Source organism: Silene latifolia, chromosome Y (genome assembly GCF_048544455.1).
Source record: "Silene latifolia isolate original U9 population chromosome Y, ASM4854445v1, whole genome shotgun sequence".
NCBI classification, from domain to species: Eukaryota; Viridiplantae; Streptophyta; class Magnoliopsida; order Caryophyllales; family Caryophyllaceae; genus Silene; species Silene latifolia.
In genome coordinates, this window is record NC_133538.1 from 377,225,015 (window position 1) to 377,369,193 (window position 144,179).

The following is a 144,179-nucleotide window of genomic DNA, read 5'->3' on the forward strand; positions in this document are numbered from 1 at the left end:
ATTTCCTTAATAAGGAGATTTCTTATGTATTTGGAAATTGTATTTATTTGTAATAGTTTGTTATGTGCTTAATGAAATTATTACCTTTCACCAAAAAAAAAAAAAAAAAGAGGGTGATTGAAGAGGTGGCGACTGAGCCCCCTTACACTTCACAGAGCTTTTACCCGTACCAGTACCCATCCTATCCTACGGTTTATGACCCTAGGATGCAGGTTGGCGAGCTCAGGGAGAGGATCCACCACTTTGGTGCTGAGGAACATGCACGAGATGGCACACCTCCAGAATATGGGGACTGACCTTTCTCAGCCAGTGTGGTGGAGGGGACTGAGAGATGATAGCGGGGTGTTTCAAAGATATGGGGTTGACCCAAATACATGGAGGCACCTGACTACCTACGAGTATGGTTGCCTTGCAGGGCCGTTGGGAGCCAACTATGGTTGCCTGCTGTATGAGGAGGGGAGATGGTTTGGTGGTGACGCCACTACTAGGGCATATCAGGGAGCGGGGACATCGAGCACGGGTAGTGGAGATGATATGGATGATGATGTGGGCATGAACCCTTGAGCCTTGTTTTCATTTGGTTTGTTTAGTTTTGGATACTTGTTATAGAGTTGGTCTTACCTTGTGACATTTGGATTTATTTTGTGTGTGTGATATGGCCATAAGGCTAAGACTAATCTTTTTCATACATTATGCTGTGTTTCGAACTTGATTTTCGATGTTATTGGATGGTTAAACTTTATGCTGCAGGTGAATGCTGAGTTCTATAGGTGATTATCGGTAGAAATGACGTCTGCCTTTGGAGTACTCGACCGAGTACCGGGTACTTGGTCGAGTTCCCTCAGTAGTCGACCGACTTCTCTTGGTTGGTATCTGTGGCTTGTATTCATGTTCCATTATTTAGGTATATAATTTTCGTTGAACTTTGTGTTTGTGTTCGTAGTGTGCATTATGTGGGCCCAAGGCATAGGTGATCTGGTATATCGTCACGATATTGTGATGACTCAACGCCGTGGTTGAAATTTGAGGCGGATGTGGAATGGGAGTTATGATGGATACAACCATGGTAGCAGTATGATAATATTTTGCGTGATCAATTGTTATACGTCATTACATGCATTTGTGATTCGAAGTTATGTTAATCCCACTTAATCCCTAAGCATAGTTACATTGGATTAATTCCGTGCATGGTTATAGTTGATAAGAAGATGTGATGATTGCTTTAGTTATTTGTTGTATTCAAACGTTATAGTGTGCTTGTTACAATTGGGAGTGAACTTCGGGGACGAGGCTCCTTTTTAAGAGGGGTAGATAATACCGCGGCGAAAACTCCACAAGCTTCTCTAAAGTGTTTCTATTTAATCTTTTTAATCTTACCAATTTTGCTTTCAAATCGGTTTAATTATAGTATGGTGGTAATGGACAAATGCTAATTTTAAATTGGGCAAACATTAGTTTTATGGTTGTTATGATAATGTCATGGTAACTCTAGGGTAGTATACATGTTGTAGTGACTAGTTGCTTTTGTGACGGTGTAATAACTTTGTGGTATACATGTTGGCATTATTTGGCGATTTGATAATTACTACGTGACCTTTCGTGTTGCCTTGTTGAGTTACGGTTGTCGTATGGGATGAACTTCGGGGACGAAATGCCTTTTAAGGGGGGAAGACTGTAATACCCGCCTAGTTAGGGACCTGTTGTCTGACTCATTGACCATGAGAGACCCTTAGTAGAGATGGAAGAGGGAGTTAGATCACATTCTTTATCGAATGCTGGACCAAGTAAGGGTCACTCGGCCAAGTAACGTTGTTACTCGACCGTTTGCTGGGTACTCGGCCGAGTACGTTCCCTACTCGACGGAGTACGTTCCATACTCGACCGAGTACGCGTTCTAACGGCGTGTTAATATAAAACACGGAGGCTACGACACAATTCATTTCCTTGATACATTTTTATCATTTCTAAACCTAATTTCCTCTCTTCTAATTCTCTCATCTCTAACCACTAAATCATCAGTTAACCTTAGACAATAATCCGGGAAGGGAGATAGCTTATGCATGGAGTCATCGAGTCGGGTTGTCACCACCGTCGGCATCAATTGTTCTTCAAGGTGATTTTGTGGATATTGGTTTGTTGTTTTGTTTATCTTAATGGTTTAATAATAGGACATAATCACGGTTGAAGGGTAGGATGCGGTTTCGTGCTTGGCGTGGTAAATGATTGATGCATTTCTATTGAGTAGCAAAAAGGTAGGGTTTCCCTACTCAGTACAGTTTATGATTGTTTGCTTTATGGTGATTATTGTCAATGTGATTGTCTTATTGTGAGTACCTTGATGAGTTAATCATATTACAGTACGAAGATTGGTGTTCGTGTTGTTATTGTTGTTTTTGATATTGGTTGTGAAGCCATTGTCGGGAGATGGTATTCACCCTCATGTTCACCCCTTGTGGCTCCTGTCACAAGGGGGATGTGCACATTGATGATATGGGTTCACTCGTTGCGATGAGCGTGGCTTAGGTCGGCAAGGCTGCAGTCTCCTACTGGCAATGTTGGTTACCTATTGCGATGAGAACCATTGGATACTATGTAATTGGAGTTGTGGAGTTTGGCAATCGTTGGTTGAGTTATATTGTACCTTGAGTTACTCTGTTCTACTGTCCTTATCCTGTTACTGACTTGTGTGGTGTTATTGTGAGTTCTTTTCTTTGTCTGTGTCTGTGGTGATCTATTTGATATTGCCGGTAAATGGTGAGCAGTGAGACTTTTCAGGTTGCTTAGGTTGTTGTCTCGTTGTAGCTGATGGGTTGGAGAGGTTGCACGACTTAATATTGGCTTAGTCGTTAGTAGTGTCATCAGTTGTAGTTCTTATAGTGTCATAGTTAGTTCTTTATCTTGTGTTTCCGCGGTAATTTTGTAAAGAGATACTTACCTCGGGCAACCGAAATGGTAACGTCCTTACTTATTGGGGAACGTCTTATAAGGCTCCTTGTTAAGTGGGGGTGTTACACGTATGACCACGACTAGGTGTGTGTCGGTAAGTGCCTTGAGGGCGTTGGAAATAGAGGAGGAGGTGCATGATATCTTTGACATACTTGGGTTTGAGGGACTATACAACTTAGATGAGATTAGCTACCGAAACCTTACCCAAGAATTCTTTAGCTCTTTTAGTTACAACAAGGGGGACCATTTAGCGAGGTTTAAACTTAAGAACACTACCTTCAACTTGTCTAGCGACACCTTTGCGGATGGTTTGGGAGTAGGTAGGATGGGCGGTATTTGTCATGACAAGGTAACAAAGGATACGAAAGCCACTAGGTATTTTGACTTGTACACAGGCAACAATAACACCGTGGTGAGTGCTATGAAGAGTAGTGAGGTTGAACACCCGGTTTTGAAGATCTTCTTGTCAAAATTCTGGCTAGGATCGAAAGAAAGCTGACTCATGACCAATCTACTTTACGTGAGGAAGGATGTAAGCAATACAAGTGTTCCTCTTGATAGGGGTTCTAGTACGAGTTCAAAATCAATACCTATCAAGAGGAACACTAGTACTTTAGTGCCATATTCATGGTGTCCCTAGCCTTTGAGAGAATGGCCATGTCCGAAAAGTGCTCGTTTGATTGTGATGCTTTAGTGACTCGTTTGGCTAAGAGGTTATAGCAATATGAACCCGGAGAGATGGATAGGCCGTTGTCTAAGGAATTACCATACTTTGACATTGATTACATGAAGAGTATCCTTTGGCTTGAGGATGTGGGTGGAGAGGGATATGCGTGGAAGGTGGACGAGGCTTGGTACCTGAGGCTTTCGGCGGGAGACAACTTACCGGAAGTTGAGCATATAGGAGAGGCAGACCTGCCTCCTTTTTCGCCGCTACGCTACACCATTACTTACAACCTCACCTACTCACTTGAGGACTTGAAAGACCAACAAGCTCCTACATCGTCACCACCCCGTGTCCCCTCCATGGAACCACCCTACTCTTCGATGTTCATGCCACCACCACCCTACACCTGTGGATATGCCCAACCCCCGCCTTTCTATGACCATAATTACTACATGGCAGAGCTTACCCAATGTATGGACACCAATTTGGTGCTAATGAGTGCCCACGAAGCGACAATTTTACAAGGAGTGAACCCACCCCACAACCCTAGTTATTGAACCGAAATAGGGGATGATTCGGGTATTTTCAAAGCTTATGGCGTGGCACCATCGTATTGGGGCACTAGGATTTCCCATAGTGAGGGACACTTGCTTGGTCCTTGGCGGGACTTTCTTAGTGGAGTGGAAGCTTCTTTGGCAATGCCTTCCAAGGGGAATGGGGTGGAGCGGGTACGTCCGGAGCGGCGACGGGGAATATGGGGCAAGAGTATGCTGATGGTGGTAGAAGTGAGGAAGAGGAAGAAGAACAGGAACAGGTGATGCGTGTCTATAATATGATGTTTTACATCTTTATTTCCACGCATTTTATGTCTATTATTAGTAGTTTATTCTACTATTTGTCCCTTTTCGTCGACTTCCGCCTTTTTATGTAATATTGCAGATTATTGCGGAATTGAGTAGATAACGAGCCGAATCCGTCCCCGAGTGCTTGGCATAGGTTTTGACATGAAGTAGTGACTCGAGAGATGAACTTGGTGCATATTTCAAGGCCTGGAAATAGATTTATGGAGAATCTAGAGGCGGATTACCAACTACAGTGGTCTATAGACTGACCTACATGGTATATAGACTGTCAGAATGCTTCTCGACATTTCAGCCTTATTCAGATGGCTATATCTGGAGTTCTATACCTGAAAATCAAGTTATTCCAATTGGAGGTGAAAGCTTATCCTCTTAGCTTTCCAACGCCGCATAGAACGCCTGATTTGACCAAGTAACGAACAAATGGCAGCTGTTTTAAGATCGGTGCACTCTGCAGGAATCGTCATAATGCAATTTTGTACAGTGCCTGTGGTCGATCGACTGGCCTCAGTGGTCGATCGACCACCCCACGAGCTGATGCGCAAATTTAAAATACGAGAAGCCCATTGTAATTAGGTTTAGGAAAACTTGTTACGTGAGAATTATTTGTAAGTAAGACTTTGGCATTCAGTTTAGAAAAAATCATTATTCAGTTTTACCTCTTTGGACGTTGCTTTGGGCGGCTCTTCGTTGCTTCTTCTTCTTCCAGTTTTATTTGTAATTACTACTCTTAATCTTTCAATAACTACTCTTTCGCTTTCTTGTTTAATTGTTGTTATTAGTTATTGCTTTTAGTTAATTTGTTTTATGCCTTTTGATTTATTCAATTCAATTGCTATGTCTTCTTATTTAGTTTATACGCATCTTATTGTTATTTCAATCATCAATATGAGTAGCTAGATTTACTTCGCTAGGATGTGAGGGGATCAATGGTGTAGACGGCTTAGGATGTTGTAGGATTGTTTAGGTCGGTAATTTCTTTATCATAGTTGTTTATTTGCTATATTTAATTAGGAGACCAAAAGGAGAATTGTTAATTGACTTGGGAATTCTAGACCTAGATCGAGAGATTAGAATAGAATAGACCTAAAAACTATGATAATTAGTCTACCCTGGAGACCGAAAGGAGATAGGAGTTTCTTGAGACCGTAAGGAGATAGAAGTTTTAGACTAAGTTACACTAACCAGAGCGAAAGTTAGTTAGTGTGATTTAGGGAGGGAATTCGGACCAAAAGGCGTTTCCTTTGACAGTGGACCGAGAGGACCTGTCACTTACCCGACTATTGTACACGTATCAGACCTACTTTAGATTAATGCCGTCGAAACTATAGTGAACCGATCGTTCTAGCTGTTTCTCTACTATTATTTCCATCTTTTTATATCGCTTTTATTTTATTTGTTTTAGTTTTAGAACCAAATCAAAACCCCTCAATCTTATAGACTAAAATATAAAGACAACTAGAATTCCCCCGCCTCTCTGTGGTTCGACCCTGCTACCGCTATATATAGTTGTAGTTGGAATTATAAATATTATTTTGACACCTTACGACGGGTATCAAATTTTGGCGCCGTTGCCGGGGAGGCAGCGCTAATTTTTAGTTGTTTTTATTTTAGTCTTTCTTAAGTCTTAAGGAACTTCGGTTCCTTGAGACCGTTCTCATGATTGGCATTCTGAGATTTCCGCAGGAAGAGAACGAATTTTTTGGTGCTTATTTAGCCAGGTTTATGGAGTGGTTCGAACCCAGACGGGATGGATTTACTAATCTCGATCTTTGCTGGACTATTACCCTGGGTATAAATGACCCTACGCGAGCATACCTAGAGTCTATAGGTAAGTGGGATTTCACATGATTCTCCATGGACGATATATTGAAATTCTATGATTGGTTTGCTGCTGAGAGTCTTAAACCTAACTTTTCTCTTCATGTTGACTTGGATGAGGGGGTGGGTGAGACATTAGAAACCGATCTAGAAAATGCTGACGGAGACATAGAGGAGACCATTAGCGTGGTTGACAATCCTTTTTATGAGGATAGTCTAGAACTCCTTTATGATTCTTTCACTGATAGTGAGGACAATTTGAAGGGTCTCTTTGAGAACCTCCAAATTGACGAGTCTAGCGATGCGAAGAGTGAGGAGGAAAATTTTGATAGTCTTGAGGTCAAATGGGATAATTATGACGATGTAGATGAGCCTATTTTAGGAGACCCCATTGACCCATTTGACTTTACAGCCCCATGCATTTGGGATGATTATCCACCTTCAGCTGACCAGACTTCTGCACCTCACATTTCATACCTGTCTGAGCATTTTAATTCTACTCGCGTTGTTTTTTAGTCAAATGCTACTGAGCTCGCTAATTTTCCACCTGCTGTTAATTTGAGCTTTTACATTCCGCCCTTATCTTGAGGGAGGAATAATTTTGTGGATGTTTTTAGAAGCTGTCATAGGAAATTTGTTAGACTTGGATGTTATTACATTTTAATTTCCTATGCTATTACTATTTTATGGTGCTACTTACAGTTTTGTGTAGCACATGCGCAGTTATTTGATCGGTTGCTTCGTGCTTTGAGCTGTTTTGACTGGGCTTATTTGGAGTAGCTGTTTGAAGGAAAAGAGGGTCGAGTTGGGACTGTCTAATCTAGCGCTACCGGGAGGCAACCCGAAGTTTAAACATTTTGTTTGATTTGGTTTTGAAACATTTAGCTTTATTTGTTTTTGTGAGCTTTAATAATTAGCTCGACTATAGACTTTACATTTGGGTTTAGCGCAATTTTGGGCGCGTTATTTTTGTGCAAATGCAGGTTTTAAACCAAGTTAACTCAATTTATTGAGTTAATTTCGAAGGAAACAAAGCACTGCGTCAGGTATGGTGGTCGATCGACCAGTCGATCGACCAGGTTGCAGTTTCCAGAGAGCTTTGTTCATTCGACAGTTGGTCGATCGACCACCACCTGTGGTCGGTCGAACCCTCCTGTTGCTGTTACCTGTTTTGGCGATCATGTTTAGTCGTCTCGTGGAGCGTGAATGGGAATTTTAGGGAGTTTTTCTTTCTATCATTTCCTTCTCACTTTTGTTTTCTTCTATATTATTTATATGCACATAATTACCGCCCCTTGCTTTATTTCCGAATGATGCCTGTTTATTCTGTTTTTTCAGGTACTTATGGTAGCACTGCTGGCTACTAAAACCTCCTAGCTCACGCTGGTTTGGGGAGGTTTCCTTTTGCGCTTAAAGTATTGTGAGTTTCCGAGCACTAACTTCAAGTCTTGTTTACTTAGTGATCGCAAAATCCCATTTTCCTTTGTTTCTTTTCTCACATGATTTTGCACAATGAGGGCATTGTGTGATTTAGATTGGGGAAGGGTTTTGCGTTGCATTCATTTTGTTTTGCATTCACGTTTATTTTCTGTCTGGCATTGTTATCTAATTTCCGTTATATATATTAAAAAAAAAAATCAAAACTTTTTTTTGAAAAATTTCAAAAAAAAATATACCACGTTTAATTTTGCATATTAGGTTGAGTCAGATTGGAGTATTCATTTCTGATAGCTGTCTTTTTGCTTAAGCCTTGCATTGTTTCACGTCTTTTAGCAAAAGTTTTTGCAATATCTCGAATTTCGTTTCGAAATTTGTTGAACAATTAGACTTGACTTGAAACTTTGGCAAACTACAAAACTTTCTAAGGAATTAGAGCTTTATAAACTGGTGTCATTCATGACCAGTTTCATTTAGGATTGTGAGTAGTTACTCCCTGCATATCGTGTAACATTAATTTTCACAAGTATGAAATTTAATTGCTTTTTGCCTGCATACATTCGGGTTAGTGGTTGGTATTGCATGTTTGGAGAATGCTTGCGAAAATCCCTTTTATTCATTTTACCCATTAGCTTTACATTAGCCAAAAATTGCCAGTTGACCCTTTAGCTACAATCCATAAACTAAGCCTACCCTTTGCTGAGCTAGTTTAGTAGTTTTAGTGGTATTCGTTGTATCGTATCAATTTTGGCTCGATTTGCACTCTATGAAGTTGGTAATGAATGAAGGAGAAAAGAAAAATTGAAAAATAGTGACTGCCGAAAAAAAAACGGAAAAAAAACAAAAGAAAAAGAAACGGCAAAGAAAAATGAAAAAAAAGAAATTTTTTTTACTCCTATGTTTGCTCTATATTTTATGAGGAGTGTTATTTGGATTAGTGAAGTGTTTGCCTAATTCATTAAGGCATTTGAGCTTATTTCATTTAGTTAGAAGTGGATGTTTTATTCGGTTTGTTAGGATGCTAGCTTGGCTATTTCCCTCTCATTCCCATATTATTTTGCCTCTTCTTACCCATAGCCTCACTTATCCAAATCTTTGCAAGTATTCGGCATGTGATGGACCCTGAATGGTTGGAATGTATGTGCACGGTAGCTAGAATTACTTATCATACTATATTGAATGCATGATCATGTTGGTTGAGTCTAGGTGAGCGATTTTTGTCCCTTTCTCTCTTACATATAAATTGCTTTCCATTTGCTTTGTTGAGAGAAGAGTGGCCCGGAAGAGTCCAATCTTGAAAGTCTTGCAAGGTCAAACGTTCAACATCTTTTCGAAGTATGCATAAATTCATTTGCGTGACATTGAGCTATTAGTAGTTGATTCATATGCATTAAATTGGTTTAAGTAGTCGGTTTTCAGTTCGTCCATGTTTTGCTCCTTCCTATCAAGATTTCGTTTTGCATTTAGTTTGCTTGAGGACAAGCAAAGGTTTGGTTTGGTGAAGTTCATGCCACCCTACTCTTCGATGTTCATGCCACCACCACCCTACTCTTCGATGTTCATGCCACCACCACCCTACACCTGTGGATATGCCCAACCCCCGCCTTCCTATGACCATAATTACTACATGGCAGAGCTTACCCAATGTATGGACACCAATTTGGTGCTAATGAGTGCCCACGAAGCGACAATTTTACAAGGAGTGAACCCACCCCACAACCCTAGTTATTGAACCGAAATAGGGGATGATTCGGGTATTTTCAAAGCTTATGGCGTGGCACCATCGTATTGGGGCACTAGGATTTCCCATAGTGAGGGACACTTGCTTGGTCCTTGGCGGGACTTTCTTAGTGGAGTGGAAGCTTCTTTGGCAATGCCTTCCAAGGGGAATGGGGTGGAGCGGGTACGTCCGGAGCGGCGACGGGGAATATGGGGCAAGAGTATGCTGATGGTGGTAGAAGTGAGGAAGAGGAAGAAGAACAGGAACAGGTGATGCGTGTCTATAATATGATGTTTTACATCTTTATTTCCACGCATTTTATGTCTATTATTAGTAGTTTATTCTACTATTTGTCCCTTTTCGTCGACTTCCGCCTTTTTATGTAATATTGCAGATTATTGCGGAATTGAGTAGATAACGAGCCGAATCCGTCCCCGAGTGCTTGGCATAGGTTTTGACATGAAGTAGTGACTCGAGAGATGAACTTGGTGCATATTTCAAGGCCTGGAAATAGATTTATGGAGAATCTAGAGGCGGATTACCAGCTACAGTGGTCTATAGACTGACCTACATGGTCTATAGACTGTCAGAATGCTTCTCGACATTTCAGCCTTATTCAGATGGCTTTATATCGAGTTCTGGACCAGATAATCGAGTGATTCCAATTGGAGGTGAAAGCTTATCCTCTTAGCTTTCCAACACCGCGTAGAACGCCTGATTTGACCGAGTAACGAACAAATGGCAGCTGTTTTAAGATCGGTGTGCGCTGCAGGAATCGTCAGAATGCAATTCTGTACAGCGCCCGTGGTCGATCGACTGGCCTCAGTGGTCGATCGACCCCCCCACGAGCGGATGCGCAAATTTAAAATACGAGAAGCCCATTGTAATTAGGTTTAGGAAAACTTGTTACGTGAGAATTATTTTTAAGTAAGACTTTGGCATTCAGTTTAGAAAAAATCATTATTCAGTTTTAGCTCTTTGGACGTTACTTGGGGCGGCTCTTCGTTGCTCCTTCGTCTTCCAGTTTTATTTGTAATTCCTACTCTTAATCTTTCAATAACTACTCTTTCGCTTTCTTGTTTAATTGTTGTTATTAGTTATTGCTTTTAGTTAATTTGTTTTATGCCTTTTGATTTATTCAATTCAATTATTATGTCTTCTTATTTAGTTTATACGCATCTTATTGTTAGTTCAATTATCAATATGAGTAACTAGATTTCCTTCGCTAGGATGTTAGGGGATTTATGGTGTAGACGGCTTAGGATGTTGTAGGATTGTTTAGGTCGGTAATTTCTTTATCGTAGTTGTTTATTTGCTATATTTAATGAGGAGACCAAAAGGAGAATTGTTAATTGACTTGGGAATTCTAGACCTAGATCGAGAGATTAGAATAGAATAGACCTAAAAACTATGATAATTAGCCTACACTGGAGACCGAAAGGCGATAGGAGTTTCTTGAGACCGAAAGGAGATAGAAGTTTTAGACTAAGTTACACTGACCAGAGCGAAAGTTACTTAGTGTGATTTAGGGAGGGAATTCGGACCGAAAGGCGTTTCCTTTGACAGTGGACCGAGAGGACCTGTCACTTACCCGACTACCGTACCTGTATCGGACCTACTTTAGATTAATGCCGTCGAAACTATAGTGAACCGATCGTTCTAGCTGTTTCCCTACTATTATTTTCATCTTTTTATATCGCCTTTATTTTACTTGTTTTAGTTTTACAACCAAATCAAAACCCCTCAATCTTATAGACTAAAATATAAAGACAACTAGAATTCCCCTGCCTCTCTGTGGTTCGACCCTGCTACCGCTATCTATAGTTGTAGTTGGAATTATAAATATTATTTTTGACACCTTACGACGGGTATCAACAGGAAAATGAGAGGACGGAGAGCAAGACGCGGTAAGGATGCTAGAGTATATTAGTGATGAAAACTTGAGCCGTTGGTCACGTTTGTGGGGGCAAGAAGAGGAAGTCTACCCGATAGACTTGTTGTGATATGAGTCGGATATTTTCCTTAGCCTTGCGTCGGTAATGTAACTTGGATATTTATTCTATTTGTGTTTTAATGGTGGCCATAAGTAATACCATCGTTTTGTATCAAAATTAAATTTATAATTCCAAACTAAAACTATAGTTAGTGAAAGTAAGGGTCGAACCACAGAGAGACAAGATCAATTTTGTTTGCTATTTTCAGTCTATAAAAGTAACAATTAAGTGGGGGCTTTGAATTTGGTTGATTCTAATGACTAATTGCTAAATATGAAATTTCTCAACAAGATGAAAGAGAGATCGGGAACTTCGGTTCACCATGGCTAAGGTCATGTCAATAAGGTAGCAGAGGTCCTATAATACGGTCTCAGGGAATATGAGCAAGCCTTTCGATCTGTGCTCAACTTAACCTTACGGTCTACTACTTCCCAAGAATTTCTCAAAGCTTTCGCTCAAAGGAAAGTCCAATCTAATGATAATTTAAATTACTAATCTTTCAATCTAGTAAAAGGGTTTATCAAAAGACAACAAGATCGATACGTAAGAATATCACACTAATAAATTAACCCTAATCAATGCCATGGCTCACCTTGTTCCCAGTCAATAAAATGAGCTACGCATAATTAAAACTATAACAATTGCGAAATTAAAGACATACAATGAAATTGACATAATTAAAATTGAATTTAAGATAGAAGAATAAAACTGAAATACTTGAATAAAAACTAGTAAAAACAAGAATTGGATTAACAAGGAATAAAAGAAGAAGTAAATTGAATTAAAGCTTACTAAGGATTGATGAACAAAGTATAGAGATTCGAATTCCGTCGTCTGTCCCAAAAACTAGATCTAAACTTGTGTTTTTGAATAATAAAAAGCATAACCTAAAATTGTAGCTGCGTTCTACGATAAGCGATGCCCCAAAAAGAGTTGATTACAATTGGGCTTTTAAAAGTCTAACACGAAGAATTAAACGCAGCTCGTGGTCGGTCGATCGACCGATCGGATGGTCGATCGATCGGGCAATTGAGCAGTAACAGTAGCTTCTGCTGAACTTCAACGGTCGATCGACTGTATAGCATGGTCAATCGAATGGACTGAGCTGTGTAGTGGCTTCTTTCTCTCTTCAAATCAGCTCTTCACTCCAATGCACGCATCCCAAGGTGAGTGAATCCGAACTCCCTTCTTCCAAGTTCCCTGAAGTTGCCTCCGGAGGACGGTTTAGGCTTGATTTAGCTCACTTCCACTCATTCCTACAATAAATCATAGAAAATGCAAAGTAAACCGTTTCGGGAGAAATAGTAGCTTTAAGCTAGCTAATATGCATGGAAATACGTGCCAAAACTACAAATAAAGTGTATAGAATATGCACGTATCAAATCTCCCCAAACCAAACCTTACTTGTCCCCAAGCAAGCACTATGACCCATATAAAAACCTAATGGAAAGGAGTATATCTCAGAGCTAGCTACAAGTCAATGCCAAACCATTAAATGCACATAGTCAACTACCGCAAAGCTCAAATCAAGTGAACAAACTTATGCATATCATGGAATTAAATCGGGCGTTCGACCTTGCAAGACTCATAAATTCGGACTCTCCCGAGTCACTCTTCCCTTAGCAAAGCAAATGGTAAGAATATATGTAAAAGAGAGGGAAGAAAATACAGACTCTCACCTAGACTGCGACCGACAAAACATGTATGCTTGACTAGTATGAATAATGATTCTAGCTACCGTACACACGCATAACCACCGTCAAGGACTATTACATGCCGAACTATTGCAAGATTTGGATATGTGAGGCTAAGTGGGAAAGAAAGGGCAAAACAAGTATGGAAATGTGAAGGTAAGATCCAAGCTAGTACCTAACAAACCATCAGAAACCGTATCCCGTTCCTCCAACTCGAAATATAAACCATGCCTTTAAAATACTAAGCAACACAATATCCCAAAACAAACACCTCCAATTCATGAAATAAGCACATGAGGCGTGTTCTCAATTCAACCAAATTATTATTTTTTTTCAAATTTCTTATTATTCTTTTTTCTTTCTTTCTTTTCATTCTTTTTTTTTTTCAACTTCTGAGCTGTGGTCGATCGACCAGTGATGGCAGTCGATCGACCATCCTGTGCATTCCAGTGCTCTCTGCCCAGGTGAACATCCTCTTTTTTTTCATTTTTTTGAGTTTTTTTTTTGTTTTTTTTCCTTCTTTTCCTCTCCTGATTTTCTCCTTTGTTTTTCTTCAGGCTGACACTCCTGCAATTCCTCCACTTCTCATAGATACTCACTCCAACATTACAAAAGCGAACCAAAACTGCTTATAATTCGACAAATTCCTCTACTACTTCCTAGCTTGGCACAATGGTAGGCTAAGTATGGGATGTAGTTTAGGGCAACTGGAAGATATGGCTTATAGTGGAGTTAATGGGGTAAAATGAGAAAGGGGAAGATGCAATAGTTCTCAAAACATGCAATACCGACCACAAACCAATGCGTATAGGCAATAAGCAATCAAAACTCATACACGTGCAAAACATGAAATGAAAGGAGTACTACACTCAATCCTAAATTAACCGGTCATGAATGTCACCAGTTAAAGGCTCTATATCTCAGAAAGTATAAGTAGTTTGCCAAAAGTAATGAGTCAAGTCTAATTACCCGAAATGAATTCCATAACAAAATTTGAGAAATCACTTTTAATTCTCGCTAAGCAGCTGTGAAAAGGCAAGGAATAGCATATTTGACTAATAGTGCAACATCATCATTAATAAACTCCAATCCGACTCAACTATATGCAAAAGTAAACGTGATATTTTTGATTTTTTATGAAGTTTTTTCAATTTTTTTCTTTGTTTTTTGTTTTTGAAATAACACAAATGCAAACTAAAATGCAGTAAACGTGTGACTGAAATGCAATAAAAACAAATGCGGATTCAAAAGACATATGCAAATACCCTCCCCAAACCAAAACGCACAATGCCGCCATTGTGCTCAGCAGCAAATCACCAGCAGTCACAACAATATAGGGAGGAATAAAAGCAACAACAAAAGAAAGGGAAGTAGTAAAGAAGGTTCGGAAACTCACAAAAGACGACCTCCCCAAACCAGCCACAAACAGGGGAGGTCACAAGCATCTAATCGCCACCGTCGTACTCTTCACCACTAGACTCTCCGGACCCCGACTCGCTCTCCTCCTCCACAGCAGCAGCGGCAGTAGTAGTAGTAGGAGGTCTCCTGGCAGGCCGAGGGTAACCGCCCACCGGAGGGACAAAGAAGGACGGGTGAGTCCAGGCACCCTCTGGGAGCATCCCCCCCCCCCCCCGGCGTACTCCTCGTAAACTGGGTACAGGACCAAGGCTGTGTCAAGTCGGTGCTGGTCAAAGCTCCTGCACAAGTCACTCAACACACGTGACATCCCCCTTTGGTCCATGACCGAGGGGATAACAGTAGGTGGAGGGGGGCGGAAAGTGACCGGGAAGCCGGTGGGAGCAGGAGTGGAGGAAGAGGGTGCCTGTGAAGAGGAGGCACGAACTCTCCTCGAAGTGCTACACGAGTGATACCCGCCCCAATAGGGAGCACCGTAACTAGGCAAGGGCGGGCGAGCGCCCCCGAAACAGTGGTGAGGGGCAGGATAGGAGGGTAGCCTAGGACAGGGATGGGGTCGCAGATGAAAGAATCAATCTTCCACCGACTCCTACTATCGATCCACTTCACGGACTGCGCGTATGCAAGATCCATGAAGCGTAGGTCAGGGTCCATAGAGGCCTCCTCTCGAGGGAAGAGTAGAACAAGACGGTTGGCGATACGCGTCACCAACCCGCCACAAGCAATAGTGGCCAAAGTGCCCTCACTTACAGTCTGAAAGTGAGTTGTAGTCAAATAAGCTATGTTAGAGATACGGGCTGTCCGACTTTCAATATTCAGATAGCCCGCTAAAATCGACAATTCAATAGTATTCACATTATTCGACTCCTTACGGCCGAAAATGGTGTTACCCATTTGCCGTAGAAAATAACGAAGAGGGGGTAAGTGGACGGAAGTGCCCGTCCTCTTAGGCCCGTAAAAGTCACTAATACATGACCACATGACTCGGTGAACATCAGAAGTTTCCGAGGTTCTACCAAGAAATAAAGACCCAAAAATCCAGCAAACTCGGCTAATGTCAGGGAGTAGTTGATATTGAATAGCCGAAAAGAGATGCAAGCACTAGTCTTATTATCCTCGAAAGAGGCCGAGTCAAAAGCATAAGACGAAAAGAACTGGAGGGCCAGAATGTAATACGTGAACTCAGCCATGTCCACAAGACCCGTCATTCCTGTCCCATTTAGCAGGGACACAACAGACTCAAAACAGCCTAATTTTTCTAAAGTAGGCTTGTGTAGAAAACGGGTGGCAGTAACTTTCATTTTCGCAGCAAAAAGAGCAAACTTAGCACTCTTAGTAGAAGTGGAAAAGATAACCTGCGGAGGTAGACTATCCGTGGTTTCCTCAATCATCAGCGGCGGACCCCGAGGTCGTTTGGCAGCTCCCTGACTCGACTGCCCTTCGTACATTTGCTGCTTTCCTTTTGTCATCTTTGTTACCTATAAACAACAAATTAGCAACAAGCTTCCTATAACAATGTCAATTTATGAAAACCCGAAACAAAATCAGAAATTGAAAATCAAATTAGGGTTTCGAAATTTTTGGGGAAATCGGAATTAAGAAGCCCCTAGTTGCTAAATTATCTCGAAAATCAAGGGAAAAGGGTAGAAAAAGCAATTAAAGCATAAAGAACTACAAGAAATCAACCCCTAAATCGATTATCCCAAATCGATTTTTCCGTCTCAAAGGAACAATGCTCGAAAATTTGGCATGACACTTCAGTAAAAATCGAAAATAAAACATGGAAAAAGGATTAGAGACATACCTTGAAGATAACTTGAAGATTAAAGCAAGAAAAATCAAGATTAAGAGGGGATTGCAGGTGAAAATCGCGAAAAAGGAGATGAAATTAGGGTTTACTCTTGATTTTCTGATTTAGAGGGAGTGAAAGAATGAATGAAGGATGAAGTAAAACTTCCCTTATGAGTTGCATTCTGATCCCGTGCAATGGTTGATCGACCACTTGACTCTGTCGATCGACCAGTCTTCATTATACAGCCCTTCTGCCCTTTCGGGTAGTGGTCGATCGACTACATGACCCAGTCGATCAACCACTCCCCCTGACACAGTAGCTTCTGCTTTCTCCTCCTCAGTCGATCGACTGAGTAACTTAGTCGATCGACTGCAAACGCTGGCAATTAAACGCAAATTCGTCAAAAATTCATTTTGCCATCATAATTTCCCGTCCTTCTCTCACAAACATTCAGTAAATTACCTGCAAAAATTTTCAAAGGCGCATATTCTCCGAACCAAGAAATTGCTAATTAAAAGGAAACAAGCCAAAGGTCCTAATGCAAAATAAATGAAATAAAACAGTAAAGATCCTAATTACAAAAGTTTACAAGCCGGGTTGCCTCCCGGGTAGCGCTGGTTTAAGAGGTCCCGCACGACCTTTTTACCTCAATTTGCATCATCCGATAACTGGTCGAAGTACAATACCTCGACTTTCCCAACAAACTCATCTGTTCCGTGATAATGCTTCACATATTGGCCATTAACTTTGAACCTTTCTCCAACAGAGGTCTCCAATGCAACTGATCCTAACTTTGTAACTGCTGTGACCGTATAGGGGCCAGTCCACCTGGATTTCAGCTTACCAGGAAATAAACGGATATGAGCGTTAAAAAGGAGTACCTTATCGCCAATATGGAACTCGCGCTTAATAATTCTCTTGTCCTGCCAGTGCTTTGTTTTCACCTTGTAGATCCTAGCATTGTCATAGGCCAACAGCCTAAATTCCTCCAGCTCATTCAGCTGTGTCATGCGTTTCTCACGAGAGAGGTTAGGATCCAAATTTAAATCACATATAGCCCACCAAGACTTACGCTCTAACTCAACAGGCAAATGACATGTCTTACCATAAATCAATCGGTATGGTGACATCCCGATTAGCGTTTTAAACGCGGTCCTATAAGCCCATAAGACATCATCTAACTTAAGACTCCAATCTTTCCGTGATTTAGAAACAACTTTAGCTAAGACTTCTTTCAATTCTCTGTTAGAAATCTCAACCTGACCACTAGTTTGGGGATGATACCCCAAAACTCTACGATGTTGGACACCGAATTTAGTCAATAAATCACTAAGTTGTTTCTCTTTAAAATGCATTCCACCATCGCTAATGACAACCCGAGGGACACCAAAACGAGGGAAAATAATCCTTTTAAACAGTTTAATCACGGCCTTCGCATCGCAATGGGGAGTAGCAATAGCTTCTACCCATTTGGACACATAATCTACAGCTACGAGGATATATTTATTACCTTGACTGCTCGGAAAAGTTTCTTGATAATCAATGCCCCAGACATCGAAGATCTCAACCTCAAGAATGCCTACATGTGGCATCTCATGTCTCTTGGAAATATTCCCCGATCTTTGATAAGCGTCGCACTCAGCAACAAAATTGCGACTATCTGCATGCAAAGTTGGCCAATAGAAACCAGATTGGAGTACCTTAACTACAGTCCTGGACGGACCATGATGACCACCATAAGCAGAAGAGTGGCAAGCTTCTAGGATATCCTTCACCTCCCATTGAGGAACGCATCTCCGGATGAGACCGTCTTCACATTCCTTGAAAACATAAGGATCATCCCAAAAGTATTGTCTAGCATCATAAGCGAACCGCTTCTTCTGCTGCCAAGAAAGCTCGGGTGGTATCTTACCTGTCACAGCAAATTTAGCAAAATCAGCAAACCACGGAGGTGGATAAGACCCTGAAGTAATAATAGCTAACGGACTCTCATCAGGAAAAGAATCATTAATAGGTAACGAATCCTCCCTTTTTGTCAGCTGTAGGCGAGATAAATGGTCAGCCACCACATTCTCTGCCCCTTTCTTATCTTTGATCTCCAAATCAAACTCCTGCAAAAGGAGTATCCACCTCAAAAGCCTCGGCTTCGCATCCTTCTTGAGAAAGAGAGTCTTCAGCGCTGCATGGTCAGTATAAACAGTAACCTTAGAACCTAACAAATAAGACCGAAATTTGTCTAAGGCAAAAACTACAGCTAAAAACTCCTTCTCAGTGGTATAATAATTGACTTGAGCCTCATCCAGAGTTCGGCTCGCATAGTATATGGCATTCAAAGCTTTGTTCTTTCGCTGTCCCAAAACTGCACCAATTGCATAATCGCTGGCATCACACATGATCTCAAATGGGAGATCCCAATCAGGCGGATGAATGATTGGTGCAGAAACTAGGGCCTCCTTTAACCTGTTAAAAGCTAAAAGGCACTCATCAGTAAACTCAAAGACAGCATTCTTCAGGAGCAATTGTGTAAGTGGTTTAGCAATTTTTGAAAAATCCTTAATGAAACGCCGATAAAAACCAGCGTGACCAAGGACACTCCTCACTCCTTTAAGATTCACGAGAGGGGGCAATTGCTCAATCACCTGCACCTTTGCCTTATCAACATGTATACCTTTATCAGAAATCAGATTCCCTAACACAACTCCCTCATTGACCATGAACTGACATTTTTCCCAGTTTAAAACAAGATTAACATCTATACAACGCTGCATGACTTTATCAAGGTTAGCTAAACAACGATCAAAGTCATTACCATAAACTGAGAAATCATCCATAAATACCTCCATAATATTCTCTATATAATCAGAAAAAATCCCCATCATGCACCTCTGAAAGGTAGCAGGGGCGTTACACAATCCGAAAGGCATTCTACGATATGCAAAAACACCTTGTGGACAGGTAAAAGTGGTCTTACTCGGATCATCCGGATGAATAGGGATCTGAAAGAACCCTGAATATCCGTCTAGAAAACAGAAAAATTTGCTAGAAGCAAGTCGTTCAGTCATTTGGTCAACAAAAGGGAGAGGGAAATGGTTCTTCTTGGTGGCGGCATTTAACTGCCTATAATCAATGCACATCCGCCACCGTGTCACAACTCGTGTCGGTATTAATTCATTTTTCTCATTTTTAACCACAGTAGTCCCTCCTTTCTTCGGAACTACCTGAACTGGGCTAACCCACTTGGAGTTGCCAACTGTATAAATAATACCTGCATCGAGTAGTTTCATCACCTCAGCCATAACAACTTCCTGCATCTTCGGGTTCAACTTGCGTTGAACCTGTTTGTAAGGCTTGTGGCCTTCCTCCAGCTCTATCTTGTGCATACAAACATCAGGGCTGATGCCCTTAATGTCATCCAAAGAGTAACCTAGAGTCTTCCTATTTTTCTTAAGCACACACATCAAAGCAGACAGCTGGTCATCATTAAGCTTAGCACTAACAATAGCTGGGTACTGCTCTGAATCATCTAGAAAAACATGCTTAAGATTAGGAGGAAGTGGCTTACGCTCTGGCACTTTTACCTCTACAGCATAGACAGAATCAGCTTCAATGGTGTAGCAAGTATTTACCAAATTCTCGTTGACCAGGCCTAAAAGCATCTCATCTTCTTCCTCATCGAGCTTCTAGCTCTCCATTGAGGCTACCAAAGCATCTGGCTCCTCAGCATTCTCCACTGTATTACCTGCACACTCATCTAAACGGGTTAGATTAGCTAAGGGATCCTTGGCTAAGGATTCCCTCCAATTACAAGTAACAGCCCTGTCAACAATATCAATGGAATAACATGTATCATCATCAGAAGGTTCAGTCGCCTTGCGAGCAAGACTGAACTCAATGGTGTCATCCCCTACCTCTAAGGTTATGATTCCACGTTTGACATCGATTACAGCCCCAGTTGTATGTAAAAATGGTCTACCTAGAATAATAGGTATCTGACTGTCCTCAACAATGTCCAAAACAACGAAATCGACTGGAATAAAAAACTTACCCACTCGAACGGGTACATCCTCTAGAACTCCTATAGGTCTCTGAGTCGATCTATTTGTCATTTGAACGGTAATATTGGTCACCTTGAGTCTACCAATATTTAACCTTTCGCAAACAGAATATGGCATGACACTGACACTGGCCCCTAAATCACAAAGGGCCTTTCCAATTTCGTGGTTACCTATAGTGCAAGGAATTGAAAAGCTACCCGGGTCCTTTAATTTGGGTGGTATATTAATTTGCGAAAGAGCATTGCATTCTTCCACAAAAGCAACATTACAATCATCACGAAAATTTCTCTTACGATTTAAAATGTCTTTCATAAACTTAGCGTAAGAGGGTACCTGGGTAATTAGATCAGTGAAAGGAATCGTTACCTCGAGATTCTGGACCATCTCCAAAAACTTACCAAACTTGCGCTCCAACTTAGTATTCTTTAAACGCTCCGGATACGGGACTGCAACACTGGCCGTAGGATCAGTAACCTTCGGCTGCCGTAAGTTTAAAACCTCCGTCAAATCATCAATAAGGGTAGAATCATGCAAACTAGTTGACGGGTTTGCATCCTGCACTGAAGACCCAGTCGATCGACCATTGGTCTCGGTCGATCGACCAACCTGGCTGGGCGTGAACAGTTCCTGGACAGAGACTATTTCTTCAGGAGCCTCAGTCGATCGACTGAGAGTGTTGGTCGATCGACTGCTTATGCTGGGTGTGAATAGTTTCTGATCAGAAAGTTTTTCATCTGGCGCTCCAGTCGATCGACTGATAGTAGTGGTCGATCGACCAGAGGTACTGGCAATTGAGCTCGTTTTTGCACCAGAAATTAAACTAGCTTCTTCATCATTTCCCGAGTCTCCTCTTGGCTTGTCGGGACTTTTATAAGAGAGGCCACTTCTGAGATTAATGGCATTAATCGTTTCAATTGGCCCTTCACATTTGCTTGAAGAATTGGCAACTTGCTTAGCCTCTATGTTCTCCAATTGCTTCACAAAATTCTTTGAGGACTCAATCCCGGCTGCTTCTATATTCGCCACTTGAACCAAAAGAGTTTGGACCATTTCTCTCAACTCCGCGGTCTCATCTGGATAATGGACAGGAATTTCAACTCTTTCCTTGGAAGCCTCAAATGCCTCGAGCTTCTCGAGATTGCCAGTAATAGAAGTAATGAGTGTCACAACGGCACTCATTTCATCACTTTGCTTTTGTGATTTTCCACGTGAACTCCCAAACTCAGCTCTATGGACTTCCATCTCCTCAATAGTATTCCAACCTTTATTCTGACCGGTATTGTTTTGGAACCTACCATTTGCAGCTGCGTCCAGGATGACCTTGTAATCATCATATAAGGCATTGTAGAATAAGTTGCAAAGATACCACTGCTGGAAACCATGGTGAGGGACAGCTCAGACCAAACTTTTGAAACGTCCCCATGCTTCACAAAAGCCCTCATCAGCTCCTTGCTGGAAATTTGTAATTTTACTCTCAAGGCATTAGTCTTTGGAAGTGGAAAGTACTTCTTGTAGAAGGCTAATGCTAGAGATGTCCAATCTGTGACTCCAGCTGCTACCCTATCAAGGTAGTGGTACCAATCTCTCGCCGAATCCTTCAAGGAGTATAAAAACAATACCCCCTTTACTTCATCCTGAGTCACCCCAGCCGGTATAGGTATGGAACAGCAGTAGTCTGTGAAACTTTCCATATGCTTCAAGGGGTCTTCATCTGGTAGACCAACAAACTGATTTCGCTCCACTAAATCGATATAAGAGGAACGAAACTCAAAGTTACCGATAGTAGGGGTAGGTAACACGTGCCCCTTTGGAAGGTGGTGCTCCTTTGGCTGAAGATTATCATATATTGTAGCCATATTCGCAAAACTGAGAGTACTCAAGTCTTCCTCTCAAAAACCTGTCTTCTAACTGTGCAAAAGCAAAACTAGAAGCAAGGGTAAGCAACGGCCTCAAGGAACCAATGTTCCTTGAGACAAGAAAAATAAACTAAAAATAAAACAAACAGAATTACACCGTCTCCCCGGCAACGGCGCCAAAATTTGATACCATCGTTTTGTATCAAAATTAAATTTATAATTCCAAACTAAAACTATAGCTAGTGATAGTAAGGGTCGAACCACAGAGAGACAAGATCAATTTTGTTTGCTATTTTTAGTCTATAAAAGTAACAATTAAGTGGGGTCTTTGAATTTGGTTGATTCTAATGACTAATTGCTAAATATGAAATTTCTCAACAAGATGAAAGAGAGATCGGGAACTTCGGTTCACCATGGCTAAGGTCAGGTCAATAAGGTAGCAGAGGTCCTATAATACGGTCTCAGGGAATATGAGCAAGCCTTTCGATCTGTGCTCAACTTAACCTTACGGTCTACTACTTCCCAAGAATTTCTCAAAGCTTTCGCTCAAAGGAATGTCCAATCTAATGATAATTTAAATTACTAATCTTTTTATCTAGTAAAAGGGTATATCAAAAGACAACAAGATTGATACGTAAGAATATCACACTAATAAATTAACCCTAATCAATGCCATGGCTCACCTCGTTCCCAATCAATAAAATTAACTACGCATAATTAAAACTATAACAATTGCGAAATTAAAGACATACAATGAAATTGACATAATTAAAATTGAATTTAAGATAGAAGAAGAAAACTGAAATACTTGAATAAAAACTAGTAAAAACAAGAATTGGATTAACAAGGAATAAAAGAAGAAGTAAATTGAATTAAAGCTTACTAAGGATTGATGAAAAAAGTATAGAGATTCGAGTTCCGTCGTCTCTCCCAAAAACTAGATCTAAACTTGTGTTTTTGAATAATAAAAAGCATAACCTAAAATTGTAGCTGCGTTCTACTGGTAAGCGATGCCCCAAAAAGAGTTGATTACAATTGGGCTTTTAAAAGTCTAACACGAAGAATTAAATGCAGCTCGCAGACTAGTTGATCGACCGGTCGGCACGGTCGATCGACTGGGCAATTTAGAACAGTAGCTTCTGATGAACTTCAACGGTCGATCGACTGTATAGCATGGTCGATCGACTGGACTTAGCTGTGTAGTGGCTTCTTTCTCTCTTCAAATCAGCTCTTCACTCCAATGCACGTATCCCAAGGTGAGTGAATCCGAACTCCCTTCTTCCAAGTTCCCTGAAGTTGCCTCCGGAGGACGGTATAGGCTTGATTTAGCTCACTTCCACTCATTCCTACAATAAATCATAGAAAATGCAAAGTAAACCGTTTCGGGAGAAATAGTAGCTTTAAGCTAGCTAATATGCATGGAAATACGTGCCAAAACTGCAAATAAAGTGTATAGAATATGCACGTATCAATAAGGCTAAGAATTTATATGGATATCGATTGGTAGTCGATATGCTAGGCACCGTTGTGAGTTAATTACATTTGTGTAGTAGTTTAGACAAGTCTGGGACAAATTTTGAAGATGACAGCCTTCAGCCCAGGTGACACTTGACCGACAGCTCCTTGCACTCGATCGAGTGCCGCCTCCTCGGCCGAGTGGTTCCTCTTACTCGACCGAGTGGCCCATTTTAGGCGTTTTTTGCCTATGTTTGACTAAGTAACGAACATATACCCTTCATTTCATGATTGTATAGTTCTCCATACGTTTCTGTGGACACCATACCCTTATATGATTAATTCTCTCATGAATTATTTACATATGACGATGTTATTTGGCATTTTACCACCCTAAAGTGTTTAATCAGCAAGTATTAATTTTAGCATGAGTAATGTAGTAAAAAGTTATATAGTAAACTTATATTGTACATATTAATCACTGTGCTCTTATATTGTAAAGATGTCCAAATTACGTAATGTGTGCCATCTATGTGTAACACCCCCATACTCCAAGTGCCTTACCAGGACCACTCAGGTATGAAGACATTACCATCTCGGTTACCCGAGGCAATGATAATCAAACAACAATAGTGAAACAACGTTTATTATAAATAGTTTAACGAATAGTTACAATCCATGAAACCAATTAAAAGTACGATACATTATTCTCAAATGATGTCTAACTGAAATGTAAATGAACTAAGGCTACAATGAGAAGACTCTATCGTCATGTCGTGGCATCCCAGCTATCCCAGTACTCATCTCAATACCTGCTCAATATCTGCTCACCATCCCCGAATGGATCACCGCAGGTTTACAAAACAACACCGGGGTCAGTACTAATCACACAATCAATATAGATAACAATAATAAGATAAACAGACAATGAATCACACACACACACACACACACCACCAACTATCATCATCTCAATCCGATCGTCCACCTGGACCAGCCACTGGGGGACCGCAGCCGTTCCCACCTAAGCCCCGCTCATCATACGAGCGATAACCCTGTCCCATTAATGTGCACATCCCCTTCCGTGGCGGGTTCCACGAAGGGCGAAACTAGGGCGTGAAGTTACTCCCGCAAGTGACCCCACTCAGCCGAGAACGCATATCGAGAACCATCAACAGCAATAACAACCACAAACACAATACAATCATCATATCAAACAACCAAATACAACACATCACCAATATCCCATTATGGGACTAATACCGAGTAGGAAATCCTACCCGGAAAGCACAACAAGCGACGGTATCTACAAACGTATCAAAACGCCTCCTCTACGAATCCTCCTCCTAACACATAACACATAAAGACTACACATCACATACTACACACAAAACCCCCAATCCCTAAATTAGGGTTTAACCAATCTTAACAAAACATTATAAAAACTATATTAAAAGCTTACCCTCGACGCAAGGAATCCAACGACACGAAAAATGACAAGAACCGACCGTCTGAACTCCTGGAATTGCTAAGAATGCGATTAGGAAGATGAAGTGGTTGCTTTCTCTCTTAAACAGGGTTTTAGGTTTTGTAAAAGTGATTTAAAACAATGACGGATATGTTTAAATACCTTAATCGCATAATTAACAAAACCCGAGAAAAACCCCGTAAAACCGGACACTCGATCGAGTACCCAAGGTACTCGATCGAGTACCCCCTTACTCGATCGAGTACCCCAGCTACTCGATCGAGTACCCAACAGGTCAGAAACAATTTTATTTCGCAACTTGCCCTTACTCGACAGAGTAAGGGCTACTCGATAGAGTACCCCAAGACATATAAATACGGAGTATTACACTATGTGTCTTGTATTGGTTATTAAATGCATCACCCTGGAGGACTTTGCTGCGGTGTTAGGTCTTCCCTTTGGCGAGACGCTAGTTGAGTTTTCGGAGGCACTGAAGAGGATGTCTTCTGTTGTGATCAAGAGGTTGATCGGTGATGTTTTGCCTTCGCAGGCTGATATGACTCCCTTCTCGATAGAGAGCTCCTACGTGAGGGATCAATTCAGGCCGAGGGTAGCTGGTGTAGTCCCGTCACTTTTAGGTAGCCCTGAGGCGGAGGCTTATGCATACACGGAGGAGGCCCGGTTGTGGTTGTGGTACTTCTTGGGAACTACATACTTTGGCGATAAGGGAGAGCGCTTGTCGACCAAAGTCATCTCTTTGCCAGCTGATATAGACGCCCCGGGTCAGTACGACTGGGTGACGCCTGCTTTGGCTCGGTTTAACCGTTACCTGCACGCTACAGTACGTCCAAAGATGATGGACGAGGGGAGCGAGCCTGGTCTGGTTGTGTAGGTTTCATTTTGGAGGTATGGGTGATTTGTTTCCGCTTTCCTTTTTGTGGTTTATTTTGTGGGCTTTTATGTTTGTTTGTTCTGTGGTTGTTTTTGTGTTGTTGAAAAAAAAATCCGTTATTGCTTGTTTTTGCAGGCTTGACTATACTCTTACCTTCCCACGCTGGTTTGGAGATGGTGGTGGTTGCGCCGAAGATGTTTCCTGCTGTGAGAGGATGCGTGGTGGCTCGGTGGAAGACGATGAAGTCGACTTATTTAGACTACAGGTGTCGGGTGAACATCGTTCGGTTGGGTGACATGATCTTCTTTATTCCTTTTGTTTTTAAAAGAAGGAAATAGGAATAGGGTGATTAGATAGCATATGAAGCCCCCCAGTTTCTTTGCCTTTTAGGTCATTAGTTGACCGTTTTCTGTTGGGAAATGTGATTATGTTTCCCATTTCTTTACATTTGATCACCTATATGTATACCATTTTAGAGGGATTTTGAATGTATGATTTTAAGACCAAATTCCTCTAAAATTTGAGCCTTGGGCCAGTTTGAAGAAGATGAAAATAAAAAATTATTGTTCATCTTTTCTTCTTCTAATCTTCATAAAAAATCACAAATAAACTCACATAAATTAATACACATTTATATTACTAAAGTAGTTGTATTATTTGTAGTATTCACGGGTTAGTTTTAATGATATCTACTTAATATTACTAGGACTTTTAGGGCAAATTCTTGGGTGCATCCTAAATGAGGTGTTCTAGTTTGAGCACGTGGAGATTAGAGGATCTTCCACTTAATTTCGCAGCTTAAGAACAAGAAATTGTTTGTTGTGTTCATTTGCCATGAACATCAATTTGAGGAAAATCATTTTTCTTTATCTTATTTTGTCTTATATTTTGCATGCATGTTACTAGATATTAAGACAACTAAATCATGGTATTTTAGTATAAAGGAGTCTAATTAGGGGTCTATAACTTTCAATTACATGCGATTATTATGTGTAGGTAACGGTTTCGTAGAGAATCGCTTCTAGTTGTGTGATTTATTCTGAATTATCGCTAAGGTAGGGTTTCCCTACTCAAGTTTAAATATATGTATGAATTGCTACGTGAATGTGATATTAATGGTGATAATGATATTATGTTTGAGATTGTACATTGTTGTTGAGGATCGTTGTGAGAAGTATTGTTGATTTATGGTTGTTCAGAGGAGTCAATTAGGAGATTGCCTCCGGCCAGGATCGCACTTTCTGGTATTCCCAACCACTTGAAGGATATGCACATTAATGGTTTGGGTTATACCGATCGACCATGCAGCCCGTGTGATTTTAGTACCGAGGGGTAGTGAGCATGTTGCAAGTGTGATTTGAATACCATCGAGGCAAAGCACGTGCGCCGTGTGATCCGAGTGTCTATGATTGGGGAGACCTGTGATCCGTAGCAAGCCTCGTGGTATTGAGTATGATGATGGTAACATATGATGAGACGGGTGTAACGTTGAATATAATAGTTATGACATGCAATGATGATGTTGGTGATGGGCGATGTCGTGCTTATTTTTCTAGCTTGATTATATATATATATATATATATATATATATATATATATATATATATATATATATATATATATATATATATATATATATATATATATATATGTGGTTGACGGGTGTTGTGCTTTTGTCAAACTTCTTCTAAAAACCTTTATGCGGTGATCCATTTAATATCTCCGGGAAATTATGAGCAGTGAGTCTTGACAGGTAGTCATGTGATTGTTATGGCTTACTGGAGGGGAATGGAGGATGCAAGACTGACATAGAGTCTCACTTAGTAGTTATTATCACCGTAGATTATGGATCTTAATTACTATTCCGCTGTACTTTGGTTTTTGAATTTTGAATTGTAACGGGTATTTGTTTTGGTATTTGTTAACAAAGTATTAAATGTTATTTATGATGTTGATTTGATATTTACTACCTCGGCCAACTGAGATGGTAACCTTCCTATTTGGCTTAGAAGGTCTTGCTAAAGGCTCCTCGGTAAATGGTGTAACAAAGTGGTATCAGCGCGATGATTTTAAAACCTAAACAAATGAACCAATTGAACATAGGGTGTCAAATAAAATGAACCCTCGGTAGAGATTGTTAGGATCCCTCTTATGGTCCGGTTGGGAAGACGTCCCTAAATCACACCCTGGCCCTCTAAGTCTTAAATAACTAACTATATGGGAGTATGAGAGTGGGTAATTAGAGTGAATGTTTTACTGATTGGATGTGATGAATTTGATTTTTGAATTTGTGGTGGTATAATTGAGTTGACTATGAATACGATGAGTATGATGAGCAATGTGATTGGCATGAGTAAGTGAAGTAATAATGTTAATGGTTGATGATGCCTTAAGACAAATTAATCTCATTGTTTATTTAATCGTGTGCCTTTTTAGTTTTTATATTTTAGCAAAAGAGCTCTAATCGTCAATGAAGATTGCACAAGGATGATCAAAGACGAAGAATGTCATAGATTGAGTCATTGTGTTGTAAAAGATCATTAAACTCGGATAATTATCTAAGTGCTTCAAAATACACAATGTAGTTCACTGTGGTTTCTAGCTCAGATCTTAAGGAAACTTTTCGAAAATATTTAAATTCTTTAAAATCTCTTTCCAAACTTTCAACATACCTTATACACTTCAAAAAAATCTAATTTGATCATTTAAATTGAGAAGAAATCTTTTGATATCTTACAATAGAATTTGCTTGCACAAAAAGACACATACCAAAAATGGGTTGTTTGCTTTTACAAATATGGTAATGTTTATGGTTTCCATGAACATCACAATTTATATTCTTTCTTGATCAAAAACTTGATCCATTTTTGTTAATATGTGGGCAACAAGATTAGTTGGACTAGTAAGCTAGATTACTTATTCAAGTAACTCATTTCTTGCATAAGGAGTTCGGTCTTGCTTGGACAATAATTCGACCACTTTGATAATGTTTCTCAAGTTTAAATTGTTTACAATATTTCTTCACTTGGACTATATAATTTTGTGTGACGTTTTGAGATATGAAGTAGACACTACTTGGACATTATAAATATCATGCTTAATTCATTTGGACAAGTGTGCAACAAAGATTCTTAAACTGAAAAAGACTTAAGCTTTAATCGAGTAAATTAACTTTGAAAAATCGTTTTTATCATTTTTAACAATCATTGAGTCACATTTTGCAAATTTATTTTGACTCTTTTAAAGAGCTAGTTCGTTGCGCAAAAGAAATGTATCCGTGTTCGATGATCTCGTGTTAAGAACTTAAATGTTATCTCCACCGTTCATTGTGTGAACATATTGAGATTCGTGTGTCTTGTAACAAACCGAGTAGAACCAAACCATAAAGTTTTACTGCGGAGTAGCTTTAAGCACAAAGTCTTCGAAGCAGAGTAGCTTCAGAGTATGGAGTCTTTCGGCAGAGTAGCCTAAAGAAAAAGTCTTGTTACGGAGTAGCTTTAATTAAGAGTCTTGGAAGCGGAGTAGCTTTTAAGCAATAACAACATGGTAGGTTGGGGAGTTATTTTATTATTCGGGGTGGTCTTAGTTTGTATGAGTTTACTTCTAAGACGTTTATTAAAATAGCGCTGGACGTAGGTCGTGGATTAGTGACCGAACCAGTTTTAAAAACATCGTTTATCTTGCCTATTTACATTTTATTTCTGCTGCACTTAACTCTCGATCTTATTTCAGAATCCACTGTTGATTACTTTGTGACTTATGCTTGCTGAATTGTTGTTGCATGCTTCGAACTTTATAGTTCTAAGTATCAACTTCTCCTTTGATGTATGTGTAGTCAAAAGTGTTTAAGAGTTTTAAAAGAAACTTTTAAAAAGATTAAATCTTTAAATAGACACTTAATTCACCCCCTCCACCTCTTAGGTGTTTTGCCCACACTCTTCAATTGGTATCAGAGCCTTGTTCTCTTGATATATTGGTTAATTACCAGAGAGTTGATCCTATATTCATGGACGGGAAACATACTAAGTACCCTAACTTCAAAGGGGATAACTACTCTCGGTGGAAATATGGTATGGAACACTATGTCAAAAGCACAGATTATGAGTGTCGAATCATAATTCAAGAGGGCCCCCTTTCTATAACGGTCACTGATTCTGCTGGGAATAGTACCGTAAAAAGTGAGGAAAGTTATGTCGACGCCGATTATCGTAAAGTCGAGAAAAGTTCTAAAGCCATGTCCATTATTCAATATGGCATTGATGAAGAAGAAATTAATCGGATCTTCAGATTTGCCTCGGCCAAAGAGATTTGGGACATCCTATGCCTTAGTTATGAGGGAACGTGTTAAGTCAGGAAGCATCGTATTGACCTTCTCATGTAACATTATAAGATGTTCAATATGATGAAAGACGAGTCCATCAAAGGTCTTTCCTCTCGGTTTTCTAGTATTGTTAATGAGCATAAGAGTCTAGGTATAGAGCTAGAATCCGAGGATATAGTCCGAAAGATCATTCGTATCCTAACTGATAAATGGCAACCGAAGATGACGACTATTGAGGAGGCTAAAGATCTATCCAAATTGTCCCTCAATGAACTAATGGGCTCGCTCATGGCACATGAGTTAACTCTCATGACGCGTTCGGGTGAATATTCCAAAGCTAGTGGTTTCGCTGTCAAATTAACCACAAGTGATGACGAACAAGCCATGAACTCACGTAATATGGCGGGTATGATCAACAGTCACAATCCTAAGCAGTTTAACAATTCTAGTAAGAAACGTTTTCAAAAGAAATGAACTTATTTCACGGTGGCTTTTCTCAAATGTGGTGAGAAAGATAACCTTATCAAAGATTACCCAAGTGGAATGAGTTAAAATCTAAAGACAAACAAGATGTTGTGAAAAAAGATTTTAAGCATAAGGTCATGTCTGCAATATGAGGTGCATCTGATTCCGATGAGGATGAAAGACTTGAAGAAGAATTAGAGGCAAGCGTTTGCATGACTACTCGTCTTGATCACAATGGTCCCAAGTATTCAAAGAATGGGTCCGCACTATGTCTTATGGCTCACTCCGACAATTCTCATGATGATTCCGACACCGAGGTAATTAATCTCGAGAACAAGGTTAGGACTCTTTCTAAAGAAAAAACTATTTTTAATGATTGATAATTTAATCGATAAGTGTCTAGCTAAAACGGAGAAACTCGATGCTATGCAAACTCTGAGGATATAGCCGAAGAGAATGTTGGTCTTAAAGAATGTCTAGACAAGGTAAAATAAAGTAACATCATCCCCTCCTTTAAAAAGAAAGTCAAGAAATTGAGGAAAGAAAACCTTGTTCTCACTAATATTGGTAGCTCGTCAAAAGCCACAGTGACCTCCATTGTTGCTTCTGATGTTGAAAAAGAAAACGAGTCTTTGATTAGTCAATTTAATGCTTTAGCTAAGGAACGTGATTCCCTGCTTGCTGAATTCACCTCGTGTCAACGTGATAGCAAATAACTTGAAAAAATTGCTTTATTAATAAGTGATGAAGCAAATCATGCTAAACATGCTTTTGACAAATTAAGAGAATTAAATCATGACCATCTTGCTAAAACTAAAACATTGAGCAAAAAGTTAAATAATGCTAAAGAGTTTTACAAGAAGTGGGAAGGAGGCCAATCTGTTTTGGACTTTCTCACAACTCAATCCCAAAAATATGAAAAGAAAGCTGGACTTGGTTTCAAACGCAAAAGTAATGTCCATTGTTGCATTCGAAATCAACACCCAAGCAAAACTCATTTCCGAAGAAGAAAATATGTAGCCTTCCCGAGTATATCATTTGCTATTATTGTGGAAAGACCAGTCATATATTTAATCGTTGCCCTAAAAGTATAAATGACTTAGATAAGAACATCAAAGTTGCTAAAAATGTGTGGATTTCCAAAGACTTCATTAATGATGCGATTCACAGAAAGGGTCCCAAACCTGTTTGGGTTCCTAAACTACCCTCTTGATTTATTTTAGGCATTAGTGAAAGGCCGCAATAATTGGTACTTGGATAGTGGATGTTCACGCCACATGACGAGAAATGAAGACCAATTTCTCTCTCTAGAAGCCTACAATGGTGGCACCGTGATGTTTGGTGACAATAATAAAGGTGAAATAATTGCAATTGGGATGGTTGGTAAGTCATCATCACAATGTGTCGAGAAAGTGTTGCATGTCAAAGGTTTAATGTATAATCTTCTTAGCATATCTCAATTGTGTGGTAACGGTAATATAGCTGAATTTTGTGCTAATGAATGTCGTGTCCTAAATAGTAATACAAGGGAAATTATTTTAGAAGGAAAACGTGTTAAAGATGTTAACTTAACTAATCTCTGTGCATTGTCTAGTCGTACCATGTCTTGTGTAAGTGCTTTAAAGAAAAACGACCCATGGCTTTCGAATAAAAGATTAGGTCACGTAAATACTAGAACATTGAACACCCTTAAGCGACTTTACTTAGTCGATGGCATTCCTAACATTAAATTTGACTAACGGTTTATGTGATGATTGCGCTAGAGGAAAACAAGTAAAAAACTCCTTTAAATCCAAAAAGTTCATTAGTACATCAGAACCTCTTGTGTTACTTTATAATTATTTATGTGGACCAATGCGTGTTAGAATTAAGGGAGGTATTCATTTTTTATGTGTGATTGTTGATGATTTCCAACGATTTGTTTGGTTTCTCTACTTAAGTTCTAAAGATGAAGTATTTGATGAATTTTTAATTTGGTTGAAAAAGGTCCAAAACAAGTTTATTAAAAAGCTCATATCTTTGAGATCCGACTATGAAACCGAATTTGAACATGCATCATTTATTACTTATTGTGATGAGCACGGTATTAGCCATAAACTTTTCCGCACGTGCTACAACTCAAAAAATTAGGGTTGTGGAACGTATGAACCGTACTCTTGAAAACATGGCTAGGACTATGCTTATTATTAGTAAGTTGCCAAAAACCTTTTGGGCCGAAGCCATCAACACATCATTATGCATGTCACATATATAACCGTGTTATGATCCGAATAATGCTTAACAAAACTCCCTACGATTTGCTAAAAGGAAGAAAACCTAACATATTTTATTTGAAATGCTTTGGAAGCAAATGTTTTGTTCACAATAACGGATGTCAAACGGCTTTTCTAAATTGTTATTTAGAAGAAGATGTTTTTATGGACCAACCACCGTGTTTTATGAAAAATGAATTTCCAAACCATGTTTTTAAATTGGATAAAGCGCTTTATGCTTTAAAACAAGCTCCAAGAGCTTGGAATGATCGTTTGTCAAAATTTCTTTTAGAAAATGGTTTTTTGCGTGGATTCATTGATTAAACAGTCACACTGTGGTGAGCTATTGATTGTACATATTTATGTCGATGTCATAATATGTGGTGCAATGAATGAACTCCTTTATTCTTACTTTTCGGAACTAGTGAAATCTGAGTTTAAAATGAGTATGATGGGAGAACTAGGATTCTTCCTTGGGTTTGAAATTAAGCAAACTCAAGATGGTCTGATGATTCATCAACAAAAGTACATAAAGGAGATGTTAAGTAAATTCGGAATGAGTAATTCAAACCATTTCTCTACGCCTATGGTATAATTCATCAAGCTTGACAAAGATGAGGATGGTAAGAAAGTTGATGAAACGATGTATCGAGGTATGATTGGTTCATTACTTTGTTTAACTGCTAGTCGTCCGGATATTTTATTAAGTTTATGTCTATGTGCTCGTTTCCAAGAAAGTCCTAGAGAATGGCACTTCGTTGCTTTAAAACGTATTCTTAGGTAATTGATTGGAACGCAAAATTTGTATCTTTGGTATCCCTCACATTGTCCTTTCAAGCTTTTAGGATACTCGGATGCAAATTATGCCGGAAGCGCTGATGATAGAAAGAGCACGTCCGGAACTGCCACTTTCTTAGGTCCGTGTTTGATTTCATGGGTGTCAAAGAAACAATATACCGTCGTTCTTTCCACCGCTGAAAGCGAGTATGTAAGTGCCGCATTGTTTTGCGCCCAAGTTCTTTGGGTTCGACAACAATTTCATTACGGTATTATCTTTGATTCAACTCCTATCTTGTGTGATAAAACCAGTGCTATTAATATTTCCAAGAACCCAATAAAACACTCAAGGACTTAACATATTGACAAAAGACATCACTTTTTACGTGATCATGTCAAAATTGGTCATTATCAACTTAATTTTTGTAGAACGAACCTTATTACAAAACCGCAGAAAAGAGAACAATTCGTAAAACTTCAGTTGGATATTGGTTTGTTAAATTGTGCATAAATTTAATTAATGAATTACCTCGCATGATTGACTAAAGTAGACGTTTTACGTATTTGTTAAACTAAGACGATTTTATGTTAAGACGGAATGAATGAAATGAGTAATCGACATGTAAAATTCGTTGTGTAAAATTGTTATATGTATTGAGCCACTAAAGTGAATGACTCACACCCATCAAATCCCATTTTATCATTCCCCATGCCCATTTGTAGCCACTTGAAACACTCATGCCCTCACCCTATGCATGGGTACACCTCCCTCAACACCCAACCATATATCACCTTTTACTATTCACCCTTTCCACCTCATTTTCTTCACTTTCAAATATTTTAAAACCATTCACCTCACCTCACTTCTCTCTAAAACCGTCCGAAAATTTCCTCTCCCAACTCTAACTCTCACCTTTACTTTGAAAGTCATGCCTCCCAAGAAAACCCTCAACAAATCCATCAAGGAAATTAGAGATTCCTATTTACGAAAACCCCAAACCAAAGCTACCTACCGAAGACCTACAACCGAAAGCCTTCGTTCCAAATTTGTTCAAAATCAAAACCCGGCAACAAAACCAAATGTTACTCCAATGTCGAGAAGGAATACGGTAGCAAAGCGTCCCAAAACAGTCGCCGAGGGTAGGAGGTTCTCAATTCGGATTTTTAATCGAAAATTCAATTTCACTTAACAATATGCAATGGAAACCGAAGAGGTTGATGGTGGTTCTAAGGTTGTTGGTGAAGTTGATGATGATGGAACTCCTATTTTCGAAAAAAGGAGTTGATGTTAATATTGATGTTGATATTGGTAACAAGGATGAAATTGAAGAAAAGGAGGATCTTGGTGAGAAAGGAGAAGAAACCGTGAAGGAAGGAGAGAAAGATGAAAAAGAAGATGAAAAGAATGAGGAAAATGAGAAAAGCATGGAAGAAGAAAAGAGTGGAAAAATCGAAAAATCGAGAGTAATAAAAAATCGAGTGAAAAGAACGAAAAATCAAAGAGTGATGAAAAATTGAGTGAAAAGAACGAAAAACCAAAGAGTAAGAAGAAATAAAAGAGACAAAAATCAAAAGAAAAGAGTGGAAAAGAAAGTAAGGAAGAAAAAAAAAGAGTGATGAAGAGATGTTGAGTAAGATGGTTCGAAATCGAAAAAGGAAGGGAAAGGGAAAGGTTATTGCTAGTTATGTAGATGAAGGCAAAATGAAAGTTGATAAAGACGAGTTGAATGTCGTCTTTGGTGATGATGATTTGTTCATAAAGAACAATGAAACCGTGACACCCAAACCCCGAGGAATGCAAACTCAATAATGCTTGAGGAAGAGGAAAATCGAAGAAGTGGTGGAAGTTGAAGTTAATGAAGAAGAAATTGATGATAAACTTGATGAAGTCGATGTGAAATCGAAAAGTGTCTTGATTACTATTGATCAACCATTGGATGAAAACTAGAACAAGGCACTTGAGATTCTTCAACAACACCGCTTTCCTCAAATTGTATACGATTGATGCAAGCATGTGATTCGAGGTAACTTTCAGTCCGGTAGACGCTATGATCTTGATTGGTTTGACTCTTCTCCCGCCTTTAAGTTTTTTAAAGATGCAATTTTTGCCCAAAATTGGAAAAATCATCTCCATTACTATGGAAAAAAGTCTATTTAGCCGAGTTGGTTCAGTTCTATACCACGGTGAAGGTAGATGTTGATTTCGGCTCACTTAGCGTCGTGATCAACAATAAGCATTTGAGCTTCAGTGTCGAAAGTGTTGGTAAGATGTTTGAGATTCCAACAACCGGGTTGTCTAAGTTTCCAAAGACTGGATGGGCTACAATTGACGGGATTACTTCCTTAACCATGATGACTAAGTACTTGTGTCCAATTGCTAATTCTTGCAATGTTCTCACTGCTCGAGAACTTACGATAAATCGTAGGTTCTTCTTTAATATCATTTATCGAACCTTTGATACCTTGTGAGGGAAGCCGTGGAAAATCCTTCGTCTTGGACATGTGGTTAATCTATCACATAGCTACCCATTTGCAGATCAACTTACCCGCTTTAATGTTCTTTCACATTGATCATATTGCGAAGATTGTTGAGAAGCGTAAGGTTGATAGTACCACTGTTTTAGCTTATGGAATGTGGTTGTCTTTAATCTTTGAAAAAATAGAAATTGTTGACTCGACAAGCTTTGGGGTTGATAACCTATATGATTTAGTGACTTCGGGTATACTCTGGATGATGTTCTTGCAAATCAAGATTGATAAGCTTGCTCGTAGATGGCCGGGTGGTAAGACATCTAGTGTTGGTTCTACATCGTTTGATTCCGCTACTATTGCAGATCTCAACAAGCATATGAAGAAGATGATGAATCTCCAACGCTGATATAAATCCATTTTAACCCATTTTTTTCTAGTGATTTTAGGCCCTTTTTACTCCTTAATTGATGTAACAACTAGCTATTTAAAGTGCTTTCTAGTATAAATAACTCCCTTATTCCCGAGTCGTCTTTTGAGTATAGTTCAAGGTTTTTCTACCTTCTACTTTAAATTTTGCTAGGAGAACATTTGCGAGCACAAAGCGGAGCATAGGAGTCGAAGTCTTCTAGCCGGACAAAGTGGAAAAGAAGTTAAATAAGGACGAAAAAGGTCAAGAAGCATTTTGGTGCTTAAATGGAGCAATTCTGCCGTCTGGTGAAATTTCACCTGGCGGGTGAAATTTCCATAAGCCGGGCTAAATTTTCACCCGCCGGGTGAAAATTCACCCTTCGACAGATTTTCTATTTTTGACTTATGTTTCCACTGGGTGAAAATTTCACCCGTCCAGTTTCATACATTTTGTGGCTTGTGGGCTTTGTATTAAACCTCCATATAAATAGCTAACTCCTAGACTAAAAATCTAAGTTTCACTTGGGGAGAAAACCTAGGGTTATTAGAGACAAAAACTTGTTTACATTTGCAATCTTTACTTAATCAAAGCATTAATATTTTCTTAAGTATATTTCAACTGCTCTTTAGTTTATGTTAGATCAACTTTTTCAAATAGTTTACATTTAGTAATTGGGTTGTAATTTGAAGACTTGAAGAGATTTATCTTCTATATATCAATCCAAGTTGCCTCCTTTAATTAGTGTTGGTATTATTCTCATCTTTATTTCACTTCCTTTCATTTGTTTACATGTTTATTATTGCTTTGTTAACTTGGTTTCATATTATGTCTATTATTGCTAGTTTTGTGGTATCTTCTTCATATGTTGTTGTTGTTGTAACCCTTAGTATGTGTGAGTAGTCTCCTTACTAGGGTGGAGGGGGACCTATTGTAGACACCTTGGGTTAATTCTTGGCTTGAATTAGTGGACACCATTGAGTAGTTGATCTAGAGTAGCTGTGCACACTAAGTGTTTGCGGAATTGCTAGAATGAGGATTCTGGCCTTTCTCTATTTGTTGACTAGTTAAGGTGAGAGCCTTAACTTTTATTAGTGAGCACAACTACTTGGTTTGGCTAGTCTAAGCGACCACTTGATTACTGGTCGTGCTCACTTTGAGGTTTAGTTTTCGGTACTTGTCGTTAGGAGCACCTAGACCAAAACACAATTTATAACTTCACAAACAACTCTACACTTAGTAAAGAGGCAAGTAAAGGTCGGATCCCAAGGGAAAGGAATTGAGATGAGATTTTCAATTGCAACTAGCGGTGTCTAAGGGTGTCACAATTTGGGGTTTGAAGTAGAAGATCACTAAACTAAATAACAATGAAAGTAAACAAGCAAGATGATTAAAAAGGGATGTAAATAATTGATAAAAGGCACTAGGGTGTCATGGGGTCATAGGGGATTCATGGGAATTGATCATACAAACATATTCTCAACTTATAAGCAAGCAATCATTGTTGTGATGGATCGAGTTGGTTTATATCTTCAATCCTAGGAAAGTTTGGGTCCCGGAGTCGAATCGATTAGATTGTACAACACCAACAAGTCGACTTAATCTTCCCTACTCAACTATATGCATGGTCTAATGAGACTCGAGTTGGTTTATGTCTTACAAGTCTCATTGAAAAGATAGGTGATGGGTAAAAAATGCAAGGATTCATAGGCTCGCATTTCATCAAACATAACATGTGCATAAGATGAGATCACAACAAGCAAGCAAATAAACTATGAAAACATATTAATTTAAGCATGAATCATCCCCCATGTTGGTTTCCCCTAATTACCCATTAACCCTAGCTAAGGAAACTACTCACTCATTATCATGTTGAACATGCTAGCAAGGTTGTCAATCATACCAACAAAGTGAAACATGATGAATAAATGAAGATAACTAACAATAATTAAAAAGGGATTAAGAGAATTATACCTACTAATGATTCCAATAATAAAGCAAAGAATAATTGAAGTACTTGATGATTGATTGGAAGGTTGTCAATCTCCCAATAATAACCCAAATAATCTTCAATTACCCAAAACAAAGGATGAACAAGAGAGAGATTAAGGAAATGAAACTTGTATTAAAACTTGATTAAATGTTGATTACAAGATTAAAGAGAGATTTGATTGATATTAACTACACTAAAGATTGCTAAGAAGAACATACTCTTCTAATTAGACTAATGGGGTATTTATAGTGGGGATTAGTTACATAAATTAGGGTTTACTAAGGGCTTAAATGACGATTAAGTCCTTGAGGAATCGCCGGTCTCTAGGGAGACTCCGGTCTCCTTTTCGCCGGTCTTAGAAAAATATGCGCATCCTTCCTTGAAGCTTGTAGAAGACGAAATGGCTGACAGACAATCCGGGCGTCTAGGGCATGGGACGGGCGGATTCTGGTGATTCTCGACGGGCGTCCAGCAGGGGAAGACGCTCGGATTGGGGGTGTTTTGGACGGGCGTCCACTGCGGGAAGACGCTCGGATTGTACCTCTTGGACGGGTGTCTTGTGGAAAATCCGCTCGGATTGTCTTACAGCTACTTTCCTTCTTCTTTTCTTCCTTTTTCTTCATAGAATCCTTGAGGATTTCCTCGGGGATGTAAGGATCTTTTCTCATCATTGCCCATCTACTATAGTATGTACAAAGGCCTTCTAATCTAGTCTTCTCTTTGATGCTTGGTCATTGAGTTCAATAAATTTAGCTTCATTTTGCCATGAAAATGCAAGGTTTGCACTCCTTTCCTACCAAGGACACAAAACCTCAAATAATATGCAAAATAAAGGACTAAAGACAATAAATGACCCAAATATGCACAAACAAGCATGGGAACAAGGCTAATTCGGGGACTAAATATGCTCTAATTATGGTCACATCAAATATCCCCAAACCGAACCTTTGCTCATCCCGAGTAAAGAGGTGTCAAATACTAGGACCGTTATTTAAACTAACCTAATAGCATAGCCGATATGAGACAATTAGTGGGTCTCACTCCGCCCTTTCAACTCACAACAAGACAACCATGAGGTAGGATGCCTTCTTGCAAGGCAAGGTGGGTCTTGCCAAAATGGCGACACATCCAAGCATTAAGCACACAAAATCAAGTAATGGATGCATCTACAAAAGAATAGCCACTTTCCTCATCTAAGTGGCGGAAATTATCTACAAGGGAAGCAATTCAAGGGTACACAATCCTTCATAGATGCAATTTCTTCAAACTACTAAGCCTAGAATGATACCAATAAATCACCTCCAAATTGTGTCAAGCTAGGGTACCTTTGTCCTCAATCGTTAAATGCTTTCGTCAAGAGTAGACTCCTTATGGTGTTAGAAACACTGGAGGATCGCGGAATTCCCCCTCTTGCCTAGACAAGAAGAAGGGTCGTCCCCTCTCTACCATGCACAAAAATGGATACGATGGATAAAGGGATCAATAGATATTTAAGTTTCATTTTGGGAGTTTGCTTTTGTTTTTGTTTTTCCCCATAATTTCTTGTGGCATTTGACATTTGAGAACACTTTCTTTTGCCATTTCTTTGATTTCTGGCTTTTCAACACTTGACAACTTTTCTTTTTGAACATTTTCAAAGCCACCCCATATGTAGTGAGGGTGCCTTATATTTGAAGCATTAGGAGTCTATTTTTTCTCCTCTTTTCATTTGATGCATTTTGCAAACTTTCTTTCACTTTTCATTTCATTGAACTCAAATTAATTTCTTTTTGTGCCTATTCCCTTTGATGACAAAAATGTGGTAGAACATGGATGATGGATGCATGGTTTCAAGGGTCACCTTGGAATAAATGGTAGCCAAGGAGTTATCACACCACAAGGTACTCTTGACTAGGCCTTAATCCATGGGTCAAAGGATACTAGCATGACACATCCTAGGGTGTTTTACAAGTATTCTAACAAGCAAAGTCTTAAGAAGAAAAAGCATCTACTAGGGCCTATATAAACTTGTCAAGCTTCCCAAGTAGACGGTTTCGCAAAATTTTTCTAACATGCAACTACATGCCATGATGCAACTAACATATAAACATCCTAATGCAAATGATTCTACCAACTAATATGCCATATAAACTAAATGCAAGTCCTAAATTCACATTGTTATACCGCATCAATCAAAGTAAAGCCACATAGTCATTAACATAAAGAGGAAAAAGGAGATTGGAAAGATCATACCATGCGGTCTTCAATATCCTCATGTCTCGGATGTGGCGTAGTCATTCAATATGAACAAGGATAGAACAAATACAATATATACAAGTCTACACTACAAAGGAAATGAACTTGTTTCTGGATTTTTAAATTTTTCAAATTTTTTGATTTTCGAAACTTTTTGATTTTTTTGGGTTTTTGAATAAAAGTTAAGTTAGAATTCCCCATCCCCACACTAATATGGGCATTGTCCTCAATGGCCAAAATTATGGGAAATTATGCAAACATGATGCATGAATTCTATACTAAATGCAAGCTACACTAATCTACACTACATGATGCATGGGTTTTTGTTTATGACGGAGAGCATAATTTAGATTACCTCCCATTGCGTATGCATGTACTTCCCCAAACCGAGATAGACATTATTTCTAATGTCCTAAAATTGGGGTAGTTCATGCATACAAGATGCAATGCATGAAACTAAATTGTCATTTTGGATTTTTCAAATGGGAACAATAAAATAAGAACACCTCAATGGGGCCGAGGTGTTAGTCCTCTATGTTGCTAGGACTCTCCAACTATGATCAAGATAAAAAATAAATAAAACAAAGAAAGAAGTAGACAAACCTCAAGAGGATAAGAGCCTCCAAAGCTTGCTAGTCCTCCCCCATATCATCATTGTCATCATTTTCCTCCATAGAAGTGGACTCATCACCACTTCCCTCTTCACTTCCTTGCTCACTTCCTTCATCATCTTCATTAGCCTCTTCTTCTTCATCTTCTACCTCTTCATCAACACCCATATCATCATCAACCTCATCATCGACATTCCCATCTTCACCCGGTCTTTCACGCCTAGTTGTGCTTGGAAAGAAGACTTCCCTATCCGCCCAACTAGGCAAAGGACATGAAGGATCAAGTAGTCCTTGCCTAGCTAAATGAAGGAGGGGTGGATATTGGGCCAAGTATGCATCTACTCGATCATTGTAAGCTTGTTTATGCATCTCTTTCATAAGTAGAGTCATGTAGTCATTGCCCACTTCAACATCTTTGGGTTTGAACTCTTGATATTTGAATCGGTAGGGTGGTATGACAATAGAGGAGGAGGGCTCTTCAATTTCGCCCCTTTATTGACGAATGATGTACTCGGCGCCTTTTGAGAGTGGAAGTAGGTAGTTTGTTCTATGAGCACTCAAGCGGCATATCTTGGAAGGAAAAGTGAAAGATCTAGCATCATTGGTGAGCCACCCATATTTGGTGTCAGAGGATTATGCTTGACCCACTTGTACTTGTTAATCATGGCATCCATGTCAATGAGATGACCCCCTCTTTTCGCCACATAGGTGTTATCCTTGTTGAAATTTGGATCAAAGTCCTTGGCCAAAAGAGTAACTAGACCTCCATTTACGATAAAAGCGATGCCTTCCTTTCCACAATCAACATTGAGCCATCTTTCCACAAAAAGCTTTAGAGCATTGTAAGGCTTGGTGAATTCCCTTCCAACATTTAAGGCCGACTCGAGTAGAACAAAATCAAGCTTTGTAAAGTGATTAGTGTCTTTTCTTGCAATTATATTATTCCCGATGACCTTGTGCCACACTCTAATGCCCGGATGGTGGACTAATAGAGCGCGACAAGCATGAAAGTTCTCAAATTTCTTCCCGGAAATCGCCTCCCAAATAGGAGCGGGGTCATATTTTTCGGGCTTCTTATAATAATGAGGTGTATCACTAAGACCTAATGCTTTACTCAAAACATCAAAGGTGATGCGCCTATTCACATTGGCAAGGCGAAACTCGATATATGTTCTAGTCTCTACCTTAGTCACTTTCAATGAACTCAAGAATTCCAAGGTAAGGGAGGGGTATGTTAATTATCTTGTAGTGAACAATTTTCCCAACCCCATGGCTTCAAAGAAGGCTTTCATTTGTTCAAGGACACCCAATTTGTTCAAGGCGTCTTCACATATGAATTTGGTGGGTAGAATGGATTTCTTAGCATACTTGGCAAATGTATCCCTATGGGAGTTAGAAATGAAAATTACCTCCGGATAGTTTGATAATTGAGCAATTTCCAGAGATGTTGTTGTTGTTGCTTCTAAGGGAGGATTTTGTTGTTGTTGAACTTCAAAGTTTGCACTAGCAACCACCATAGTCATTGAAGCTTTATTTGCTTGAAGGCATTGTTGCCTTTTTTAGAGTGCATTTGCCTTGAGTGCCTATTTGTTGATCCTTTTGTTCTTGCCATTGATGATTATACCAAGAAAAGATTGAAAATCTTCAATTTCCAATTATACCCAAATTGATTTTAAGATGAAAGGATTTGCCATTGTATTTCAAAAATCGACTCAAAGGTTGAAGATTTTGGTGCTTGTATTGATTATTGTTGGAAAAGGAGTGATTAATTGTTGTTGTAAGGAAGTTCGGATTTGATTTTGTTGAATTTGGTTGAGGAAATCTTGTTTTTGTGATGGAGAGGATGAGGGTTTTGGGTTTTGGGTTTTGGGTTTTTGGTTTTGGGGTTTATGGGTAGTGTTTTGAATGTATGAATGAATGAATGAATATGGGAGGGGTATTTAAAAACACCCAAAATTTTAAAACTGTAGGGGGGAAGACGAGCGGATTCCCTTCGGGACGCTCGGATTCTGCCTAATCTGGGTTCAAGAAATCTCGCCTAAAGACGGGCGTCTTTCAGTGAAGACGAGCGGATTCTTCAGTTGGAGGACGAGCGGATTCCCTTAAAGACGGGCGGATTCTGTTACATGAACTTTTATTATTTTGCAGTGGCAAAAAGACGAGCGTCTTCTTGCAAAGACGAGCGGATTCTTTCAGACGAGCGTCTTCTCTGTTGGGACGCTCGGATTCTCTAACAGTCCCAAATTTTCAATTTTTCAGCTCATTTGGACGGACGGTTTCAGCCATAGAGGCTCGGATTCCCTAAAGACGAGCGGATTCCCCTTAAGGACGCTCGTATTCCTCCTAGTCTACCCGGATTCAGTTCCATCCGTGTACTTGCATATCCCGTGTCATTTTCATTCTTCAAATCCTGTGTTCTTCATTGTAGGGGCATTACTAAGGCATGAATAGCCTGGGCAATTGTTATTCCCACACTAAGCTAAAGCACTACACATCAACTAAATCATTAGTCCCTCCCTCACTTCTCTCAAAAATGATAAATATCTTGATCAAAGCATAAAAATCCAAAAATGACAAAAATGCAATGTAAGAATTAAAATGCGAGTTAGGAAGTTAGAAATATTTACAAATGGTGGTTTGGAGAGGACTCCACCAAACTCTCATCCTTAGTGAGATGTCATGGGGGCATGTCCAAGGTGTTGTTGATGTTGCTCAACACCTTTAAGAAGTAGTCAAAAGCTTGTTCGTTGTCATGATAAAGATCCTCAATAGATCTTTGCACTTGTTGTCCTTCATGTTGGTCTTTATCAATAGCATTACCAATGTAGGGATTGAAGATCCCTTCAAACTCATCGTCCCAAAGACCACAAACTTCATCTACTTGATCACTAAAGATATCTTGAGTTGATAGAGATAACTCTCCAACTTTCTTGTCTTGGCCAATGAGTACCTCTTCTTCATTGCTTGACTTTGGTGAGCTTTTCAAGCTCTCTTTGTTACAATTCACTTGCTCTTTGAATGGAGCAACATCAACTTTCTTCTTCCATTGGAATTCCGACTTCTTCCTATCATCCTTCCGGCTATAATGATCAACCATATAACATGGTTCATGCAAACGGGGAGTTCTCATGGTCTTGTCAAGATTGAAAGTTATGCTCTCATCTCTCACTTCTAGAGTGAGCACTCCATGCTTCACATCAATTACCGCACCCGTGGTGTGAAAGAAAGGTCTACCTAGAATAATTGGAATATTGGAGTCTTCTTCCATGTCAACAATGACAAAGTCCACCGGGATGAAAAATTTCCCAACTCTTACGGGAACATCTTCCCATATCCCTAATGGTGTCTTCGTCGATCTATCGGCCATTTGGAGTGTGATATTGGTACATTTAAGCTCTCCCATCCCTAACCTTTTACTCACCGAGTATGGCATAACACTCACACTAGCCCCTAGATCATACAAGGCTTTGTTGATCGTGGTGTCGCCAATGGTACACGGTATTGAGAAGCTTCCCGGATCTTTAAGTTTTGGAGGTGAACTACCTTGAAGTATTGCACTACTCACCTTAGTGAAGGCGATAGTCTCAAGCTTCCGGATCGACTTCTTCTTCGTGAGGATTTCTTTCATGTATTTTGCATAGGCCGGCACGTGATTGATTAATTCCGTAAAAGGAATTGAGACTTTCAAGTTCTTCACAATCTCCATAAATTTTCCAAGTTGGTCATCAAATTTGGGCTTGACTTGACGACTCGGAAAAGGAAGTCTAATCACAATGGGCTCCTTCTCCTTGGCCTTATCTTCATTTTTCTTTGAAACATCTTCTTTTGATGGTTCTCCATCCTTGGATTTTTGCACAATTTCTCCTTTGTCACTACCTTCCACAACTTCATCCTCAACTTGATTTTTCGGTGCTTCATACCTCGTACCACTTCTCAAGTGAATGGCACTAACCATTTAATGTCTTGGGGGATTACTTTGAGGTGTTAATTGCCCCCTTTGTCTTTGTGAGCTTCAAGATGCTAGTTGAGTTAATTGGGTTTCCAACATTTTGGTGTGGTCTAGGATGTTATTGATGGTGATTTCCTTTGCTTGACTATCCTTTTGCATTTGAGTGAAAAACTCTTGTTGATTCTTTTGCATTTGGAGGACCGCTTTTTGAACATCAAAACCTTGGTCATTTTGTTGATTGTATAGAGTTTGATTTTGGTAACCTTGGTTTTGGTTGTAAAAGGGTCTTTGATTTTGGTTTCTCATGGGAGGTGGAGTGTATGTTGGTTGAGGGTTTTGAACATTTTGGCTTTTGTATGAGAGATTTGGGTGGAATTTGGTGTTTTCATTGTAATAGCTTGTGTTAGGCCCAGATTAGCCTAGCCTGACTGTAGCCTGGCCTGACCTTACAAGGCTGATTGGGGCAGACAGAGACCGGACAATTCTAACCACTGTCAGATAGATGAAAAATATTACAGGATGAATAAGCTGTCTAGTCCCAGAAGAAAGGCCTGATGGTAAGCACAGAATAGCCTGGCAATACACCTAGACAGGCTGGATTAAGCTGAAAAGCAGCAATGCGATTACAACAAGATTAATGTTCATGTCCTATTCTCAAGGAAGACCAAGTCTAACCACGAAGCTATATTACCAATGAACCTGGACATACAAGAGGAGAATAAGTTGAAGAAATAATCAAAGGAGAACGAGTCAACTGAACTAATAGGGAATGTGCCCTATTAATCCGGTAACAGCTCCAACAAAAGAGGAAGACGTTGAAGATCAATGTAACGTTTATATTTGTATAACTATAAATATTGTAATCTGGCAATTGTATTATTCATTCATTATTCCTTAGGGTAAAACCACTGCGCTACTTATTTCTCATTACTTTTCGAGTACACAATTACTAAAACAAATTTGTATCCAACTTATCTAAATAATATAAATATTATTCTTTATACTTGATTTTGTCCTGTTATTCATCTACAATATCCCAAACTTATAGAGCTAGATACCCAAATTATTCTCTAAACAGGCCGGATCCCTCCAGGAAAATCCTGCTAAAACAATTGGCGCCCACCGTGGGGCATCTAGTTCTTCAATCCGTAAAAATTTGCTTTATCATTTTGTTTTATTTAACATTAACACACAAAAATGGTGGAACTAACCCCAGAACAACAATTAGCAGCTGCCCTGGCCAAAATCAAATAATTGGAGACAATCCAAGAGAAGGCAAAGCGGTAAGGTAAATCAATAGGCTGAAGGAATCTGAGTCTAGCCTGTGGAAAAAATTGGAAAATCAGGCTTCGGGCTCCAAGACCAGATTCAAACCAGGAACCCCATTCTCATCCATTATCAAAAACATCGACTTCTCCAATTTTGGAACCCCGGAGAAGGATACTTTATCCGGTACCCTACCCATTTCCAATGATGAAACAAACAAAACTGAAGCAGCAATAATGATGGCTATGCTTCAGGAAATCCAAAAACTCCACAACAAAATAGAAAATATACCCGGAGTACCAGACCCCTATGGTGAAGTAGAAATTGTGACTTTGTTTGACTCGGCCTTTTGCGAGATGAAATTGCAAAGATTGATCTCCCCAAGAAATTCACCGTTCCATCCATGAGAACTTATGATGGAACCTCGATTCACAAAATCACGTTGCTATATTCAAACGAAAAAATGCTAGTGCCTTAATACCCAGTGAACTCGGGCAGTCTGCATGTGTAAAGGCTTTAGTACAACCACGACCGGCAAAGATTGCAATGGTTTATTAATCTCCCAAATGGAAGCATCAAGAATTTCGCAGAATTGATCAATGCCTTCAATCAACAATTCGCAAGCAGCAGAGACATGGCCAAAAGACCCAGTAACCTGTTCAGGGTAAAGCAACTCCCTGAAGAATCTCTCAGAGAATTCCTGGCCAGATTTGTCAAAACTAAGGTGGCCATTCCCTGGTGTGATGAAGAAACAGCGGTAGAAGCCTTCAGGCAAGGAGTCCTGCTTGGCAGTGACATCTATGCAGACTTGACCAAGAAAGCATGCCCAACCTTTGCCCCTGTTCAATCCATCGCCTTAGAACATGTCAGGTTGGAAGAAGATCTCAACTTCAGAACGAACTCATCCGGAGGAAAGCAAGGCTATGGACACTAACAGGAAAAGCTCCTACCAGAAAGGAGGCAACCCCAGATCAGCACCCTATTCCAGGCCTGAAAGATCTGAAGTATTTAGGGTAGGAGACCTTGTCCTCAGGAAAGTCTTCCAAAACACAAGACTGTCAAAGCCAGGGTATTTAGGGTAGGAGACCTTGTCCTCAGGAAAGTCTTCCAAAACACAAAAGAAAAGAATGCTGGCAAATTGGCCCCAACCTGGGAAGGTCCCTACCTAATTGACGCAATAGTCGGTCAGGGAGCTTATAGATTACAAACCCTGGACGGAGAAATGATCCCAAGAGCTTGGAATATTGCACACTTAAAACTATTTCACATATAGAATATATCTCCCGGTCCAGGTATAATTTTCGTGTTCACATTTCTTGCACGACTGATGTGAAACTAAATGTATGATACTTGCCATTATATGAATAAATGCCTTATATAATTTCTTCTATTATGTGCCCAAATACTTGTCAATATTCTTATACTTATTTTTACCAAGTAGAATCTTCAATACTTGTTTTACATACTGCATTTTATTTAAAACAAATCTTAAAGATTGGGGGCCACCCCACCAATATCCAACTGATACCCAATTTTCAGTTGCAAAACAGGCATTAAAATACTGAGCTCAACTTAACATACAAACCTGGAAAATCTATTCCTGGATTGTATAACATAGATGGGTCATAAGCCCTCCAGACAGGCAAGGGACGTAAGCCCTCCAGACAGGCAACAAACCCACCCATAACACAATAAATCGGCGAGATCCGGCCTAAAACGGCCGATCGGTCGAATAACAGGCGGATCCGAAGACATTCAATACTACAAATGCCTTATCAAAACACGGAAAGGAACCAACAAAGACCAAATATTTATTTACCCAAAAATAGCTGGCCTCGCCACAAACCTATTTATCCATTCCAGGGACATTCCCCCTGGACAAGCCAAAAAACACCTAAATATTCATTCCAGGAACATCCCCCCTGGATGGGCCAAAACAAAAAGAAAAAAAATCCAAACTAAGTAGGTTTCTCACCAGTAACCGACTCACAACCATCCACCATTTCCCGATCTCCATATTTTCCCTTGGAAGGAGGAGAATCCGCCTCATCTTCTTGACCCATGTTGGCCAAATCTGGATACTGGGCATCCAAAGCTGCCTCATCACGGTCCGGATCCCAATTAGCCCGATCAGAATCCGGATCCCTCATAGCATCAACCCGGCCTTTCCCAAAGAAATACTGAGCAGCATCAGCAAGCCGTGCCTCCACTAGTTCCTTCTCAACACCAAGCTCTTCATTTTTCTTGGTGATCTTGCATAGCTTTGCTTCTCGGCCAGACCAACTCCTCCCTTGCAGACTCTAACTCTTGCCTGACAGCCTTCTCGCATTTTTTGCAGCCACCTCACAAATTATAAGACCCGGACGCCTCTCTAGCTATCCCCACCGAGATTGAAGCACTACCTCATTACTCCTGGATGTATGCGACTCACGGTTAACTTTATCCACTTTCTCTTCCAAGCTAGAAACCCTGGCCTGGGCATCCCTGACTTGACAAGCAGTAGCCAACCCAACATCCAATCCCTACAAAAAATAAAATCAATCAGCCAAATATAAAAGTGACACAAAAAACACACAACAAATAAAACATCTCTTTATAGCTAACCTCCTTTACTTGAGAAGCAAGTTCAGCAGCCTTTGTCACAAGAGAAGTCAAGATAGAGACCACCCTGGTAGAAGACTCAAGAGTATTAGCAGATAAAAGCTGGCTACCCATCTTGGCTGAAAATTCATCTATCCGTGCCCGGGCAGCATCCATATCATCAATCCTAGCAGACACCTGCCTAATACTCCTGATCGGTTGAGCCTGAATAGGCTCCTTCTCTTTCTCTTTCTCCTCCTCCTCCTCTTCAGAGATGACATCTTCCCTCCTCCTTTTGGGAGCCTGGACTACCTCCGGTGATACTACCCTGGGTGGATCTTGAGGAGGCTGGACATCAGAAACCAGGATGTCAAGCGTCTTGTCACTCCCACTAGCCTCCTAGCTCTTGGACTGTTCAGCAATCCTAGCCACCCCAGCCTTTAAATCTTTTGCAGTAAAGCTGGCCAGTCTAGAAGAAGAGTTGAACAAGGAATATATAAAGAATGCACATGAATATGAGAAGAGAAGTCATAACAAGACAATAATCAAACATAGAAACATGCAGAAAACATACAGGAAAGAGCAGTGGAACTAGGCTTGCCTTTAGGCACCCTGACAGCACTCAGCTTAGTCTTCATATACCGGGGCAATAATTCCCTGCCCAGACTATCAGGCCAGGCCCTCTCTTCCTTAGGAATAGCGAGGAAAACCACTATCCTGGAAATAGCTTCATCATCAAGGGGATCAGAGTTCCAATCAGGGGCTGCGAAAATTGTCAAATACAAAGGTGAAAACCCAAAACATCCTAATTTCGTATAATATATATTGCAAATTGACAGTACAGGAAACCTACCACTTTCCAGAGGGGGATATCTCAGGTAATCAAAGCCTGACCCCAGGCTCTCAGTCCGGACAAACATGAAAGTCTTTGCCCAGCTTTTATCATCTCCAGAGTCCAGGTTAGTAACTAATGGAGACATTTTCGACTTGATTCTCAAATTAAAACGGCCATCAACAGGGTTTTTCATATGATATATTGCCTTGATATCGTTAATAGTAATTACAAGATTATATTTAGCACATAGATTTTCAATGGAATGAACAAGTTTCCAAACCATTGGCATAATCTGAAAAGGTGATACTTCCATAGCACGAATGGTATCAATCATTAAAGGAGTAAAAGGTAACTTACAACCTGCCTTGAATGCCCATTCAAAAATACAGAACCAACCAGGTGACACCCAGTTAGCTCTGACTGGACAACACTCAGGGATCCATACCTCAGTCGATTCAGGAATTATTTTCTTCTCCCTTAAAACCCTATCATAGTTTGTTTTCAATAGGTTTTCCTCAAGAAAGGAAGAATCCAGAGATTGAAGGGCAGTGAAAATAGAATCCTGATATTTAAAAGCCACAGCACGAGCAGGAGGGTCAATTTCCATCACCTCTTCTTCCTGGACGTCTTTGGGTTCAGACTCAGCAGCAGCCTTCTGGGGTGAAGCAGCTTTCTGGGGTGCAGGACGCGTTTTGGCTCCCATATCCTTTACTATTTAACTTATTGTGATGAATTTTAATTTGGGAAAAATTATAAGTTGGCAGAGCAAGACTCCTGGGAAATAGGGGAGAATTTCGGAAGAAAGTTTAGCCAAGAAAGTGGAAGAAATTTGGTGAACAACCTCATCCCAAATACCATATTTATAGAAGGTGTATAACGGTGTAAAAACCCTAGAAAACACAAAACTCTCAGCATGACATCACACAAATTAGCCGTTATAAGTGTTCAACGGTAACTAGGAGTCTAAGAGTCATTGAGTAAATATGATTCTTTTTATTGTTTAACCCGGTAAAGTTGACATCTCACCCCTGGCCTGATCCAACACGGGTAAAATGTCAATGGGCAATTGCTAGGCCCAGATTAGCCTGGCCTGACCTTACAAGGCTGATTGGGGCAGACAGAGACCGGACAATTCTAACCACTGTCAGATAGATGAAAAATATTACAGGATGAATAAGCTGTCTAGTCCCAGAAGAAAGGCCTGATGGTAAGCACAGAATAGCCTGGCAATACACCTAGACATGCTTGATTAAGCTGAAAAGCAGCAATGCGATTACAACAAGATTAATGTTCATGTCCTATTCTCAAGGAAGACCAAGTCTAACCACGAAGCTATATTACCAATGAACCTGGACATACAAGAGGAGAATGAGTTGAAGAAATAATCAAAGGAGAACGAGTCAACCGAACTAATAGGGAATGCGCCCTATTAATCCGGTAACAGCTCCAACAAAAGAGGAAGACGTTGAAGATCAATGTAACGTTTATATTTGTATAACTATAAATGTTGTAATATGGCAATTGTATTATTCATTCATTATTCCTTAGGGTAAAACCACTTCGCTACTTATTTCTCATTACTTTTCGAGTACACAATTACAAAAACAAATTTGTATCCAGCTTATCTAAATAATATAAATATTATTCTTTATACTTGATTTTGTCCTGTTATTCATCTACAATATCCCAAACTTATAGAGCTAGATACCCAAATTATTCTCTAAACAGGCCGGATCCCTCCAGGAAAATCCTGCTAAAACAGTTTGAATAAGGGGTACCACTCTTGTATGCTTGAAAAGCATTCACTTGTTCATTTGTTCCCCTACATTCACTTTGGTCATGTCCCAAAGTTCCAAAATTCTCACATATCCCACTTGGGATTGATGAAGATGCCGTCATGGCATTAACATGATGCTTTGGTGATTTTGAGGCTTCTTCAAGCCTAGCCATAGCTTTTTCGAACTTCAAATTGATGGTATCAATGTGAGCACTAACTTGAGCACCCAATTGAGTAATAGAGTCCACTTCATGCTTTCCCTCTCTAGTAGCCTTGCGAGGTCTACTATATTGTGAATTATGGACCGCCATTTCATCAATTTTGTTCCAAGTTTGATTGTCGTCAACTTCGGTGAACATTCCATTTGATCCCATGTTGAGAATGTTTCTTGAGTCTTCATAAAGACCGTTCCAAAATTGTTGTACCAAGAACCACTCGCTAAGTCAATGATGAGGACATGAGCGACAAATTCCCTTGAATCGCTCCCAAGCTTCATAGAAAGATTCTTAGTCTCTTTGCTTCAAGCCCGTAATTTGAGCTCTTAGCATGTTAGTCTTTTCCGGTGGATAGAACTTTTTGTAGAAATCTAGAGCCAATTTCTTCCAAGAATCAATTCCGAGAGTAGCCTTATCAAGGCCTTTCAACCATTGTTTTGCGGTGCCAATTAGAGAAAAAGGAAATAAGACCCATCGAATTTGGTCTTAAGTTACACCGGTTTGAGAAATCGCATCACAATAATCGCAAAAAGTCTCCATGTGAGAGTGAGGGTCTTCACTAGGCATCCCCCCAAATTGGCCTCTTTCGACTAATTGGATAAATGCGGATTTGGCAATAAAATTTCCGGTTAAGTGTTGTGGTGTGGGAGTACCATTGGGTAGGTTCTCCTCGGTTGGTACGGAATGTGATGAAAATTTAGGCATTGTGGGTTGATTTTGTGTTGGATTTTGTGTTGGGTTCTCCTCACCTTCTCTTGCAAAAGGGTTAATGAACTCAATAGTTTTTGGTTGAATATCTACAACCTCAATACCTCTCAAAGTTCTCCTAGCAAGTCTTCTATTATTTGTCAAAGTCCTTTCAATTTCGTGATCAAAGGGTAACAAGTTACCTTGTGATCTTCTAGACATGCAAAATATCAAACAACTTGAAAACAATTAGAACAAACCTTGAGGAGTTTTACTTCCCCAAGGCAAAGAAAGACACAACTAACAACAACTTAAGAAAATCTAGATCAAGTTAACACCGTCCTCGGCAACGTCGCCATTTTTGGTCGTGCTCACTTGGAGGTTTAGTTTTCGGTACTTGTCGTTAGGAGCACCTTGACCAAAACACAATTTATAACTTCACAAACAACTCTACACTTAGTAAAGAGGCAAGTAAAGGTCGGATCCCAAGGGACGGGAATTGAGATGAGATTTTCAATTGCAACTAGCGGTGTCTAAGGGTGTCACAATTTGGGATTTGAAGTAGAAGATCACTAAACTAAATAACAATGAAAGTAAACAAGCAAGATGATTAAAAAGGGATGTAAATAATTGATAAAAGGCACTAGGATGTCATGGGGTCATAGGGGATTCATGGGAATTGATCATACAAACATATTCTCAACTTATAAGTAAGCAATCATTGTTGTGATGGATCGAGTTGGTTTATATCTTACAATCCTAGGAAAGTTTGGGTCCCGGAGTCGAATCGATTAGATTGTACAACACCAACAAGTCAATTTAATCTTCCCTACTCAACTATATGCATGGTCTAATGAGACTTGAGTTGGTTTATGTCTTACAAGTCTCATTGAAAAGATAGGTGATGGGTAAAAAATGCAAGGATTCATAGGCTCGCATTTCATCAAACATAACATGTGCATAAGATGAGATCACAACAAGCAAGCAAATAAACTATGAAAACATATTAATTTAAGCATGAATCATCCCCCATGTTGGTTTCCCCTAATTACCCATTAACCCTAGCTAAGGAAACTACTCACTCATTATCATGTTGAACATGGTAGCAAGGTTGTCAATCATACCAACAAAGTGAAACATGATGAATAAATGAAGATAATTAACAATAATTAAAAAGGGATTAAGAGAGTTATACCTACTAATGATTCCAATAATAAAGCAAAGAAAAATAGAAGTACTTGATGATTGATTGGAAGGTTGTCAATCTCCCAATAATAACCCAAATAATCTTCAATTACCCAAAACAAAGGATGAACAAGAGAGGGATTAAGGAAATGAAACTTGTATTAAAACTTGATTAAATGTTGATTACAAGATTAAAGAGAGATTGATATTAACTACACTAAAGATTGCTAAGAAGAACAAATTCTTCTAATTAAACTAATGGGGTATTTATAGTGGGGATTAGTTACATAAATTAGGGTTTACTAAGGGCTTAAATGACGATTAAGTCCTTGAGGAATCGCTGGTCTCTAGGGAGACTCCGGTCTCCTTTTCGCCGGTCTTAGAAAAATATGTGCATCCTTCCTTGAAGCTTGTAGAAGACGAAATGGCTGACATACAATCCTGGCGTCCAGGGCACGGGACGGGCGGATTCTGGTGATTTTGGACGGGCGTCCAGCTGGGGAAGACGCTCGGATTGGGGGTGTTTTGGACGGGCGTCCACTGGGGGAAGACGCTCGGATTGTACCTCTTGGACGGGCGTCTTGTGGACAATCCGCTCGGATTGTCTTACAGCTACTTTCCTTCTTCTTTTCTTCCTTTTTCTTCATAGAATCCTTGAGTATTTCCTCGAGGATGCAAGGATCTTTTCTCATCATTGCCCATCTACTATAGTATGTACAAAGGCCTTCTAATCTTGTCTTCTCTTTGATGCTTGGTCTTTGAGTTCAATCAACCATGAAAATGCAAGATTTGCACTCCTTTCCTACCAAGGACACAAAACCTCAAAGAATATACAAAACAAAGGACTAAATACAATAAATGACCCAAATATGCACTAAAAAGCATGGGAACAAGGCTAATTCGGGGACTAAATATGCTCTAATTATGATCACATCAATTACCCTTGATTTAGGGACCGTGTCGCACCGAGAGGTGGAACCTTCCCCGACCCTACCCCTTGGTGACCATTGATTTAGGCTTACTAGTTGATCATTGTCTACACTACCAAACCCGAACACCCTAATTCCCTTTTAATTATTACCTTCAACCGTTCTTATCAATATCCTAGTCTATACTCGTTTTAGTCTTAGTTTGCTAATTAGTTTATTAATCAATCAATCGCCTTCCTAGAACTAAACTATACGCTAACAAACAATCTAAGAGCCATAATTCCTTCCTTAGGGTTCGACCCTCGCAATACTACAACGGTCATTCTGTCAACTTGCGGGGTTATAATTTAAACACAACAAACGTGCTCAAATGGAGGAGATTGTGGGTTTGAAATTGGAAGTAGCGGGATTGCGTGAGGAGCTAGCAAAGCTAAAGGGTCAAAATGATGAACTTGTGGAAATTATTCGTGGTCTAGTGGAACAAGGAGAGTCGAAGGAAGGTAGAACAAGGCGAGGTCGAGGAAGGTGATGACGATGCCTAAACCGCTTACACAACCTAAGCCTACCTTAACCTATTTTGCCGAGCCCATGTCAAGCCAAATATCAAATAATTCCTATCCTTTTGCTCACTTAGTTTTTATGTTTAATAATTATGTTTTATGCTACTCTATCGGTTATGTTATTAGTTGTTAAACAATTTGTTTTATATGACTCTAATCTCCATATGCTAGACTTATCGTATTCTCCCAAGTTAATGATGTCAAGAGGGGGAAGTTGTTAAAATTATGCATGTAATGATGGTCACTTGACCGAGTAACCATCCACTCGACCGAGTAGAGCGTCCACTCGACCGAGTGCCGGCCGAGTGCGGCTCATACGTGAAAATTTTTGGTGTGATGTCGCTTTCGGAACCTTATCATTTCAAATTTCACACACAAAATTCTACTCGAACACTATTCACACCACTCTCTAAACTCCCCAAATATCTCTCTAAATTCCTCAACAACAAACTCTCTTAAAACCTTAATTCTCTAGAGGAGATTTTTGCCTCCCTTGTTCTTCCAATTGGTTGTAAGTTGATCTACACTTCTTCTTCCCTTTATTCTTGTCTTAGCAATCTTATTTAGTTAGTAGATTTCTCTATACTTTTTAGGTTCTCTGAATTAAAGGGGATATTTAGGGGGGATTTAATTAGTATGGTTATTATAATAGATTGTGGTATTGATTGTAGCAATTAATATGTATAGGGAGCTTCATTGAGGAGCATTTTTAGTGAGTAGCTTGTGGATTGGTGAAGATAAGCTTGAGGTAGGGTTTTCCCTACTTTGCTATGGTGATATTAGTGTTTAATTGTGCATTTCTTGTCACTAATTGCATTTGTCTCATGATAGTTGCATTATAACATGTTTTGGCAATTAGGGTTTATCATATAAGATGACTTCATGGTAATTAGGTTAAGATGAGAAGGTAAATTGTCACAAGGATGATTACATTGCATTATAACATGTTGAAGAGCAATTAAATGATGAGAAATGAATTAGTGAAGAGTTGAGCATGATTATACTTGTCTTACCATTACGGTTGCATAGTTGTGTTATTTGGACTTGTTGGTTAATTCTTGGTTTGGTGGACATTGGAGGATGTTGGGGGATATGCACATTTAGTACTTGGGTTACGGAGGGACTCGTGTGGTGAGGCACGACGTCTGGCAGGGGACTCGAGTCGCACTCGAGCCCGGTACCATAGACATGTTCGGAGTACCTTGTGTATGTTAGTGACATCGTGGGCATGTCCCGGTCACCGTTTTGTGGGGATGTGTGTTGGAGGATGATTTCCTATCTCTCAATGTACCTTCTTGGCTTCATCTTGCATTGTCATATGTTTAGGTAAGCTTAGTGTCGTATGCATTGAACATTTATATCATTAAGCTAACAATTGGGTTTTAAATTATCTGTGGTGAACCATATGGTGATTTCCGCCCATATGGGCAGCAGTGTTGACAGGTTAGCATGATTCATTCAAGGGCTTTGGGAGCGGTCTTCACTTGTTGTCACCAATTGTGTTTATCTTAGCTTTTTTACTATTAAACTCCTACTTTTCGATATGGTTGTATAAATATTGGGATGGTATTTGTATCCCCCGACTTGTTAATATTTAACTATAACTTATCTATTGATTTATATTGAGTTGGGAATATCTTTACTTGTTTGTTTGCACTACAAAACTTGGGAAACCAAGTCTTGTGATGCCTCCATCTGTTTGGAATGCCTAAAGGAAAGGATCCCGACATATGAGTGTGTTACAAAGTGGTATCAGAGCATCGGTTTTGGAGCCTAAATCAATGAACTAGGGCAAGTCAATCTAAGATGAACCAGGTTTGAGTCATAGAGAACTTGTAGCAAGTTTGGGAGACGTCCCAAGGTTGTGCCATTGTCCTCTTAACTGAAGTCGGTCACTATGCGGGGGCAATAGGGCATGTGTGATGTATATGGTTGTTGCATATTTCTTTCTTAGTGTTGTGGATTTGTTACATTGCTTGGTAATATCATATGTGATAACATGTTGATGATGGTACGATTAGGAAGGGTGTGTTGGACGTGTTAGTGTGCATATATAATAATTGTCATCATATGTGAGTTGTATGCCATATCATTGCCTCTACTTTTCCCGTACATGCGTTTAGGAACATGCAAATAGGATTGTATGTGGACTTGTACGAGTTTGGGATGTGTAAATAGTCCTTAGAGTGCTTACTTGGTTAAGTGGAAAAAAGGACTCGGCCGACTAGAAGGCACTCGACCGAGTGCCCCTACCACGCGACCGAGTGGGCATGTTTACATACCCTTAGGACCTCCTATAAGTTTTGGCACTCGACCGAGTTGAGGAGCCACTTAACCGAGTGTGTGTCACTTGACCGAGTGGACTTGGGGGATTTCTGGGAAACTTTATGTAAGCCGAGTCACTCGACCAAGTGGGATACCACTCGACCGAGTGAGATTCCACACTCAATTGAGTGGACCTGTGTTGTGGTCAATGCCTTTTGCCTCCCTTTTTGGAGCGTGTATTGACGTTTGTTATGCTTATTGAAGTGACATAATGCCAGAACCCACGCAAGGATCACGTCACCTCCATCCTGCGTATCTGAAAAGGAGATGGAGCGAATCATAGCTCAAAATGAATCCCCTTATCGAGGCCCTTAGGAATGTCACTAGGGAGAGAGATGCGGCAATGGATGCCTCCGCCATGAGCCCCGCCATCTCGCGTCATCGCCCCACCAAGTACCTTGGGGTTGGGGAGCCTTGTCTCATTAGTGACTGGGTGAGGTAAATGGAGAATGTATTCGAGGTTGTGAGATGTCCTGAGGAGCTTAAGGTAGAGCAAGCCGCCTTCTACTTAGGAAGTCTCGCGGGGGGATGGTGGTACAAAGAGAGGGAAGCTATGAGAGAGTTTTATGAAGAAAGAGGCGAAGCCACAATACCATGGAACAACTTCAAGGTAGAGACGAGGAATGAGTTCATTACCGAGCATGTAAGATGGAAGCTCCGGGCGAAGTTCGATCGCTTTGTCATGACCGATGCTATGACCGTTAAAGACTACTATATCCGTTTCAACGAACTAACTACATATGTGGAAGACCTTTATCTTAGCCAATCCCAATTGGCTCTGAAGTTTAAAGGAGGAGTAACCGTCACGATCCTTGAGAAGCTTCAACCCGGAGACGTGCCAAGTGTAAAAGAGGTCTATGTGAGGGCCGAAAATACGGAGAGGCTACTCAGCATGGCCAAGGAGGCTAAGGAAAGGTCGGGGGAAAAGAGAAAAGTCGAAAGTGAGAATGGAGGGTACCAAACTCAGAAGACCAACTTCAATCAAGCTAGATCCTACTTGGGAGGAACGCCTACAAATGGCTACGGGAAGTCGGGTGGCTACAGCGGAAGGGCCATGAGTGAAGGAGGATGACCTCGATGCTACAATTGTGCTGGCTTCGGCCACAAGAAGGTGGAGTGCACGAGCACCCCAAGAGGGCCCAACCGGAGGTTCGGGCAAGGAAACTCCTACTACACTCCTTCTCAAAGTGGGACAAACAATCGAAGTTCGGGGGCTTGGAGCAACCCAAGGAATGCTAACTCCAACTTCAATGGCGGCAACAACCAGAGAAATTTTAACCGGGGAGCTCCATCTAGGAAGAATAGCTTTGCGGGAGGCCATGCTTTGGGAAGTAGGGCAACTAAATTGGCAAGCACGGCGCAAGGTGAACCCAAGTCTAGTGGAAAGCTCTTTGCCATGGATAATAAAAGTGCCGAGGAGGATGCCCACGTTGTCTCCGGTACATTCCTTATTAATTCTCATCCTTCTTTTGTTTTATTTGACTCAGGGGCTACCCATTCTTTTGTGTCTAAGAGTCATGCGTCGACCATAGGATTGGGGGAGGGAGAACTAGCCAATTATGAGGTGTCCTTACCTTCGGGGGATTCAATATTATGTTCAAAAGTGTATAAAGAAGTGTCGGTCATAGTGCATGAGACCAATTTTCCGGCAAACCATTTTTAGTTCCCTCTAGAGGGGTTTGAAGTGATCTTAGGGATTGATTGGCTAAGAAAAAACAAAGCCAACATAAATTGTTACCAAAACAAGATTGCCCTGAGAGGACCCAAGAGTACCAGGGTGTCATATAAGTTCTACTTAGTCAAACCTAAGGTAAAGCTAGTTACGGTGATGACCTTGAAGACATGCTTGAAGAAGGGTTGTCCTATGATCTTGTGTCATGTATGGGACACTAGTGTAGAGAGACCACAAGCACATGATATACCAATAGTGAGGGATTTCGAGGATGTCTTCCTGGAGGAGTTGCTCGGATTACCTCCCCCTAGAGAAGTGGAATTTGGGGTGGACTTGAAGCCGGGTACGGGACCAATCTCTAAGGCCCCGTACCGGATGTGTCCAAAAGAATTAGAAGAGTTGAAGAAACAACTTTGGGAGTTGGCGAATAAAGGCTACATAAGGCCAAGTGTTTTACCATGGGGAGCACCGGTCCTATTTGTAAAGAAGAAGGACGGGATGTTAAGGCTATGCATAGATTACCGAGAATTGAATAACGTCACCACCAAGAACCAGTATCCTGTATCAAGAATTAATGATTTGTTTGACCAACTTAGTGGAGCCGGAATATTTTCAACGATCGACCTAAGATCGGGGTATCACCAATTGAAAATCAAGGATGAAGACATTCCAAAGACCGCGTTTAGATCGAGGTACGGACATTACGAGTTTGTGGTAATGCCATTCAGGTTAACAAATGCACCGGCCGCTTTCATGGACCTCATGAATAGAGTGTTTAGTCCATACTTGGACAAGTTCGTGGTGGTATTCATAGACGACATTTTGGTCTACTCCAAGATCAAGGAAGAGCAAGAGGAGCACCTAAGAATTGTTTTACAAACCTTGAGGGAGCACCAACTCTATGTAAAGCTTAGTAAGTGTGAATTATGGTTGGAAAAGGTGGCATTCCTAGGGCATATAATATCAAAGGAAGGATTTGCCATAGATCCTACCTAGATTGAGGTCGGGTCTAGGTGGGTGGCACCCAAGAATGTGGCGGAAATTTGAAGTTTCCTAGGCCTAGCCGGGTATTATCGCCGTGTGAAGGACTTTTCCAAAATTGCTAGACCCTTGACATCATTGATGAGTAAAGAGAGCCATTTTAAATGGGACAAGAGTTATGAGACGGCCTTCTTGACCCTAAAGGAATGCCTAACCACGGCCCCAGTACTAGCTGTGCCGGAAGGGAGCGAAAATTTTGAGCTATACACCGATGCTTCAAAGAATAGTCTAGGATGTGTGCTTATGCAAAATGGTAGAGTCATTTCCTATGTCTCGCGACAATTGAAGACCCATGAAGAGAACTACCCGCCCCACGGCCTAGAATTGGGAGCTGTTGTCTTTGCCTTGATGATTTGGAGGCACTACTTGTATGGAGCAACCTTAAAGTATTTTCCGACCACAAAAGCTTGAAATTTATCTACACCCAAAAGGAGTTGAACATGAGACAAAGGAGGTGGATCGAGCTTATTGAGGACTATGACATGGAGATAGTTTATCATAAAGGGAAGACTAATGTAGTGGCCGATGCCTTTAGTAGGAAGTCAGTGCACTCCTAGTGTACCGCCTTGTCCATGCTAAGGTTGAAGGAAGAACTGAGCAAGATGGGTATCCAAGTGATACGAAAGGGGGAAACAATGGGATATTTGACCTTGATGCCCGAGTTATATGATGAAATCCGGGGAAGACAAACAAGTGATGTAAAGATTATGGAATACAAGGGAGTGTTAGAAAAGGGAGAACCCTCGAGATTCGAGTTGCACGAGGATGGAAGTCTTAGGTTCAAAGGGAGATGGTGTATACCGATGATGATGAACTTAAGAAGAAGATTATGAATGAAGCCCACAACACCCCTTATTCCGTGCATCCGGGTGGTGATAAGTTGTACAAGGACCTCAAAAAAACTTTTTAGTGGTCTAATATGAAGAGAGAGGTGGCGGAGTTCGTGGCAAGGTGCTTGACTTGCCAAAGAGTGAAAGGAGAACATAAGAGACCTCAAGGGAAAGTACAACCCTTAGATATGCCGGAATGGAAGTGGGAGTCGATATCCATGGACTTCATAGTTGGACTACCAAGAACCCAAAAGGGGAACAACATGATTTGGGTCATTGTGGATATATTGACCAAGTTGGCTCATTTCATCGCAATGAAGGACACTTGGAGTAAGTCGAGTTTGCTAATGCGTATTGCAAATATGTGGCCAAACTCCATGGGTTTCCAAAGGACATAGTATCGGACCTAGATTCGCGGTTTATTTCAAGATTTTGGCAAGAACTTCAAAGCTCCATGGGCACCCAATTGAAGATGAGTACGGCCTTTCACCCGGCAATGGATGGACAAACGGAGAGGACCATCAAAAAATTGGAGGATATGTTGAGAGCTTGTGTCTTGTAATTTGGAGGCTCTTGGGAAGAATGACTACATTTGATTGAGTTCTCCTACAATAATAGCTACCATGCTAGCATTGGCATGGCACCATTTGAAGCTCCATATGGAAGGAAATGCCGAAGCCCGATATGTTGGGATTATAGCACCGAAGCCGTGCTATTGGGACCTCAAATGATTCAAGACATGATTGATCAAGTCCATGTAATCCGTGAGAAGATGAGAGCGGCACAAGATAGGCAAAAGAGTTACGCCGACTTGAGAAAAAGTGACATCAAATTTGCGGTAGGAGACAAAGTACTACTCTAGGTTTTACCCATGAGATGGGTCATGAGATTTAGGAAGAGGGGAAAGTTCAGCCAAAAGTTCATTGGCCCCTATGAAATTTTAGATAGAGTCGGGGAAGTGGCCTACCGCTTAGCACTTCCATCGGCCTTAGACCGAGTTCACAATGTCTTTCACGTATCTCAATTGTGTAAGTACATAAGTGACCCCTCTCATGTGCTCGAAGTAGAGATGATCAAACTCGATGATGCCCTAACGTATGTGGACACACCCAATGAAATCCTAGACCGAAAGGTTAGGAAGATAAGACATGGCGAGACAATCTTGGTGAAAGTGTTGTGGTCCAACCATTTTGTTGAAGAGGCCACTTAGGAGGCCGAGTAGAACATGAGAGAACGATACGCTCACCTTTTCGAATAGGTATGAGTCGGTTACGAGGTCGTAACCATGTTTCTAGAGGGGTAGGGCGTATTAAGCAAGTACAAGTAGCACGGAATTCTTAATCTTTTACTTAGACGTATAAATTTTGGTTGGTCATAGCATACTAGTTTCTTGATACCCGACTCACCACCTTTTACTTTGAGAATTTCATGGGATATAGAATTTTGACTCTTAGAGTGTCGGGTGTGAACTTCGGGGACGAACTTCTTTTCAGAGGGAAGATTGTAATACCCCACATTTATATAGACTCGACTCGACCAAGTAGACGATTGACTCGGCCGAGTGCCACTGGACAGTATTCTGGAAGCCTGTAAAGATGGTCACTCGACCGAGTGACCATCCACTCGATCGAGTGGACCAGTCACTCGACTGATTGCCGATCGAGTGCGGCTCATACGAGAAAATTGTTTGTGAGATGTCGCTTTCGGAACCTTATCATTTTAGATTTCCCACAAAAAACCCTTATCCAACACTATTCAAACCACTCTTTAAACTCCCCCAATATCTCTCTAAATTCCTCACCAACAAACTATGTCAAAACCCTAATTCTCTAGAGGAGATTCTTGCCTCCCTTGTTCTTCCAATTGGTTGTAAGTTGATCTACACTTCTTCTTCCTTTTATTCTTGTCTTAGCAATATTATTTATTTAGTAGATTTCTCTATACTTGTTAGGTTGTCTGGACATGGGCCACCCGCACTGCGCGCACCTGTGCGTTGGTTTCGAGACGGCGACACTTTTCCCATGGAACCTTGGGTTGCCAAAGCACGTCATGGGCCGTTACCGATTGGTGAGGCATTGAAACCGGTGAAAAGATGAATAAGCCTGCATTTATGGAGTCGCCAGCAATTTATTGTGGAAAAATTGGAAACCGTTCGAACCTCGTGCCATGTCAAGACACAAAGTAATGACATGAACACTAAAAACTCGTTACTCTTAGCATTCCATGTCTAGAATGACTCTCAAGATGCTAATGGACACGGGTGTCCAGAGATAACCGAGTAAGGGGTGAGGGTACGTATTAGCAAGCTTTTTAAATCGAACACCTAATCCCGCCCGCCTCGATAGCGGCATCTACTAATGATTAGGGAAATTTTCCATATTTGATATGTCGTCGATGTAATGCCTGCAATGCAACAAACATAGATTAATCCTAGCAACAAACAATTTAGGTCGAAGTTGGAAGTTAGATTTAATTACATGCGAATGCCATACAACTAAATCACGCATAAATACAATAAATGAAATACAATAATTAAAAATTACAAAGTTTATTCGATCTACGTCAAAAGAAATCTCATAACGGGATTTTGAAGAAGAAAATAAAAAGAAAAATAAAATATGAAAATACGGCAGATCAGAGGTGGTAATACGAATAATAGTTGATTTAATACGTAATCAGAAACTATGTCAAAGCGAGAAAGATTTTCAGAGATAGAAGCCAACCCAGAACAGGTGCAGCACCTGTTGCGTCCTCTGGAAGAGGTGCAACACCTGCTGCGTCCTCTGGAAGAGGCGCAGCAATCCCTGCATCAGTTCTAGAGTTGGGCTCTGGCTGTGAAGTCAGAACCGCAACATTGTTATCATTCATTGGTAGATTTAAGATCGATTATTGATATTGGACTCGAGTTAAAGTGTTTTAACCGATTTTATGCATCTGGGCAAGTCATAAAACGAATTAAAAATGAGAAATTACAGCGGTTTATAGGATTATGATTAACTCGTGTCGGAAATACAAAAGAAGAAACTTGAGATTAAATTGAGACGAAATTAGACAAGCACGATTCGAAAAAAAACTTATGTCAAATTAGGATTCCAGAACCTCGACATGAACAAGTCGAAACCCCGAAGAATCGATTTCAATTAAAACATCGAAAACCTGCAAGTATTGAATTACTCTAGAATAAGGACGAATTATACATTGTAATTAAAAGGGAATTGTTAAAAACACGATTTTTGTACTGAAACTACGAAGAAAACAAAGAAAAATGAAAGAAGAGAAACTTGCAGGAAGTCGAGGAAGAAGAAGAAAAGAAGGAGCAACAATCAGCCTCTGGAAGAGGCGCAACAGAGCTGCGATCCTTCGAAGAGGCGCAGCTGCTGCTGCGTTTTTTCTCGACGTCTGACCTCCGCTGTTTTATAAAACGATTTTAAAAGATGGATTTTAAATCGATTTTTAGAACGTGCTTTTGATATAAATCCACATTAATTGATACAAAATAAAGAGTAAAATAAATAAAACGGGATTTACACCCTCAGACTTACATGTTAACGTTGCGAGATTTAATTAAATCTGTTTTTTAGTGGTAACTCGACTCGATATATGCAAATATGAAAGTGCCCTTGAAAAAGGATTTAGAACAAATTGATTTAATTGATTGTGTAGTGGTCAAATTGGTCGGTCATGCAAACGTGACTGGTACTCAGAATGATCTGAGCTTACGTGGTCGAGTAATCAAGCACGTAGGCGTCGAAAGGCAATAGCGTGGTCTTATAATGCAAAGGGAGAAGAGAAGGGCGGACACTCGCGTGAAAAATATGTGAGGCGAATGCCTCTATTTATACTAATCACAAGGGGTAGGGTTTAGGAAAGGGATATGGAAGGAAAGATCCGGAAACAACTGACTTAGACCTTGAGAAAAGGCGCAGCGGGTGCTGCGACCCTTAGAAGAGGCGCAACAGTTGCGTCCTTTCTCGGGTAGTATTTTTCTGTGCAAGAAAACACGTTTGACAGCCTGTCGTATTTTTGGCATAATTTTTTCTACAAGACTCAGATTAAGGTGATTTTGCTGGCGTTGGAAAGCTAAAAGAAAGATCAAGAATTTTCTGTGAAATAGGCCAGACCCAAAAAAGTTGTTATCACCTTGAAAAACGGGCCTAAATGTCGGATTGTCATTTTAACTAAATGAAATGCACATTTTGTAATGTAAACTTTAAGTTTAGCCCAAAGAAGTGACATGGCACTCAAAATGAGATTGACTCATAACATTTTATGACATCCTAACCTTAGGTAGACAAGAACATTGCTTTTTGACTCGGGATTTGACGATTTTAAGAAATGAAGACGGTTTTTGACGCGGACTCCAAATGTGCTCTAATTACTGCCAAAACGACCATAATGACACCTAGATGACAACCAAGGGGTAGACACAAGTGTACGAGTTACCTTTTATTAACCGATTTACAAAACGTCATAAAATCGCGACATATGTTAAACATGCGGCCCAATCATCACTGGGTGTTTGGCGGGAGGTGCAGAAACGAGGTGTCTACAGGTTGTATGAATTAAAGGGGATATTTATGGGGTAGTTTAATTTAATTAGTATGGTTATTATAATAGATTTTAGTATTGATTATAGCAATTAATATGTGTAGGGAGCTTCATTGTGGAGCATTTCTAGTGAGTAGCTTGTGGATTGGTGAAGATAAGCATGAGGTAGAATTTTCCTACTTAGCTATGATGATATTAGTGTTTAATTATGCATTTATTGTCACTAATTGCATTTGTCTCATGATAGTTGCATTATAACATGTTTTGGAAATTAGGGTTCATCATATAAGATGACTTCATGGTAATTAGGTTAAGATGAGAATGGTAAATTGTCACAAGGATGATTACATTGCATTATAATATGTTAAAGAGAAATTAAATGATGAGAAATGAATTGGTGAAGAGTTGAGCATGATTATAATTGTCTTACCATTATGGTTGCATAGTTGTGTTATTTGGACTTGTTGGTTTGTTCTTGGTTTGGTGGACATTGGAGGATGTTGGGGGATCTTTCGTTCCGATTTTCGAGACGGAAGGCGGTTGGGAAACCGTCTTCCGCTCAAGTCACCCTTGGAGCTTCTCACTCCAAGGGGGATGTGCATATTTAGTACTTGGATTACGGAGGGACTCGTGTGGTAAGGCACGACGTCTGGCAGGGGACTCGAGTGGCACTCGGGCCCGGTACCACAGACGTGTTCCGAGTACTTTGTGTGTGTTAGTGACGTCGTGGGCGTGTCCCGGTCCCCGGTTCGTGGGGATGTGTGTTGGAGGATGATTTCCTATCTCTCATTGTACCTTCTTGGCTTCATCTTGCATTGTCATATGTTTAGGTAAGCTTAGTGTCGTATGCATTAAACATTTATATCATTAAGCTAACACTTGGGTTTTAAATGATCTATGGTGAACCATGTGGTTATTTCCGCCCATATGGGGAGCAGTGTTGACAGGTTAGCATGATTCATTCGAGGGCTTGGGGAGCGGTCTTCACTTGTTGTCACCACTTGTGTTTATCATAACTTTTTTACTATTAAACTCCGACTTTTCGATATGGTTGTAAAACTATTGGGATGATACTTGCATCCCCCGACTTGTAAACATTTAACTATAACTTATCTATTGCTTTATGTTAAGTTGGGAACTTCTTTACTTGTTTGTTCGCACTATAAAACTTGGGAAACCAAGTCTTATGATGCCTCTATGTGTTGGGAATGCCTAAAGGAAAGGATCCCAACTTATGGGGGTGTTATAATGTTAGCTTACAGATTAGATGTTCTACCTAGGTTGATTAAAAATTTGACCAAAGCACAATGATTATGTATATATGCATCTTATTTTGAACATGTTTGGACTTGTAAGTTTTGACCATGGATTAAGGGGAAAATACACTTAATCTTATTCGTCTTGCCATCATCAAAGGAGGAAATTGTTGAGACCATATTTGATTAGTTAAGTGTTGAGGATGCCTTATAACAAGTTAATCTTATTGTTTATTTAATCTTGTGCCTCTTAAGTTTTAATCATTTAGCTCAAGAGCTCTAATCGTTAATGAAGATTGCACAAGGATAATCAAAGATGAAGAATGTCATAGATTGAGTCATGGTGTTGTAAGAGATCATTAAACTCGGATAATTATCTAAGTTTTTCAAAATACATAGTGCAGTCCACTGTGGTTCCTAGCTCAGATCTTGAGGAAACTTTTCGAAAATATTTAAACTCTTAAAAATCCCTTTACAAATTTTGACAAACCTTATACACTTCTGAAAAATATGGTTTGATCATTTAAATTGAGAATAAAGCTTTTGATGTTTTGCAAAAGAGTTTGCTTGCACAAAAAGACACTTACCAAAAATGGGTTATTTGCTTTTATAAATATGGCAATGTTTATGGTTCCCATGAACATCAGCATTTATGTTCTTTCTTTATCAAAAACTTAATCCATTTTTGTTAATGCGTGGGCAACAAGATTACTTAGACTAGTAAGCTAGATTACTCATACAAGTAACTCATTTCTTGCGTAAGGAGTTCGGTCTTGCTTGGACAATAATTCGACCACTTTGATAATGTTGCTCAAACTTCAATTATTTATAGAATTTCTTGTAACACCCGTAATTTTCTAATTTCATTTATTTAATTTTTGTTTATAAGATTTAAATTTTAATCCTTATACTTACCAGTTTTGTACAAATTGTTAATTAATGCCGTTTTAAACCTTATTTCGGTCTGATTTCTTCTCGGGCCGAATTTTTATTTAAGTGACATTTTTGTAAGAGAAAATGGGAAATCGATTTTGGCGCCATTGATATATGGATTGTATTTTCGTTTAATCGACAAGTTAATTATTTAACTAGATTTATCCTTTTTATTATTTTATTTGAAATCCTTAGTATTATTATTATTTTTCTAACTTTGTTTATTTTTACAACAAAATGGAAAAGATATTTTGGGTGTTAACCCTTACCTTAACCGATTTTGCATAAGATAAACAAAGAGATTTTATTCTTATCTTTTTCTTATTTCACTCATTCATAAACTCTCTTAATTACATTATCTCATTCGATTATCTCATATCATTTCTACTCACAAAAAAATAGGAAGAAAATATATCCTACTTTAATCACAAAAGTGCCGTGAGATTCATCAGTCAGTCGTGGGATTTCGTACGGGATAATTTTACGTACGTGCCTACCTTCTCGCTTCTATATCTGCGAATTCTACGTACGTGCTTACCTTTTTGCTTCTTTATTAAGATCGATCTTCTTTCATCATCCGTTTATTCATATTCTAAGGGTAATTATCGTCCTTAATCGTTGTCGTATATTTAGTTTTGGTTTTATTTAATTAGTATATGATTTAATCATATATGATTATTTGTTTTTGGAGGCTATCGTCAAGATCCGTACAAGGACGAGTATTTCATCGATTTGGAACGCGAATAAGAGGTAACTCTTAAGGGCATGGCTCGGCATTTCATTAGTTATTGTTGAGTACTTGCTTGTTTTTGGTTATTATTGTTGTTTTAATCAAATTATGATATTTAATTTATATAATTCGAATTTTTATTCTCATGGCACGAAAGTTTCTGATAGTTCATTATATGTCAAAATATATTTTATTTATAAATTGATCATATTTAGTATTTATTTTATTAGATTTAATGTTGTTGTTATAATCGCAATATATCGATTTCTAGGGTTTTAAATTACTAATCATGGTATAATTTCATCTTTATGATTTTATTGTGGTCCTATGACAAATTTTATGACTTAATATCATAAAAGTTTTGTTCTTTTAATCTTATTAGTAATTAAATTATTATGATTTATACAATGTTTCAGGGGTTTTGATGTTTATTAGGTATTAATTCGTTTTTGATTTTTCTAATTTATGAAACCTATTTTATTAGCTCTGATAATGCATTGTGGAATGATATAAATTTTTTAAAAAATTATTTTGTGTGGAATTATATTTTGGGTTAATTTTACGGTAATAATCCAAACTATACCTCACTTTCTCATGTTAATCCAAACTACAGTTTAACTCATAATCAACCACACTAACACACACCTCTTCCCAAAATAAACCAAGTAACCGACTATTTGTGAATCAGGTAACCCCCTTTAATAAAAAAATCACTAAAATAATATAATAAATAAATAAAATAATACTGACTATTTCCTCAACACTTCACTTCATCAGTCATCAATTCAGCATCATTCACCAAACACACAAACCACCGCCACCCACACCTCTCCCTCATCACCCTCCATCTCCAGTCCCCACCACGATCTCATCCACTCCTTTCCACCACTACCACCCAAACTTCACCGACATCCACCTACTATGTCAACCATAACAACTGCCACCACTTTCGCACCACCACCAATTTCGAACCACCATCTTTTTCGCGTTTCCCGATTATGCCTTACCATCAATCTGCGAGATTATGTTGCAAACATCGTTCTCCAAAGTATCCGGCTGCATCTCAGACCTCGGGTAAGGATCTCTTGGGCAGCCTTCATCGTCATTGAATATGAGTCAATTAGAGATAGGAAGAGGGTTATGCTTACTCCTATCTTCCAAAAGATGCAACGTTTTCAATAATCTTACTTGTTATGGCAGATTAGAGATAGGAAGAGGGTAATGAGAATAATGAGGGCGTAGTTGGTACGGGAATAAGAGAGATTTGCAGTGGCGCGTAAGATTGCGACGGAGAAGGAAGCTGGAAAGGAAAGGGATTCGAGGGAGAGGAGTTCTGGCCATGGACGGTGCGTAGCGAGATGGGTTTGGAGTTGGCTGGTTGTTGTTTTGATCAGATCGTGTGGGGTGCTTAATTGGGTTGGGTTTGTTGTCGGAATTGTGCCGTAGGTTGTCGTCATTTTGTATGAGAGTGCTGTTTTGGCGGATTGGCGGTGGTGTGAAGGTGGAGAGGGTGACGTTATGACAGATTGATGGTGTGTTTAGAGGGGAGGTGGTGGTAGTGTGGTCGTGTGGACTCTAGAGGAGTTAATTGTCAGATTTCTTGGGTGGGAAGGATTTTTTATTTTTACTTTTGTTTATTATAATTATTATATATTTGTCACGCCACGTCATCAACACATCATTTTTCACCTAATATAACATGTTAAAATTAGCTAAGTCTATTTTTAGAATAGGGTATTTAAAGTTGAGGTTATTCTGAGTTAAAACGTAGTTTGGATTAATATGAGAAGGTGAGGTATAGATTGGATTATTCATATGAAATAACCTTTATATTTTTAATAAATAAAATACAGTTATGGCTGTTTTAGGAATACAATTTTAATAAATAGTATTTATAATTTTTAGTTGTTGGGAAAATTATTTTTGCTGTGTTTACTTAATTCCAGAATGATACAAATTTTATTGGGAACCGTTCTGTTAAGAAACTATTTTTAATAATTGAAATGGTGTTTTGCGGTTTTTACGATAATCTGGTTTTTAATTCGGTTCATGTATCAAATGAGCATATCTTTTTTATGAAATATTACATGCTGGCTAGAGATATTATAAACATTACTCACGTAAAATTTAATGAGTATCGAAGTTACACTCGATTTTATAAAAAAAAAAAAAAAAACAATGTTTTGGTTAAGCCGAGTAAATAATGGTTTTGAAGTTAATTTGTGGAAAATGGTATTATGGTAATTTGTCATATGATTCTAGAATGTGTATGATTTTTCTAATTTATGAAACCTATTTAATTATCTCTGATAATGCATTACGGAATGATATAAATTTTTTTAAAAATTATTTTGTGTAGAATTATATTTTTAATAAATAAAATACAGTTATGGCTGTTTTAGAAATACAATTTTAATAAATAGTATTTACAATTTTTAGTTGTTGGGAAAATTATTTTTGCCGTGTTTACTTAATTCCAGAATGAAACAAATTTTATTGGGAACCGTTCTGTTCAGAAACTATTTTTAATAATTGAAATGGTGTTTTGCGGTTTTTCCGATAATCTGGTTTTTAATTCGGTTCATATATCAAATGAGCATATGTTTTTATGAAATATTACATGCTGGCTAGAGATATTATAAACATTACTCACGTAAAATTTCATGAGTATCGAAGTTACACTCGATTTTATAAAAAAAAAAACACTGTTTTGGTTAAACCGAGTAAATAATGGTTTTGAAGTTAATTTGTGGAAAATGGTATTATAGTAATTTTTCATATGATTCTAGAATGTGTTTGATTTTTCTAATTTATGAAACCTATTTTATTATCTCTGATAATGCATTATGGAATGATATAATTTTTTTAAAAAATTATTTTGTGTCGAATTATGTTTTTAATAAATAAAATACAGTTATGGTTGTTTTAGGAATAAAATTTTAATAAATAGTATTTACAATTTTTAGTTGTTGGGAAAATTATTTTTGCCGTGTTTACTTAATTCCAGAATGAAACAAATTTTATTGGGAACCGTTCTGTTCAGAAACTATTTTTAATAATTGAAATGGTGTTTTGCGGTTTTTACGATAATGTGGTTTTTAATTCGGTTCATATATCAAACGAGCATATCTTTGTATGAAATATTTCATGCTGGCTAGAGATATTATAAACAATACTGACGTAAAATTTCATGAGTATCGAAGTTACACTCGATTTTATAAAAAAACATTGTTTTGGTTAAACCGAGTAAATAATGGTTTTGAAGTTAATTTATGGAGAATGGTATTATGGTAATTTTTCATATGATTCCAGAATATTTAAAATGGGTGTACCCAAGTTGGTAATAAGATAATAACTTATATTTTCTAACTTCCTAAATGACATTATTTATAACATCATACATTACTATTTTTATAAGATTTCTATTTTGAGAATGTATTTACTCTAAGTAAGATTCTATTTATAGAAAGTTACTATTTTTGAAAGTTGCCTTCATGGAAGGTTTCCTTTAAAGGATTTGAATAATGAAAACTTTTGAAGTTGTTTTGAATACTTATGGAACAGTTAGGTGTAAGGTTTAGAATAATAAACTCGGGATATGCTTAGTTTTGCCATTAGTTATAGAACTGATAATTTTCATCGGTGGTCGTCTGGGAGTGTTGCACCTCAGGAGTTATGTACATACACTTAGACTAGGGCCTCGCACTACGGAGTAAGACGCCGCCCTATTATGGTTTGGGAATCGCGGTACTTTAGCATTGTCCGAGTGAAAATCAATACTAAGACACTAAGCTGGCTTTCCATAAGGAGTATTTGATATTGTATCTTATACTTTAATGTTTTTGGACTAGCTTTGGATTTTCAATTGTTCAAATGCCTATTTATGTTTTTAACTTTTTCTGATGTATTGAGGTTTCATATTTCAAATAATTGTGGTTTTAGCTTTTCCTTGCCTTTAACTTGATGAAATATGGCTGGGAGAACGCCTTAATTACTCCCCCACTGATTGTGGCTGTTATGTATATAACATGACATGTATTTGTTTTGCTGGGATTCGAGGAGTGAGCTAGCGAGTAGTTGATCCTACTCTATATTTTCGTTTCTTTTGGATTGTAGAACCATGTTTTGAAGTTTTTAATTTTTTGCCCTCTTTAGCAAAAGTGGCAATTGTATCGACTACCTTTTTGGGAATGTTTCCAGTGGATAATATTTATTTTAACCCGAGTTTGGTTATTTAGTTTTATCATTGTGTATTTAATCTCATTCGACAATGTTTCTGCCACTGTTTTGCACTAGATTTCATAGGGGGTTACAGTTGGTATCTGAGCATCACTGCTCCCGACGCTCACACATTGATATCTAGACAAGAAGACTAATAAATGACTGATTGAGTTAAAATGAGATAAAAGAGAGACGGGTAGAAACCAATAAGGACTTGTTTGCTAGCTTATGTGTTTGTGTAACTCAATGGCTAGCATTGAATTTATGTCTTATTTCCCCGACAAAAAAGATGAAGGGACGAGGACATGGTGCTGCAAGGAAGATGCATCAGTGGTTTCCATCGTAAATTCAGTTTTGTTCGAGCTGCAGGGTAGATGACCAAGAGTAGACTCAAGTCTCCTAGTGGTGCAGTAGATTAAAAAAATGATTACACTGTGGATTCGTCTGATGGAGCGACCCAAGGCTGGAGTGTTTGTTTCTCAGTAAAAAGATGGAGTGACCCAGTGAACCCCCTTGCAACATTGGAAGCATGAAGATTCCTTCTTTGTTCTCAAATCTTGATAGTTTGCGATCAAGGTTCCTCTTCTTTCACTCTTACAAATCGTCATTACCTATTCTGGTAAATGAATCCTTATTTGCGATTCTTCCGCTCTTGCTTTTTATTCTCTTGAGATTCATTGGTTAGACTAACAATTTCCTTGTGAACTGTGATGGAAGTCAAGTGCGTTTGAGGTTTAGTGGAGCTTTGTTACTTTTGGTTTGAGGGTGGTGAGTTTTACCTTGAATGCCTAATCTTGAAAGAGTTTTTACCTATGGATTAACTTGAATGGTGATTAATGATTTATGAAGTTAGAGTTTAAACTTAAATGTTAGCTTGGGATTATAGGTATCTTGCATATTTTGGACTAGATGTGATTAAGGCATTAATAGTAACCATGTATAATTATTGGTTGACCTAGATTGATCTCAGTTTCAATTCTTATGCATTTAGATCGCTGAGTTCTGATGTAAGGTTGTAACCGTTGAACTTTAGGTTCTATAACTTAACTTTATTTGGGTTGATTAGTGGTAACCTTGTGAATAAGGAATGTTATTGCACAATCGCATTGTGGGTCGATTGTGTTTACTTGAGGAATATAAGATCTTGAAGTTGAGGATTGGGTACCTTTCGTGCTTTCATGTCTTAACCATAGTATATGGAATACTTTGAGGAATATTTTGGTTCGAATTACCTTAAAGGAAAAATATATTTGAGGACCTTAGACCATCGAGATTGTCTCTTAGTTGAGTTGATGACCACCTAATGTTGCAATGTTATGATTGGAATTTTGGTAGGGCTTCTATAAGACTTTGATGGAATGGTGTTGTTAGATGGTGGTTTTTGTTTGATGTTCCATAACTTGAGGAGTCTTATGGATTTGGTAACCGTGTTGCTTTGGTTGAGATCTCAGAAGAATAGAATCTTTGAGTGTGGTATGTCTTATTTTGACTATTCTGGGTTTAGAATTCTTCTCGAGTGCATGCATGTTTTTTGAAAAGTTTTAAGAGCCTTATGAGTAAACTGGATTAGTTGTGTTTTCATAACTTGTGGAATATTGCTTAGTAACATTGGATTTTGAACTACTTGGATTCTTAGCATGATGTTTTGAGAGTCGAAAAGTTATGTAATTTTGTGGATGGGAGTTCTATTAATCGATGAGATTGGAGGATATAGACTAGGATGTTAGGCAACTCTGAGGTTGGCAACTTTGTTGCCTTGTGTTGACAAGCTTGGTGTTGGTTTCGATGGAAATAGGAAATTTAGAATTTCATAGAGGAGTTTTACCAAAAATCTCGAGATGATTAATCTCATTTACAATCCTTGAGAGAGCTTTGTATTGCTCTTGAATCTTCCTTCCCTCTTATTCTCTCGAGCATCTGTTCCAGGTGATACTCCCTTAACACGTGTGTTATTCTGGAGATTTTAATATTTTTGATTTCAAACCTTCAAGTTTCACTTCTAATTTTACTACTGATTAGTGTTTAACTTTTTGTTGTTCGAAATGTCTTAAAAACCGTTTTGAAATATTCTGGAATTATTTTAAGTAAAGTTATTTAATGTCTCGAAAATCTTTCAAATGTTATGTTGTATTTACAAATTGGATTTGTCCTAAGGTTTGAAATAAAATTTACACAACTTATTTTTAGAATTTGACGTTGGTTGGATGCTAGGACTTGTCATTAAAGACGTCTAATGACTGGCCAGTACTTGCTAACGTTTGGTTTTGAGATTTGATTTTTCACATGTTAGCTTGCCTTTATCTTGGACTACAGAATTTGATACGTGCATTTTCTATAGCCTTTTTAAGCCTCTTTATGCACGTATTTCTATGCTATTATCGTAGTTTTAGCTACGAAATGCCCCGAATATTCTACTTTGGTTTGTTCTGCTTTATTTGCAGGAATGGACCCGAAAGTGGTGAAATCAAGCCTTTTATCGTCCACTTTGCTTGCATTTATAGGATGATTGGATTTGGAGCGGGAAATACTGCTGTTACGGGATGCGTGAAGTGATTTCGGAAGCTAAATCACCAAGTCAATGCTGAAATTAACGAAACAAGTAGCTGGCTGAGTCAAAGTCACTCGATCGAAGGTTTTTATGATCGATCGAGTAGTTTTGGGATAGCATAAGACTTCGATCGAGTGAAATCCTTGTTCGATCAAATTGCGCATAATTGGAGTTTCTCGATCGAGTAGGTTTTCTACTCGATCAAGAGGTTTTGCTATGAATCTGTTCGATCGAGTAGTTCTAAATTGCTCGATCAAGTGATTCGCTAATGGGCTTGGGCTGGTTTAGTTTAATTTCGTTCTCTAGGTTTTAATAATTGTCTTTCCTATAAATAGGAAAGACGACATTAGGTTTTGGTACCACTTGATACTTCACATCATACGTTACTTTTCTTTTTACTATTGAACACTGTTTCTCTCTCTTTTTCGGATCTAATTCACTGTAACTCTCTCTTTCTCTTTCTCTCTTATCCTTTTTCTCTATTATCTCTTTATTATGTTGATTATTGTTTTATCTTTCACTCTTGCATTATTCACTAGTATGCGTAGCTAATTCCCCCGCTAGGATTTAGGGGATTCGATGATTTATTGTTAGTTGCTAATTAGGTTTACGGATCTTTCATTACTATCATGTCTATGTTGTTAATCACTGCAATTAACTGTAGCTAGCTACTTGAATAGATGCATTTAGCTTAATTAATCTTGGTAAGCCTTAACCTAGACCGGAAGGTTGGAAGGGGTGACACCTACAGTAAACATTAGGATGCTTTAGTGAGGGCGGAAGCTAAGCTAATAGTATTTTAGGTTGAATTGAGACCAGAAGGAGATGTGAATTGCCCCCTAGACTGATACACGCGAACGATCTGCGACCTTAGCTTCAATTAACCGATATTCATTGATGACCCGACAATTCTAGTTCTCTTTCCCCTATCGTTAATCCCTCTTATTCCTTGTTCTCACTTTAATCTCCCTTAGTTTAGTTCAAACAATTAAAAACCCCCAACTGTGACCGTAGACAGACTAAATTAACAAGTAGATAGTGACCGCCTCCCTGTGGAGATCGACCCTACTTACCGCTAGCTTCTGTTAGTAGTACTTAGGTATTTATTTTTGGTACTAAAACGACGGTATCAGAATTCTTGTTCGCGACAGGTATTCTCTCGTACCAAGATATTAGACAAGTGATTTCGAGACTAATAATTTCTAATTGTTCAATTTTAAAAATTGGTTTAAAGATTGTTTTGATCTCAACAAAGACTTTTCAAATATATTTGTCAGCAGAAATATTTAAAAGTCTTTGTTCTTCAAATCTTATTTTACTACTTTGAAGTTTCGAAGACGAAACTTTTTCTTGGTGGGGGAGGTACACCTGCAATTTTCTAATCTCACTTATTTAATTTTTGTTTATAAGATTTAAATTTTAATACTTATATTTACCAGTTTTGTACAAATCGTTAATTAATGTTGTTTTAAATCTTATTTCAGTCCGATTTCTTCTCGGGCCGAATTTTTATTTAAGTGACATTTTTGTAAGCGAAAATAGGAAATCGATTTTGGCGCCATTGATATATTGACTGTATTTTCGTTTAATCGACAAGTTAATTACTTAACTAGATTTATTCTTTTTTCTCTTTTATTTGAAATCCTTAATATTATTATTATTTTTCTACCTTTGTTTATTTTTACAACAAAATGAAAAAGATATTTTGGGTGTTAACCCTTACATTAACCGATTTTGCATAAGATAAACAAGAAGATTGTATTCTTATCTTTTTTTCATTTAACCCATTCATAAATTCTCCTAATTACATTATCTCATTCGATTATCTCATATCATTTCCATTCACAAAAAAATAAGGAGAAAATATACCCTACTTTTCACACAAATGTGCCGTGAGATTTATTAGTCAGCCGTGAGATTTATTAGTCAGTTTTGGGATTTCATATGGAATAATTTTACGTACGTGACTACCTTCTTGTTTCTTTATTTCCAAATTCTACGTACGTGCTTGCCTTTCTGCTTCTTTATTAAGATCGATCTTCTTTCATCATCCGTTCATCCATATTCTAAGGGTAATTATCGTCCTTAATCATTGTCGTATATTTAGTTTTGATTTTTATTTAATTAATAATTGTTTTTGGAGGCTGTCGTCAAGATCCGTAAGAGGGCGAGTATTTCATCGATTTGGAACGCAAATAAGAAGTAACTCTTAAGGGCATGACTCGGCATTTCATTAGTTATTGTTGAGTATTTGCTTGTTTTTGGTTATTATCGTTGTTTTAATCAAATTATGATATTTAATTTATATAATTCGAATTTTTATTCTCATGGCACGAAAGTTTCTGATAGTTCATTATATATCAAAATATATTTTATTTATAAATTTATCATATTTAGTATTGCTTTTATTAGATTTAATGTTGTTGTTTTTATATTCGCAATATATCTATTTCTAGGGTTTTAAATTATTAATCATGGTATAATTTTGTCTTTATGATTTTATTCTGGTCCTATGATAAATTTTAAGACTTAACATCATAAAAGTTTTGATCTTTTAATCTTATTAGTAATTATTATGATTTATACAATGTTTCAGCGATTTTGATGTTTATTAGTTATTAATTCGTTTTTGATTTTTTCTAATTTACTAAACCTATTTTATTAGCTCTGATAATGCATTATGGAATGATATAATTTTTTTTTTAAAATTATTTTTGGTCTAATTATATTTTTAATAAATAAAATACAGTTATTGCTGTTTTAGGAATACAATTTTAATAAATAGTACTTACGATTTTTAGTTGTTGGGAAAATTAGTTTTTCTGTGTTTACTTAATTACAGAATGTTTCAAATTTTATTGGGAACCATTCTGTTCAGAAACTATTTTTAATAATTGAAATGGTGTTTTGCGGTTTTTACGATAATCTGGTTTTTAATTCGGTTCATATATCAAATGAGCATATATTTTTATGAAATAATACATGCTGGATAGAGATGTTATAAACATTATTCACATAAAATTTCATGAGCATCGATGTTACACTTAATTTTATAAAAATAAAACACTGTTTTGGTTAAACCAAGTAAATAATGGTTTTGAAGTTAATTTATGGAGAATGGTATTATGGCCATTTTTCATATGATTCTTGAATATGTTAAGAGCCTTTTTTATAATAAGTATTTGACTAAAATTATTTTTTCATTTTAAATATTGGATTAATGTTTAAAATGGGTGTACCCAAGTTGGTAATAAGATAATAACTTATATTTTCTAACTTCTTAAATGACATTATTTATAATATCATACATTACTATTTTCATAAGATTTTTATTTAGAGAATGTATTTACTATAAGTAAGATTCTATTTATAGAAAGTTACTATTTTTTGAAGTTGCCTTCTTGGAAGGTTTCCTTTTAAAGGATTTGAATAATGAACACTTTTGAAGTGGTTTGAATAATTATGGAACAGTTAGGTGTAAGGTTTAGAATAATAAACTCATGATATGCTTAGTTTTGCCATTAGCTATAGAACTGATGATTGTCATGGGTTGTCGTCTGGGAGTGTTGTACCCCAGGAGTTATGAACATTCACCTAGACTAGGGCCTCGCACTGCGGAGTAAGACGCCGCCCTATTATGGTTGTGGAACTGCGAAACTTTAGCATTGTGCGAGTGAAAATCTATACTAAGACACTAAGCTAGCTTTCCATAAGGGGTATTTCATATTGTATCTTATACTTTAATGTTTTTGGACTAGATTTAGATTTTCAATTGTTCAAATGTTTATTTATGTTTTTAACTTTTTCTGATGTATTGAGGTTTCATATTTCAAATAATTGTGGTTTTAGCTTTTGCTTGCCTTTAACTTGATGAAATACGGCTGGGAGAACGCCTGAGTTACTCCCCCACTGATTGTGGCTGTTATGTATTGATAGGACTCATTTAGTCGTAGTTAATTGGAGCAAATTAGTATGGTTTTGACGGTTTGAAGTAGTGTTTTGGAGTTTAATTGCAGGTTATTTGTTAGCAAGCTTTGGTTAGCTATTGGGCCGGTTTTACAAGTTTAAAACAGAGTCCAAGTTCGAGGAAAGATTGGCCCGGATAGTTATAAAGATACCTGAGACGTGTGCGCTTAAGGTGCACTAATTGAGCGCGCATAACAGACGCGGCAACAGCTATTGCGTGACCTGTGTTCAACCTGCATTCGACCTGTGTGCGACCTGTGCGCGACTAGAGCGCATGCTTTCCATTTCAGCGTCCAGCCCCGCGTGATAATAAAGACTCGTGTTTTGTTTCCTTATTTGACTCGGTTTGTTCCGATGAATTTTATTATTATTATTATTATTACTATTATTTTTAGTAGTTTATTTCCTACTTTAATTATTTACTATTTTACTATATAATTTGAGAGGGGAATTTTAATAAAAAACTTACACAACTTTGAGAAAGAAAAACCCTATTATTGTTTTGAGCAGACGATGTGTAACTAATCTTTAGCTTGGATTCAAGCAATTGAAGCGCTCTTAATACGATTGTGAGTTTGAATGTTTTAATTTCTTGTCTTGATTATTGTGAATTGCTTAGTTATTAATTATATGAATGTTGATTGATTATTGCTAGGTGTACAACTAGTGATTGATTTCTTCATTCTATTATTAGTATTGGTAATTGAATTGGATCTATTGATTAACTCTACGCTAGTAACAGCTAGGAATTAATATTGAACGGGATACGTTGATATTAGTACTTAGAAGCGATTCACATAAATATCTAAAGTGCAACTGGATTGTATGCATTATTTATTCTCTATCGAGTTCTCTATTTTATATTGCTGCTGTTGAATTAAATCTTGAACTGGATTGTTAAGGTTGTTTAACAGTTAGGGTTGATTAAAAACGGGATTCGTTTTAATTAACTATTTGCAAGGAGAATTGCAATTTGTCATTCACGATAGAGTAATCGAGATTAGTAATTGAAACCTTCTTACAGTGATCAATTGTTATTGAGTGTGGATATATGCTTGGATCTAAGACCCTTTTAAATCAATTGATACACCGAAAGTCATTAGTTTTATTACTCAATTTGCATTAGCTATTAATTTTAGTTTATTAGAAAATCAACTCAAATTCCCTCCTTTTTGTTACTACGATATTTAATGTAATTAAAGATCGACTGTTCCTACATTATAAATTGCATAAATTGTTAATCTGATTCCCTTGGGTTCGAACCTTATTTCCGCTTTACTACTGTTTAGTATTTGGAATTAAATGATATAAATTGTTAATTTGAGGCATACGACTTTAGCCTGTTAAATTTTGGCGTCGTTACCGGGGTATTGGCATTAATTATTTTTTGTGTTTTAGTGTAGGTTTATGCATAATACTCGTATTTCTAACCTGAATCTCGAGCCTTTCGTACCAGAGATTGAGCATACTCTTTTCAGGTTACGAAAGAATAAACGAGCTGCAATAGTAGCTGTTCCTGAAGGCAGCGAGTTCGACGATCTACATTTAGACTCTGAATATTCTGAAATTTCTGAACAGCCCGAACCTTTGAATATGGCTAGAGAGACCCGCACTCTAAGGGAGCTCATAGCTCCAAATCGTAACGTTCAACCATTGTGCATCACTTTTCCAGCATTGGATGGTGGAGTTACTTTTGAACTGAAATCTGGTTTGATACATCAATTACCAAGTTTCAGTGGTATGAGCATTGAGGATCAGAATAAAAATCTTTCAGACTTTCATATTGTGTGCACTGGTATGAAGCCACCTGATATTACTGGCGAGCAGTTGAAATTGAGAGCATTTCCTTTCACCTTGAAGACAATGCGAGAGACTGGTTAAACTATCTCCCACCGGGAAGTATCACTACTTGGGTAGGTATGAAGAAGGCGTTCTTGGAGAAATATTTTCCTCATTCTCGATCATCTCAAATTTGAAAAGAGCCATCGACATGTTGAATGCAGAAGACGGGGAAACTATGTATGAGTATCTTGAGAAATTTAAGAAGCTCTGTGCTAGTTGCCCTTACCATGGTTACTCTGATCAGGATCTCATTATGTATTTTTGTGGTGGACTGAACCAAGATGACCATCGCATGATTCACTCTGCTTGTGGAGGAAATATAGCCAACAAAAATCCAGATGAGGCTTGGGAGGTTATTTCAGAGCTAGCTGAGACCTATAGACGGTTTGAGAGGAAACCATCACGAAGAGGAGTAAATGCTATGGGTGTTAATCCTGGTTTAGAGGAAGAGGTTGATAATATTGTTTCCACTCTCAATGACATGTTATCTGGGAGACAAATGGCTACTGTTTGTGGCATATGCGCTACTGAGGGTCACCCTAATGATTTGTCTCCTTACTTACGAGAAAGTGGCCAAGAAGAGGTGAATGGTGTTTGGGAGAGTACTACAAATAACAGGAAATGGGATCCATATTCCAAGACCTACAATGAAGGATGGACGGCTCACCCTAACTTTCGTTGGGGAAATTCTCAAGCCGGTCCATCGTCTGGCACTCCTAAAGGTCAGTTTCTCCAAAGACCACAAGGACAACAATTTAATCAACAAGTATCTCAACAAGCCGCTGAACAAGCACCACCGAGTTCATCAATGTCCACGGAGGATATGATTCGGGCTCTTACTCTCAGTGTTACCCAAGATAGAGCAGATAATAAGCGAAATTTTAAGAATCTTGAAAATCAGGTTAGTCAGCTGGCTACTGCAATTAATCGGTTGGAGGCTAGAGATTCTAATGCACTACCATCTCAAACGGTGGTGAATCCAAAGAATGTGAGTGCAGTCTCTTTGAGAAATGGGAGACAATTAGTGGAGGCTGAGAAAGTAAAAAGAAAAGTCAAGGAACCGGTGATTCATGAAATAGAGGAAGAGATAGTGATCAAGGAAGGTGAAGAAGCTTCTATTGTTAAGGAGAAGAAGCAAATTCCCTCTTCTATGCCGGTGGTGGAACCGGAGGTACCCTTGCCTGATGCACTTAAAAGGACTCACCACTTTGAGCACGACAAGGACATTTATGAAGTATTCCAGAACTGTGAGGTAAATATTCCCCTTCTTAATCTTTTGAAAAGTATTCCTAAATATGCAAAATTCTTAAAGGAGTTGTGTACTATTAAAAGGAATAACAAGTTGAAAGGGGTGAAGAAAGTGAAGGTTAGTGAACATGTGTCCGCTATGTTTCAAAGAAAATTACTCACTAAGTGTTGTGATCCGGGCATGTTCACTATGCCTTGCACCATTGGAAACACTAAGATTCAAAAGGCCATGCTAGATTTAGGAGCTTCTCTTAATGTGATGCCTTACTCCTTATATGAATCTATGAAACTTGGTCCTCTACATGCTACTAGTGTTGTTATCCAGTTAGCTGATAAATCGAATGTCTACCCGAAAGGGATTGCTGAGGATGTGCTTGTTTTGGTTGATAATCTTATTTTTCCTGCTGATTTTTATGTGCTAGACATGGAACATGATAAACATACGGCTCCTATTCTGTTAGGCAGGCCATTCTTCAAAACTGCTAGCACTAAGATTGATGTGTCAAGTGAGTCTAAGACTATGGAGTCTAGTGATCATGTAGTTCAGTTTAACATCTATGATGCTATGAAATATCCTGATGATTACCACTCTTTGAATTTTATTGACATTATTGACCCTTTGGCCTAAGATTTCTTTGGTTTTAATGGTGATGATGAGTTGTAGATAGCTTTGGAAAATAGTGTGGATGGTCAAGAGGTAGAATATGCTTTTTCTGCTGACTTGAAGGAGGTTGTGGCCGATTTACATAAGTTGGAGGAGCTTCCTTTGGATTTTAATAATAAATTGCCATTAACTGTTCCTTCGGAGAAATTGTTGCCATCTGTTTTGCAGGCACCTGTGGTAGAACTTAAGGCTCTACCTGAGCATTTGAAGTATATTTTCCTTGGTGAGGAAGAAACACTTCCTGTTATCATCTCTAGTAAGCTCACTGAGGAATAAGAAGCAAGGTTGAAAGATGTACTTGTGGAGAACAAATTAGCTATTGGTTGGACTATTGCCGACATCAAGGGCATTAGTCCAAGTACTTGTATGCACCGGATTTTGCTAGAGGATGATGCTAAGCCGGTAAGGCAACCACAACATCGATTGAATCCTCCTATGATGGAGGTAGTGAAGAAAGAGGTTCTCAAATTGCTTCAAGTAGGTATGATTTATCCTATTTCTGATAGTAAATAGGTGAGTCCTACCCAAGTAATCCCTAAAAAGTCTGGGGTAACCGTAGTTGAGAACAAAGATGGTGAGCTTGTACCCACTAGGATCCAAAACGGTTGGAGAGTTTGTATAGATTATCGTAGGTTGAATGCGGTAACTAGAAAAGACCACTTTCCTCTTCCCTTTATTGACCAAATGCTTGAAAGACTAGCGGGTAAGGCTTATTATTGCTTTCTAGATGGATATTCGGGGTATTTTCAAGTAGCTATTGCCCCTGAGGATCAAGAGAAAATCACATTTAATTGTCCTTTGGTACCTTTGCGTATCGACGTATGCCTTTTGGACTTTGTAATGCACCTGCTACCTTTCAACGATGTATGGTTAGGATATTTTCTTAGTATGTTAAACGTTTCATTGAGGTATTTATAGATGATTTTACGGTGCATGGTGATTCTTTTGATACTTATTTACACCATTTATCTCTTGTTCTTGAGCGCTGTATTGATACTAACCTTGTTTTGAATTCTTAGAAGTATCACTTTATAGTGGAACGAGGTATAGTACTTGGACATGTTGTGTCTTCGAGAGGTATTGAGGTAGATAACGCTAAGATTGATACTATTTCGTCTCTACCTTACCCTACTAATGTTCGTGAAGTTCGATGTTTTCTTGGTCATGCAGGTTTTTATCGCAGGTTTATCAAGGATTTCTCTAAGATCGCTTCACCCTTATGCAAGCTGTTGCAAAAGGAGACAGATTTCATCTGTGACAAGGCTTGTAAGGAGGCTTTTGATGAGTTGAAAGGTAGGCTTACTTCCGCTCCAATTATTCAAGCACCGGATTGGTCTCTCCTCTTTGAGATCATGTGTGACGCGAGTGATTATGCTTTGGGAGCGGTGTTGGGTCAAAAGAATGGGAGGGCTTCCCATGTAATTCATTATGCATCCATGACCCTAAATGAAGCACAATAAAATTACACCACAACTGAGAAGGAGCTTCTAGAAATTGTTTTTGCTTTGGAAAAATTCCATTCCTATTTACTTGGTACGAAAGTGGTGGTGTTTTCTGATCATGCAGCGCTGCGCCACTTGATGGCGAAGAAAGAATCTAAGCCGAGATTGATAAGATGGATTCTATTGATTAGTGAATTTAATTTGGAGGTGAAAGACAAGAAGGGAGCAGAAAATGTTGTAGCGGATCATTTGAGCAGGTTAGTGGATGTTGATGCAAATCCACATGAGAAAAATCCGGTGAAAGGATTATTTCCTGATGAGAGCTTGTTCGCTATTCGTTCCGTAGAGCCATGGTATGCCAATCTTGTAAATTTTCTTTGCTCTTCTAAATTTCCACAAGGTTTTTCTAAATCTTAAAAAGACAAGCTTCGTAGTGATGCGAAGTAATATGTGTGGGATGAGCCTTATTTGTGGAATCATTGTTCCGACCAAATCATAAGAAGGTGTATACCGGAGAATGAGATGGCCTTTATCCTTACATTTTGCCACTCACATGCTTGTGGTGGCCACTTTGGTGCAAGAAGAACTGCGATAAAAGTGCTAGATTGTGGGTTTTATTGGCTTTCTTTGTTTAGAGATGCTCATGGATTTTGTCAAACTTGTGACAATTGCCAAAGAGTAGGCAGTATTTCCCGAAAGAATGAGATGCCTCAAAGCTACATGCTTAACTGTGAGGTTTTTGATGTTTGGGGGATCGATTTCATGGGTCCTTTTCCAAGCTCATTGGAAATCTTTACATATTGTTGGCGGTAGATTATGTGTGTAAGTGAGTCGAGGCTATTCCCACTAAGACCGATAACTCCAAGGTGGTGGCGGATTTTATCAAGGCTAACATATTTGCTCGATTTGGAATTCCAAAGGCCTTGATAAGTGACCGTGGAACTCATTTTGTCAACAAGAGAATTAGTGCTTTGCGAAAAAAGTATTGCGTTACTCATAAAGTTTCCACGGCATATCATCCGCAGACTAATGGACAAGCTGAAGTGTCCAATAGAGAAGTTAAATCTATCCTTGAGAAGACGGTGAATCCTAATCGGAAGGATTGGAGCTTGAGAATAAATGATGCATTATGGGCATATCGAACGGCCTATAAAACCTCAATTGGTATGTCACCTTATCGACTTGTGTTTGGGAAAGCGTGTCATTTACCTGTAGAATTGGAGCATAAAGCATATTGGGCAATAAAAAGCTTTAATATAAGCTTGGATGACGCGGGGTTGCATCGGAAGTTGCAATTGCAATAGTTGGAAGAGCTCCGAATTGAATCATACGAGAATGCAGCTACTTACAAGAAAGAACGAAAGCTTGGCATGACAACATGATATTGAGACGGGACTTTAAAGTTGGTCAAAAAGTCCTTTTGTTCCAATCCCGCTTTCGTCTATTTCCAGTTGAGGAACGAGATCCGACGACGAATAAAGTGCTAAAAGTAAATGGGCAAAGACTGAAGCCCTATCATGATGGTGTCGAGATTGGGGTGGTAGAGTCATTAGATCTCTACGACCCCGTTTATGAAGATTAATTTCACCACTAAGTCGAGCAAACGACTATAAACAAAAGCGCTAACGGGAGGCAGCCCGGATTTTGTATCCTTTTTCTTTGTAATATTTCTTTAATTAAGGTTCATAGTTAGTTAATTTATTTCGTTTCATTAGTAATTAGATAAATTTATTGTTTTTATGTTTATTACTCGTTTTATTTAATTTTGTTTTGACGGGTTTTTATATGTACTAGGAACGTTGCATAATGCTTCAAGACGGAGGAGAAGCGTCGTGAAAATGAAGGGTCAATAAGCTCTCGAGCTGCGCGCTCCATCTGAGTGTATGTCGCACTAATTAGTCGCGCATACGCAGTAAAAACACACGAGACAGTCTCTATTGCGCGCTCGACATTCACCCTATGCGCACCCAACGCGCGTTCGACGCTCGACCAGTGCTCAACACTCATTCACTTTATCCATGATAATCCTAATCAGGTATTCTTCTTTCTTCGATCCTTTTCTTTCCTTTTCCTCATATTTCCTAAAAAGAAAATTCATTCCAAAACTTAAACCCACTCTTAATCCCTAAATCTCTACCGCTAAATTACCAACAACTGCTAATAAATCGTTCTTGGTTTTATTCCTTTATTATTATTTTCGATTTTCGTCAGAGATCTCGTTGCAATTCGTCCCAAGTGGCTGCTATTTTATTCGAAAATATTGGGTTTTCTCACCCTAATTTATGAATAAAAATTGGGTATTTTTGCTGCAATTCCCAAATCGTGTTCATTCACTATGCTTTCGACAAAAAAATTGTCTCTCTCTTGATGAAATCCGTTCCAACAGCTGAATTTGGTGGGAAAAATTTGGGGGTTTTCTAACCCAAATTCTGGAATTGCATCAATCAAATATTTCCGCCCCAATTCGTGTAAGTTTCGATCCTTTCTTGCTTAAATTTCGTCTCTTTCTTGCTGAAATTGGGACCAAAACTTGGGTTTTATAACCCTAATTTTTGAACTGGAAATTTGCTTCTCATTTGAGGCGATTTTGAGGACTGATTAGGGTTTGTTGCATCTATTTGACGAGTTTCATGTTTTTCATAAATTAAGGTTGGTCTGTAAGTACTTATGCTTAATTTCAATTTCTCTGCTGGGCCCTGTTACTAATTGACGGCTGTTTTAGCAGGATTTCCCCTGAATGGATCCGACTTGATTAAAGAGTAATTTGGGTATCTAGTTCTATAAATTTGGAATATTGTGAGTGAATAACAAGGGAAGAATTAAGTATAAAGAATATTGTTTGTATTATTTTGATAAGCTGAGTACAATCTTGTGTGTGTAGCTGAATATTCAGGAATAAATGAGAGATAAATTGTAAATAATCGATCCATCATGAATCTCTTTACAATTGTTAGATTCTGCTATTTATAGTTCTACAAATGCTAACGTTACATTCATCCTCAACGTTCCCCTTTATTGTTGGGGCTGTTAGCTGGAAAATAAGGCACATTCCCTATTAACTTGGTTGACTCGTTCTTCTTGAACAAACCGTCCTTCCTTTCCTCTTGCACGTTTAGATTTACTAAGATTATGTGCTCCTTGTAGTTGGACTTGGTCTTCCATGAGAGTAGGTCGTGGTTATTAGTTCATACAACTGCCTCTCTTGTTTATCTTCTTAATCCAGCCTGTTTAAATGTCCTGCCCGGCTATTCTGCACTTACCATCATGCTTCTCTTCCAGGATTTAGTAGCCTGCTTACTATAATATTCCTCAATAGCTAAATAGTAGTTATATTTGTCCGGTCTCTGGTTGCCTCAATCAGCCGAGTAAGGTCAGGCCAGGTTAGAGTCAGACCAGGCTAAACTCGGCCTAACAATTGCCCCTTGACATTTTACCCGTGCTGGATCAGGCCAGGCGTGAGATGTCAATTTTACCGGGCTAAACAATAAAGAGAATTATATTTGCTCAATGACTCTTAGACTCTTAGTTACCGTTAAACACTATAACGGCTAATGATGTCATGCTGACAGTTTTGCATTCTCTAGGGTTTTTGCACCGTTATTCCTCTTCTATAAATATGGTATTTGTGATGAGATTGTTTTTCACCAAATTTCTTCCACTTTCTTTGCTAAATTTTCTCCAAAATTCTCCCCTATCTCCCAGGAGCTCCATTCTGCTAACTTTATAAAATAAAATTCATCATAATAAACTAAATAATAAAGGATATGGGAGCCAAAAAGCGTCCTGCCCCCCCCGGAAAACAGCTGCTTGAATCAACCCAAAGACGTCCGGGAGGAGGAGGTGGTTGAAGTTGATCCTCCTGCTCATGCTATAGCTTTTAAATATCAGGATTCTATTTTTTCTGCTCTTCAATCTCTGGATCCTTACTTTCCTGAAGAAAACCTATTGAAAACAAACTATGATAGGGTTTTAAGGGAGAAGAAATTAATTCCTGATTCGACTGAGGTATGGATTCCTGAGTCTTGTCCAGTCAGAGCTAACTGGGTGTCACCTGGTTGGTTTTGTATTTTCGAATGGGCGTTCAAAGCGGGTTGTAAGTTACCTTTTACTCCTTTAATGATTGATACCATTCGTGCTATGGAAGTATCACCTTTTCAGATTATGCCAATGGTTTGGAAACTTGTTCATTCCATTGAAAATTTATGTGCTAAACACAATCTTGTAATTACTATTAATGATATCAAGGCAATATATCATATGAAATATCATGTTAATGGTCGTTTTAATTTGAGAATCAAGTCGAAAATGTCTCCATTAATCACTAACCTGGACTCCGGAGATGATAAAGTTGGGCAAAGACTTTCCTGTTTATCCGGACTGAGAGCCTGGGGTCAGGCTTTAATTACCTGAGATATCCCCCTCTGGAAAGTGGTAGGTTTCCTGTACTCTTAGTTTGCAAATATATATTATACGAAATTAGGATGTTTTGAGTTTCACCTGTGTATTTTTGATGATTTTTGCAGCTCCTGATTGGAACTCTGATCCTCTTGACGAGGAAGCTATTTCCAGGATAGAGGCTTTCCTTGCTATTCCTGAGGAAGAGAGGGCTTGGCCTGCTAGTCTGGGCAGGGATTTATTGCCCCGGTATATGAAGACCAAGCTGAGTGTGGTCAAAGTACCCAAAGGCAAGCCTAGCTCCACCGCTTGCTCTTTCCCCGTACATCTTCTATATGTCTTTATGTCAATTGTTGTCTTGTTATTACTTCTCATCCGATATTTATGTATATTCTTTGTATATTCGGTATTCGTGTCTTCTCGCTAGGTTGGCCGGCTTTACGCAAAAGACATAAAGGTCAGGGTAGCTAGAATTATGAATGTCCAAGAGCCGGAGGCTAGTGGGAGTGACAAGACGCTTGATATTTTGGTTTCGATGTCCACCTCCCCAAGAACCGCCTGTGCTAGTATCACCGAAGGTTGTTCAGTGCTTCTAAAAGGAGAAGGGAAGATGTTATTCCCCGAAGAGGAAGGGGGAGAGAAAGAGCCTATTCAGCTCAACCAATCGGAGTATCGGGCAAGTGTCTTGCTAGGATTGACGATATGGATGTTGCCCGGCACGAATAGATGAATTTTCTCGCAAAAATGGGCGGCCACTTTTATCTCGCTAATACCCTTGAGTCGTCTACTAAAGTGGTTTCTATTCGACTTCTCTTGTGACAAAGGTCACTGAACTTGCTTCTCAGGCTAAGGAGGTTAGTTGTAAAGGGATGTTTTAATTGTTCATGTGCTCTTTGTGTTGCTTTATATTGGGCTGATTAATTTTGTTTCTTGTAGGGATTGGATGTCGGGTGGGCTACTGCTTGTCAGCTCAGGGATGCCCAGGCCAGGGTTTCTAGCCTGGAAGAAAAAATGGATAAGGTTAACCGTGAGCTGCACACATCCAGGGGTAATGAAGTAGTACTTCAATCTCACCGGCGACAGTAGAGAGAGGCATCCAGGGCTCGCTATAGTTTGTGAGGTGGCTGCAAAAATGCTTTGAGAAGGTTGTCGTGGCAAGAGTTGGAGGTCATCAAGGAGAGTCGGGCACGAGAAGCGGTGCAATGCAGATCAGTGGGGAAGAATGAAGAGCTTGGTGCTGAAAAGGAATTATTGGAGGCGCGGCTTGCTGATGTCGCTCAGTACTTCTTTGGGAAAGGCCGGGTTGATGCTATGAGGGATCCGGAATCTGAACGGGCTAATTGGGATCCGGACCGGGATGAGACAGCACTGGACGCTCAGTATCCTGATTTGGCCAACATGGGTCAAGAAGAAGAAGTGGATTCTCCTCCTTCCAATGAAAAATCTGGTGATCAGGAAATGGTGGATGGTTGTGAGTCAGTTACTGGCTCAAAACCTACTTAGATTTATGTCTTTCCTCTTTGTTTTGGCCCATCCGGGGGGATGTTCCTGGAATGGATATTTAGGTATTTTTTGGCCCATCCAGGGGGGATGTCCCCGGAATGGATAATTATTAAGTATGAGGCAAGGCCGGCTATTTTGGATGAATAAATATTTGGTCTTTGTTGGTTCATTTTTTTGTGTTTTGATAAGGTACTTTTGTAGTATTGAATGTTTTACTGGATCTGGCCAGTTATCTGACTGGATCGGGCCAGTTTTTGTGCTGGATCTGGCCAGTTCATCGTGTTATGGGTGGGGTTATTGCCTGTCTGGAGGGCTTACGTCCCTTGCCTGTCTGGAGGGCTTATGACCCATCTATGGTATACAAGTCAAGAAGAGGTTTTCCAGATTTGTATATTAAATGGAGCTCAATATTTTAAGGCCTATTTTGCAACTGAAAATTGGGTATCAGTTGGATATTGGTGGGGTGGCCCCCAATCTTAAAGATTTGTTTTAAATAAAATGCAGTATGTAAAACAAGTATTGAAGATTCTACTTGGTAAAAGTAAATATGAGAATATTGACAAGTACTTGGGCACATAATTGAAGAAATCATATACGACATTTATTCATATAATGGCAAGTATCATACATTTAGTTTCATATAAGGCCAGGCAAGAAATGTTAAGGTGAAAATTATACCTGAACTAGGAGATATATTTTATATGTGAAATAGTTTTAAGTGTGCAATATTCCAAGCTCTTGGGATCATTTCGCCGTCCAGGGTTTGCAATCTATAAGCTCCCTGACCGACTATTGAGTCAATCAGGTAGGGACCTTCCCAGGTTGGGGCCAATTTGCCAGCATTCTTTTCTTTTGTGTTTTGGAAGACTTTCCTGAGGACAAGGTCACCTACCCGGAATACCCTGGCTTTGACAGTCTTGTTGTAGCTTTTTGCAACTCTTTGCTGATATGCTGCCAATCTAATGCTGGCTGCATCTCTTAGCTCTTCCGTTAAGTCTAGGTTGTCCTCCATTAGAGGTATATTGCTTGTTATTGTGTTCAGGCTGCATCTGGATGATAAAATGTCAACCTCAGCCGGGATCACTGCTTCACATCTATAGACCAAGGAGAAGGGGGTTTGGCCTGTGGATGTTTTAGGCGTGGTTCTGTCAGCCCAGAGGACCAAGGGGAGCTCTTCAGCCCATATGCCTTTCCTTCTTTCTAGCTTCTTCTTTATGCAGCTGATTACTACTTTGTTACTGGATTCTGCCTGACCGTTAGCTTTTGGATATCCTGGTGTGGAGGTTACCAGGTTGATGTTCCATTGAGCACAGAAGGCTGCTATTCTTTTTCCCACGAATTGCCTGCCATTGTCGCATACTATTTCAGAGGGGATGCCATATCTACATATGATGTTATGTTTGATGAATGCTATGACATCCTTTTCCTTGACTTGCCTGTATGAGTCAGCTTCTATCCACTTGGAGAAGTAATCAGTCATTGCTAGCATGAAAACTTTTTGTCCGGGTGCTTGAGGTAGTTTCCCTACTATATCCATGCCCCACTTCATAAATGGCCAGGGTGCGGATATGGAATGTAGTTCCTCAGATGGCTGATGGATATATAGTCCATGAATCTGGCAAACTTTGCATTTAGAGCTAAATTACAGGCAATCGGCCCTCAAGGTGGGCCAATAATAACCTGTTCTGAGTACCTTGCTTGCCACGCTTCTTCCGCCTTTATGATTTCCACAGTATCCTTCATGGATTTCTGATAATATCTGTTCAGCTTCTTGTGGTTCCCGGCATCTGAGGTACGGCCCAGCCTGCGATTTCTTAAAAAGCACGTTGTTAATAATAGTATATGAAGCAGCTTTTATTTTTAGTGCTCTGGCATCTTGCTTATTTAGGGGAAGGATTCCCTGTTGTAGCCAGTCATAGTAGGGTTTTGTCCAAGAATTGGCAACATAAATTGGGAAACTTTCATCTTGTTTATTTATTGCAAGTTCTAATAAATGTACGATGGGTATTTTGTCGAAGTCAAGGGGACTGAAGTTGGATCCTAGGCCGGCTAAGGCATCGGCCTGGGTATTCAAGTCCCCGGGAATTTGGTCAATATTAAAATTGCTGAATTTTGATTTTAAAATTTGAACAATTTCCAAATAAAGCATCATTTTTGAGTCTTTTGCAGTATATATTCCGTTTACTTGGTTGGAAATAAGAAGGGAATCAGTACGTACCTTTAGGTTTTGCACACCAAGGTCAATACATACCTTTAATCCAGCTATTAGGGCTTCATATTCTGCCTCATTGTTGGTAGCCTCAAATCCACAGCTTATAGCTTGTACTATCTTATCCCCCTGTTGCGATTTTAATACTACCCCCAGACCTGTGCCTCTCATGTTGGCTGCACCATCGACAAATAGGGTCCATTCTAGGTCTGTTTGGTCGCTGGTCAGTTTATTTACTTCTTTTATTAGGTCGGGTTCTAGGGTTGGACTAAAATTAGCCACAAAGTCTGCTAGTGCTTGTGACTTAATTGTTGTCCTTGGTTCAAATGTTATGTTGTATGTGCTTAGCTGGACTGACCATTTGCACATTCGTGCGGACAATTCTGGCTTCCTAAGTACAGACTTGATAGGAAGATTGGTTCTGACTATTATAGGGTGGCTTTCAAAGTATGGTCTTAATTTTGTGCAACTCATAATTAAAGCTAAAACATATTTTTCAAGTAGGCCATACCTGATCTCTGCATCCAGTAGACTTTTACTTACGTAATAGACAGGGTGTTGTTGTGCGTCTGCTTCTTTGACCAAGACTGCACTAACAGAGGCTGTTTCTGTGACTGGGAGTATATTGTCGGGGGTTCATCTTTGACTGGTTTTGCCAGCGAGGAGGAGAGGATAGAATATTTTCAGGTCCTCAAAGGCAGCCTGATGATCGGGGGTCCATTGAAAGTCTTTGTTCTTCCTTAGCGAGACTATAGAATGATTTGCACCTCTCTCGACGATCTTGAAATGAACTCGTTCAGGGCCGCTATTCTTCCAAATCGCTTTTTGTATGTCTTTGATTGTCTTTGGTGGTTCTAGCTCCATGATAGCTTTGATCTGTTCAAGGCTGGATTCTATTCCTCTTTTTGTCACCATATAGCCCAGGAATTTGCCTGCTGAGACTCCAAAATGGCATTTTTGTGGATTGAGATTCATATTGAATTTCTCCAGTATTTAGAAGGCTACTTCAAGGTCTTTGACATGATCTTCTGCCTTCTTTGACTTGACTACCATGTCATCTATGTAGACTTCCATGGTATCTCCTATTTGGTCTTTGAACATCATGTTGACTAGCTTTTGATAGGTTGCACCTGCATTCTTTAATCCAAACGGCATAGCAAAAGATAACAATATATTCCTCTTTCAGTGATGAAAGTCTGTGCTTTCCGATCTGCAGGTGCATCTTTATTTGATTGAATCCGCTGGAGGCATCCATGAATGTTAACATCTCGTGGCCTGCAGTGGCATCCACCATTGCATCGATGTGTGGCAGGGGAAATGGATCTTTTGGGCAGGCTTTGTTTAGGTCGGTGTGGTCTACACAGAGTCTCCATTTGCCGTTTTTCTTTTGGACGACTACTACATTTGCAAGCCGCCGGGGTACATTACTTCCCTGATCATTCCCATGTCCAAGAGCTTGTCAACTTCTTGGTTGATGATTTCATGCCTCTCTCTGCAGAAATTTTCTTCTCTTTTGCTTTGTCAGGCTTAAATGAATTGTCAATATTCAACTTATGAGTTATAATATCAGCATCTATACCAGTCATATCAAAATGTGACCAAGCAAAACAGAAATTTTAGTTTTGAGAAAGCCGACCAGATCGGTCCCACCGAGTCCGCATCCGACCCTACAAGTACCTTCCGTCGGGGAACTCGGGTCCAAAATGACCTCTCCCCGTTTCCATCTGTGTTTGTGCAATATATTCTTCCCTGACAAGTGACTTTAATTGCTATGCAAGGGACTTACCTGACTTTATGGGTTTCAAAGCCTGGGTGTAGCATTCCTGTTCCGTCCTTTGTTCTCCCCTGATTGTGGTTATCCCCCATTCGGTTGGTATTTTCACACATTGATGGTATGTTGATGGGATTGCTTTGATGTTGTGGATCCATGGTCTGCCCAAGATTACATTATATGAGGATAGGCAATCCATTACCCTGAATCTTTCATACGAAGCCACGCCTTCCACATAGGTTGGCAGGCTAATTTCTCCCAGGGTGTTCTTTGTTTCTCCGCTGAATCCAACCAGGACGCTGGATTTCTTGATGATCTTTCCTTCATCTATCTTCATAGCTTTGAGGACGTCAAGCATCACCAAATTGATTGAACTGCCTCCGTCTATCAGGATTCTTGATACCTTAGCTGTGCCAATTTGCATGGTGATTACCAAGCTGTCATGGTGTAGATCCGATATTCCCTGCAGATCCGAGTTATCAAAAGTAATAGCATGCAATGACTTGGACCTGGAAGGGGGCTGAAGTCTAGACTCCCTGGATATTATTTTGGCAGCCGAGCTGGTCAGACCATAGATTTCTGATCCTCCATTTATGAACTTGACTTCATAGATGGGGGGAGGAGGAGGTGGATCTCTGCCGTTCCCTGAATATCTCTTGTTTTGTCCTTCATCTTTGTTCTTTGGCTGCTGGATTAAGTCCTTCAAATAAGCTTTCTTTAAAAGATATGCCACATGTTTCCTGAGTTGGATGCATTCTTCTGTGGTGTGCCCGATGTCCTGATGGAATTCACACCATCTCGTTGGGTCTTTCCTGGGGTTGTCAGATTTCTTGGGCCATCTGACCGTATCTCCCAGGCTTTCCAGGCGCTTGATTAATCCTGCAGTATTAATAGAGAAGTTATATTCATGAATAGTTGGAAGGCTAGAAAGGTTACCTTTGTGTTCTTGTGCCATGTTGACTTCAGATCGTTCAGGCCTGGACTAGGGTGCTGATCTGGGGTTGCCTCCTTTCTTGTAGGAGCTTTTCCTATTAGTGTGTCCATAGCCGTGCTTTCCTCCGGACGAGTTTGTTCTGAAGTTGAAATCTTCCTCCAATCTGACATGTTCTAAGGCGATGGATTGTGTAATACTCCGTATTTGTGAGTCTTTAGGTACTCTATCGAGTAGGCTTTACTCTGTCGAGTAAGGGTAAGTTGCGTTTTAGAAAAGTTTCTGACCTGTTGGGTACTCGATCGAGTAACTAGGATACTCGGTCGAGTAAGGGGGTACTCGATCGAGTACCTAGGGTACTCGATCGAGTAGCCGGTTTACGGGGAGTTTTTCTCGGGTTTTGTTAATTATGCGATTAAGATATATAACCTTCGTCGTCATTATTCCAAACACTTTTGCAAAACCTAATTTACTGATAAAGAGAGAAAGCAAGTACGTTCTTAATCCTAATCGCATCGTTAGCAAATCCCGGAGTTTGGAAGGTTGGTTCTCATCGTTGGTTATACCGTTGAGATCCTTGCGTCGAGGGTAAGATCTATGTACCCTTTTTGTTGTCTTTCCTTTTTTTTGGTTAAACCCTAATATAGGGATTTGGGGGTTTTTGAGTAGTATGTGATTTGGTAGCATTTGTATGTTGTATGATAGGAGGAGGTTTCGTAGAGGAAGCTTTTTGATACAGCAGTAGAGACCGTATCATAGTGTGCTTTCCAGGTAGGATTTCCTACTCAGTATTAGTCCCATAATGGGATGTTTGTTGATGTGTTGAGATTGATTATTTGATATAGTAATTGTATTGTGACGATTGTGATTGTGATTGTGATTGTGGTCTATGGTCCTCGAGGCGTGTCCTCGGCTGAGTGGGGTCACTTGCGGGAGTGGCTTCACACCCTAGTGTCGCCTTCTGTGGAACCCGCCACAGAAGGGATGTGCACATTAATGGACAGGGTTATCGCTCATTATGAGGAGCGGGGATTTGGTGGGTACGGCTGCGGTCCCCCATCGGGGCGGCAGGTCCAAAGTGGACGATCGGTGATTGAGATAATTGGAATTGGTGTGGTTGTGTGTGTGACAAAAAGTCGTCTGTTTATCTTATTGTTGTTATATATATTGAATTGTGTGATTAGTACGGCCCCGGTTGTTGTTTTGTAACCTGCGGTGATCCATTCGGGGATGGTGAGCAGATATTGAGCAGGTATGAGATGAGTATTGGGATAGCCGGGATTGCCACGATATGATGATAGAAGTCTTCCACGTAGCTTAGTAGTTTCTTTACATTTCGATTAGAACGATGAAATGATCGGTTTGAGGACATGTATTATACTTTTGGTTTTGGTTTCGAGAATTGTAACCCTTCACTAAGTATTTCTATTTAAACGTTGTTTCTTTATTGTTTATTTGATTATCATTGCCTCGGGTAACCGAGATGGTAATACCTTCATACCTGAGTGGTCCTGGTAAGGCACTTGGAGTATGGGGGTGTTACAAATGGTATCAGAGCGACGATCCTGAAACCTGTAACCAATGAACCTAATGAACATAGTGAGTCAATTAAAATGAACCCGGGGTAAAAGTTGTAGGAGCTAATGCAAAGGCTTGGGAGACGTCCTAAAGTCGCGAACTTGCCCTACAATTTTGAACCGGTCACATGGGGGGTGTAAGTCAAGGTCGTATGTGTTGTTTGGTTAACTTGTCTGTGAATGTGATGAAGTGTGTGTAACTGTTGGAGAGTAGAAAGCTGAGAATATGAAAGAAAGGTTGATGATATATGTAGACTTGTTGTTGGAATGAAAACATGTTGGATGTTTACAATGTGGCGTTTAATAGCATGATATAATGATTTCGTGAATCGTATGAAAGGATGCGTAGCATTGTATGTTTAGTTATGTTATAACGTTGATTTTATAAAGTTTTAGCATGTTAGCATATGACATAGTGATACGTGCATTTTATATAGTCTTTTTAGCCTATTTTATGCGCGTATTTCTATGCTTTTATCGTAGTTTTATGGTACGAAATGCCCCGAATATGCTACTTTGGGTTATTCTGTCTTATTTGCAGGAATGGAACCAAAAGGAGTGAATTCAAGCCTTTTACTGTCCTTTTAGCATGCATTTGGAGGAAGAGTGAATTTGGAGCGGTAATGTAGCTATTTTGAGATGCGCAAAGAAGAAAGATAGCTAGGCGAGCAAAGGAAGAATTTCAAATTGCTAGTGCCTACTTTGGAGAGCCATATATCGAGTTGTACAACTTATATTCAGGTGATTCAAATTGAAGATAAAATTTTGTCCTCTTAGCTTTCCAATGCCACCGGAATCACCCTGTTTGACCAAGTAACGAAGAAATGGCAGCCGTTTGAAGTTCAGTGCGCAAAGCAGGAAATGCGCGCTGGAATCTACTCGATCGAGTAGATTTATGCTCGATCGAGTACTAGCTACAGCGAGAAGGTTATTGTCGAGTATAGTTAGATTTTATCTTATGCTTATCTTATATTTAGTTAATAATAATGATACTACTTAGTATAAATAAGAGTAGTTTAGACCTAATGGCATATCATTCATTCCCTGGAGTCAGTAGAGGGGACGGACGACTGCTTTGTTCTTCTTTTCTCTATTTTTCGGATCAATTGTATTCCCCTTCCCTTCTCTCGTTCATTTTTACGATATACTTTGTTACTGTTCTTTGGATTTTGCTCTTCCCTTATACTTTTGCTACTCGGATTCAGATTGTATTGGTGTTATTAATCTTCTTTAATCTTTTAATCCATTTTATTGCTCTAATCCCTTCTTCCCTATATTAGTTATCGTAATTATTTTAATCCAATTCTTATTAGTCTTTTATAATGTTGAATTCCAATTATCTATTTCTTGTTATCGTTAATTCGTTGATTATGGGTAGCTAATTCTCCTCTGCTAAGACTATAGGGGATCCATAATTATGAAGGGAGAGTAATCGATTTATTGGGTTAATGCTGTTATTGTCTTTGTTGGTTAAATGCTGCAGTTAATTGTATCCGTCTGATTGAGTCGACGCAATTAGACATTTATTTCTTAGTGATCCTTGACCTGGACCGAAAGGTTGGAAAAGGCGAGACTAGCAGCGAACAATAGGGTATTGCAGTGAGGGCGAAAGCTAAGCTGTTTACAATTTAGGGTGAATTAAGGACCGAAAGGTGACGTTCGTTACCCCTTAGACCGTATTTGCATTGACCCGAGACCTAGATTACTTGACCGGATGATTATGGTGAACCGTTTGTCTTAGCTGTTTTTCTCTATCTGTTTAATCCCTTTCTCTTATTCTCTTTTCCTTACTCTTATTAGTTTAGAAAATCACATTCAAACTCACATTTTTTTGACATCCTGACAGACTGAGTTAAACAGATAATTAGCAAAATAGCCTCCCTGTGGAGATCGACCCTACTTGCTGCTAGCTTCTGTTAGTTGTTTTTAGGTTTATTTTTGGTACGAAACGACAGTATCAAAATTTGGCGCCGTTGTCGGGAAGGCGACGCTTTTATCTGTTTTAATTTTGTCTGTTTTTCGCCTCAAGGGAAGACTGAGTACCTTGAGGCCGTTCTAGTCTTTTTCTTCAGTGCTGTTTTGATAGGTCTACAGGTCTATTAGTTAGTTTTTAGAGAAAGATTATCGAAGGGAAGGCTTGAGTACCTTCGATTCTTTGCCAAGATGACGTCTGTTTCCCGACTTATTGCTCAGTTTGAAGCTCAAACTGAAAAATCTGCCAATTGGGAGAGGAAAGATTCTTGGGGTTGTGGTAATTACTATGATGTCGCTCCTCGACCACAACCGTTGCTGCAACAAGGCTATCAACAGCCTTGTTATTTGTCTCCACCGCAACCAACCCCTTCACCTGCTAGGAATGATGAGGTGGAAGAACTGAAGTCAACAATAAATGCACTTGCACTACAGTGTCATAATTTTAGTGCGGAATTTGATAGCCGTATGAAGAAGCTACAGACTCAAATTTGAATCAAATAGTCACGAGCAAGCATATGGGCAACAGGAAATGGTATATGCTGTTTATACCGAAGGCATCTCGTCTTATGAGGTATCCAATTCACCTATTAGCGCCGATATTGAAAATACAAGGGTCAATTCCATTGTTCCAGAAGCTTATTGCGTCAATTCAAGAGTTGATATAAGTAAAGAGCTCAATCGAGACCATGCCAGCACTCGATCGAGAGAATATGGAGGGAATGTGTTCGATCGACACACCGCTTTGTGATCGATCGAACGGCCGAAGGATCACCACGATCAAATGTGACTCGTGTGCTGCTCGATCGATCATCATGAAGGAGAACCTCGATCGAATCGTCACAAAGTCTGCTCGATCGAGCACGGCCAAGAACAAAATCGGATCGAAACAGTCTCTCATCGCTTGATCGAGCAATATGAGTGAAGAAAGCTCTCGATTGAGTACTCGTGATACCTCGATCGAATTGCCTTGCTATGGACAAAGACCGATACGTCAATAATGCCTATTTCTAATGACGATAAAAAAGAACATATAGTCAACTCCTATTCTGTTCAAGTTCCTTATCCACAACAATTGCTGCCACACCGTGCATTCCTGGACCGTATCCGAGATCTCAATGTCGCTGATCACTACAAAGCAATGATTCCCCAGGTACCCTCGTATTCTGAATTTATTGGTCAAATTAATTGGTCTAAGAGGGATATTAGTGATGTTAAGACGGTAATGAATGTTGCTATGATCAAGAGTGCAAACAAGACTTCTTCGAAATGGGACCCCTCCCAAAATGTCCGACCTGTGTCGATTTTCTATAGCATGTTCAATAGGGACCCATTCAATTGATAGTGCTTTATGTGACCTAGGAGCTAGTATTAGCGTTTTACCTTTGTCTCTTGCCTTGAAATTTGGGTTGACTAAGTTCACACGCTAAAACGACTGTTTCAAATAGTGACCATTCTTATGTTCGGGTCAAAGGTGCTCTACATGATGTACCTGTTTGGATCGGGAATTTCTTTATTCCCGTAGATTTTATTGTCTTAAATATACCCGAGGACCGTAACATTCCCGTTATTTTGGGAAGACCATTTTTGTGCACTGCTGGCGCAATTATCGATGTCGGGGTTGGGACACTTACCTTTCAGGTCGGAGGGGAGGACTTGGTTTTTACTAAGTCTGATGACCCTAGGGAACCCATTCACATCACGCCATGTGAGGATGTCCCTCATGAAGAGTCCTTTGATATACCGTCCTGATAGTCCTTCCGAGTCACATATTGTCGCCGCCAGTTGTAACACCTCTCGCCCCATTCTCGGGAGCGAATTGGAGGAACATTGTTTTGTTTCTCTTTTTACAGGTCTTGACAAGTTCACAGACCCGAGAGGAGAGATGGGTGCTCTGAGTCTGGAATTCGGAACTGCCTGGATAGATGACCCAGGAGGAGGTGTCGATAAAGCTACACCGCCTAGGAAGAAGCTGCGTGATGAGACAATAGTTTGGGACCCGGATGCTGTGGGAAGCTGTTGTTCTTACATTGCCAAGCTGTGGAGGCCGGATGTCCGCTTGACAATTGCTGAAGCTACCGCGTCCAGTCAGAGGCCTAGTAGTAGGCAACTAATTTGTGCTGTTGGATGATCCGAGAGGCAGCCCGGACTGTTTTATTGTACTTTTGTTGAACTATTTATTTTTCCTTAGCTTATTGTTGAACTTTATACGCTGTTTTACGAACTTCCCATGTATTTCCTTGCTTTAAATGCGTGTTTTGCAGGTCAAAGTACTCGATCGAATGGTTTTGTGCTCGATCGAGCACTTTTTTGAGGCAGTTTTCACTCGATCGAGTGATATTGTCCTCGATCGACCAAAACCAAAACCATGCTTACTCGATCGAGTGGTTTTCTACTCGATCGAGTCCTTCCAATGGACCAGTTCACTCGATCGACCAGTTCCAAGTGCTCGATTGAGTAGTTTTGACTCCCAGCTGATGTTTCCGTCTATGGAGCCACTGTTTGACTTTCTTTGACCTCCCATGTTCATGGTCGGTTTGGGGAGGTCATTTTATATGACGTTATGTAAGTTTTTCCGACTCCATTTATCCTCTCCTCTTCAGTTTGCAGTTCTTTTCTTATTCTTGGTACAATGAGGGAATTGTACGGTTTGGTTTGGGGAGGTATGCATCCATATCTGTGTCTGCATGTTTCTTGCATTTTTGCTTGCACGTTTATTTATTCTCGCATGCATTGTTGTTTTAATTAATTCAAAAAATCATATAAAAATCATAAAATTCAAAAAAAAATTAAAAAATTTCAAGTTTAAATTGAGTCGGAACGTTTGAACATTGACGCTACTTTGAATCCTTACTTGAGCCCTGCATATTCTTGACATTTAGTTGGCATGATTATGTGCATAATCTACGAGTTTTTGTTTCTTTCTTATCTGAACGAATAGACTTGATTCATTATGTCGGCAAGCTACATTACATTCTGAGGTTAGAGCTTTATAAACTGGTGACATTCATGACCGGTTCCATTTAGGATGTGAGTAGTGCTCTCTTTAAGGCATGTAACATCAATTTGCATAAGCATGAGTCTAGTCTTCTTAATACCTGTATGCATTCGGTCTGTGGATGGTGACACATGTTAGGAGAGGCAGTTCCCTTTATTTCATTCTACCCATGAACCCCACATAGACAAATTGCCTTTTTGTCCTATCCGCTACTTCCTACCCTAGCCGAGCTAGTAACGAGTAGTTGTTGGAATGTGCTATTGCAATAGGGTTATTTTATCTGATTTCAGAGGATGGTGGAAGAATCAAAGGGAATGAAATAAAGGAATTGTTGGAAAAATGAAACGAAAAATGAAAAAGAAAAAAAAAATGAAACAAGAAAAGAAGAAAAAGAAAGAAAAAAAATCATGTGGAAAAGAAATGAGAATGGTACAAAGATTTTCACTCCCAAGTCTTATTTATATCTTATAGGGAGTTGACGATTCTTGGTGTTTTGTGAGTTTAGTGCATGGTTTTGCACCGTTTCATCTCGCTATATTGAGTACGAAGTTGGGATGCAGTTTATATTTGGATTCGCTGTTGCTAGCCTGGCTATTAACCTCACATATCCAAATTCATTTTAGCCCCTTCTTACCCATTACCTCACTTACCCAAATATAAGTCCTCGGCGTGTGTCTTGGTCATTAGTATGGTTGGAATGCATATGTACGGTTGTAGAGACTTTATTCATGTTAACTGCATGCATGTTCTTATAGGTCGAGTTAGGTGAGTGTCTTACTTCTTTCTATCTTTCATATATATACTCACCTTGTGCCTAATTTTGAGTGATGAGCGACCCGTGAGAGTCCGATATCTTTTGAATCTTGCAAGGTCGACGGTTCAAAAAGTTCAAACATTGATTTAACTCGTTTGCACTTCTCATTTGCCACTCACGCTTATTGCATTAAATTGGTTTTAGTGGGTGATTTGTAGCTGATGCGTTGGTCCCGTTCCACTGTTGTTTCGTAGTTGCATTCATATTTGCTTGGGGACAAGCAAAGGTTTGGTTTGGGGAGATTTGATGCGTGTCTTTTATATAAGGTTTTTACCTCATTTTTACACGCATTTCTGTACTATTTATGTAGCATCTAGCTACAAATACCCCCGAATATCCTACTTTGGTTCGTTTTATATAATTTGCAGGAATTAACCGAAGAAGAGCTAAATCGAGCCTTTTATCGTCTGTTTAGCATGCATTTGGAGGAAGAGTGAATTTGGAGCGGGAATGTAGCTATTTTGGGATGCGCAAAGAGGAAAGATAGCTAGGCGAGCAAGGGAAGAACATCAAATTGCTAGTGCCTACTTTGGAGAGCCATATGTCGAGTTCTACAACTGATATTCAGGCGATTCTAATTGGAGATGAAATTTTGTCCTCTTAGCTTTCCAACACCACCGGAATCGCTCTGTTTGCCCAAGTAACGAAGAAATGGCAGCCGTTTGAAATTCAGTGCGCAAAGCAGGAAACGTGCGCTGGAAAGTACTCGATCGAGTAAAATTATGGTCGATCGAGTACTAGCTACAGCGAGAAGATTTTAGTCGAGAATAATTAGATTAATAATAATACTACTTAGTATAAATAAGAGTAGTTTAGACCTAATAAGATATCATCATTCATTTCTCGGACTCTTCGAGGGGGACGACGACGCTTTGTTCTTCTTTTTTCTATTTTTCTGGATCAATTGTATTCCTCTTCCCTTCTCTCGTTCATTTTTATGATATACTTTGTTACTGTTCTTTGGATTTTGCTCTTCCCTTATACTTTTGCTACTCGGATTCAGATTGTATTGGTGTTATTAATCTTCTTTAATCTTTTAATCCATTTTATTGCTCTAATCCCTTCTTCCGTATATTAGTTATCGTAATTATTTTAATCCAATTCTTATTAGTCTTTTATAATGTTGAATTCCAATTATCTATTTCTTGTTATCGTTAATTCGTTGATTATGGGTAGCTAATTCTCCTCTGCTAAGACTATAGGGGATCCATAATTATGAAGGGAGAGTAATCGATTTATTGGGTTAATGTCATTATTGTCTTTGTTGGTTAAATGTCATGCTTAATTGTATCCGTCTGATTGAGTCGACGCAATTAGACATTTATTTCTTAGTGATCCTTGACCTGGACCGAAAGGTTGGAAAAGGCGAGACTAGTAGCGAACAATAGGGTATTGCAGTGAGGGCGAAAGCTAAGCTGTTTACAATTTAGGGTGAATTAAGGACCGAAAGGTGACGTTCGTTACCCCTTAGACCGTATTTGCATTGACCTGAGACCTAGATTACTTGACCGGATGATTATGGTGAACCGTTTGTCTTAGTTGTTTTTCTCTATCTGTTTAATCCCTTTCTCTTATTCTCTTTTCCTTACTCTTATTAGTTTAGAAAATCACATTCAAACTCTCATTTTTGTGACATCCTGACAGACTGAGTTAAACAGATAATTAGCAAAATAGCCTCCCTGTGGAGATCGACCCTACTTGCTGCTAGCTTCTGTTAGTTGTTTTTAGGTTTATTTTTGGTACGAAACGACAGTATCACATAGCATGCGGGTAACGTTTCTGAGTTAGCATGACTCGATCGAGTGGGACTGACTTGATCGTGTGGGTTTTTGACGATTTTGAGTCCAGAATCGTGTTTTTGGGCACTCGATCGAGTACCTCGGGCACTCGATCGAGTAGGGGGTCACTCGATCGAGAAGCCTAGCTACTCGGTCGAGTATGTTAGAGATCAGAAGGTCTGTTTGGGGTCTGTTGTTGGGGCACTCGATCGAGTATGGTGGGCACTCGATCGAGTAGCCCGTTACTCGATCGAGTATGTTTGGGAACTCGATCGAGTGGGGTTCGGGCAGTTTGTTTTCGTGTTTTGAGGTTTTAGCGCGTATGTTTATATCGACCCCTTTTCTGATATAGTTTCAAGATGCCGCCGAAGAAGACTGCTTTGTATGCGAGAGCTGAGCTTATGACCATGGATGACATCGTTAAGATGTTGGAGCATCAAGATGCTCTTACTGAGGCTTTAAAGACTGTGGGGAAAGATAAGAATAAGGATAAGGAGAAGGAGGTTGATCATTCTAAAATCAGCCTCTATATAGCGAGGTTTAACCCGAAAGAGTATAAGGGAGTTGGGGAGCCTAACCTTCTTGATAGTTGGCTTAGAGAGATTGAGAACATATTAGATTTGGTTCACTGTCCTGATGAGATGAGGGTGGAAACAGTCGTATTCTATCCGAGGGAGGCAAACAAGTGGTGGGATAAAGTGAAAGTGAGTGCTAAGGAGATATATACAAACCAAGGTTTACCCGCTATACCTTGGGAGGAGTTTCCTAGGGTGTGAGAAAGGAGTTCGTCTGAGCATGTGAGGAGTAAGTTGAGAGAAGAGTTTGTGAGTTTTAAGATGACTGCCGAGATGTCTGTGGCCGAGTACTACAGGCAGTTCAATGACAAGTCTAGGTATGTTGAGGATATGGGTTTGAGTGAGGAGAATCTGGCGTTGAGGTTTGAGAGGGGTTGACCCCTAAGATTATGGATAAGTTACCCGTGGGAGTCCTTACGATGTTAAGGAAGCTTATGAGAGAGGCCGGGAGAGCCGAGAGGTTGGTGGAGATGGCTCGGAGAGGTCGGTGGTGAGAAAAGGAAGTCCGAGAGCGAGGGTGGTGGCCAATCTAATCACAAAAAAGGCAACCACAATCAGTCTAAGGGGTTTTCTTCTAGGTCAGGGTTCAGTGTTGGGGCTTCCTTTGGGCGTGGTCGTGGAAGTGTTAGTGGTAGTTGGGGAGTGACCTGCTATAGCTGTGGTGGTGTAGGCCACAAGAGACATGAGTGCACAAGTGCACCGAACTTTCCGCAGACTGCGCAGCTACGCGAGCAATAGACTGGCTGGATCGTGGGCAAACCGGGGAAGTCAGAGTTACCAGAGTGGAGGCAACCGCAACGACGGTAATTCTTATCAGAAACCACCAACGAACAACAACAACAATCAAGGGTTGGGTGCTAAGCCGACCACTTCAGCCAGTACTGTCCAGGGAGGTGGACAGAAGACTAGTGGAAAGCTATTCATGATGGAGAAGAAAGCAGCTGAGGAGGATGCACACGTTATCACCGGTACATTCCTTGTTAATGGTATTCATACCTTTGTTTTGTTTGATTCGGGGGCTTCTCAGTCGTTTGTATCTTCGAGTCATGTTAAACGGTTGGGTTTGAGGGTATATGAGACTGTTAGTGAGCAAGTTTTTATACCTTCGGGTGAGTCTGTATCATGTGGGAGGTTGTTTAGAGATGTATCTATGATAGTTAGGCAAGTTGATCTACCTGTAGACTTGCTAGAGTTTCCTTTTGACGGTTTTGAGATGATAGTCGGGATGGATTGGTTAGGAAAGTATAAAGCTAAGATAGACTGTCATCAAAAGAAAGTGTTTTTAAGAGGTCCTAAGGGCGTTAGTGTGTCTTATCGTGGGTTTCTAGTCAAACCCAAAGTTAAGTTGATTGCAGCTGTCACCTTGAAGTCTTATCTGAGGAAGGGATGTCCTTTGATCTTGTGCCATGTGAGAGATGACCGGATAGAGAGTCCGACAGTTGATCAGATACCAGTGGTGGGAGAGTTTACAGATGTTTTTCCAGAGGAGATTCCGGGGTTGCCACCGAAGAGGGAGATAGATTTCACCGTTGAGTTGAAACCGGGGACGGGGTCAATCTCTAAGGCACCGCACCGGATGGGTCCTAAGGAGATGGAGGAGCTCAGGAAGCAGTTAGATGATCTGATAGAGAAGGGATACATTAGACCTAGTGTATCGCCGTGGGGAGCACCAGTTCTTATTGTGAAGAAGAAAGATGGGAGTCTGAGGTTGTGCATAGATTATAGAGAGCTGAACCCAGTGACGGTGAAAAACAAGTATCCATTACCAAGGATAAATGACCTGTTTGATCAGTTGAGTGGTGCATCAGTCTTTTCTAAGATTGATTTGAGGTCGGGGTACCATCAGGTGAAGATTAGAGAGGTGGACATACCAAAGACAGCTTTCACGTCGAGGTATGGCCATTATGAGTATGTGGTGATGCCGTTTGGGTTGTCTAATGCACCGGTAGTGTTTATGGATTTGATGAATAGGATCTTTAGACAGTTTTTAGATAAGTTTGTAGTGGTGTTTGTCGACGATATCTTAGTCTACTCCAAGACTAAGGAGGAGCATGAGGAGCATCTGAGAATCGTGTTGCAAACTTTGAGGGAGTATGAGTTGTATGCTAAGCTATCCAAGTGTGAGTTCTGGTTAGAGAAAGTTGCTTTTCTGGGGCATGTGATCTCTAAAGATGGGGTAGTCAGTGGATCCGAAAAGATAGAAGCAAAGGACAAAGTGGGAAGCACCAAAGAATGTTGGTGAGATCAGGAGTTTTCTGGGTTTAGCTGGGTACTACAGACGGTTCGTGAAAGATTTCTCCAAGATAGCTAGACCTATGACCGCGTTGATGAGGAAAGAGAATAGGTTTTGTTGGGATGAGAGTTGTGAGACGGCGTTCCAAACATTAAAGGAGCGTTTGACCACAGCTCCTGTCTTAGCATTGCCTGAAGGGAGCGAGAACTTTGAGGTTTATACAGATGCCTCAAAGAATGGGTTGGGATGTGTGTTGATGCAGAATGGTAAAGTGATTGCCTATGCTTCTAGGCAATTGAAGCCTTATGAGGAGAACTACCCTACTCATGATCTGGAGTTGGGTGCGGTGGTGTTTGCTCTCAAGATTTGGAGACATTACCTTTATGGAGCAACATTTAAGGTATTTTCTGATCACAAGAGTCTCAAGTACATCTTCACTCAAAAGGAGTTGAACATGAGACAGAGGAGGTGGATGGAGTTGATTGGCGATTATGACATGGAAATTATCTACCATGAAGGGAAGGCCAATGTAGTTGCTGATGCTTTGAGTAGGAAGAGTGTACATTCTCTGTGTACAGCTCTATCTTTGATGAGGCTGAGAGATGAGGTAGCGAAGTTTTGGATACATATGATGCAGAAAGGAGATGCCATGGGTGATATGACAGTACAACTTGAGTTTTATGATGACATTCGAGGTAAACAGGCGTTGGATCCTAAGATAGTGGAGTGGAGAGCTGGAGTGGAGAAAGGGACAGTGTCCCGATTTTCTATTCATACAGATGGTAGTTTGAGGTTTGATGGTAGGTGGTGTGTCCCTAATGATAAGGAATTGAAAAAGACAATCATGACAGAGGCACATAGTACACCATATTCAGTACATCCAGGTGGTAACAAACTATACAAGGTTTTGAAGAAAACGGTTTGGTGGCCTGGGATGAAGAAAGAGACAGCTGAGTTTGTGTCCCGTTGTTTGACATGCCAAAGAGTTAAAGGGGAACAACGACGACCACAAGGTAAGATTCAGTCTTTAGAGGTACCTGAGTGGAAGTGGGAATCCATTTCTATGGATTTTATTGTGGGTTTGCCAAAGAGTCAACAAGGTAACAACATGATTTGGGTAATAGTGGATCGACCACCAAGTCGCTCACTTTGTTCCAATGAAAGATACATGGACTAAAGCACAATTGGCTATGGCCTATCGAAAGAACGTGCTTAAGTTACATGGAGTCCCTAAGGACATAGTGTCTGACAGAGATGCGAGATTTATATCGAGGTTTTGGAAAGAGTTGCAGGAATCGTTGGGAACAACTTTGAAGATGAGTACAAAGATTTTATCCTGCGACAGCTGCACGGACAGACGGGAGAGAACAATCAAGACTCTTGAGGATATGTTGCGAGCTTGTGTGATGGATTTTGGTGGTAGTTGGGAACAGAGGTTGGACTTGATAGAATTTTCTTACAATAACAGCTATCACACTAGTATTGGGATGACACCGTTTGAGGCTTTGGATGGGAGGAGATGTAGGAGTCTGATTTGTTGGGACGATAGTGCTGAGGCAGTGGTTTTAGGACCAGAGATGGTGCATGAGATGGTGGAACAGATTAAGATGATCAGGGAACGGATGAGGGCAGCTCAGGATAGGCAAAAGAGTTATGCAGATCTACATCGCCGGGACATAGAGTTTCAAGTTGGGGACAAGGTTCTTTTGAAAGTGTCTCCTATGCGTGGGGTTATGAGATTTGCAAAAAAAGGCAAGCTAAGTCAGAAGTTTATAGGGCCTTATGAGATCTTAGAGCGAGTTGGGGAAGTTGCATATCGTCTGGCTTTACCAGTTGCATTAGAAAGAGTGCATAATGTGTTTCATGTATCGCAGCTGCGGAAGTATGTGAGTGACCAGTCACATGTGTTAGAGGCAGAGAGCTTAGAGCTAGATGAGTCCTTATCATATCTTGAGGTGCCTAAGCAGATTCTTGACCGAAAGGTTAGGAAAACTAGGAGTGGCGAGACAGTTTTGCTTAAGATCCTTTGGTCTAACCACGAGACTGAGGAAGCTACATGGGAGCCAGAGGAAGCTATGAAAGAGCGATACCCTTTTCTATTTGATCAGGTATGTATGGTTACGGGGACGTAACCTTGTTTCTTTTAGGGGGTAGGAGATGATCGCGACGAGTTTTTTTTAGAGTTTTTAACCGTTTTATACCCTTTTTGTATGTTGTGTCGGTATGTATGTCGGGATGAGTTGGGTTAGTACCATGTTTTATGATTGATTTTGTTTTGGTTGTTGAGTCGGGAGTGTTATGGGAGTACCTTTGTTTAGTAGTGGTTTGAACTTCGGGGACGAAGTTCTTTTTAAGGAGGGAAGACTGTAATACTCCGTATTTATGAGTCTTTGGGTACTCTATCGAGTAAGGGTAAGTTGCGTTTTAGAAAATTTTATGACCTGTTGGGTACTCGATCGAGTAACTAGGATACTCGATCGAGTAAGGGGGTACTCGATCGAGTACCTAGGGTACTCGATCGAGTAGCCGGTTTACGGGGAGTTTTTCTCGGGTTTTGTTAATTACGCGATTAAGATATATTACCTTCGTCGTCATTATTCTAAACACTTTCGCAAAACCTAATTTACTGATAAAGAGAGAAAGCAAGTACGTTCTTAATCCTAATCGCATCGTTAGCAAATCCCGGAGTTTGGAAGGTCGGTTCTCATCGTTGGTTATACCGTTGAGATCCTTGCGTCGAGGGTAAGATCTATGTACCCTTTTTGTTGTCTTTCCTTTGTTTTGGTTAAACCCTAATATAGGGATTTGGGGGTTTTTGAGTAGTATGTGATTTGGTAGCATTTGTATGTTGTATGATAGGAGGAGGTTTCGTAGAGGAAGCTTTTTGATACAGTAGTAGAGACCATCTGATAGTGTGCTTTCCAGGTAGGATTTCCTACTCAGTATTAGTCCCATAATGGGATGTTTGTTGATGTGTTGAGATTGATTGTTTGATATAGTAATTGTATTGTGACGATTGTGATTGTGATTGTGATTGTGGTTTATGGTCCTCGAGGCGTGTCCTCGGCTGAGTGGGGTCACTTGCGGGAGTGGCTTCACGCCCTAGTTTCGCCTTCTGTGGAACCCGCCACAGAAGGGATGTGCACATTAATGGACAGGGTTATCACTCATTATGAGGAGCGGGGATTTGGTGGGTACGGCTGCGGTCCCCCATCGGGTGGCTGGTCCAAAGGGGACGATCAGTGATCGAGATGATTGGAATTGGTGTGGTTGTGTGTGACAATCAAGTCCGTCTTTATCTTATTGTTGTTATATATATTGAATTGTGTGATTAGTAAAGATCGACCCGGTTGTTGTTTTGTAAACTGCGGTGATCCATTCGGGATGGTGAGCAGATATCGAGCAGTATGAGATGAGTACTGGGATAGCTGGGATTGCCACGATATGAGGATAGAAGTCTTCCGCTGTAGCTTAGTAGTTTCTTTAGATTTCAGTTAGAACAGTAAACAGTCAGTTTGAGGACATGTATTATACTTTTGGTTTTGGTTTCGAGAATTGTAACCCTTCACTAAGTATTTCTATTTAAACGTTGTTTCTTTATTGTTTATTTGATTATCATTGCCTCGGGTAACCGAGATGGTAATACCTTCATACCCGAGTGGTCCTGGTAAGGCACTTGGAGTATGGGGGTGTTACAGATTGAAAAGTGGCAAAGGTTGGGCAGGCTTTCTTGGTTAAGTCTGCATAGATGTCACTGTCAAGCAGGACTCCTTGCCTGAAGGCTTCTACTGCTGTTTCTTCGTCACACCTGGGAATGGCCACCTTCTCCTTGACGAATCTGGCCAGGAATTCTTTGAGAGATTCTTCAGGGAGTTGTTTTACCCTGAACAGGTTACTGGGTCTTTTAGCCATGTCTCTGTTGCTTGCGAATTGTTGATTGAAGGCATTGATCAGTTCTGCAAAATTCTTGATACCTCCATTTGGGAGATTAATGAACCATTGTAATGCTGCTCCGGTCAGGGTTGTACCAAAGCCTTTACCCATGCACCGCCCGAGTTCACCGGTATTTGAGGCAAAAACAACATCTTCTCGCTTTGAATATGGCAACGTGATTTTGTGAATCAGAGGTCCCATCATAAGTTCTCATGGATAGGACGGTAAATTTCTTGGGAAATCAATCTTTGCAATTTCATCCGCAAAGGGTGAATATGCAAAGTCACAACTTCTACTTCAAATGATGGTCCGACACTCCGCATATATTTTCTATTTTGTTGTGGAGTTTTTGGATTTCCTGAAGCATAGCCATCATTATTGCTGCTTCAGTTTTGTTTGTTTCATCATTGGGAGTGATTTGGGTACCGGATAATGTATCCTTCTCCGGAGTTCCAAAATTGGAAAAGTCAATGTTTTTGATAATGGATGAAAATGGGGTTCCTGGTTCGAATCTGGTCTTGGAGCCTGAGGCCTGATTGTCCAATTTTTTCCTCAGGCTAGACTCAGATTCCTTCAGCCTATTGATTTCTGGTTCTGCTTGGGCTGCCTTCTCTTGAATTGCCTCCAATTCTTTGATTTTAGCCAGGGCAGCCGCTAATTGTTGTTCTGGGGTGAGTTCCACCATTTTTGTATGTGAATATTAAATGGAGAATGGTAAAAGGAATTTTTTGATTAAAGAACTAGATGCCCCACTGGGCGCCAATTGTTTTAGCAGGATTTCCCTAATGGATCCGCTTGATTAAAGAGTAATTTGGGTATCTAGTTCTATAAGAATATTGTGAGTGAATAACAAGGGAAGAATTAAGTATAAAGAATATTGTTTGTATTATTTTGATAAGCTGAGTACAATCTTGTGTGTGTAGCTGAATATTCAGGAATAAATGAGAGATAAATTGTAAATAATCGATCCATCATGAATCTCTTTACAATTGTTAGATTCTGCTATTTATAGTTCTACAAATTCTAACGTTACATTCATCCTCAACGTTCCCCTTGATTGTTGGGGCTATTAGCTGCAAAATAGGGCACATTCCCTATTAACTCGGTTGACTCGTTCTTCTTTAACAAACCGTCCTTCCTTTCCTCTTGCACATTTAGATTTACTAAGATTATGTGCTCCTTGTAGTTGGACTTGGTCTTCCATGAGAGTAGATCGTGGTTATTAGTTCATACAACTGCCTCTCTTGTTTATCTTCTTAATCCAGCTTGTTTAAATGTCCTGCCCGGCTATTCTGCACTTACCATCAGGCTTCTCTTCCAGGATTTAGTAGCCTGCTTACTATAATATTCCTCAATAGCTAAATAGTAGTTAGATTTATCCGGTCTCTGGTTGCCTCAATCAGCCTAGTAAGGTTAGGCCAGGTTAGAGTCAGACCAGGCTAAACTGGGGTTAACAACGGCTTTTGTAAGGTTTAGGTGTCGGGTTTTGTCGCGAGTGAGGAGAGTACTATCGAGGTTATTTTATTTGCAGTTGGTTATTGTGATTGTTCTATTATTATAGGTTCTAGAGTTGTTGTGACTAGGCGTTGGGTAGTTGTGCTGTTGTTGATGTATTGTTGTTGCAGGTTCCTGATGACCACAAAAGGAAAAAACCCGCCTCGAAAAGCTACAAAAACAACCCCAAAGGCCAGCACTACTACCTCACGTCCTAGTGCGAACCATCTAGCTGTCGATTATATGGGATGTACTCTGACTAAGGTTCAACAGAAATACTGGAGAGCCCTTATACTTTCCAAAAGAACCATCCGTGTAACCAAATTTCTTGACATAGAGGCATTTAGACAGTTGGGAGTCCTTGAGGCGGTGGAGGTATTGTTAGAACGGGCTGGGTTGAGTGAATTTTTGAATAAGAAGGCTGACACGTATAGGATATTAACGCTGGAGTTCTTATCCACCGTTGAGCAGGAGCTTGAGAGTGACCCCCTAGCATTAAATTCCAGTTAATGAACAAAGAAACCGTCTTGTCCTATCCTACTTTTAGGGAAATATTTGGTGTAGTCCCAAGAGCTGACACGGAGAGTTCGGCTGGTTGTTCTTGGGCAGCTACGAATAAGTTTTGGTATGCACTTACTCATCAGTGTAATGATGGTCACACTCAGAAAAGTTCTAGGATACCTCACCCGACATTCCGCTTTATTCACCGTGTACTTGTCATGCCATTGTTGTGCCAAGGAGAACCTACTAATATCAACGGGAGTGTGATTAACATGTTGTGGGGTATGGGGCCGGAAGGAGTAGGTCGGCCAGATTGGGTGAGTGAATTTGTTCAAATGTCTGTTGATATTCGGAGTGTCAAAACTTGTAAGATTCCTATGGGAGGCATGGTGACTTTGCTTGCTACGCATTTGGGGTATGAGTTAGAACCACGAGGTCGCGTCCGCGGGATCTCTTCTTTGACCATTGAGTCCATGTGCTGCCATATGCAGATGTTGGGTCGCATTGATTGTGAGGAGTTAGCCTATGCTTTGCTGTTAGGAACTGTTAAGAAGTAAGCTTACTTGAGACTACCTCGCCCGGAGGGAATGCTGATTCCAGTGGGACCGCGTCACAGCGATCTATTCATTCCCATGGACCCTCCGGAGCTGCTTGTTCTAGTCACCTAAAAAAAGAAGAGTACTGGAGTTGCTAGTACGGATTTAGTGATGGCGGAGGCTGATGGTTCGGAGAAACCTGAGCATGATGACGACGAGGAGGGTCATGATGGTGAAGGTAGTGGCGGTAGAGAGGCGTTTGGTGATGTTGCTTGGAGAGACCATGTAGAGCTTGAGTTAGAGTAATTACGGGATGAGATTGAGAGTGTTCATGATACGACCAGGGAGTGTTTGGCACTTCATCGTGCCATGAGTGACATGTTCACAGCTATGTACCCGAGTTCTTACACACCCCCTGAGGCTACCTTGTATGAGGAGTTGGCTAAGAGACGTCTTGACAGAGAGGCTCGTGCTAGAGCCCGGCAGACCCGTCGTTACGGGTCTCCTTCTTCCTAGCTAGTGGTATGCTCCTTCCCTTTTCTTTTGTGTTCCCGTACAACATAAGGGACAATGTTGAGTTCAAGCATGGGTAGGGGTATATTCACTATTGTACATATTTTAGTCCGTCAATTGTAATTTAATTTGCTTTATACCAAAAAAAAAGAAAAAAAATTAAAAAAAAATTGAAAAAAAAAATGAAAAAACAAAAAGAGAAGTACCCAGCTAGGTGAAAACCCGAAAGGGCGCCTAGGCAAAAATGGGAAAAGTGGCCGAGGACGGAGTGAAAACCCGCAAGGGCGCTCCGGGTAAAATGATGAATTGAAATGCAATGCACGAGAGTAGTGTGAGGAAAATAGCTAGAGTGAAAACCTGCAAGGGCGGGCGCTCTAGGCAAAATGAGAGATTTTGAAAAAAAAGTCCATTTCACACTAATATTTGTGTCCTGCTTTTGGTGTGGTGTCATAAGAAGGGTGCTAAAGAAGGTCAGTTGGGTAGGACTAGTGGCTAAGGTGAGAAGAATCGTTGTGCTTCGTTGTTGTTGTTTGCACTTTCTTTATGCGGTTGTTGATTTTGTGCTAGTGAGTGAAGTAGAGGTGTATAGGATTATACACATGGCTAGTTGGTTTTTGTTGTGAGCCATGTGAATTTTTGGTTAGGATGGAGCGATAAGGGGCGTAACATTGTTTTCTATTGCTGTATTACCGTCACAAATTATTGTTACTTTGCTCATTTGTATTTTGAGGATGTGGGTGTGTTACCCTTTGCTAGGCGGTGGAAATGATTACACTTTTGAGGGTGTTTTGGAGGACGTGAGAGGGAAGTGAGCATTCTTGTTGTCGGTCATTTTTCTACCATGTGCTGGGTTTGAGCTGGTGGTGTTATACGTTTTCATTATGTCCTTTGGTTTTACATCGAGGACGAGTAAAAGTTCAAGCTTGGGGAATTTGATACGACTCATTTAGTCGTAGTTATTTGGAGCGAATTAGTATGGTTTTGACGGTTTGAAGTAGTGTTATGGAGTTTAATTGCAGGTTATTTGTTAGTGAGATTTGGTTAGCTATTGAGCCGGTTTTACAAGTTTAAAACGGAGTCCAAGTTCGAGGAAAGATTGGCCCGGATAGTTATAAAGATACCTCAGACGTGTGCGCTTAAGGTGCACTAATTGAGCGCGCATAACAGACGCGGCAGCAGCTATTGCGTGACCTGCGTTCAACCTGCATTCGACCTGTGTGCGACCTGTGCACGACTGGAGCGCGTGCTTTCTGTTTCAGCGTCCAGCCCTACGTGATATTAAAGACTCGTGTTTTGTTTCCTTATTTGACTCTGTTTGTTCCGATGAATTTTATTATTATTATCACTTTTAGTACTTTATTTCCTACTTTAATTATTTACCTATTTTACTATATAACTTGAGAGGGGAATTTTAGTAAAAAACTTACACAACTTTGAGAAAGAAAAACCCTATTATTGTTTTGAGCAGACGATGTGTAACTAATCTTTATCTTGGATTCAAGCAATTGAAGCGCTCTTAATACGATTGTGAGTTTGAATGTTTTAATTTCTTGTCTTGATTATTGTGAATTGCTTAGTTATTAATTATATGAATGTTGATTGATTATTGCTAGGTGTACAACTAGTCATTGATTTCTTCATTCTATTGTTAGTAATGTTAATTGAATAGGATTTATTGATTAACTCTACGCTAGTAATAGCTAGGAATTAATATTAACGGGATACGTTGATATTAGTACTTAGAAGCGATTCACATAAATATCTAAAGTGCAACATGATTGTATGCATTATTTATTCTCTATCGAGTTCTCTATTTTATATTGCTTCTATTGAATTAAATCTTGAACTGGATTATTAAGGTTGTTTAACAGTTAGGGTTGATTAAGAACGAGATTCGTTTTAATTAACTATTCGCAAGGAGAATTGGAATTTGTCATTCACGATAGAGTAATCGACATTAGTAATTGAAACCGTCTTACAGTGATCAATTGTTATTGAGTGTAGATATATGCTTGGCTCTAAGACCCTTTTAAATCATTTGATACACTGAAAGTCATTAGTTTTATTACTCAATTTGTATTAGCTATTAATCTTAGTTTATTAGAAAATCAACTCAAATTCCCCCCCTTTTTGTTACTACGATCTTTAATTACATTAAAGATCGACTGTTCCTACATTATAAATTGCATAAATTGTTAATCTGATTCCCTTGGGTTCGACCCTTATTTTCGCTGAACTACTGTTTAGTATTTGGATTTAAGTGATATAAATTGTTAATTTGAGGCATACGACTTTAGCCTGTCATGTATATAAGATGACCGATATTTGTTTTTCTGGGATTCGAGGAGTGAGCTAGCGAGTAGTTGATCCTACTCTTTTTATTTTCGTTTCTTTTGGATTGTAGAACCATGTTTGAAGGTTTTAATTTTTAGCCCTTTTTAGCAAAAGTGGCAATTGTATCAATTACCTTTTCAGGAATGTTTCCGGTGGATTATATTTTTTTTAATCCGAGTTTGGTTATTTAGTTTTATCATTGTGTATTTAATCCCATTCGACAGTGTTTCCGCCACTGTTTTGCACTAGATTTTATAGGGGATTACATTTCTTCCTTGGACTATAATTTCTGTGATGTTTTAAGATGTGAAGTATATAGTACTTGGATATTATAAATACCATGCTTAATTCATTTGGAAAAGTGTGCAACAAAGAGTTTTAAACCGAAAAAGATTTAAGCTTTAATCGAGTAAATTAACTTTGCAAAATCGTTTATCATTTAACAATCATTGAGTCACCTTTTGCAATTTTTTTTTGAGTCTTTTAAAGAGCTAGTTAGTTGCACAACAGAAATGTGTTCATTTTCGATGATATCGTGTTAAGAACTTAAACGGTATCTCCACCGTTCATTGTGTGAACAAATTGAGATTCGTGTGTCTTATAACAAACCGAGTAGAACCAAACCAAAGTCTTATTGCGGAGTAGCTTTAAGCATGAAGTCTTCGAAGCGGAGTAGTTTCAGAGCATGGAGTCTTTCGGCGCAGTAGCCCAAAGCAAAAGTCTTATTGCGGAGTAGCTTTAAGCAAGAGTCTTGGATGCGGAGTAGTTTTTAAGCAATAGAAACCGGAGTAGGTTGGGGAGTTATTTTATTATCCAGGGTGGTCTTAATTTGTATGAGTTTACTTCTAAGAAGTTTAATAAAATAGCGTTGGACGTAGATCGCGGAGTAGTGACCGAACCAGTTTTAAAAACATCGTTTGTCTTGTCTTTTTACATTTTATTTTCGCTGCACTTTAACTCTCGATCTTATTTCAGAATCCACTGTTGATTACACTCTGACTTATACTTACTGAATTTTTGTTGTATCCCTATAACTCTATAGTTCTAAGTATCAACTTCTCCTTTCATCTAATTGTAGTCAAAAGTGTTTAAGAGTTTTAAAAGAAGCTTTCACAAGGATTAAATTCTTAAATAGACACAAAATTCACTCCTTCCCCCTCTTAGGTGTTCTCGCCCACGACTCTTCAGGTGTCTATTGTAATATGTTTGTATTGAGATTCATATTGATGATATGTGATGAGTACTATTTGGTTGGGAAGTTTGAGCAATAGTTGGTAGTTGTGATGATGCGAATTGTGAAGGAATTGAGTATGTATGATATAAATGTGATATGAAGGGAGGAACGTGACTTATAACATGTATATTGAATGTTGTGATTGATTTCCACGTTGGTATGAATAAAACTTATCACGGAGACTTGGTTTTGAGTATTAAGGTTCCATTATTTGCATTGTTGGTATTTAAGGTGTTTGGTTATAGAAAACACATTGGTAAGGAGCGAGTCCGTTTATAGAAGGGCCGTCTTTAAGCAGTCATAACTTGAGATTTGGACATGAAATTGATGTGATTCCAATTGTATGTGATAACTTGTCCTCTTACGATGCTAACGGTAGATAATGTGCCTAAATTTACCAAGAAATGAGGGACATATGATCGTTTTAAGAAAACTCGACGTTGATGAGAATTGCGACGGTCGTCGGGTACTCGATCGAGTGGACTCGGGTGACCCTTACTTGATCAAGTGGACCACCAAACTCTTTCGAGTCACCCCTACTCGATCAAGTGAACCTTTTCACTCGACCGAGCAACCCTAGTACCTGCTATGCGTGCTTCTGATCTCCCCTACTCGGCCGAGTGGATTGAGCACTCGGCCTAATGACCTCTATTACAGTCTAATACTCGTCTTTTGGCGTATTTGGATGTCATATTGATTTCAATATCATTGTTTTACTTCTTAATACATTGTTTTAACTATAAATTGGTCATAATGTATGAGTTAGACGAATTCTATAATGTGGGGAGCATCATCTTAGGATCAGAATGGTTTTCGTGTGAAAGACATGTGGTCATACTTTATTGTGATGGAAAAATGTGAAAAGAAAGTGATATAGATGAGCTTATTGAGACAAAGAGTAAGTCTTGTGATGTATGGTGAGTGATATTGGCATGAGCTTGAGTAATGTAGTGACGTTCGTTTATGGACAAGTAGTAATAATGAATGTACGAATAAAGGATTGAAAGTAGATAATGAATAGCTGCAACTCGAAACCTGCAGGAATTAATGGAGGGGGTAGGTAAAAATATTGATCATGCATAACTAACTACTCCCCCTATCTCAATCATCTGTTTACTTTTATATTTTTAAACTAAAGACAAACAAATGAGTGGGATAAAGTTAGTTATTAGTTATACTTGTTGTTGGGCCCAGAATTACCCTGCTTAACTAGACAAGAATCGGGCAGTGTCCAAGGACAAAATCTGAACAAGACATACTTAAAGACAGGCATTTGGACTGCCTGGACAGGCACCAAGCAGGAGAGAAACTCAGGATAAACAACTACTAGGCCTGGCCTGAAAAAACACCATGTCAGGCACAAGAGTAGTATCATCAAAGCTGGACAGGAGACAAGAGAAACACGATCAGGCCATATAAACAAAATCCCTATAAACAAGGAAGACCTATTCAAAGGAAGAACATAAAGAAAATGATCAAGGGTAACGGCTGGAATGAAGAATGGGTCAATCAATCACTTCCGGGTAAATAGGGCACGAGTCCTATTTACCAGGAAACCCTAAACAAACTTGAGGAGACCATTTTCAAGCTACTATAAATAGAAGAGAAGACTAGAGAAGAGACAGAGATACTCACCCACTCGTATACCCACACTACTACTCTCCTTCTTGTATTCAACATATAATTGAGCAACACTCTTAGCCTGTCACGCCTGACATACAAATTCCTTGTGAGGCTACTTAAAATCATAGTCAAAATCCCTCCTGGCTTGGTGCCCATAGTTTTTTCCCTTATTCCCAGGGTTTCTACACGTATAAATCTTTGTGTCTTTACTTTTTGTTCATTTGTTTATTTAGATACATCAGTCAGGCGAGTTAAATTGAGTTAGATCACCCCTCAAATCTTCCCTGGCAGGACGTTCTTATTTAGTAAAATCCTGCTAAAACAATTGGTGCCTACCGTGTGGCATCTAGCTCAAAAATAATCAAAACCTAAAACCAAACAGCACAAAAATTCAAAAAATGACTGGAGACAGCATTGAACAACAACTGGGTGCCGCCCAACAACATTTGTTGGAAATAGAACAGCTGAAACAGAAAATTGCCCAGGCTGAAGCTGAAGTCGCAAAACTAAAGGAATCAGAGTCCAGACTGAAACTTAGGCCAGGAGACAAAGCCTCAGGATCAAAATTGAACGTTTAACCTGGCCGCCATTCTCCTCAATCATCAGGAACATTGATTTCTCCAACTTTGGTACTCCTACTCCATCAAAGTCTAGAGCAGGAGAACATACAGACTTAGAAGAAATTCCCAATGAAGAAGCTGTACCGGATCAAACCAACACAGCAATCATGATGGCCATGCTCCAGGAAATTCAAAAACTCCTTGAAAAATTCGAAAAGATCCCTGGAGTACCTACTCCCATTGAAGAGGCAAATCCAGAAAGCTATGCTGACTCACCCTTTGTGGATTAGATAGCAAGGTTAGATTTGCCAAAGAAATTTGTGGTTCCTTCGATGAGAATCTATGATGGGATAATAGATCCACAAAATCATGTAGCCTACTACAAACAAAGGATTTTGGCAGCTTCTATCCCCAGTGAACTACGACAAGTCTGCATGTGCAAGGGATTTGGGACAACCCTGATGGGCCTGCCCTACGATGGTACATAAACTTGCCAAATGGAAGCATCATATCCTTTGCTGACCTACTGAACTCCTTCAACCATCAGTTTGCCAGCAGCAGGGAACTTGAGAAGAGATCCAGTGATCTATACAGGATCAAGCAAAAGCCTGGTGAATCAATTAGATCCTACATAACGAGATTTAACAAAGAAAAGGTGTCAATCCCCAGATGTGATGTTGGAACAGCCGTGGAAGCTTTCAGGCAAGGGCTACCCTTGGACAGTGAATTCTACGATACAATGACTATGAAGACCTGTCATACCTTTGAAGATGTCCGGGAATTAGCCATAGGCTATATTCGGCTGGAAGAAGATAAGGGCTTCAAAGTAGACAACACTGACAATAACTCAGGATATGACAAAGACTACAAAAAAAGTTCCAACCACAGAGGGGAGCAGTTCCAGGCCATCTCCTTATACAAGGCCTGACAGATCAGAAGTCAACTATGCACAAGAACAACGAGGTAATTCCTATACTTATCCCCCTATCCAAGAATATAACTTCTCTATTGATATTGCAGGATTGATCAAAAGACTTGACAACATGAGAGACATTGTCAAATGGCCAAAGAAGACAGACAACCCCAACTCAAGGAAAGACACTACAAGATAGTGTGAATTCCATATGGACATAGGGCACACAACAGAAGAATGTCTGGGATTGCGCAGGCAAGTAGCGTACCTACTAAAGAAGGGATATCTGAAAGACCTGATGCCATCAAAGAACAGGGAAGATGATGGAGCAAGAAAGAATCAAGAAAGACAACAATGTGACCTACCCCCAACACAACCCATCTATGAGGTCAAATTAATCAATGGAGGATCTGATATATGTGGCCTGACCAGTTCAGCTGCAAAAAAAATTGCCAGGGATTCAAAAATGAAATCTCCTTTTAATTCTAGAAATTTACCTCAAATTACTTTTGATGACACTGATATGCAGGGAATTCCTGACCTACACCATGATAGCCTGGTTATCACCATGCAAATAGGAACTGCACGTGTCCTGCGAATTCTAGTAGATGAAGATTGATGAAAGCCAAATCATAAAGAAATCAAATGTCCTAGTTGTTGGAGTTAGTGTCCTCCACAATAGTGCGTTTACATAATAAATCTCATTAAAAGAATATCATCAGATATTTAATTATTTGATCCTCATCAGTTGATTAACGTAAATCGATAACGGTTGGCTGACTAGTGTTTGACGTTATTGTCGTGAGACGGCGGTGATCAACTGACCCCTTTCGGTCACACCTAAAGGAACAAACTCCAATTGACAACTAATTAATTGTATGAGATACAATTTATTTAGTCCCTTGATTTGTAGACTAAAAGGTTAGTCGATTATTTTAGAGAGATTTCGAGTTGCGAACTCGAGGCACGACAGTTATTATTTAATTATGCGATAATTGAATAATAAATTGTGAGAGACGGGTTTTAATTAATTAATTGTTAATTCACTAAAATTGTACTAATTGATTAATGTGATTAATATTAGTACATAAATAATATGTGAAGCGGTACACGTATATTTACGGAGTGATTTTGACGAAATTAATTGGAAGCATTTAAACATGAAACGATGTTTAAATAAAATTTACACGTATTTGTGCGACAAATATAAGAACCAAACTGGACCCGTAAATGGGACATTGGACCGTGTAAATGGAGTGTAATAGATGATCATGATCATTACACTTTGCTTATTCTTCTTCCATAATTGTCATGTGATCATTATGTGTGTCATAATGTGTTGGACAATAAAATAAGGAAAATGAATCCTACACTCCACTACTACACTCCACCCGCCACTTCCTCCTACATACTCCAAGTTTTGTTCATTTTTACACTACTTGACTTGTACACTATTTTGCATGTGAATAAAACTTGTTGGTATTTCTCTCTAAAAATTATTATACATCATTTACTAAGAAGTTAGTAATCAAAATATTATTACTAAGAGTGTTAGTAATATTACAAATATTATCAAGGGTAAGTTTTACAAATATCTAGTTAATATTTGTAAGATTATTTGGGTGTTTTGTTCTTGGGTGCAACTTGAGGGAGTCTTTCTTTTTGAAAGTTTTTCAAGGAGGATCATCCATTTAATTTTAGCTCAAGAACATACTAGATAGGTGATCTAGTTTGTGCCTATTTTACCTTAAAATCAATGTAAGAAAATTGTTTTTCCTTAACTTTTATTTTATGCTTTTATATTTGCATGCATGTTACATAGATCACCAAAATGATAAATTATGAGATAATTTAATTTTTATTAGAGAGTCTAATATGGATCTACGATCTTTCAATTGGTATCAGAGCTTAGGCTTATAATTTGCATGTTGATTTTAAGCATATTAATAAATTATGAGATAATTTATAAAAACTCAAAAAATGTGTTAGAATAGGTTTTGGCACGAAATTTTTGGGGCATGCACACCTACTGATCTCAAAAGATTTGTGGTTAAGTTTGGTGATTTATGAAGTTATTTTGCTATTTTTAATGATTTTTGGTAGAAAACCGAGTCAAAATGTCGTATTTTAGTTAAAGATTGACTAAAAATAGTTAAAAGTTTATTCGGGCCATGGAATTTTTATGGTATTTCATACATGTTTTCTACTGATTTTATGCAAAAGATTGAAGGTTGGTTTGAATTTTTTGCATGTTTATTAATTTTATGAGATAAAAGTCGATAAAAGTGAAATAAATTAATCATAATTTTGAAACAATTGATTTTGCCCATGATAAATTTATTTACATTTGAAAATGTTATTTAAAAGTAAAAAGTGAAATTTAAAATGTGATTTCACCTTGTTTTGATGTTTATTAGTTAAAAACCGATAAATATCGACCTTTTTCTTCATAAATTTTATCCTGATTTTTAGGGCAATTTTTCTGACATTTTGGTGTTCTTGGCAGTGTTCCAAAATACTAAAAATTTTTGTTTCAATTGTTTGGGTAATATTTCAATTATTTTGGATTTTTACTTAAAAATTATGATTTTACCGATTAAATTACCAAAATATCACCAAATCAAACTAATTATTCATCATAAAATTAGTGAGGACTAATTTTGAGGTTAAAAACAGTTTGGATAATTAGTTTGGACTTAAATGAGATTTAAGAGTTGATTATTGATTTTTACATGTTAAAAATCAATTAAATCCACAAAACCCGAGATGGATACCAACGATTGATAGATAGGGCGATTTTGGCATCATTTTACAGCATTTTAAGCATATTTATTTAAGTTGAATGAATAATTGTCATTTATTTAAAGTATTTATCTCGTTGTACCTAGTATGGCCTAGTTTATTTTAATCGTTATTACCCGAAATGAATGGGAATAGCGATTTGTTTGTAATTTAAATATGGTCTCGTATCGTCGGTTTGTAATTAATTAATAGTTTTATTTATTTTATTAATTTATGTGTAATAGGAATAGCTATGTAATTTAATTGTAATAGTTATTCTTACCGGCGTTTCCAAAAGACGGATTACATCAAGACGGAGTCTATTTTTGGAAGGTGTTCCAAATCCCACAAGAAGGAGCCACTTATGGAATGAAGAGGCAAGGGACCAAGGAGTTGGTTTACGAAATGTAATAGTCTAGTTTTTTATTAACTAGGTGGCCATACTAGGATTTATTCATATGCTTACTTGTTTGCTTGTTTTTATTTTCGCGCATGCCAAAATCGCCATTCACATGCATTTTATCTTCGCGATTGTCAATTCACGTCATTTACATTCACCGACTTAGTTCACTTATAGGGAATTTATGACTAAATTGACAAGATCTCTCGCATAACTAAAATTGAGATTAGCCTTACCAATTAGTAACACCTATGAATCTCTTGTTCATTAGAGCCACGCTCGCCCAAGCGGGGTGTTCTCTTTTTACCTTCAGTAAGTAGGGTGGTAAGCGGTTATCACACGTCAAAATTGGTTGGAATAAACAGGATATAAGACGGTCTTGTGTTCCGAGGCTAGTAGATGGATTTAAGGAAATTCGTCGACCAAGAGTTCTAGAGGTAGAATTAGTCAACGTGACTTACCGAATTTACACAATTATGGGATGTTTCGCCCAAGCGATGCTAATTTTTGTTTAATATTTGGGTCTTGGAATCATTTATATAATTTAGTGGGAAATCATTATATAAATGTTAAAACTTGTTAAAGATGTTTCACAAGTAAAATTAAAACATTGAATGTTAATTTTTCCAATTTTTCTTTCATTCTCATAAATGTATGACATCGCGCACTACATCCTCTTTCTCTATTTATTGTTATACTTGTTTCATTCTTTCATAGAAAGCGGTTTCTTTGAAGGAATTAATGATTGGTAACATGATTTACCAATTCACCTACATAAGCTTACAACGATTTTTGCGGTTATTATACAACTTAATTGACGTCCATACATATTAAAAAGGGGTTTCATGTTGCAAACTCATATTACGAGTTTAAAAGGAAGTCACATTTTATCAAGAGTGTCTTGATTTCAAAAGTGACACCTTCGTCATGATGATGACATATTAGTTTTGATTACTCAAGAGTAATTTAAATATTTGCGAAAAGAGTTTTCAAAAACACAAAGAATACTCCAATATGATACCGTCAATGGCTCAATTCGAGAAAGGCCAAATCGATTGTTTATGCACTAAAGAGTTTAAGCATATGACAACAATTGAGCAGTTAGGTAGTCCAATTTCGTAAGAAATTGAGATTTTGCCACATGTTGCACTCACTTTATAGTAATTAACTCTTACTAAGTGTATAAAATATCACGAATGACATGAAGAGAGGTCTTCATGAGATTCATTTTTGCTTGATTGAAGCAAAGAGGAATGTGAAAGTGAGTGGGAGTTAAGAAGAATCAATCCTAGATGTATGCGATAGGACAAAGTTGAAGGAGACATGTACTCAAAGGATAGGCTATTTCCAGTATCTTGGTATGAGATACAAAGTATGGGTCATTTCTTTGTAAAGAAGTTTACATGAATTGACAAAACGTAAGACGTCTAGCATAGGACATTTTTGTATCGAAATGGTGCCAGAGTAGCAATGATTTCGATAAGGACAAATGTACCTAAATTTGGTTTTAAACGAATGTAATTATCTATGTTTATACATAGAAGGCATCACTCATGTGATTTAAAAAAAAATGTTGTACCTACTCCTATAATAACTTGGTGGTTGGTTTAGACCACTTAAGTTAGACGAATTTTACATTCTTCACGAAAACTAAATGTTATACTATCTTGTAGATTTTAAAGTCTCTTATTTGGTGAACCCAATTGATCAAACCTCAAGTAAATTCATTTCAAACGAGTAAACGAAAAGCACATTGAACAACCATTTGATTGTGAGTCTTATGGTATGTGTGCATGTATTATGTTTTTCTTTTGCAGAAAAGAAAAACATACAATAGTGAGGTGAGTGACCATATACATACGGATGCTTAAGGTCGATAGTTGGTTATATATATACTTCGTTACTTTTACCGTAATGTTAAGTAGATATGAAAACCTCATATCTATTTAATAAGACATAGAAGTGATTTTTGAAATGTGGAATATTTTCAAAATGAAGTAGTAAACCAAAAGCACGTCAAGATCAAGAAGTTGATCGGAAGTTTCAAAGTAATGACTTTGAAGATCAAATGGGTAATATCAAGTAATGACCTTGATAATCACTAAGAAGATTGTGAACCAGTTCACAAAATACCTTCTCCTTGGGACACCATAGAGTATGGTGTAGTCAAGTATATAAACCGAACTTTATGAGATATAGTTTGAGATTTTTCGCAATTTTTGTAAGCTATTTTCTAACTAAAAGTTTAAAACCCGACTATCATAGCCTAAATGACTCCATATGAAATATGGATAGGGAGAGTCCCTAACTTGTCTTTTTATACCTTTGGGACCATAAATGTTTATGTTCAGAACCAATTTATGTATTTGTGAGGGTTATCAAAAATTGAACCACTTGGTTTTTACTCCTCCAAAACGAGAACAAAGAGTTTGTGGCTCATAATACTGTCTTTCCAGAAATATTTTCATTTTCTGGAAGATAGAGTGGGAGAAATTTTGAACTTACGGAAGTCTAAGACCCACAAACTGAGTATAATGCGAGAAGACGTTCTTTATTGGGGCTCAGTGGTTATAAGCAAAGTGGTTATAAGGAGATAATTTTGCGATAATATTGCGTTACATTTCAAAAGTGACGAATCTTAAACCCTCATCAAAGGCTTTTCTATAGTATGAACTCTATGTGATGGCGTGTCACCATGCAAGTCGAATTGATCTCCTTGAACACGATGCGATAAGGAAGGAAACACGAGATGTTTTCGAGACTTGATTTAAGGTGAATACTTTGGTTGGTTACCTTGATCTTGTCGTAAAGGTTACATAAGATGTTTAAAATTTGGGCTTGTTATAAAGAGTTTGTGACAACCCAAATGCCTTTATCAATTCGTATGTTCTTAGTAATATAGCTTCTCATGAGGATGAGATTCGGCAAATGAAAAATGAAACTTTCTCCTTGGGAGAAGTTTTGTTGATCTTGTCAATGCTAAGAAGCCAAGCATGCTTGAAAGATCCCTTTTGTGATCTTATATACGTCAAAGGGTTGGAACCTTGGGTTAAATCATGTCATTAATCATAATGGTATTACTCGAGTTGTCGAGGTACCATGATGATACATGGAGTTTAGTGGGAGATAAAGTGAGTTTCTTAGTCTAAATATGTGTTTGACATATTAGTGACTAGAAATGTAGCTAAGGTGATGTTTCTTAGTCTAAATATGTGTTGAGAGTAGCATGGCGCATCTTAAATATCCGGATCTAATAAGATAGATCTCCATGGTTACTAGCATCTTAGTCAAGAGACTTATGTGATAAGACTCATGACTCGTTCAAGTTGTTGAACGCAAATATGATCTCTTTTGCTTCCGCTGCAGGATCTATTAAATATGCTAAAAACTGCTCTCGTCGGGACTTATCATATTGAGAATATGAGAAGTCATTACCAATCATTTCCTAGTGAGTGTCACTAGATGATTATCAAGAGCAACCTTCAGTACTTAAGAAGCACTGAGGATTTACTCCTGTAGTTTGGAGGAATCTATGAATTTCGTGTACAAGGATTACACGGAAACATTGCTATGCTTATAAGATGTTATGGGCCTCGTTAAGGAATGGTTAGCATGTAAGAGTGCTATGTGCATAAAGAATAATATGTATAAGAAGTTATACATATGTGTATAAGAAGTTATACATGTATAAAGCAAACATGTATGAGGAATAATACATAAAAGATGTCATATGAAGGATGTGTATATATAAGTGTTATACGTACAAATCATGAACAAAAGCTAAGTACATTACAACATCCGATGTTTTAAGAGAGATAGTTGATAACTGGAATTTAATGGGACTAGAGTAGTTCTGTTAGCCGAATATCGTATCCCAAGAGACTGTGAAAACAGTGGGAGTGTTTGACTGGCTTTAGAACCAGAGTCTAAAAACTTGTTTAGACATAGAAAGGCTCTATGTGATGAAAGGATTACATAGAATAAAAGAAAATAGCAATGGAAATTAGAGTGATGCAACTGTTGCTAATCCTCTAACCAAAGCCGTTGGCATAAGGTAGACAAGACGGTTATGTCATCTCAATGTGATTGAGCAGTATACCTTAATTGCTGAAGACCGTTATGTAAATATTGGATAGAGTATTGATATTTACATAAGTCATGATCGCATTCATTTTTTAAGTCTCTTAAGAACTCAATTATTCAGTTTGACTGAAAACATAAATACCTTGTTTATCTGAATAAGTTGTGGAGACAATGTTGAAAACTATTCAAGTGAACAAGATGAACATTGTATTTTGTCCGTAGTCACTTAATGAGGTGACGTCTCGGAGTGACTAGATTGTAAGTCGATTGATGGTTGTTCAACACCATGAGGTCATACGTGATGACTAGTCGATTACATAGGCAGAGTGTGTGACACTTTGCTGGACAATGACCATTTAGAGAGTCCCTAAGTTCTATTATAGACGCCTGGTCGTGGCGGGGATCTCTAAGATGTTCTAATGAGTGGATTCTTTTGACTGGAAACTATTATCTGAGCAAAGTGCAGTTTCCGAGTGACTTTGGTTTTTGTCCTAGGTCGTGCCGTGAAAGGAGGCCAAAAGGGCATTTACTAGGTCATGGTTATCTGTATTGTGCAATAGGATAGATAGGGCATGCAGGAATTGTCCACCCACGTTGGGTAACAATATCTCAAGGCCACTCGAGGAGTTAATGACTACAACTGCGTGGCCACGCTCGGAAGTAATCTGTGAGAGATTTTTCCGGTCAGGTAGTCACACTCCCGATCGAGAAAACCACTCGCGATATGTTCATGTGCAAGTGCGACCTGAAAGACACCTTGCATTGAGTGGGAGATTAAAACGGACAAGAGAATTAGTAGAGCATACCTTGTGTCGGACAAGTGGGAGATTGTTGAAGTTAGTGTCCTCCACAATAGTGCGTTTACATAATAAATCTCATTAAAAGAATATCATCAGATATTTAATTATTTGATCCTCGTCAGTTGATTAACGTAAATCGATTACGGTTGGCTGACTAGAGTTTGACGTTATTGTTGTGAGACGGCGGTGATCAACTGACCTCTTTCGGTCACATCTAAAGGAACGAACCCCAATTAACAACTAATTAATTGTATAAGATACAATTTATTTAGTCCCTTGATTTGTAGACTAAAAGGTTAGTCGATTATTTTAGAGATATTTCGAGTTGCGAACTCGAGGCACGACAGTTATTATTTAATTATGCGATAATTGAATAATAAATTGTGGGAGATGGGTTTTAATTAATTAATTGTTAATTCACTAAAATTGTACTAATTGATTAATGTGATTAATATTAGTACGTAAATAATATGTGTAGTGGTACACATATATTTACGGAGTGATTTGGACGAAATTAATTGGAAGCATTTAAACATGAAATGATGTTTAAATAAAATTTACACGTATTTGTGCGACAAATATAAGAACCAAAATGGACCCTTAAATGGGATATTGGACCGTGTAAATGGACTATAATGGATGATCATGATCATTACACTTTGCTTATTTTTCTTCCATAATTGTCATGTGATCATTATGTGTGTCATAATGTGTTGGACAATAAAATAAGGAAAATGAATCCTACACTCCACTACTACACTCCACCCGCCACTTCCTCCTATATACTCCAAGTTTTGTTCATTTTTACACTACTTGACTTGTACACTATTTTGCATGTGAATAAAACTTGTTGGTATTTCTCTCTAAAAATTATTACACATCATTTACTAAGAAGTTAGTAATCAAAATATTATTACTAAGAGTGTTAGTAATATTAAAAATATTATCAAGGGTAAGTTTTACAAATATCTAGTTAATATTTGTAAGATTATTTGGGTGTTTTGTTCTGGGGTGCAACTTGAAGGAGACTTTTTTTTTGAAAGTTTTTCAAGGAGGATCATCCGTTTCTTTTTAGCTCAAGAACATACTAGATAGGTGATCTAGTTTGTGCCCATATTACCATAAAATCAATATAAGGAAATTGTTTTTCCTTAACTTTTATTTTATGCTTTTATATTTGCATGCATGTTACATAGATCACCAAAATGATAAATTATGAGATAATTTAGTTTTTATTAGAGAGTCTAATATGGATCTATGATCATTCACTAGTGGGATTCAGTGGAGAGACGAAAAACATGCTGGGAGAAATATACCTGCCAACATATGTGGAAGGAGTCTCCTCGTGTGAGAGATTTGGAGTCCTGGACTGCTTCTCATTCTACAATGCTATCCTAGGAAGACCATGGATCCATAATGTTAGGGATATACCTTCCACCTACCAACAATGTGTCAAGATACCGACAGAATGGGGAGTAGCAACCATAAAAGGTGAACAAAAATCTGCCCTGGAATGTTACACTGAATCGTTGAAACCTTCCAAGACAGGTAAGCCTCTCGCCTAGCAACTACAGTACCATGTGCCATTTTGGAGTTTCTTCGGGCAAATTTCTGGGATACATGGTAACCAAAAGAGGAATAGAAGCCAGCCCAGAACAGATAAAAGCCATCCTGGAACTAGAATCTCTCAAATCAGTCAAAGACATCCAAAAGTTAACAGGAAGAGTTGCAACCCTGACCAGATTCATATCCAGATCATCAGAAAGATCCAGACCCTTCTTTGACCTCCTTAGGAAGAACAAGTCATTCAAATGGTTTCCTGAACACGAAGCAGCCTTTCAGGACTTAAAAGCATACCTGACCACCCCTCCACTATTGGCTAAACCAAACAAAGGAGAACCCCTGACGATTTACCTATCTGTCACTGACATAGCAGTGAGTGGAGTTCTAACTAAAGAAATTGAGGGCCAACAGCACCCTGTCTACTATGTAAGTAAAAGTCTTCTGGATTCAGAAACAAGGTATGGTTTACTTGAAAAATATGTACTTGCTTTAATTATATCTTGCACCAAACTTAGACCTTACTTTGGAAATCACCCAATAATTGTCAGGACTAACCTGCCTATCAAATTTGGCCTGAGAAAACCTGAGCTCTCAGGCAGAATGGCAAAATGGTCAGTACAACGAAGCACTTATGACATAACCTTTGAACCTATGACAACAATTAAATCTCAAGCATTAGCAGACTTTGTGGTTGAATTCAGTCCCAACCTAGAACCAGACCTCATAAAAGTGGTCAACCATCTAGACACCCGCAAATCAGGCCAGGAATGGACCTTACAAGTAGATGGAGCAACAAATATGAGAGGAACTGGCATAGGACTAGTATTGAAATCACCACAGGGAGACCTAATTGCTCAGGCTAATAGTTGTGAGTTCAAAGCAACAAACAATGAAGCTGAATATGAAGCCCTGATAGCTGGACTAAAGGTATGTATAGAACTTGGTGTGATAAATCTCAAGGTAAAAACTGACTCCCTTTTAATTTTTAATCGAGTCAAAGGAATATATGCTGCAAAGGATTCAAAAATGATTCTCTATTTAGACTACGTCAAAAACCTTTGCAAAGAATTTAGTTCATTTGACATTGATCAAATACCAAGAGACCTGAACACCCAGGCTGATGCTCTGGCCAGCCTGAGATTAAATTTCAGCCCTGCTGTATTTGATAAAATACCCATTGTCCACCTATTGGAAGCAACCATAGAAAAACCTGATCAAACTTGTCCTATCCATGAGGACTCAACTTCTTGGACCAAACCATACAATGATTGGTTCTTACAGGGAGTACTCCCTAATAATAAGAACGAAGCAAGGGCCCTAAAAATCAAAGCCTCTACCTATACCACTATCAATAACATGTTGTTCAAAAAGTCACACGCTAGACCTTACCTGCGCTGCCTGGAACCTCATGAAGCTAAACAGGTCATAAAGGATATACACGATGGATACAGTGGAAATCACAAAGACGGCAGAAACCTGGCTAGTAAAGTTCTAAGAACAGGCTACTTTTGGCCAACCCTGAGAGCTGACTGCATAACCTACAGCTCCAAATATGAAGCCTGTCAAATCCACTCCCCTTATATCCACCAACCTTCAGAGCTACTAAACTCTATCTTAGCTCCCTGGCCATTCATGAAATGGGGCATGAACATAGTAGGCAAATTACCCCAGGTACCTGGATAGAAAGTTTTCATGCTAGCAATGACTGACTACTTTTCCAAATGGATAGAAGCAGATTCATACAGGTAAGTCAAAGAGAAGGATTTCATATCATTCATTAAACGTAATATCATATGTAGATATGGGATACCTTCAGAAATAGTCTGTGATAATGGTACACAGTTTGTGGGAAAGAGGACAACAACTTTCTGTGCACAATGGAATATTAACCTGGTAACATCCACACACCAGGCTACCCAAAAGCCAATGGTCAGGCAGAGTCTAGTAACAAAGTAGTAATTAACTGCCTGAAGAAGAAGTTATAAAGAAGAAAAGGCAGATGGGCTGAAGAACTTCCCTTAGTCCTCTGGGCCGATAGAACTACACCTAAAACAGCTACAGGCCAAACTCCCTACTCCCTGGTCTATGGTTGTGAAGCAGTAATCCCAGCAGAAATTCATGTACCAACCACCAGAAGCAGCCTGAATACCATAGAGGAAAACAGGCCACTATTACAAGACAGTGTGATCCTAACTGAAGAACTGAGAGATGCAGCCAAAATCAGGATAGCCTCCTACCAGCAAATAGTAGACAGAAGTTACAATAAGAATGTCAACATTAGGGTGTTTAGGGAAGGAGACCTGGTCCTAATAAAAGTCTTCCTTAACACCATGGACAAAAATATTGGCTAGCTAGCTCCCACATGGGAAGGGCCATACCTAATTGACTCAATAGTAGGACATAGAGCTTACAGACTGCAAACTTTGGACGGAGAAATGATCCCCGAATCTTGGAACATTTCCCACCTAAAGTTATTTCATGTCTAAATTAAGGTAAATCTATCAACTCTATCTGTGCCTGACTAAGTATTATATATAGCAAACCCCAAAATAAAATCATACGACCTTAGCAAATTATGTTTTCCTGCTACCTGCTATCTTGCCTAGATATCTGCCTATTTTCTTTTACACAAACTCTATCATGTCTGCCTATTTAAATCCTAATATGTTGAATCCTGAAAACTTGTTTTACGCCATTTTTACATTAGTTATACATTACAAACAGGCTTAAACAAATATTCAGGATTCAGGGCCACTCCACCCAACCTGAACAGCATCCAAAAAATGCTTTCTTCAAAAACTAGGCACCTACCTGCTTGACACAAAGAACACACATAAAAAATTGAGCTCAGTACAGAAAAATAAAAGACAAGTACGATGTTGGAATAGACCAAACCACTTGACTAACAAGCCCTCCTGACAGGCTGAGCGCCATAAGCCCTCATGGCTGGCAACCGCCCCTTGTTTTTCGAAGCCCTCCTGACAGGCAACAAAGCCATCATTTCCTAAATACGGAATGAGGGCCATAAGCCCTTCTGACATGCATCATTCTAATAAAACACGTCAAAATGCATTATTTACAGGTACAAATCAAGTCACTCAAAGGAATCAAGAGAAAAGAGGATTCAATTTATACCAAGACAATGAAGTTGTCCAGGGAACAAAAAACAAACTGTTTGTCCAGGGAACATCCCTCCCTGGATGGCCCAAAACAAGAAAATAACTACTTCAAAAAAACAAACCAGAAACAACTAGCCTGCCTTGAAAGCAGTAGCAGAGCTGATCCCCTCATCAACAGGCTCTTCCTCGTCATCCTCCCCATCACCAGCCTCACCACCCTTTTCCTTGGACGGTGGAGAATCTACTTCCTCATCAGCATGCAGCATGCAAAGCTCAGGGTAAGTGGCATTAAGGTTAGCTATCTCCTGGTCAGGATCCCAGAAAAGCCGGACTTCAACGGGCTCCTTCATAGCATCCACACGACCCCTACCAAAGAAGTAAAGAGCATCATCCTTATACCTGCCCTGTACCAAATCCCTCTCAACAGCCAATTCCTCATTTACCTTTAGCTGCTCCTGCATAGCCTGCTTCTCAGCCTTTAACTCCTCCTGGACAATATCAAATTTAGCCTGAAGAGCTTTCAGAGCATCTTGAGCAGAATTCAAAGCATCTTTCTTCAGAATCTGCATCTCCTAATCCAAGGTATCTTTGAGGTTGTTAATAGAATCCAGCTGGCAGGCACCCCTCAACATATCATTTACATTCTGACAAGAAATATATCCCCATTTAAGCGGCATAAAATAAAAACTAAATACCAACACAAAAACAGACAAAAAGGAAAATACCTCCTGAAGCATAGTGATCAGATTGGCAGCATAATCCCTGGTGGGCTACATGGCAGCCAAAGTACAAGCAGTAGAATCCTCTGCCTGATACTTATAATAAGGATCATCAACCATAAAAGATTGAGCCTGGATCTGTTCCTTAGCAAACTGAACCGCATCCAGCCGTGCCCTAACACCCCTAACCTCATGAACTGTTGGAAAATGTGTCCTCAACAATAGTGCGGTCACATGATATAAATATCATTATTAAATCTCATTTTAAGAATACATGTGGGATGTAATATTTTACAGTCAACTGATCCACACATATCGGTAATGATTGGCTGACTAGAGTCTGACATTACTGTCGTGCAACGGTGGTGATCAGTTGATCCTTTTAGGTCATACCTATAGGGAAATACTCTTAATTGATTATTTAATTAATCGTATACCGATACGAGTTAATTAAATTGCTTAAAATTGACGGATGATTTTGTGAGTATAATTTACGTATCTTATTGTAAATATGATTAAATGAGACACGGTCTATGTAATCGAATTGTTTTATTACTTAGATGAAATCATTGTTTACAGAAACAATTGAAACGGAATGAATAAATTATTATAAATACAGAATGTTGTAATTTATAATTTGGAAACATTTTTGGTACGAGTAATTACGAATTACTAGTCGATTTTGTAAATGACATATTTTATGAGTATGTTGATTTTTAATAAGTTAAAAATACATTACATTGTGACATGTCATGTAACATGTTACATGTGACAAATTGAGAAATGACAAAAATAAAATGGACCATCCATTTTATATTGAATGTACCGAAATTATAGAGGGAGTGTAAGATTATATTGTGTTTTTATCTTGAGTGGAAAACACAATTATCATATCTAAGTAGTAGCCATGCACACCTAGCTTTTGAGAAGAGGAAAAATAAAAGGCATTGGGCATGCTACCCAAGGTCATTTTTCCGGCCACTTTAAAAGAAAAGAAAAGAGTTTTTCTTTTCAATTCATTCATTCATCATTTTTACACATAACATTTTATAGTGTAAGAAATGTATCTTTCTCTACATCTTGTGAAATCTAGAGAAATAAAACACACATAATCTCCTCTCTTGACCGAAATTTTCAAGAGAACAAAATTATTTTGTGTCATATTTTAATTTAAACTTATATTTTACTAGTTCATAAATATATAAGTTATTAAGAGATTCCTTGGGTATATGCTTTTGGGAGGGATTCTATATTTGAATCTTTGTTCTTCCATTTGGAGAGCTCAAGAACTAGTAAGGTAGGTGACCTTACTAGTGCCCAAATATCCGAAACAAGCAATGTAAGGAACCGATTTCTTTCTTAACTATTGATCTTTGCATGCATAAGATCCACCATTTAATTTTATGACAAATTAAAATAAAACATATATGAATATGTTGAGTATATAGATCTACTTTTCCTTCAATCGGTATCAAGAGCCATGGTTGTTTGCATGCAAATCGGTCAAAAGTTTTTCCGAGTTATAAAGATTAACATATAAAACTTGTATAATTTGTGTTATTATGATATATCACTAAATTAATTTTTGCATGTTAAAGTTTCTGATCCTAAAATGTATTTAGGATATTTTGGTTAATTTATGGATTTTATTGTTCATTTTATGTAATATTGGCATTAAAATGTGATTTTTATGATAAAAATGTCATTTTTGGTCGAAAATTAGCTAAACTTCGAATGTTACAGTGGTTTTTGGATATGTTTTCACATATATTATTTTTAGATGATCTGGAAAGTTTCATAATTTTATGAGTTCTTATGCTCGAAAAATGGATTTTTCATGATAAAAATCGGATTTAGATGAAAAATAGGTTAATAACATAGAGGAAAGGATCAAGGGTAACGGCTGGAATGAAGAATGGGTCAATCAACCACTTTCGGGTAAATAGGGCACGAGTCCTATTTACCAGGAAACCCTAAACAAACTTGAGGAGACCGTTTTGAAACTACTATAAATAGAAGAGGAGACTAGAGAAGAGACAGAGATACTCACCCACTCGAATACCCACACTACTACTCTCATTCTTGTATTCAACATATAATTGAGCAACAATCTTAGCCTGTCACGCGTGACATACAAATTCCTTGTCAGGCTACTTAAATTATAGTGAAAATCCCTCCTGGCTTGGTGCCCGTAGTTTTTTCCCTTATTCCCAGGGTTTTTTCACGTATAAATCTTTGTGTCTTTACTTTTTGTTCATTTGTTTATTTAGATACATCAGTCAGGCGAGTTAAATTTAGTTAGATCACCCCTCAAATCTTCCCTGGCAGGACATTCTTATTCAGTAAAATCCTGCTAAAACACTTGTAATTGTGTGTAGTATTTTATTTGATAACTTTAAAGTTAAACCTATCAAACTAAGACAACAACAACATCAAAGCCTCAATCCCAAAATTATTTGGGGTCGGCGACATGAATCATCCTTTAGAACCGTCCATGGGTGAATGCACACCTCAAAATGCGGAAAAAAAAAGATAGAAAAGGGAAAAATGAAAAACAAAAGAGTGAGTGAAACATAATACAAAAGTTAAGGTAAACTTATAGGTTTTAAAATCGAAGTCCGGATTTCTTTTATAAAATTTAAAATTTAAATCGAGAATAAAGATTAAAACGATTTTGAAAACCGAAATATAACTTAATGGTCCGGAATACCTTAAAAGTGAACCAAGTAAAATATATAAGAAAGTTGTTGGTAAAAAAAGTATAATAAAGGATTGAAAAACAAATAAATTTTTTTAAAAATTAAATAAAAATACTAAATATGTCAAATAACATCAAATACTAAAAATCCACATATATCATTTCCCTCCATTGTTCCCTCTCCGTCACCATTCTCTCCTCAAGCCCAAGGAATATCATGTCGTGCTTTATCACTCTCAGCCATGTCTGTCTCGGTCTCCCTCTACCTCTAGGAACCTTTTCTGTTCCCCAAGTCTCCAGCCTCCTAACTGGTGCGTCCATAGGTCTCCTTCTCACATGGTCAAACCATCATAGTTGATTTTCCATCATCTTGTCCTTTATTGGCGCCACTTTTACCTTTTCCCTAATCACCTCATTCCTTAATCTATCTTTCCTTGTATGGTCGCACATGCACCTCAACATACGCATCTCCGCCACACTCATCTTTTGAATGTGACAATGTTTCAGGGCCCATCACTCGGAGCCGTAAAGTAAGGCAGGCCTAATTGTCGTGCGATAAAATTTTCCCTTTAATCTTTGGGGAATATCTTTATCGCATAAAAACCCTGAAGCACTCTTCCAGTTCAACCATCCCGCTTTAATTCTGTTATCCACATCTTCGTCTAACTCCCCATCTTTTTTAATAATGGATCCTAGATATCTGAAGAAATCTGACCCCTCAACAACATTCCCATCGAAAATAATACTCTCCAACTCGGTCGATCTCGATCCCGCCACGTTAGTGAACTGACACCTCAAATACTCGGACTTACTCCTACTTAGCCTAAACCCATGAGTCTCTAAAGTATGCCTCCACAATTCCAACTTTCTCTCCGCCCCCTATTTCGTCTCTTCAATCAACACAATATCATCAACGAACATCATACACTAAGGGACTTCGTCCTGAATATCCCTTGTCAACTCATCCATAACTATAGCAAAGAGAAACGGACTAAGTGCGGAACCTTGATGCACCCCGATGGTAATGGGAAATTCTTTCGTTCTCCCAACATTAGTGCGAACACTTACCCTAGCCCCCTCATACACGTCCTTTATGAGGTCAATATATTTTTGAGACACACCCTTTGATGCGTGCCTATTTCATACAGTTATTCTATTCATTTGCATGCATTTCTATGCTTATTTTGTGGTCACAAGCTACTATTCTCCCATGAATCGGCTACTTTGGGTTACTTTGTGTTTTATGCAGGTTTGGACCCAAGATGAGCTAAATGAGCCAAAACCTATTCCCAGTACTGCATTTGGAAGGATTGGAACTCGGAAATTTATGCCTCGAGACGCGTGAGAAAGTGGGGAAGCACCTTTGAGGAGATTTGACGCTGCTGTGTTGTGGCTTTAGTCGATCAACCACCCTGTTTATTCGATCGACTAAAACGAAGATTTGCTCAAGTCAGTTTAGTCGATCGACCAGAATTTTAGTCGATCGACTAAACTCAAGATCAGGCCGTTTTGTTAAGTTCTATTTTCGGCCCATTAGTTTCTTGTTGAATAATTTTCCCTTATCATTATAAATGGGAGAACGCAGAATAATATTAGATATCTTGATTTTTAGCAAAAACATTGTTAGACGTTCTTTACTTTGGAATTCTTGGATCGGAAATTTTGTAACATTTTTTCCTTTATTTTCGGTAATTAATTAACCTTTGTTACTCATTTAATTCTTGTTATTGGAATTCATTATTCTTCTCTGTTAATTGCAAGTTTATGTTTAATTGCTTTTTAGATTTTATCATCATGTTTAATTCAATCTTAATCGTTATTGTTGAATATATTACCTTCACTATGAGTAGCTAATTTCCCTATGCTAGGATTAGGGAAGCCATGGTTATCAGACGATCTTAAATAAGTAATTAGGTCTGGCTTGTAGCATTTAATAGCGTTTAATTAACTCAGTGCACGCAATTGATTATACGACCGGCAAACTTTGACCTAGATCGAAAGATTGGAAAAAGTTAGACCTGCTACAAACAATAGATCATCCTAATTAGAGCGAAAGTTAGATTAGTTTTCTAGGGCGAATAGCGGACCGGAAGGACCTTTTCACTACCCCACAAACCATATTATGCCGAGCTTTGCCTTTACCTTTAATTGTCGTTGACCATGGTGACCCGAAATCCTAGTTTTCTCTCTTATTTGAAATCGTTTATCAATTTACTTTCCTTTGTTTGCTACCTTAGTTAATAGACAAACCCAAATCAACCCCTGAAAATTGTTACTTAGACAGATTAGATTTAGCATATAGAACAAATTGTCTCCCTGTGGATACGAACCCGACTACCTCTACTGCATTAGTTTAGGCCGGTTAGTTTATCTTTGATAGGTGTGCGATCTAGCCTGTCAAATTTTGGCGCCGTTGCCGGGGAGGCAACAATTTTCTGTTCGCTTATTTTAGTTTGTCTCGTCTCAGGGAACATTAGTTCCTTGAGACCGTTCTCATTCCTGTCTTTAGTGTTTTGTTTATGCCCTGGTCTCACAGGTCCGAGCTTGTACCATTCGAATCTGAACCAAAAAAGACTTTCTGAACTAGACGAAATTTTTGGAAGGAAGTCCGTCAAGCAGAAGACTTAAGTACGCTTGACGCTGCCTATGCCGCTTTCGTTGCAGAAAATCAGTCTTTAGAGGAAGACACATCTACTTCTGCCTCTACAACAATCATGGCCACATTAGCAAGCCATTCAGAACCCACCCTTGCATCCATTCCTAAGGGATTTAAGTTGCCAACTACCGATGTTGGTACCTTTGAGATTCGTCTGTCCTATATTAACCTGGTAGAGCGAAACATGTTTGGAGGAGCAGCTACTGAAGATCCTACCAAACATATGGAAAAGTTCGTTACATACTGCTGCTCAATCCCTTTGACTGGCGGGGTAACACAGGACCAAGTAAAACAAGTTTTATTCCCTTTTTCTCTGCGTGACGGTGCTGCAGAGTGGTTACATTATCTAGACATGGAAGCCAATACTATTACTGACTGGAATATACTCGCTCTTACATTCTACAAGAGGTATTTTCCACCACAGAAGACAAATGCTCTTAGAAGACAAATTACGAGTTTTAAACAGGGCCCCACTGAAGACCTCAATGAGGCATGGGTTCGCTTCAAGAGACTAGTCCGCTCCGTCCCTCATCACGGTTTCTCAGATCTAGTTTTTATGCAATCACTTTTATAATGGGCTTTACGAAGATCATTGACCTTTGCTTGACTCTTCTGCAAATAGGAGGTTTCAGAACAACACTACTGATGCCAATGCTTGGAAATTGATCGATGAGATAGCTACTCACACTGCTAAGTATGGTAACCCCTAAGGTAACACAAGAGGGGGTAGTTCAGATGGAGCTATTGCAACTAACTTAGAGGCATTGACTGCTCAACTTGCCGAATGGAAGACATCCCAATCTTTGGGAAATCAGCAGACAGTCCATGCCATGATGCAAGAGGAAACACCTTGTGAACAATGTGGTATTGTGGGGGCATAGTGCTGCTGAATGTATGAGTACGATAGAGCAGGTCCATGCTTTTCAATCTTTTAAGCAAGGCACACTGTACTCCAAATTTTATAATGAAAGGACTAGGGAGCATCCAAATTTCTCTTATCGAAGCCAGAATGTTCAAAATCCTACTCCACCGCTGCCGCAAGGTCAGAACTCGCCATACATTATCCCTCAAAATCGTGGAAATCAACCACAAGGTGGTTATCAGAGGAATAATAAAGGAGGTCAACTAATGCAACCCCATCAAGAACAACAACATCAGAATAATGACCTATCTGAAATTAAGGCCATGTTACAACAACAACTCACAGAAGCAAGGGGCCCTCGTTTCTCAATTAATGGCACACAATAAGATGTTGGACAATAAAATTGCCCAATTATCTACTTCAAATTGCCAACATAGTACATTGCCGTCTCAGCCTGAGAAGCCGCATGACATGGCTAATGCAATTCATCTTCGAAGCGTTCTTAATTATAATGGACCGGATATACCCCAGGATGCATAAGAGGTTATAATTGAAGAGTTAGATGTGGATTCGGAAGGAAAATACGATGACGAAGCTGCTGTAGCATCTGGAAAAAGTCGATCGATTGAAACTTTTGGTCGATCGACTAAACTTGTAGATGTGGACATTGAGGAAATTGGGATTAGTCGATCGACTGGGAAAAATAGTCGATCGACAGATGAAGGTGGTCGATCGACTGATATAAATAGTCGATCGACTATTGTGACAGACGAAGTTGCTGATCCGTCATCTATTGCAACTGTAACGTCTTCTACTACTGATAAGGCGTCTATTTCTGATAAAGGGAAGAGTAAAGCTGCTGGCCCGCCAATCGTCATCAAGGTTCCATTTCTGGGGCGCCTAAAGAACACAAAAATCGAGCATCAATTCAGTAAATTCTGGGAGGTCGTCAAAAATTTACAGGTAACTGTACCTTTCACCGAGCTAATTACCCAGGTACCCTGTTATGCTAAATTTATGAAAGATATTTTGACCCGTATGAGGAGCTTTAACGAAGTGGGGACCATTGCTTTTACAGAAGAGTGTAGTGCACTCATACAAAGCAAGTCTCCACCCAAATTGAAGGATCCAGGTAGTTTTTCAATTCCCTGTACCATAGGCACTCATGTAATAGATAAAGCTTTATGTGATTTGGGTGCCAGTGTCGGTGTCATGCCCTATTCAGTTTGCGAGAAACTGAATATGGGGCATCTTAATGTTACCAACGTGACCCTACAAATGACTGACCGTACAATTAAGTGACCTCTAGGTGTATAACAGGATGTCCCAGTTAAGATAGGTAAATTCTTTATACTTGTTGATTTCATTGTGTTAGATATGGCTGAAGATACTCAGATTCCTATAATCTTGGGTAGGCCATTTTTGTATACTGTAGGGGCTATTATTGATGTCAAACAGGGACGTTTGACTCTCGAGGTAGGGGATGATAAGGTGACCTTTAATTTGGCTAGCACGCTGGCTAAGCCTATGATAGAGGATACATGTTATGCTATAGACATTGTAGATGAATCTATGTTTGACTATTGGACGGGATCCCTTCTAGGGGACCCGTTAGAAGCTTTGATAGCTCTTGATGATTTTGTAGAGGATGTACAGGTGTGGACATGGGCCACAGGCCGGTCTGTGGATTTGGGCCACCTACTGATTTGCGGTCACCGGCCACCTGCACGCCAAGCCAATCTGTGGACATACATCAGTCTTTTGAAAGCCACGCTCGGCGGTGTAAAATTGCTTTCGACCGGATCGCTTTAGATCGATCGGTTTCGTCTCGGTAAAGGTCTCGAAATGATTAGAGATGTTCGGAGTCGCCACCAAGCGTTTGTGGGATGCCTGGAACCCGTTCGAATCCACTTTATACCTAGGTTAATCAAGGCAAAAATTGGTGTTTGACATAGGTACTAAAGATAAGGACTCGTCCCCCTTTTAGCATTCTATGCCTAAAATGACTCTCGTGCGCCCTGGATAAGGCCATCCACTATCCAAAGGTTGTGAGTAAGGGGTCAGGGTACGTAATTGGAAGCCCTTTAATCGGACACCCAATCCCGCCGGCGTTAGCGGCCTCTACTGATCGATCGTGGTTGTTTAAGTGCAGAAGTTGATAAAACGGTGTAAATGCATGAATACACATCCAAATGTTTTAACCTAACATGTGAGAGCTTTCTATGTCGGTTGATTTAATCCTAATATCAAGTAATTGATGTCGAGTTGGATTTAGATTGATTTGCATGTGAAAACGGAAATTAAGCATCCATTTACCAAATTCGGGTTATGATGCTTAACACGATCCATTTGTTGAAAAAGGGTGTCAAATGACAAAGTGTAAAAACGTAAACTTGTCAATCTGATCCGTCATGTAATCGGATTAACCGTAATCGGGATCGTCCTAGACAAATGCTAAAACGAAACAAAACAGTGCCAGGCAGCCCCATTGGGGCGCGAGCCTATTGGCGAAGGAAGGAGGTCTTCCTTGGTTTTAAAATATGAAAACAGACGGCCTCTTGGGGCGCGAGTCAGATGACGACCCAAGGGGCGTCTCCTGGTTGCTAAAAAGATTGTTTAAAACCGTTTTTTGTGTTTAATGATTTGCAAGTATGATTTGCATGACTCAGAATAATTACTATCATATTAGTAATATTCGTTGTCGTATTTCCATGTTTGTAAAGTATAATTTATAAATAGAAATGTAAAATGTTTGATTTGAACTAATTATGTTAAGTTCAATTATTTGTAATTAGTCAAGTTTGTCATCGTACTCGGATCAAACCGACATGGTATAAAGAACCAAGGATGATTATGAATTATGACTAATATATTTACAAATGTAAACAAATGAGAAAAAATGGTAAATAAAATAAAAGGGTGTTAAAATGCCCATTAAAATGTAATTAACCATAAAATGATCGAATCATGGAATAAACCGTCATGGTATAAGGAACCAAGGATGATTTTTTAATGGTCAAAATATGTTTATCAAAAAAATGAATTAAAATTTTTGAAATGGTAAAAACCGTAAAAGGAAAGAAGTAAAAAGAAAGTGTTGAAGGAAAGACGAGAACAAACACGGATGAGTCTGACCTGGATAACTACAAGAGGCGCGAGCCTCCCTGCATAGCAAGGAGCTCCTGTCTCAGGCCAAAACTCGGTTTTGGCTCGTCTAACCTAAATTTGAATCGTGTTATGCATTTTTC

The 144,179-nt window shown here is 39.0% G+C and overlaps 2 protein-coding genes and 3 non-coding genes across 5 annotated transcripts; 4 read left to right on the forward strand and 1 right to left on the reverse strand.

The window, feature by feature from the left end:
- Positions 1-21,777: 21,777 nt before the first annotated feature.
- Positions 21,778-21,885, forward strand: LOC141635437 (small nucleolar RNA R71). Its single transcript, XR_012540128.1, has one exon. It is a non-coding gene; the product is annotated as a small nucleolar RNA R71 (small nucleolar RNA).
- An 8,578-nt stretch (positions 21,886-30,463) lies between these two features.
- Positions 30,464-32,598, forward strand: LOC141631909 (uncharacterized). The gene is made up of 3 exons (XM_074444515.1): positions 30,464-30,800; positions 31,013-31,176; positions 32,083-32,598. The coding sequence occupies exons 1-3, from the start codon at positions 30,464-30,466 to the stop codon at positions 32,596-32,598; spliced, it is 1,017 nt and encodes a 338-aa protein (XP_074300616.1).
- A 19,855-nt stretch (positions 32,599-52,453) lies between these two features.
- LOC141636368 (small nucleolar RNA R71) lies at positions 52,454-52,560 on the forward strand. The gene has a single exon (XR_012540986.1). It is a non-coding gene; the product is annotated as a small nucleolar RNA R71 (small nucleolar RNA).
- Positions 52,561-81,648: 29,088 nt separating this feature from the next.
- LOC141631911 (uncharacterized) lies at positions 81,649-83,688 on the forward strand. The gene is made up of 2 exons (XM_074444516.1): positions 81,649-83,286; positions 83,413-83,688. The coding sequence occupies exons 1-2, from the start codon at positions 81,649-81,651 to the stop codon at positions 83,686-83,688; spliced, it is 1,914 nt and encodes a 637-aa protein (XP_074300617.1).
- Positions 83,689-140,502: 56,814 nt separating this feature from the next.
- LOC141636377 (small nucleolar RNA R71) lies at positions 140,503-140,609 on the reverse strand. The gene has a single exon (XR_012540994.1). It is a non-coding gene; the product is annotated as a small nucleolar RNA R71 (small nucleolar RNA).
- Positions 140,610-144,179: the final 3,570 nt, after the last annotated feature.

Bases quoted from the DNA above. Each gene is read 5' to 3' on its own strand.
- LOC141631909 (XM_074444515.1), top strand. From the start codon at position 30,464: ATGTTCAATATGATGAAAGACGAGTCCATCAAAGGTCTTTCCTCTCGG. The intron at 30,801-31,012 runs GTATGATCAACA...CTGCAATATGAG, and splicing joins GAACTCACGTAATATGGCGG to GTGCATCTGATTCCGATGAG. The intron at 31,177-32,082 runs GTAATTAATCTC...GATTTATTTTAG, and splicing joins ATGATGATTCCGACACCGAG to GCATTAGTGAAAGGCCGCAA.
- LOC141631911 (XM_074444516.1), top strand. From the start codon at position 81,649: ATGTTGAATGCAGAAGACGGGGAAACTATGTATGAGTATCTTGAGAAA. The intron at 83,287-83,412 runs GTAGTTCAGTTT...GATGAGTTGTAG, and splicing joins CTATGGAGTCTAGTGATCAT to ATAGCTTTGGAAAATAGTGT.